This window comes from Telopea speciosissima, chromosome 3 (genome assembly GCF_018873765.1).
Source record: "Telopea speciosissima isolate NSW1024214 ecotype Mountain lineage chromosome 3, Tspe_v1, whole genome shotgun sequence".
NCBI lineage: Eukaryota > Viridiplantae > Streptophyta > Magnoliopsida > Proteales > Proteaceae > Telopea > Telopea speciosissima.
The window spans coordinates 14,242,037-14,379,507 of NC_057918.1; the positions used below are offsets into that span (position 1 = coordinate 14,242,037).

At 38.2% G+C, this 137,471-nt stretch overlaps 11 protein-coding genes and 2 non-coding genes across 25 annotated transcripts; 7 read left to right on the forward strand and 6 right to left on the reverse strand.

The window, feature by feature from the left end:
• Positions 1 to 1,066: 1,066 nt before the first annotated feature.
• LOC122656603 (DNAJ protein JJJ1 homolog) lies at positions 1,067 to 4,523 on the forward strand. The gene is made up of 3 exons (XM_043851198.1): positions 1,067 to 2,918; positions 3,759 to 3,817; positions 3,933 to 4,523. Exons 1-3 carry the CDS (start codon positions 1,170 to 1,172, stop codon positions 3,988 to 3,990), a joined length of 1,866 nt encoding a protein of 621 aa, XP_043707133.1. The 5' UTR covers positions 1,067 to 1,169; the 3' UTR covers positions 3,991 to 4,523.
• A 1,817-nt stretch (positions 4,524 to 6,340) lies between these two features.
• LOC122653709 (protein CHROMOSOME TRANSMISSION FIDELITY 7) lies at positions 6,341 to 10,888 on the reverse strand. Its single transcript, XM_043847644.1, has 8 exons — positions 10,728 to 10,888; positions 9,925 to 10,185; positions 8,021 to 8,285; positions 7,841 to 7,936; positions 7,672 to 7,746; positions 7,221 to 7,573; positions 6,515 to 6,662; positions 6,341 to 6,468 (listed from the first exon to the last, which is right to left on the reverse strand). Exons 2-7 carry the CDS (start codon positions 10,077 to 10,079, stop codon positions 6,521 to 6,523), a joined length of 1,086 nt encoding a protein of 361 aa, XP_043703579.1. The 5' UTR covers positions 10,080 to 10,185; positions 10,728 to 10,888; the 3' UTR covers positions 6,341 to 6,468; positions 6,515 to 6,520.
• A 2,468-nt stretch (positions 10,889 to 13,356) lies between these two features.
• Positions 13,357 to 23,595, forward strand: LOC122655606 (ATP synthase subunit gamma, mitochondrial). The gene is made up of 9 exons (XM_043849843.1): positions 13,357 to 13,552; positions 14,253 to 14,296; positions 14,433 to 14,585; positions 21,802 to 21,915; positions 22,011 to 22,138; positions 22,250 to 22,372; positions 22,474 to 22,593; positions 23,023 to 23,144; positions 23,297 to 23,595. The coding sequence occupies exons 1-9, from the start codon at positions 13,458 to 13,460 to the stop codon at positions 23,364 to 23,366; spliced, it is 969 nt and encodes a 322-aa protein (XP_043705778.1). The 5' UTR covers positions 13,357 to 13,457; the 3' UTR covers positions 23,367 to 23,595.
• A 1,673-nt stretch (positions 23,596 to 25,268) lies between these two features.
• TRNAN-GUU lies at positions 25,269 to 25,342 on the reverse strand. The gene has a single exon. It is a non-coding gene; the product is annotated as a tRNA-Asn (tRNA).
• A 1,555-nt stretch (positions 25,343 to 26,897) lies between these two features.
• On the reverse strand, positions 26,898 to 32,898 carry LOC122655604 (respiratory burst oxidase homolog protein A-like). Its single transcript, XM_043849842.1, has 14 exons — positions 32,495 to 32,898; positions 32,201 to 32,369; positions 32,056 to 32,104; positions 31,856 to 31,969; positions 31,154 to 31,552; positions 30,663 to 31,049; positions 29,777 to 29,872; positions 29,518 to 29,633; positions 29,340 to 29,442; positions 29,031 to 29,213; positions 28,573 to 28,713; positions 28,318 to 28,446; positions 28,026 to 28,104; positions 26,898 to 27,064 (listed from the first exon to the last, which is right to left on the reverse strand). Exons 1-14 carry the CDS (start codon positions 32,844 to 32,846, stop codon positions 26,955 to 26,957), a joined length of 2,427 nt encoding a protein of 808 aa, XP_043705777.1. The 5' UTR covers positions 32,847 to 32,898; the 3' UTR covers positions 26,898 to 26,954.
• A 3,975-nt stretch (positions 32,899 to 36,873) lies between these two features.
• On the forward strand, positions 36,874 to 38,514 carry LOC122654876 (wall-associated receptor kinase-like 15). Its single transcript, XM_043849143.1, has 3 exons — positions 36,874 to 37,627; positions 37,765 to 37,821; positions 38,453 to 38,514. Exons 1-3 carry the CDS (start codon positions 36,892 to 36,894, stop codon positions 38,512 to 38,514), a joined length of 855 nt encoding a protein of 284 aa, XP_043705078.1. The 5' UTR covers positions 36,874 to 36,891.
• An 8,524-nt stretch (positions 38,515 to 47,038) lies between these two features.
• On the forward strand, positions 47,039 to 60,901 carry LOC122655552 (protein RIK). Of its 3 annotated transcripts, none has more exons than XM_043849750.1 (12): positions 47,039 to 47,200; positions 51,291 to 51,528; positions 51,756 to 51,869; positions 51,968 to 52,002; positions 52,080 to 52,155; positions 53,177 to 53,305; positions 53,392 to 53,478; positions 55,824 to 55,917; positions 56,016 to 56,133; positions 57,104 to 57,632; positions 59,814 to 60,099; positions 60,616 to 60,901. In XM_043849750.1, the coding sequence occupies exons 1-12, from the start codon at positions 47,130 to 47,132 to the stop codon at positions 60,723 to 60,725; spliced, it is 1,887 nt and encodes a 628-aa protein (XP_043705685.1). In that variant the 5' UTR covers positions 47,039 to 47,129; the 3' UTR covers positions 60,726 to 60,901. The 3 variants fall into 3 exon arrangements, with proteins under 3 accessions (XP_043705685.1, XP_043705686.1, XP_043705687.1); XM_043849751.1 differs by having other exon boundaries at positions 51,771 to 51,869; positions 60,616 to 60,899; XM_043849752.1 differs by lacking the exons at positions 59,814 to 60,099; positions 60,616 to 60,901 and adding an exon at positions 59,177 to 59,371.
• A 3,805-nt stretch (positions 60,902 to 64,706) lies between these two features.
• Positions 64,707 to 85,876, forward strand: LOC122655553 (probable inactive purple acid phosphatase 1). Of its 4 annotated transcripts, none has more exons than XM_043849756.1 (13): positions 64,707 to 64,732; positions 72,131 to 72,313; positions 72,665 to 72,750; positions 80,963 to 81,035; positions 81,202 to 81,324; positions 82,123 to 82,215; positions 82,381 to 82,510; positions 82,814 to 82,895; positions 83,419 to 83,551; positions 83,828 to 84,033; positions 84,120 to 84,245; positions 84,596 to 84,905; positions 85,436 to 85,876. In XM_043849756.1, exons 2-13 carry the CDS (start codon positions 72,134 to 72,136, stop codon positions 85,739 to 85,741), a joined length of 1,848 nt encoding a protein of 615 aa, XP_043705691.1. In that variant the 5' UTR covers positions 64,707 to 64,732; positions 72,131 to 72,133; the 3' UTR covers positions 85,742 to 85,876. The 4 variants fall into 4 exon arrangements, with proteins under 4 accessions (XP_043705691.1, XP_043705689.1, XP_043705690.1 ...); XM_043849754.1 differs by lacking the exons at positions 80,963 to 81,035; positions 81,202 to 81,324; positions 82,123 to 82,215; ... (5 more) ...; positions 84,596 to 84,905; positions 85,436 to 85,876 and adding exons at positions 72,906 to 72,972; positions 73,108 to 73,230; positions 74,132 to 74,224; ... (5 more) ...; positions 77,396 to 77,705; positions 77,798 to 78,149 and having other exon boundaries at positions 72,665 to 72,759; XM_043849755.1 differs by lacking the exons at positions 64,707 to 64,732; positions 80,963 to 81,035; positions 81,202 to 81,324; ... (6 more) ...; positions 84,596 to 84,905; positions 85,436 to 85,876 and adding exons at positions 71,626 to 71,673; positions 72,906 to 72,972; positions 73,108 to 73,230; ... (6 more) ...; positions 77,396 to 77,705; positions 77,798 to 78,149 and having other exon boundaries at positions 72,665 to 72,759.
• TRNAN-GUU lies at positions 78,765 to 78,838 on the reverse strand. Its single transcript has one exon. It is a non-coding gene; the product is annotated as a tRNA-Asn (tRNA).
• Positions 85,877 to 89,501: 3,625 nt separating the features above from the next.
• On the forward strand, positions 89,502 to 102,930 carry LOC122655551. 3 transcript variants are annotated; one of them, XM_043849748.1, is made up of 4 exons: positions 89,502 to 90,516; positions 91,828 to 92,258; positions 102,048 to 102,652; positions 102,701 to 102,930. In XM_043849748.1, exons 1-4 carry the CDS (start codon positions 89,562 to 89,564, stop codon positions 102,840 to 102,842), a joined length of 2,133 nt encoding a protein of 710 aa, XP_043705683.1. In that variant the 5' UTR covers positions 89,502 to 89,561; the 3' UTR covers positions 102,843 to 102,930. The 3 variants fall into 3 exon arrangements, with proteins under 3 accessions (XP_043705683.1, XP_043705684.1, XP_043705682.1); XM_043849749.1 differs by having other exon boundaries at positions 102,048 to 102,076; positions 102,146 to 102,930; XM_043849747.1 differs by having other exon boundaries at positions 102,048 to 102,930.
• Positions 102,931 to 104,422: 1,492 nt separating this feature from the next.
• LOC122657095 (glycine-rich RNA-binding protein 2, mitochondrial-like) lies at positions 104,423 to 108,649 on the reverse strand. 4 transcript variants are annotated; one of them, XM_043851866.1, is made up of 6 exons: positions 108,534 to 108,649; positions 107,644 to 107,788; positions 107,490 to 107,558; positions 106,853 to 106,959; positions 104,957 to 105,023; positions 104,423 to 104,878 (listed from the first exon to the last, which is right to left on the reverse strand). In XM_043851866.1, exons 2-6 carry the CDS (start codon positions 107,777 to 107,779, stop codon positions 104,499 to 104,501), a joined length of 759 nt encoding a protein of 252 aa, XP_043707801.1. In that variant the 5' UTR covers positions 107,780 to 107,788; positions 108,534 to 108,649; the 3' UTR covers positions 104,423 to 104,498. The 4 variants fall into 4 exon arrangements, with proteins under 4 accessions (XP_043707801.1, XP_043707803.1, XP_043707802.1 ...); XM_043851868.1 differs by having other exon boundaries at positions 104,423 to 104,749; positions 104,900 to 105,023; XM_043851867.1 differs by having other exon boundaries at positions 104,423 to 104,749; positions 104,897 to 105,023.
• Positions 108,650 to 110,693: 2,044 nt separating this feature from the next.
• Positions 110,694 to 112,186, forward strand: LOC122655563 (presenilin-like protein At2g29900). The gene has a single exon (XM_043849769.1). The coding sequence runs from the start codon at positions 110,800 to 110,802 to the stop codon at positions 112,066 to 112,068; it is 1,269 nt and encodes a 422-aa protein (XP_043705704.1). The 5' UTR covers positions 110,694 to 110,799; the 3' UTR covers positions 112,069 to 112,186.
• A 9,704-nt stretch (positions 112,187 to 121,890) lies between these two features.
• On the reverse strand, positions 121,891 to 126,947 carry LOC122655564 (magnesium transporter MRS2-5). Of its 3 annotated transcripts, none has more exons than XM_043849772.1 (7): positions 126,811 to 126,947; positions 125,192 to 125,744; positions 124,386 to 124,456; positions 122,981 to 123,109; positions 122,544 to 122,888; positions 122,289 to 122,336; positions 121,891 to 122,175 (listed from the first exon to the last, which is right to left on the reverse strand). In XM_043849772.1, exons 2-7 carry the CDS (start codon positions 125,634 to 125,636, stop codon positions 121,951 to 121,953), a joined length of 1,263 nt encoding a protein of 420 aa, XP_043705707.1. In that variant the 5' UTR covers positions 125,637 to 125,744; positions 126,811 to 126,947; the 3' UTR covers positions 121,891 to 121,950. The 3 variants fall into 3 exon arrangements, with proteins under 3 accessions (XP_043705707.1, XP_043705705.1, XP_043705708.1); XM_043849770.1 differs by lacking the exon at positions 126,811 to 126,947 and adding an exon at positions 126,637 to 126,775; XM_043849773.1 differs by lacking the exon at positions 126,811 to 126,947 and adding an exon at positions 125,760 to 125,780 and having other exon boundaries at positions 125,192 to 125,726.
• Positions 126,948 to 137,471: the final 10,524 nt, after the last annotated feature.

Sequence of the window (137,471 nt, forward strand, 5' to 3'; positions counted from 1 at the left end):
ACCATAAACATGGATTTTGAACATTAGAGGATGATACAAGATTTGGGAATTTTAGGCTGCGTTTGGTATGCATTCTGCGACTAGAATGCAGTGTACAACAGCAGGAGCATTGGTTTGGTATACATTCACACTCTGGAATCTTAAAAGGATCTCAAGAACAGACATTGTTCTGGAAAGTGAAAAAACAAATACTCATTTCACGTTCTTGTTTTGGCTTCTTCTTTTATTTTGACTCCCAACTCCCATGTTTCTTTCACCTGTATGTTGTTCTTGTCAATATTCGCTCTTAAGAATGAATAAAACCAACGTTGATTCAGTCCTTGAAGATTTTAGAGGCCTTGTTCGAAACACTGATTTCGATTCCATCGATATTGAGATAACCAGTCACAAGCGTTTCATGGCGAGAATCTTCCGGGTAGTTCGATCATATCTTTTTATGGTTGAATTTCCCCACTTGAATTCCTCAAAACTCACTATCTCGTTTGTAGCTTTTTATGCTAGAATGATCAAATTCTTTGGCTACTTGATTTTCATGGTAGAAGCATTGAGCTTGTCAACCACAACTTTGAAAAAAACTGCCATTAGTCCGAGTTTTATGTCCAAATGGAATAATTATTTTTCAAGAATTATCCGCAATTCATTTATAAAATATCATTTATTCCCAAATTTTTCTAATAACTCAGGCCAATAATTTGCAAATTTGTTAATCCAAAATTTCCAACAAATTCTGTCTCCACTTTTTTTTTGGTTGAAAAATTCTCTCTTCACATGGGGCCTCGGCGGCACACTTAGGATGTATTTGATATGTATTCTTGGAATAGATTCTTACTCTAAACTCTAAACTCTAAAATGCATTCTGAAATCTAATTCTTTTTTATTTTCTCTCTTTAGAATGCTTCCGTTCTAACCAAAATAATACGCAACATTATTTCCTCTGAATCTCAACTTCATTAAATTTGCCACGTGGCAAATATTTGCCTCCGGCCATAGAATCTTTGGACTGCCGGACCAAAGCCCTTAACGCAAACCTATAAATAAAAGGGATTACGAAAATCCATAAATCAAACCAAACAGCTGAGGTTACTGCGAAAGACTGAACGACCGAGACGCACGAAGGCAACTATCTCATCAACCCAGACGCCCAAAACCCTAAACCTAGAGCAACGACAATGGCGTCAGTGAAGAGATGCCTATACGAGGTTCTCGGTTTGAGCAGAGACTGCTCCTCTGATGAAATTCGGTCCGCGTACAAGAAATTAGCTCTGCAACGCCATCCTGACAAGCTCATCCAGACCGGAGTCCCCGAGGATGAAGCCACCGCCGCTTTTCAGGAACTCGTCAATGCCTACGAGGTACTCTCTGATACCCGTGAACGCGCCTGGTATGATTCCCACCGTTCCCAAATCCTCTTCTCCGATGCAAACTCATCTGGTGCTAAATCTTCTCAAATCCCCGATCTTTTCTCATTCTTCTCTAATTCTGTCTTCTCCGGTTACGGAGATACTGGAAAGGGGTTTTACAAGGTTTACGGTGATCTATTTGGTAAACTGTACGCTCTGGAGGTCTCGTTTGCTCAGAAGCTAGGGTTAGGGCAAGGGGCGGTCAGGGATGCCCCTTTGATGGGAAATCTGGAGAGCCCTTATGCTCAGGTTACTGCTTTCTTTAATTATTGGTTAGGGTTCGTTACTGTGTTGGATTTTTGTTGGATTGATGAATACGATGTCTTGGCTGGTCCGAATCGGAAGTCCAGGAGGCTAATGGAGGAGGAGAACAAAAAGTTGAGGAAAAAGGCAAGGAAAGAGTACAACGACACTGTTCGTGGGTTGGCTGAGTTTGTGAAGAAGAGGGATAAACGAGTGATTGAGATGCAGATGAAGAGGACTCAGGAGCAGGAGAAGAAGAAGGAAGAGGAGAGGATTCGAAAGAAAGAAGCCCAGCAAGCTAAGTTGGCAAAAGCGATGCTTTATGAGGAGCCTGAATGGGCCAAAATTGATGAGGAGGAACTTGAGAATAGGTTTGATGAGCCTGAGGATGATAAGAAACAGAACAATAGGAATGAGCTGTACTGTGTTGTTTGTAATAAGAAGTTTAAGTCTGAGAAGCAGTGGAAGAATCATGAGCAGTCAAAGAAGCACCGCGACAAAGTTGCAGAGCTTAGGGAGTCACTTGATGCTGAAGATGAATTATATATTGATGATGATAATGGTGACAATGACAATGATGATGAGAAGGGGCCCTTGGATAGTGATGCGGTTGAAACTCATGGGAATTTCCCTGAGGAAGAGACAATGGCTGAGTTTCAAGAGCAATTCAAAGATGCTCTTGGTTTTCAGGAAGAAGAAACTGAGGTTAGAAACCCTTCCAGCCCTGACAAAGGGAATAATGTTTCTGATGTTAGTGATCAGGATGAAGCTGGTCAATCATTTGGCTCTGATGAAGAAACAAATACTCTCGAAGCCATGGTGTCAGGACACATCAAGAACAGGAAGACTGCAGCCAGAAGGCATGAACCAAACTCCTATTCTAATGAAGCTTACACTAGCTTTGATAGTGAAGAAACTGACTTAATGGATTACAATACTCGGAAAAGCACTCGTAGGAGTAGGACAGCAAAGGGAGAGAATGTTAAAAAACCTAAAGGAGAGGTTGTAATGGGAGAACTGAGTAAAACCACCAAGGAAGAAATCCCTATAACTAATGGTAGCAACATTGGGAGTGAAGAAGGTAAGGAAGATGGGAATGCACATATGCAGGATTCCTTGTCCCATCCGGCTGAGTTTACTAGCACCGATGGTAGAGGAGATAAGCCACTTGGTAAAGATCATAAAGCTTCAAACCAAATAGTGGGCAGAAAAGGTATAGGAGGGAAAGATACAAATGCCAAATCAAAAAATTCGTCCAAAGGGAAGAAACAGAAGGTAAAGTTTGCTGAATGGTTTCTTTACTTGTTCTTTTTTTTAAATCTAGTGTGGATCTAATTATATACAATAAACCTGGAATTTCTTAATATGCATGAATTGGAACTCTCTTCTAACAATTAAATTAGCCTTAAATTACAAAATGACCTAATATTTGACTTATATTGTAGTCACCAATTCTGGCTTGCAAAACAGCAGCCAATTTTTTCCTTCCTATCTTAGAGTTGTCCAAGCAATTGTTTTGAGGAAGTATAAATGTGCTAACTTGTATTGGGTATTGACGACTCAGGACTTGAAGTTCATGATTTCCAACTGCTATTTGAAGAGTTGCTTTCGAATTGCTTATCAATTTGTTGACAAAACCTTTTAACTGTTTTGAGTGAGTAGTGTTATATAGAATGTTGGGTACTTTATGTACTAATATGTAGATCTAGTCTCTGGACTACTGGTCTGCTGGACATCTGAACCCTGACAGCATACTCCCATTCTCCTTGTGGCTTGAATGATTGAAGCTTCCTATTCCATCTAGGATTTAAACTTGCATCAACATTGACTGATAGTGGAATTGGAACTTGCAATATCTATTCGCAGCCTATTTCCCACCTAGCATTTCAAAATTATTAGTATTTTCATAATATCAAGAATTCAGCCTTGGTCATCATGGTGGCTGAAGTATTTTCATGTATGATTGAGTTGTAGTAGTTTGATAATAGTGGCAGTTATCTTTCATAATATTTTAACTTTCAGCTGAATGGTGTTTTATTTCTTCTGTATGATTCTCATGACCAAATTTCCTCTTTCGGCACTTCCTATCTAACTCAGCAGTCTTATCCATTTCAGGCAACATCAAAGACATCGGGCAACACATGTGAGACATGTGGCGAGAATTTTGAGTCTAGGTACCTGTATAACTCTGTCTTTTCTTTGCTTTATTCTAGTAGAGATTTTGAATTACCCTGTACTAATGTGTTCTAATTGCTGCCTGATCTGATTTTATATGGTTTATCATGGCAGGACTAAACTGCATAAGCATCTAGGTGACACAGGTCATGCTACATTGAAATCACGGTAGAATTCTTTATTGATAAGAAAACATGAGTGAATTCATTTTTGATAAGAAAACATGAGAGAATCGATAGCTTGAGAGCTAAAGGATCAATCAAGATTGTCAGAAAGCTGAACTGGCTTCCAAAGTTTTTCCAGATTTTGAATTTTTTTGCTCCTTTCGGGAAGGCATTGAATAGCTGGTAAAGTGGATGATCTGCATATTATGTTCCAGTAGTTCCACAATGGAACATATATCAGTGAGCTAGGTTCAAGTATTTGAGTGGGTTTGTGGGTACAATTGCATCTCTTAGCTTAGACAAAACAAATTGTGAAAAAGATTTCCAGTCTGAATACCAGTATCTATATGTCAAGATTTGGATTGTAAACCATTGTTACCATGTATTGCACTGTTCATTTGTCAAGAACATTTTTCATTCCCTGTCTCCCATCAACTCTATTCTTTGTAATATGCATACTTAATATTTTTTGAAGGATGATGACTGGTGCACAACTCATAAGAGAGTATGTCAGATAACTGATCTCTTACGGATTCTGAAGCTGAAATTGAGTATCCATTTGGATGTTCAGGAATGAGGGAAAAGAAAATTGATGTTAGTGTCCATATATTGAGGCAAGAGAAGTGACATATGACTTAACCACCAGTTGTTTGGTCAGCCAGTACTTGAAACTGACCTTCACCTTTTTCTGTTATTTGCTTTTTGTTTATTGCAAGTTTCATGTTTATTAAGCATATTTATGCAACTGCTGCTTTTTTATGGGGAAGACCCACATCCATCTGGAATCTGTTGGGCCATTTGATTCCATGACCAGTGAGTGGTCTTGGGATTGACAGGCCAATATAGCCGCTGAATCAGGTCTGCTCTTGCATTGCTTGGCGGGGGGATGAGGCGAGTCCAGACTTGCTTCCTACCGTGGAATAGCAATGGACATCTATCGTGAATGTAATGGGGGAGAGGTGGGAGCGGAAAAAATTCATCTTAGACTCTGGGAGATTGTCTTAGACTGTAGGAGAATATTTTTTTTCAATGTTTTGGTTTTGAGAGAGGATGGCAGAGGTTCAATCTGAAGAAGAACTCAACGAGATTTGCTGAATGGCAGAGATGAAATGCTAGTCAGAGAAGATTATTGGAGTTGACTACTGAATTTTTTATTTCCTTTTTTTTTCACACTGAAAACCCCAGGGAAGTTTATAAAGCCTCGCCAAGCAGAAAGGTAAATACAATCTTGAGGAGATCCTCCGGGTAGGAATTCTTCCACAAAATCAAGTAAAAGGGTATAGCATAAAGTCCATTTAGAAATAGCAGGGGCATAAACATTGTCATCTCTAGAAAAATCCCATCAAAAGAATACATGTGGAAAAGAGTACGAATGAAAGATAACCTAACGAAGCCTGTCGTCAATAGCGGGTTTAAGCCCCAATCTAATAGCCAAGACCTCTCCATCAATTGCTGAACTAGGGAAAGCGTGGTCAGTAGCCACCATATAGAGATGATCACAATCATCAAATACCAGGGATCTCAACGAGGCTTGGAGGATAGAGAAGCAACTGTGAAGATGTAGTAGGTTCTGAAGTAAGGTGCCAGGTAAAGCCGTAAAGGAGGGATACGACTGCAGGGAGGGGGAAAGTCCTGGATGGTCTCAGCCACATAGCTATGAACCATATCCATTCAAGGGTGTTAGTCTGGGATTGTCCATTTGAAGGCCATGGAGTTCCTATGCCTCTAAATCTCCCAAAGAATGAATTGCATGAGTTGTGAAGCTATCCTTCTACTCCCTTTTAGTCAAGCCTGAAAATCAGCCCCAATGCATAACCCAATCATGCAATAGTCTAACTCGAATGGGATGAGAACCGCATGGAGACACATGAGGCAAACCACGTCTGGATGTATGCATAACTCAATCTACTATAGTCCAACTCGAATGGGACGAGAATCGTATAGAGACACACGAGACAAACCACGTCCATACCACTATTGAAGTATGGACCTCTATTTAGCGCAGTGTTTTGATGAACCAAGATAGATGGTGTGGCCATGGGACTACTTTCCTACTATTTACCTAGTTTCAAAACTGTTATCTTCTTTTAGGGAGAGGGTTGGGCACTCCACCCGCTCTAGGTAACGGGCGGCATTGCCAAATGGGAGAGAGGTGGGATGGGAGGGGCAGGTTGGTCCACCCAGCTGGCGTGCCACCCTTTTCCCCTTCTTTTAAGTGTATAATTATTTATGTTAAGGTATAATTTGCACGTATACCTTACGTGGTAGAGTTATATTCATGCAAAATCTCTAAGGCAATAAGAGGATGTATGTTCATGAGATTCAACCATTAACTGTTATAAGTCTCACAAGCAAAGGTACAATCTGGAAATAGGAAGACATATCACATAATTGATAATTCTACCTTGTGTTTCTTGTTGGAATAACTAAGAACTTATCAGTTCAACAATGGGTAAATTGACCATCATCTATGCATGGCAGCCATTGCACAGAAAATTCCCCTAAGACTGTCAAAACTAGTACAGCATTTAATGACAATTAACTGTTCCAGGTAGCAGCCTTGTAAACCAAGAAAGACTGTGTGGCGCTGTAACTGGATGCCAATGCCTTACCAGCAGAGGTTGGCTGAGAGAATGCTAATTGAGAGGATTCTAGGACTAAACCCATGCAGAAACTCTTCCTGCATAAAAAAAAGAGAGAATATTGATCAATGATACAAAGTGGAGGAAAAGAGAGATATTGATCAATGATACAAAGTGGTAAGGGGAGGGGAACTGACAAGCATTGAGTACAAGGATTTTAAACTCAGAATCGGTGGTCGAATCAGTCCTTGGTTAGGATCCGAATCGGTCTAAAAACCCTAGAATCAACTCCTCAGATCTGAAAACCCAATGATCCAGTCCCAAAAATCCTAGAATCGGCCGATCCAGAACATCCATAATCAGGATCGGTCACGGCCCATTCGGATGAGAATCGGCCAACTCAACTGATCCGGTTTCTATTTTGAAACAGTGGTTTTTTTATACGTCTTTAAGAATATTTGACCCACCCCCAACATGAGAAAAATAATAGCAGTTCCAAAACCTGGAGAAAAAATAAATAAATAAGATGACACATTCGAGCTCATTAACCTTATCCCAACTACTAGGGGTCGGCTAATGTGAAAAAGAGGGCTATATTCATCCGACTCTAAATAAACTACTAAAGAAGATATTGACTGGAAATGACTTGGAGTTACCTTGCAGCATCTAGTAACCGGGTGGCAATGCGTTTTCTTCTGTTAGAGGGTGTGACCCATATGGCCCTGATGCCACAGAGAGCAGGCACAGCTTCCTTGTCACAGAAGATTGCTCCACCAATTTCCCTATCCAGCAGCTCAGCACTATTAATTGAGGGGACTGTTTTAATGACTTCCCTCTTAAAATTGACGTCTCCAAAGTGAAGCACAGTTGAATTTGATCTAGCTTCCTTTGCACAAATGACACTAGAGCTTTTTGGAGCCACTGAACGTGAGAGACCTCTGTAGGCATTTTTTATCGGTTCAGCAACTAGGCAGCCAGCAATCCTCTGAGAGGAAATAAATAAATACACCTGGAAAAGCAAAAATAATATTTTATGACGATATGATGCCACCATCTCAATCATGTAACAAAGATTGGTGTCATACAGAAACGAAAGGTGAGAGCCACCTTGCAGAAGTGATGAATAAGCCATCCATCTTCCAATCCTAGTTCCTTCTCAATCATCTTTACAACCTCCTGAATCTGTTAATGCAAGCATTTCCATTAATTCCACTTAGAAGAACAGCTCCAACCATTAAGCATTAAACCCTAAGATGAAATGATGAGGAAGTGGAACCTTGTTCCATTGTGCAGGTGGGTCACCATCTAATACCAAAATGACACGGGCCCCATCGCTTGAAGGCATTGGAACAACTCTTTCATTACGCCAACCCTGCAACTTGGATAAAGTATAAGATAGAACAGGTTCATAGCAGACCAAATAATACCACTAAATGAACTCTTATGAGCAATGTACCTTGAACTGGATTCCCTGAGTGAAGTTCTTGTGAAATGCCTTGTGAACCTTCTCATCCCCTTCTTCCCCACGAGCATATTTTAGACCACAGATAGAGCACATATGGAGAAGGAAATCAGATTGGCCCAGCTCCAAATGGAACTGAGCATAAGTTCTCTTCTTGTTCAGGATTCGACCTGAAGTGCAAGCTGGTTCTACAGTGGAAATAATTGAATTCAAATCCATTGGTGTTTCCTCGGTCTGCTGACTGCAAAAGCCATTGTTGCTGTGCAAACGCAGTGAATAGGAGTAAAATACTGTTATGAAACTACTTTGTACGAAAAGAAGGATGCTATCAAATATGTACCACATTTTTCAAATTAATTTTAAGCAGACAGTTAAGTTTCATAAATTAACTTGGATTTCTATTATTGTAAATGTTTTTATAATTCTTGGTATACCAAGATCTCATTTCATTTATGAGACTGACTGGAACAAGATACATAACGGTCTTTCTTCAAATTGGATGGGAAATAAATAGGAAGTAATAGACAAAGAGAGATGAAAATTGAAAACAGAGAAGATTTAGTAAGATGGAGAAGAAACAGAAAAGAAAGAGAAGGAACAAAAAGATTTTAATATTTCTTCCTTATTCAAACTAGAGCACAAATCACAGCTAGGAGTTTGATTTTGGACAAGCTGTCTGGAAGTGCCAGTTAGGAATTTGTGAAGAGTAAGAGATGGCTTCAGCTCTCATTTTGAAATTTCCAGGTAGCATAGATCCGCAGAAGTATGAAAATAGAAGGCATTGGATGAAACGACTTGAGAGGTTTAGATAATGCTTAGAAAGGAGACAGGCTGGCAGGGTACAGAAGCTCCCTTTTCTGGTTTTGCACACGACTCTATTGCAGAATCAGCCAAAATATTTGTGGAAATCCGGTCAGTCATAGAAGCTTTTGATAATAAAGCTATGGTCAATCTCAGATTTTCACCCTGGCCGTCGAGCTTGTATTAGTGAGCAGTTTGGGTTCGGAACTTCTGGTCCTTTCCGCCACAGTGGCTGGCAGCTGCCTGGGGCCCTTGAGTTGAGGGAAAAGGCATGCAGAGGCCATCTTCAGCCAGAAATAAGCATTTGAGCAACTTTTCTAGTAATATCATACCTTTGATTATTTCATCTTTTAATTTTTTAAATACTTGCAACAGGGTTGGGGCATACCTAATTGTATGTTCCTATCTCGTAAGCGTTAAGGTCATCTTGATCTAATCATTGCATCATGCAAGTGGCCATATGTGTAAAGGGCTTCAAGGGAGTTGCAGAGGTGGGGGCGGAAAAGAGATCCGGGGTAGGGGGGAGATGCAGAGGGCAGGGCAGAGGGCAGAGGATGGAGGGTGCGGCCGTGGGGTGGGCTGGAAGAGGGAATCAGAAAAGAAGTTTAGGGATTTTGAATTATCAAGGGAGAATCAGAAAATAAGTTTGGGGTAGAGGAGTTTGAGTATAGGTCAAAGTATAGGGGAGTGAGAAAAATTTCCTCTAAAATAATGCTTCAGGGACTGAGTAAAAGCTGACCTACAAAACTCCTAATCTCTAACACTACAAATTGGGTTTTACTTACCTTTAGAGAATGAAATAGAAGGATCAACATACAGATTTTAGGCATCTACCTCCTTCCAAACCAGGAATTCGAAACAGAAGTGCAAAAGCAACAGCAAAGTTGGGGAACCTTTTTTTTGGGGGGAGGGGATGAGAGGGGAGGGAAGAGTATAAAATTCAAATCTGTTTCCCCAAAATAAAAAATTCAATATTCTAAAACTCTAGAAAGTTAAGACTGGCTCTGAATGAAATAATTCATAGACGATAACATATCCAAAATAGTGCTTTAACTTGTAATGTGTGAGAAATCCGTTCCAAGTTGAATAATTCATACCTATAAGGGTCTGCCCTCGGAGCTCGACGCTTGTATGTAATCAGAATTTCTGGGGCCTTGAGTTCCAGTCCATCTTCAATTTGAACAAAAAGCTGGGGTGGGTCTAAGATTTTAGTTGTGGAAGGCTTGAAAAAATAACTGATCTTAGCCTGCATCTTTGTTCCTTACTTCAATTCTTAGTAATGAAGGAGATCCATATTTTTGAGTGCCTTACAACTCAAAAACTCAGGTTGACCAACATATAACAAGCTCATCTGGTGTATCAACTTCACTTGTTAGTACACACACAATTTTAAAAAAATAAATAAATAAATAACACAAGCACAGAGAGACGGAGGGGGGTTGGCCTACCTTGGGAGAAAGAAAAACGACTGATAAGCTGTGTGATGAATTAAGGAGAAAATCTAGCAAATTAGAAAACTAAAAAGGAAAACCAGGAAATTTTTCATACCGAAGGAGGGAAACAAAAAAAGAACAGGACCCCAATAGCTAACAACACCCACAGGGTAAAACCACACATGAGAAATCATCCAAAGAAGATGAGAGAATTCTTTTTTTCTTCCCCTGATTTGGGGGGAAGGGGGTGAAGAAGGGAGGAAAAATACCACAAATACCACTAGGAACAATCTTTAGTCCAACAAATCCAAGCAAGAAACTAGAGAACTCCCATGAAATATCAAACACCAGAACACAAAACTTACTGCAGGAACGCTCACACTCCCCGCAACTGGAATGAAAACGATGAGTAAATGCACAAGATGAATATAAAAAATAATGATAAGGGTACATAAACAACGTCGTCCTTACAGTGAACAGAGGATCAAAGCTTTTCCTCTTTGGAACTTGCTCTCTGTCTCCTTCGATCTTCTCCCACTGATTTCAAATTCAAGCGAACTCGTCAAAGCTAAATTCTGTTCGATAGATCACTCCAAGAAGGAGCCGAGAACCCTTGGAAAAGAGAAGAATGAAAATGAGTCGTTAGGGCTTCGCTCTCTGGCTAAACAGAAACAGCTTTAGTCTTCTTTTCCTTAAAAAAAAAAAAACAATTTCCCGCCAACCGTCGACCCATTTTTATAAACCAAAAATTTGATAATTGGAAATTTGGAATGAAATACCCGATTTACCATCACCCGAGTGCTCATACGCAGATGTTTACATAGCTTACAGACGAGCATAGTCACCCTCTCTTTTTTTTTTTTTGTAAGTTGATAGGAAGTCACCCTCTCTCTGATGACTAGCTTTTAAGGATTAGTTCATTAGTTCAGGTATCCTCTAAGGCCTTCTAGGGCCAACCACATGAAATCCACTGTAAGACCTATAGGAGGAGTGGATTCTATGTGACTGCCCCTGAAGAGCCTTGGACGATACTCGTACAAGAACATGATCTGGTCTCAAATGAGTTCTATCCATATCTCAACAAATAGGCTCAGAGAACCAAGCCTTCAATCAATTAGACTTGAATTATTCGGTTCAACCATTGATCGTCCCCACCACTAGTGATAAACATTGGACTTGAACATCACCATTTAATAAAACAATTAGGTCATGGTTTTATATGATGCATTAACTGGATGTTGTCAATGCTGACTATAAATTCAACATAACTTGGTGTTATCAGAAGAAGTTTAGTTTACGAGTTTATCAAAGCAAAAATATTGAGCTTATTGAGATTTCGGGCCAGACTTTGATCATCACTATTATTTGGGCTTCCCTCATATTACACATTTGGAAGTCTTGCAATCAAACATTGTCCAGTATAAGCTGCCCTGCTTCCTTACCGCTATCCCGGCTCTTTTTTTTTTTTTTTGTAAACAAAAATTTTATTGAATTAGGGGGGGCATGTAGAGCACAAGGCATCCTAATTACAAACATCAAGTAGCCAAGGAGTGGATAGGGGTCAAATTGTCTTACACGTCAAAGACAAGGCCTTCCGAGCTAAAGAGTTAGCGACAATATTCGTCTCCCTAGAAATACAGAAAAATTAGCAATCTTGAGAGTAGCAATGTGTCTGTTTTCTGCAATCAAGCTAGCAACAGCAAGTGGAGGAGCAATTGAGGTCAGTATGATCAGGTTGATAATCATTGCATTATCTGACTCAATTAGAAGATTTGGAATCTTGAGCTCGCTTACCCAAACCATACCAGATCTGATTGCCCATGCTTCGCCTATCAAAATATCCAAGAATGTAGCTGGTTCAGAGGTAGCCCCAAAAGGAGCTGCTATCTTTGCTTTTGAGGCCTTTGTGGAGGACAATTTTACGAGATTGGCTGATTTAGAGTCACCAAGTTGTTAGTTTTGTAAGGCCAAACCTGATTTATCTAATCAAGTAATATTCCCTTATTAAAACCCTGTCTAGGAAGTGCCATGTTTGGACAGGGTTATTCATACCTCACAATTGGCTGATCCATTATGGGTAATCCGTTGCACTAAAAAATGGATCACATTTCACAATTTACTCCCCCCCCTCCTTGTCATCCTTGGTTGTAATGGATGTTACTGGACCTATATTGCTTACTAATTATAGCTTTCAACTACCTATGCTCAATTTTTCTATTTTGATATGTGCAGGATATTATATTTCGGGACTAAATCTCGCAGGATGGTCATATTTCTTTTAGATACATGGCAAGATTAAGTTTTTTGATACAGGAACTATTCCTCCTCGGAACGATCTTATAGCTCTCCTTTTTGCAATCCGAAAAGGTATTGACCACGCAACCTGCATTGGGTTGAAGATTAAAGAAGTTTGGAGTGACAACCAGCTCATTTCAGATACTCATCCATCTCCCACCAAATGCCTATGGCTGTGGAACTTATTTAAATAATTTTTATATATATCTAACCACACTCAAGAAGTGAATTTTGTTAAGAATGGTAACCACCTTTGTATTACTCTTGCTAAGAACATGGCTAAGAATGTTTGTAATATTGACTATGTTTATACTTAACATTTTATAAATTAAAAAAAAAAAAAAAAACCCTGTCTACATCATACCTGAAAAAAAAAAGAAAAAAAAAAGAAGAAATTGTTGAGAGGTATATTTACCCTTTATGGGATCATCCTATTTCAAATGTGGTTTCTCGTTGAGGTGCTTCTTTGAATAATACTGGTTGGACAAAATTTCCCTTGATCGGACGGTGAAGGAAAATCCATCATCCTAGGGTCCTAAATATATGCCCTCTATTTACAAATGGTCTACAATACCTTCACTAAATGCTTCGGTCAATGGATAAAACAGTCCATTAATAATTTGACATTTTGACTCATTAAAAAGGAAAAAGTGCCGTGCTTTTGCTTTGAATTTATTGGTGCGCATTGTGCATCGTGTACACTCTAGGAATAACAGTGCGTTTTACGCACTCAGCGTACCTCAAGAAGAAACATTGGGTATATTACCAAGAGGAAAGGGTTCTCTTCGCCAGTAAAGAACAACGACTGCAAGAGCTATAGGACCTCTGGGGTTGTAAAGGAAACGAAGCTATTTATTTCCATCAAACAATTAAATTTGGGGGCTTCGAAGATCTGATAAAAAATGGCGATGGCTGCGTTGAGGAGAGAAGGAAGGCGATTTGCCCCTCTCATGTCTCATAATCCCATTAATGCGGTTCGATCTTCGCTTATCAGCGAGTAAGGCGTCATTTTCTTTTTTCACAGATTCAAATCCCTATATTTTCACTGAAAGAGATCGTGTCGTCTCTGATTTATTTAGGATATTTGAATCGACGTTAAGAGATGTTAACTTTGTTCATCTCGAATGAGGAGCAAATGTTGTTGTTTAGGGTTTTGATTGTTCGTGTGATGATCAATCGGGGTTGTTGATGCAATTTATTTCCTTTTATTTATTATTATATTTGTATTGTTTCCGTCGTTTTTTTTAGGAACAGATTAACACTTATTCTGGTAATCCTTTCCTTTTCTCATATCATTTTATTAATCTGATTGTAGAACCGGTGCTTTACGACTCTTGTTCGGTCGGAACTTGTTGTATTGCGTTCCACTAATTTGTTTTTATTTTGTGTGATCTATTTGTGTGATTGGAATAAATTTTTTAGTTTCAGTTTAGCATAATGTGTTTTGCTGGTCGTTTTGTCCACTTATTAATTATTGGAAATATTGCTAAAAGCTTATGAGCATGGATTTACTCACATGGATGATTAGGATTTTAATATCACTAACATGTGCTTCTCATCAACTGGGAACTGAGAGCAGAAGCAACGACGATAATCTAATGTTCAAACTGTGGGGCAGACCTTTAATATTTACTCTCATCATGAAGTCTTATGGTATAGATGTGTTCTAAATGACTAACTTAAGTTCATGTACTCAGGGAGTTGGCTCCTCAGGGCGCACGTTCTATCTCAACTCAAGTTGGTAATTGTCGTTGCTCTCTTGCACCCTTTGCATTTCACTTCTACGAAGAGATTTTTTTATTTATCAGTATTATAGTGTATGAGTGCCAGAGTTTTTTTATGGCTAAAATATTTCTTCTCCCCTCCCTCTTATGCAGTCAGAAACCGGATGAAGAGTGTTAAAAATATTCAGAAGATCACAAAAGCAATGAAGATGGTTGCAGCTTCAAAGCTACGAGCAATTCAAACCAGAGCAGAAAATTCACGTGGCCTGTGGCAGCCATTTAGTGCACTTCTTGGGGATACTCCTAGTATGTTTATTAATGACCATCGTTAGTTATCTGTTTTATGCGAATTCTATGCTGTCTATTCTTCATAAAGGTTAAGTGATCTATTGTGTTGATCAACCTGACTGCACTTTTGGCTTGACTTTTTACTTCTAAATATCATCATCCAAAAAGAAGAAAAAGGGTGTAGTTGGTCCACTCCACTTTTATTTTTGATTCTCTACCAGTTGAAGTTTCTCATATGCTCTACCTTTAAAGCCCGATTTTCTCTATGTAGCTTCTCTTCGTAAGTTAATCCACTGTTCCTTCTCCTTACCTTGTAACCTTCCATTCTCTTTTACTATAAATATCTGCAACTGACTTAAAAAAAAACAGGTGCTGGCCAAGAATAGAAGTCAAGAAGGCATTGATTGATCTTAGTGTCTACGAATAAGATATCGAAAATTTGAACTTCCCGTAATGTGAGGCTGAAGTTGCTTGTGTCAGTTGCATGCTTTGTACCATAGGTCCATTTCACCTCTAAATCTTCAGTATATTCTTTAAAAGTTTATGGGTGTTCACAAGATAACTCTGGCTATTATCACTACTCCCAAGTGTTCTAATGTTAAAATTATGGTAAGATGCAGCTGATGTGGAGGAATGATCAAAGTTCCTATGCTGCTTTCAATTTCTGTTATTTAAGTAATGATTAATGATGTTTTTTATTTTTATTTTAACGGGAGTAGGAAGGAGTTACTATGGTCTTCTTTGAGGGAAGTACTTGTTAAGAAATCATTATCAAGAAATGGAGGAGATTATTTTCTCAATAACCATGTGGAGCGTCTGAAATTATACACATTAATTAATTAATTTTTTAATCTTTATATCTATACTAGATGTAAGAATTATAGAGTGGATGAAATGGCTGTGATGGAGTGATGCAGATCGATTTAAATCAATCTGCAGGTGATGGGCTCACTAAAATATGGAGGAAAAGACTCTATTTTGATGGTTGATATGGCCAGATCTGATCCTAGATCTAATGATCAGGTTAAATGAAGATATTTTCTAGGTTGCAAGGATTATTTTTTCAGAATAAAATACAGAATTTAAATAGCTGAAATAATGGAGATCGATGAGGTGGATTGAGAGAGAGAAAAGGGTGTTGTCAATGGTTCTTGAAAGAGAATTTAAAAAAAAAATCTTTTCTAATACATATGATCAATGGGAGAAAGGGAGGGTAGAGAGAAACTTGTTCTGTCCAAAGATTGTAAAGAAATTAGAAGAGAAAGAAGGGAGAGAGCAAAGATAACAGGAGAAAGAACCAAAATAGAGAGAGAGAGAGAGGCATTCACTCGAAGGGGGGTTTGATACAGTTTAGAAGAAGAAGAAGAAGAAGAAGAAGACGACCAGGCCATTGGTGGGATGTCAAGGCTGGAAGAGTGACTTAACTTAACTTTGTAAATCTATCTATGTATCTTATGACTTTAGACAAGCTAGCTCAACTAACTTAACTAGCATAAGCACTCTAAAATACATAACTAAATTGGACTTTTGAAACTTAAATCATCTAGATAACTGGGGTCACACACAACTTAAAAAAGAGAACTTTAATAACTAAACCAAAGCTAGCGACACTTCCTAATGAGCCCCACAAATGAGCTAAAAATAATGAAGGAAAATAACATTTAAATACTTCCATAAATAAAACTACAATTCTTCCCCGATTAACAGAGTCAAACTTTAAACTAATGGGAGCAAATCCAAGCCAACGGTTCTGGATCTTGGAGTGCTTCTGCATCAAAGGATATCTTTGTCATCTTTGAATTTATAATTCTTGAATTTACCAAGGTACAATAGATGAAACCAGGGCAATTAGTTCAGTTCATTATATGGGATGAGTGCAGCATTGGACCAGCTCCTTATACCCAGGTGAAATGAGCATATTCTTTAGGAGAGAGATTCATAAAAACCTGTCCATTGCATATTGTAAGCTATATTTGGATTTTATGTGTAAGATTTATATAATTGATTACCCCCTCTAGGGGGGGGGGGGTGGGTTTAATCCCAGAATGGTGCATTTTGGAAAAAGCTAGGGAATGCTGTTAACCATTTGATCCATTTTAACACGATGCTCTGGTGATTTATGGCTTTTTGGTTTGATGAGGGGCATCCTAAAGGAGATTAAGGAGTTCCTCACCTCTTGGCCTACTCCTTCTTTGGTTTAAGATGGAATTTTAAAGGGCAATCTATTGTTGTGCTATGTGTCGTGAACTATAGAAAGAAAGCAATAGAAGAGCTCAAAGGAGCATAGTTGTCACAACATCTAGGTGCAAGGCGCTCGCCTAGGCGATGCCTTGACAATTATGAAAGGAGTTTCTCGACCTATTATGAGGATTTGGAGCGGTTGGAGGCTGTTTTCAATTGTACCAGCATTTTGAAGGGAATATAGAGGGTCTAAGTGGGGAGGGTAATGCAGCCTAGGGTTCTAAAACCCTGATGCCAGTCGCTTAGGGCCCACCAAAGTGATATAATCCAAATTTGAAGCTGTGGCAACTTCATAATTTTTCAAAAAAATTGGGACTACTTTGGGCAGCAACCAGGATTAAGTGTTGAGCAATTTGGAGTGGCTGTGGTGTTGTTCATTGTTGTCAACACAACCAACATACTCCCAAGGTGATGCATGTTCAGCCGAAAGTGAAGGATGGTCTTTTCTTTTCAGTAGAAAAGACTAAAGTTTATTAGCAGTTTGAAGATGTGCAGTAGCTACCCAGAGTCAACATCGAATTCATTAGAATTTACATTTAATGAGGCATCTTCAACAGCCAAAGCATGATTGCTACATCGATGTCAAGTGAAGTGCATTAAATGACAAAGTGCATGTCTGAGGTTATTGACATTTAGAAGTTTGTGTTTGACATTTGAAGAGGTATGTTGACAGCGAGGCAATGTCACGTGACGCGCCTTCGACGTCGAGATGCTTGCATCGAGTGTCGAATGCGCAGCACATGACCCAACTAGGGCAAGTGATCTTTGGCTATAACTATGGTCCTTTGGTCATATGAGAAATGTGAGAAAATATTCCCACTTGAGAGAAGAAAAGAGAGAAAGTTCAGAAGAGAAGAAACCCTAGCATCCCCAATCTTCAAGGCTCCATTAATGCTTTCTAGCGTAAAAGAGAAGAGTTGGTGATGAACATTTAAGAAGATATTCAAGGGTAGAGAGAAGTGGTGGAGAAAAGCTTCCTACAAACCTAAGGTTTGTGCTAAAGGCTCAAGAAAGACGCTACATGCTCGGTTGCTCCTTGGGAAGCCATGCTTGTGTTGAGAAAAAAGCCAAATTGTGGGAGAAATGAAGGAGGTGCAAGATTCACTGTGGGTAAAATCTATAATTTATACGTTAATTCTTTCATGTATTAGAGACTGTAGATGTCACGGCATCTAGGTGAGCCAAGGCGGTCGAGGAGAGGGGGGAACTAAGGTGACACCAGCAAGGCGCCGCCTGGACGCATAGACGTCTCCTAAGAGACGCCTTGACAGCTATTGTAAATGTTTGTAATAATGTCTCAGTCAGGTTTTGGACTTTGATTGGGCATTTTTGTTTGCCATTTGATTGTAAAGATCATTGTATCTATTGAGTATGTGCTCGATAGAGGGATTGGTGTTCCTTGATAGTGGGTGCTTTCTAAAAGTGGGATGGCGGAACGAACCAGGAACCTATTCATTTATTCTGAGAGGTTATGAGCTGGCCCTATGAATGAAACAGATGTTGAAAGAGTAAATATTCGCCAGCGAAAGCCTTTTTATTGGATTGCAAAAATTTCTGGGGGTTGGTGCTGTCAAACTAAAGTGTATAGGGAGGGCATTATGCCATAGATAGGATTTGGGTTGTAGCCCAAGCTACTGTTTGCACCGTGGATGTAGGCACATTGCCGAACCACGTGAGCCTTGTCTCTTGTGTGGTGTTGCTTTTGTGGATAGCATTATCTTGTGGTTGTATGGATTGGATACTTGTGAAGTGATCTGCAGGGTGGAATGAATGTTTGTTTATACTTGGTAGACCTGGCCACATGGTTGTGTGTGCATGTGGTTGCGAGATATGTGCTTGTGAGTGGACAATTGTGTTGTGGCTGTGCGCTTGAGTACCTGTGACACCATGGAGTGAGTTGAAGGAACGAATGAGTTGAGATTGTTTTAGTGAGCCAATGGCTCACCCCCTCTCAATGGGCCATTGTGTTCAACATCAGGGGCATAAAAGTAATTAATTTTAAAGTGAAGAGACATTTTCAGAATTTCAGAAAATGAGAGAAACCAGAAAAAAGTTAATGGAATAGAATAATTTGGAATTCAAATTTTGAATACCAGGATTTTTTATTTTTTTTTTTGTAATTTTTTCAGGATGTGTCCTTATTTGAAATTTCCAAACTTTGAGTCATCTTCAACCTCACACCTAAACAGCAAAGGCGGAAGAGGAAAAATGCTCGCAACTGCTGCAGTTCCTCACCAAGGCTTCGAATCTCTGGAAATTTTAGGAACAGGCTTGCAATCACCAGCCTTATAGAATCCAGACCAAAGAAGTCCCAGCACCCAAGGTTTTTATTTGGGAAATAAGTTGCTGAAACTGGACCTGACAGGAAAGTCCAGACCAGATCTGGACTTCACATGGTAAATCTTTCAACTCATGCAAGCTATCAACTGATGGGTTCTAGTCAATCAAATTTAGATTTAATGAACTAAAACTAACGACAGGACATAATTACATTAAACTAGCTTAAGAAAGCTAAAGGGCAGAAAATAGAAGGTTCAATATCTCTCAAACCAGTCAGCCAATGGGGTTAAAATTCTGGTCGAAGTTTGGTCTCAACTTGCTGGTGTTGTGGTTAAAATATCTTAGAGGTCCATGGTTAAATGAGAAGTACTAGAAGTGGAAGAATTCAGAAACTTGGTGAAAACAGAAACTAGAACATGAAGAACTCTGAAACTTCAGATCTGATGGTGCTGCAACTTTGGACAGATGCAGGCTTAAGAGAAAAAAAACATTGTATCCAAAGTAGGCTTTGATCAAATGGTAGGAAAGGCTGGAATTTTTAAGAGAAGACTAAGAACATGAGTGGACAGAAACTGACATACCGACAGATTGGAAGCAAAGTTGTAGGAAGCGAACTCAATAGAAGAGCTTTTCAGATTACATTGATCAACACCCACACACTCGCCTTGTAGCTTGTTGAAACTGAGAACAAGATGGAGAGAAAAGATGGGGAAAGGGGGGATATGACTTGGCTTCACCACCAAAGCCTGTGGGAGGATTGATCACCACCCAACCTAGAATTCACCATCTAGGGTTGCTGCTGTTTCACTACAGTAGCATGTAGCCTCCATAGAGAACACAAGTATTCCATTAGCTGGGTCTTCCTTCTCTTGTATTTATAAAATTAGAAGTATGTAGTACAAGAATAGTAAGTCTTAGCTATCTAGTAGCCTACTACTTGATAAAATAGCAACTCCCTAGAAGACCTAGTTGCTATAAAACAAATAGAAACGACTAAGTTGCTAATGACTTAGCAACTAAATCTATTACAAAAATAGGACCTAACTACTTAAACCTAAATCCCTAATATTTGGGCTTATACAATTGCTCCATTACAGTAAAAAACTAAAAAGTACTGAGCCTATGGCCCATATAACCCATTGGGCACTCAAACTAAGCTTAAGTTAAACCAATCTAGAACCATAGGTGTAGTTGGGCCCAATAAATTAAACCAAATCCAAAAGAAGCCAATCTTCTCTTCTCGCTGGAATTCTGCATCATCAACGCCTGATTTGGCAGAATGAATCGCCCCCAAGTGTGGAATCAATATGCAAGTTCTTAGGAAGAAAGGAGATGAATCAATAGGGATCAATCCAATTCTAGTGGACTGCAAATACCACTAGAGACAGGGTAATGCTACAAGAAAATAAACTGGAAGCAAAATTGGAGGAAAGAGGAAGAATAAAAGAAAGGGGAGGAAGTGGATTGCACCTGAGATGATAGGAGTTGACAACGATGGAGAGGAAGAAGGAACCCAATCGGCCAATGTCAAACCATAACAAACCATAAAAAAGGTTATCATTCAACAAAAAAAATCTGTATCGATGGGCACATTGATTACATGTTATAGTTGCTAACATCAAATATAAAGCAAAGATAGAGTTTGAATCTAACTCAAAACCATGCTCGATGATAACTAAAGCAATAATAAATATAAATTGACAAAATAACCCCCCAAAAATGGTAGATTCTCTAGTTATACTTATCCCTGCTGAACCAAAAGCCAGGTTTTAACCTGCTTCTCCTTGGTTTTGGTCTCCAGATTGTTTCAAATTGGTCCAGCCATGAGAGTGCTACTGTATCGAGGATTTTTAAGGGAAATGCGTCTTGGTCATCTTTAATGCAATCACCATATCACCAGCATTGCATCGCCTTTAATCCAAATATCTATACATTCAGTAGAAAGAGACAATTTAGGTCCCTAATGATTGCCTGTAATTCTGACCTAACAGAATTGCTAATGCGGCTTTATCTTCTTCTTCTTCTTCTTTTTGATTCTTCTATGTTTGTTCATATATCAGTAATAAATTTTCAAAGATGAATCTTTACTCCTTTTCTTTTTCTTTTTGTATGATGGGGGTGGTTTCAACTTGTGGGCCAACAGTTGTGGTCCATTGGGTCCAATTTTTGTGGCTAGTGACATATTGTTAGTTGTTGAGGGCAGCTAAGGTAGTTTCTCAGAGGAGTTCATCATTGGAAAATTATTGATCTCCATGTTTCTTTTGTTGCAGGGGTTATGTTGGTAATTAAATAAAACTAGACTTTTGATTAATTTACTTGTAGGGGCTTATTTTGAGGTTTTTTATTTAGGTTTTTGTCCCAGTAAAATCGGTATGGGTCAATTTGTTATTCATTTTCAATAGTTCAGCAAACTGATTTTTGTAGTGGGAGTTGGTTTCTATTTTCATTTGCAGAAGAAAACCAAGATCTGGCATTCTTCTTAAGATCCTTGCAGGATGCCAGCGTTGTAACCTTGTTTCAGTTTCTTGTTCTCTCTTTTCCTTTCTCCGGGGCATTTAATAAAGTTCTGTGTTATCAATAAAAAAAGGAGTTTTGATTCTTCGGTGATGTCCATGTATGTGCTGTTTTTGCTTGCTAACTGGGTTTCTATCTCTCATGCATGGTAAGCTTGCATGCCCTCATGATTTTTTTTCTGTTGTTTGTTCCCATGTAGGTGTTGATGTCAAGAAGAATGTTATTGTTACTGTTTCATCTGACAAAGGTCTATGTGGTGGAATCAATTCTACATCAGTCAAGATCAGCCGAGCTCTTCATAAGTTGAACGCTGGTACTCTTTCAGTCAACTTTAATTTTTGTCTTCTTATTATGCCAGCATATATTAGGAAGACTTTCCAAGCTCACATTCTGGTCTACTATATTCAGGTCCGGAGAAAGAAGCAAAGTATGTTGTTGTGGGAGAAAAGGCAAAGGCTCAACTTATCCGTGACTCAAGGAAGGACATTGAGTTATCTATAACCGAGTTGCAGAAGAATCCTCTGAACTATACTCAGGTTAATAGAAGAATTCTTTCATTTTATGTTGTTATTTTAAATGATGTATCACAAAAGGTATTGTTGGTCTATTTTAAATGATGTATCATTAAGGGAACGTTGTCTTCTCAGGTTGCTGTACTTGCTGATGATATCCTAAAGAATGTTGAATATGATGCTTTGAGAATTGTTTTCAACAAGTTCCACTCAGTTGTTCAATATTATCCAACAATTGCAACTGTATTATCCCCTGAGGTAACCAGATTTCTGTTGCACTTGTTAAGTGTACTTGATTATCTTTTTTAGTTTTTCCAACTTGCTGGAGATTGATCATCTCATGCTTTTGTATGGTTTAGGTTGTGGAGAGAGAGGCTGAATCTGGTGGAAAGCTTGGTGAGTTGGATTCTTATGAAATAGAAGGTGGGGAGACCAAAGCAGAAGTGCTTCAGAACCTGACAGAGTTCCAGTTTGGTTGTGTAAGCCCTTAGAAGCTACAACTCTTCTCACTTTTTCTTTGCATGTGCTCCTCTCCTGTTGGTTGGTAGGTTCTTTTATGGCCTTTTCCCGTTTCCCTTGATGGGAATACAAATACCTCAAATGTGTAAAAAACAAGAGTTGTCATGATAATAACAAGTGATGCTCTATGCTTTCTCCTGTGGCTGAATAAATAGAATTCACACACTTGTGATTTTCTCTTTCCTGAAAAAGATTTCCCCCATATTTTTGGTTTTTAGTATGTGATTTGTTTTTTTTAGGACTCCAAGGTTCTGTGTGCCATAAGATAACATAATTTCTTTCATGATTTTCCATAAACTAAAAGTACTTTAGTATTTATCAATTGAACCTGATTAATTGTCTCATATGTTGTTTTTATGGGGATTTTCTGAAATTTGCACTGTTTGCAGGTTCTTTACAATGCAATATTGGAGAATGCAACCAGTGAGCAAGGGGCTAGGATGTCTGCCATGGATAGTTCCAGCAGAAATGCTGGTGACATGCTTGACCGCCTCACTCTTACTTATAACAGGTTCTCTCTCTCTCTCTCTCTGTTCTGTTAGAAACATCTGTCTATATTACTTGTATAGGAGACCTAGCATCCACTTTCAGATTATTATTATTATTTTTTTATAAATGTGTAAAAATTGACCCTTTCCCACTTTCTGTGATTGTGTATAATAGAACCCGTCAAGCATCAATCACTACTGAGCTTATTGAGATTATATCTGGAGCTTCAGCACTGGAAGGTTAAGTTCAGGAAGCACAGTCTACCTGGCGAAAATAAAAATGTTGAGAGGTCTGTTTACCCTTTATGGGATCATCCTATTTTAAAGGCAGTTTTTGGTTGAGCTGCTACTTTGAATAATCTACCCAAGTCGAGAACTTTTTTTCTGGAAATTCTGTGACCATTTTTATGTTTTTGATCATTGGGGGCTCCTCTCTGTCAACTTATTTCATGTAATGGCATTTGGGGTCCTTTCTTTTCTTAGTTAATGATGAAGTTGGGATTTCTCTCACGATGTGCACATGATTAACTCTTAGATGTATCCTTAATGGCAACTTGCTTCATTGGATGAATTCTCTGAGCTTTATATCCAATTGGCTGGCATCTGTAAACTTATTTTCTGTTCGGATACTATGACCGGGGGAAACTTGGTGCCTGTGTAAGAACAAACACAATCTCAAGGGCATCTGGTTTGGATGTAATGGTTGGAATGTGATGTTATTCAACTGGAAACATCTGCCTGAGAACTGGTGAAGACCAATTGCTATCATTTCAGGTATATCAGATGAATCAGAGGGTACTAGAAGCTACATTGTAGCAATGACAGGCCGCCCCAACTATGGTTACCCAGATCATGAAGGATTTCCCACAGTTGAAAGTTGATTCCAAAAGTAAGCCAAATTGGAAAAACTCGGAAGGGAAATTGCTATAGCTGCATTGCCATCACTTTACGGAATATAATTAATTATCTTTGGGAATCATCTTGGTGGCAGATCCTGCGGTCCCCAAGACAGTTTTCTGACATTAATTTGAACCCACAGTTAATCATATGCTTAGCCATGTATTGAGATATTCTTTACTTTGAATTTAGGCTATAAGGTTGAAATTTAAACAATTACAGAACTTTAGAACTTGTCTGTATCAAAATAATCTGTTTGGGCTGAAACTTACCAGGTGGCTTGACAACACTAAATCTTGGAAGACAATATAGTATTTTGCTTCAAAGTAGGTAAGGATGTAAATGGATAGTCAAAAAAATGTATTCGATTTGTATTTGTTATCCGTTTTAAGGGAATATGTATTCCAAGAATCAGTATAATCCATTTGGAAGCTATTTTATCAGATCAGTTTATAAAAATATTAATAAGTAGTATAAAATAGATCATAATACTAAAATACCCTTATCAGTTCACGACATATTACATGAAATTAAATGAAAAAAAAAAAAGGGATTTATGAAGACATCAATGTAATTTCAAATAAAATCCTCCAACATCAACCCTAGAAGGCGTTTCCTTCCATCCTTCAACACCAACCCTAGTTTAGTTTTTGCAGTGGTCTCCTATGCTCAACGCAGACAGCCAAGGATATAAATGGATGATTATAAATCTGTATTGAATTCAGAAACCTATATCAGATTCGTGTCGGTATCGTTTGGGGGACTTGAAAATCGTGTTTCCAATAACTATACGAATTCGTTCGGATGTGAATGCAGGTAGTGATATTTCAAATTTGTATTCGATCCCATATTCATTAAATAGAAAAGCTAAAAGATATTCAGGAGGATTCAATGGCTTTATGACTACTGAACTAATATGTAACCCACAACAAGATTCAAGACTGATTATCAACGTCATCTTGTTGCAGTCTTCCATCCAACACTTTGTTAACCAATATATTAAAAAAGCTAGGCGCTCTCTGTAGGGGAGCATGGCCCCCAATGGGGCCAATGAGAGCACGTGTATTGGTATCTTGAGGTTGGGGCGAGCATGGCCCAAGGGGGGGCATTGAGAGAACAAATGCGTGTTAGTATCATGGGGTGGGGTGATCATTTCCTCCTCTGTGTGCGTGTGGGTGGTAGCGGTACACTCTCCCCCACAGATTTTTTCTCTCTAAAAAAAGAACTGAGAAAAACTAAAAATTTTATAACGCTATAAAGAGGGCTTGAACCTCCGACCTTGTGGTTAACAGCCACACGCTCTAACCAACTGAGCTATTCCAGTTATAAATATCAAAAGCATAATGAAAATGTTTATTTATATATAATATCCTAACTCCAACAATTGATGTTTTTTACTGTAGCGCAATTCTAATTCTTTATTGATCTTCTTTCCATAAAACTGCAAGAGACGCATCTCCGGTGCCCGGGTGTGGGCCTCTCAATCTGGCCAAGCTAAATTCCCCTTGACTTTTGGGTTGTCTAAGCAAAATCTGGTTTTCTCACCTGAAACTCTAAATAAACTAAAACCTATATAGAAAAGGATTCTGTCCAGCACCCTGCCCGGGCTGCATTTGCAGCGCCGGACTTGGTGAGGCGTGAAAAGACCGTCTCACCTCTGTTAGAGCAAGAAGCTTGGGCAGGGGTGAGATGGTCTTTCACGCCTAACTGTGTCCGACGCTGCACGTGCAGCCCGGACGGGGGGCTGGACAATAGGACAGACATTGATCCTCTTGGGTTCTAATCTTTATCAGCCATTATTTTCCACTTAGACTTTTAATCAGAGATATGAAAAATAAATAGTAAAACGGTGGGACTGAATTCCTGGTCAAATATACCATGATCATGAATGAGGGTGGGTGCTTACCCAACTATAGAATTGGCCAAAAATATTGGACGACCTGAGATGTTAAAATGAGTAGTACCCAGCTCAGCTTGAAACTTAATTGATCACCAATTCATCATATTCTATAAACAAAAAATAAGGGCGTATCCAGTTCACGAGACTCCCACCACTGTGAGGTCTGGAGATGGTCATAATATACGCAGTCTTACCCCCACTTCACCAAGAGGTTTTTTCTAAAGACTCGAATCCGTGACCACTTGGTCACAATGGTCACAATGGAAAACCTTACCATCACACCAAGGTCCACCCTACCTTTTTTGTTTTTTGTTCAAACCAAGGTCCACCCTATCACCATATTCTATAAATATAGAGAATTGTTTTTAAGGGTAATTTAATTAATTGAAGTTCCCTATTAGAACTAATCAAATTTAAGTTTGTGTTGGTCCACAGGTCTTTTCAGTTTTCTGTTTCTGATCTTTCTCTCTTTGCATTACATGAGATCCATCACTCTAAGTGTGGTGCACAGTCCGATGCACCACATGATGGGTGCACTGGACACACTTTAGAGGATAAAGTTCTGAAAAAGATTTAAGAATAAAGTTTTTCTCTATCAACGGTGAACGTTCACATGCCAATACAATCTTATTATTAGTTTCCTCCTATTAAACGAAGGTCCGAAATATCATTCTCGCTATTCCAAGAATCCCATCCAACCACTAGAAGTGGTGGGTCTCTCTTCACGTATGTGATGAGAAATTGGATATACAAAGATTAATTAAACACATCTTTTATGAATTGTTAGCCTTTTGTACCAGTCTTGGAAGAGCATAACCAATCTACCAAAAAAAAAAAAAAAGGAAGAGCATAATCAATTGAAGCTATTGCTTGGGGACAACAATATAAGTAATTAATATATCATATTATATTATCAATAAAAAATGAAAATAATGTTAGTCTCTTTAACAAATTAGGTTGTATTCAATTAAGTATACTCTTCAATATAATTAATATATAGCCACCCAAAAAAGGGAAAAAGAAACAACAAATATTCTCAATAATTCTCCTTGTGAAATACAAATCTGGTGGTGGTTTTGGTGGTGAGCTTTGTGCATAACCTCTCCAATTCCCTTGCTAAAGTTAAGTGCCCACAATAGAAAACTCCTGCAACCAAACCTCTTAAAATTAGTCCACATCAGGAGACATAGAACAATAGTGATTAAGAGTTTAATTTCCCACCAACCTCCATGCTGCTTATTTGTTTATTAATTGATTAAAGTGAAGGAGTTGTGACTGGCAATTAAATGATCTCATTAATACTCTAGATAATCCCTTATATATATAGGGAGAAGTTTCTTTAAGGCAGCGTGACCCCTACACCAGCATGGTCGCCGATGAGAGCATTCGTTGAAGCATCAACAAATACAACTCAGACTTATCCCAATTAAATAGGATCGGTTACATGAATCCTTGTGATGAAACATCAACATGGATGAGATTTCCACTTTTCATGGGAGCGGAGAGATAATTTCACATCTCTTTATGTTTGGGCGCATGGGTCACGCTGTCTTTAAAGATTCTTTTTCCCATATATTGAATAATTTACTTTTGCATCTACCTAGGATATATATATATATATATATCTATGGGCTAGGCTAGCTAAGAGCCATAAAATTGATATAATTGGTGAACTAATCAAACACTAAACTACTAAAAATTAAGAGGGTTAGGTCATGCCAGATCTCTTCATAACTATAGTATTAATTTACTTCTTAAAAAGGCAAAGACTTTGAACAACTCCCAACCTTGAGAGGTCTTGTTCTTTATGCCAGATTAATAATGTAGTGAATTATTAAGGTCAATACATGTCAAAGGACTTAAGTAAAGTTACAATAGGGTTGTTGGCCAAATCAATATTTCCTAATGCATTGTTAAGATTTTAAAGCTTTTTAAAGCCTAAACTTTTAAATTTAGGTCATACCAATTTTAAGGTAGTGGTTGAGCAGACTTCACCATTTTTACTATAAGGGTTAACTTCCCCTCAAACTTCTTACCAGTTTCCACTTTTCGGATCTAAATTAAAAGCTAAGTTATCTAATTATTAATGGGTTTGCTTATGACTCACCTATCCTTGCTCCTTCATGTGTACTAGCGAAGTTTGAGAAGACCTTGGTCCAGTTTGGCCTAGCAAAGTGTGTACGTACCTGTTCATGTCAAAAATTCTAAGTACAATTAACCATAATTAAAATAATTGGCTTTGGGTTATTCAAATAATCGGTTCTAATTAGTCGGTCTATTGGGCAATCGGGTTGAACCAATACCGACCGATTAATTCAAAAAATTATATTTCCTATTTAACCGAAATCAAATTATTCATTAAACAGTCAATTTGGTTTCAGTTGGGCTCAGATACTAACCGGAGTCCCGGAGACAATGTCGATGCCGGTTTTTGCATGATATAACGCTTGAATTGCACTTATCAATGCTGATCTTGCATCTCCATCTTCATAAACACTAGTAAGGAAATTGTGCATCTCTACTACAGCCTTAAAAGATTAGGTAGGATTTTACATTATTTATTTGAATTGGTAATTATAGAGGAATCTCATTCACAATAATAATAATAATGTAATTGAAATTCTAGGGTAGGTAATTAAGGTTTCTTTCCATACCTGCTTTCTGTTTGCATAGGAGACTTCTTTGATGACATCTCTAAACCAATCAAAGGAACTCTGTTCTCTAGTAACCCAATATAAGTATGCCTTTGATGGGCCCTGCTTTCTATTTGTAATGCCTGATTCTCCACCATCTCCCTATTCATCAAAAAATCAATTAAAACACCGAAAAGGATTCTGTCCAGCACCCTGCCCGGGCTGCATGTGCAGCGCCGGACTTGATGAGACGTGAAAAGATCGCCTCACCCCTGTTCGGGCAAGGCGCTCGGGTAGGGGTGAGGTGATCTCTTTTCACGCCTCACTGTGTCCGATGCTGCACATGCAGCCCAGGCAGGGTGCTGGACAGGGGCCGAGTCCTTAAAACACGCCTATCACATCAAATTCTCTTATTTTCTCTCTCTCTCTCTCCCTCTTTGAAGACATAACACAAACAGAAGAAGAAGAAGAAAAATTACATAATCAATATAAGGTTTGGTTAGGCCATGAACAACATCTTTGAGAATGCTAATGAAAGGAGTGGCTCCAATTCCAAGGCCAATGAGTACTATAACATCATACTTGATATGATCTTGAGAAGCTGCACCATAAGGTCCATCTATGTAAATCTTTGGAAACCCAGAACCCACAGGGGCAAGTGCCTACCAATACACAGCAAATTTTCTTACTATAATGTCACCAATCTTAATTGCATTTTTGTTTGAAACTATTCTAAATTTTTCCCCTTTTTTTTTTTTTTTTCTTTTCCCTTTGTGCATTAATTTTACCTCTTGGAAAAGACTATACATTTGATAACTCCAGTCCCCTTGAGTTCTAATATGCACATTGAGATAATTATCTTCTGGAGCAGATGTCAAGGAAAAAGGGTGCCTGAAAATGAAAAAACAGAAATTCTAAGATTAGGGTTTTTTTTTCATTTTTGGGAGAAGGGGGAGGAGAACTTACCATTCAAATGGAGAAATTTGAGGGCATTGGATGAATATATACATCCCACTTCTGTAGTTAAAATCTTCAGGCTTGCTCAATTTGAGTGACAAAACTTTTCCAGGATAAGTTTTTGCCTGTAATAAAAAAATAATAATGAAGGTTTTAGGGTCTAATTTTATTTATTTTTTTCCTTCAAAAAAATAGAATTTTCAAAACTAGAAATTTCAATTTAATTTATTTGGTCATGAAACTCCCAAAAAAAAAAAAAAATTTGTACCTCAAGTGTTTCAACATGGTACAACCCTGATCTTATCGCTCGAAAAATACGCTCCCATAAGTATAGCAACACTGGAAAGGCTATATACATCCATGTCTGTGAAGGAATTTTCATGCAATCAAAAAGAAAATACATCTCATTGGTCGAAAAGTTGCTCAAACTCTTATTTAAATTTTTAATAAAATTACTAAAATACCATCAAATAGAGATGAATATGAAATACAAAATGATATTTTATTTTGGTAATTTTAGTTACTTCCTTTATTCATTCATGTGGCAAATAGTAAAGTGTTATAATTCATTAAGCATAATGACAGGAAATAAAACCCTAAAAATAATTATATTGATCCAATATTCTACAATTTGCTTCTAAACTGAAGCTTTATTCATTCTTGATGATCTCTACAAATGTAATCGGGTCAGGGTAGCAACTTCAAGAAGACAATCCGAACCAGATCCTAACTAAAGTGTGGTTAATTAACAAGTCAACACCAATCAGTCCTAACCCATCCAGTACACCGGCCACCAAAACATAAAGGTTTGATTAACCCCAAAAAGAGAAATAGAGGAGGAAATTTTAGGTGGGTTTGGAAGGAAAATTATCTGCTCCATTTTCTGCCCGGTTCAGTTCTTAAGTCCCTCTAATAAGGGGGGTGGATCCTACTTGGGCAGTGTGATCGGGAAAAGGTAGGTGGTCATTTCTGCCCCCTATTAGAGGGACTTGGGGAAATAGAGCAGATAATTAATGATCCAGGTTTAGATGGATTATTTGGTCCGGGTCAAGATTTTGCCTCAACCCATCACATTTTACTATGAATTATGAAGCAAATATTTGATTAATAAAAAATTAAAAAAAAAAGTAGAGATCCACATAGAACGGACATACCGTTTTTTGTCTTGCATCATGAGTTAGGAAGAGGAATATGGAGTGAACAAGGAGCAGTGCATACACAATGATGAATAGATGATGTGAATACCAAAATGTATTAAATCCGGTGACCCGCCGGAGCGGCCATGGCAGCGACAAAGGTCGTCGCCGGGGCAATGGGGTTGCTAGAGTGAATGCAATGGCCATAAGAACCACCATTGTAATCCCAGTAATAACCTCCGTGGTACCAAGTATCTCAACATAAGATGGTTGATGATTCCCAAACCCTCCGGCAATCGTTCGCCGGAAAACTGAAGGATTACAACCGGCAATCCTCGGAAAATCACAAGCTAGATGAGCACCTGCATGGAGTATCACACCAACCACTATTCCTCCTGCAATAAGCTAAACTAAAAAGAAAACCAATCACAGGTCACGTAAGTGAAATTTCAAAAATACCCTTAACGTAAATTTTTTTTTAAAAATTTTTGGCATGTAAACGTTATCACCTTGTGAAAGTTGATATTGTCATTGAAGGGAACAACAGAGTTAATCCAACGGTTCATGCGAAGCCACGTCACCGTATTTCGGCAAACTGGGAGAAGAATTAGAGCCATATTGAACTTGAGAGTCTCTGCTGCACCTTTGGCTGTGGAAAGACAGTAACCTGTGCACTGAAATGCTTTCCTGTGTTGGTATTGTATGAACTTCCATGTGAAGAGTGTAATACAAATGCTTAACCATAACCCAATTATCCATGCTCTTCTCCAGTAATTTCTAAGATAGATTTCTTCATTAATCCATGGTGTTCTTGTTTGACAATTCTCCTGGTTTTGTTCTTCAGAATTGGATTGGATTGAGACTGCAAGTTGAGATTCTTTGAAGAAGATTCTTTCTAGTTGAGATAGCTGCAACAATATAAGAGTTCATAGTTCAAATTTAATTCAGACAAAAAAAAAAAAAAAACTTTGTAGAAGAGCATGCATGCTGCGCCCAAACACAGCAAGGGGTGAAATGATCATCCCGCTCCTATGAAAGGTGGAAATGTCTGCCGAGACAGGAAACCATTGAGAATGGGGATGAGTCTCACAAATAGCATCCACCATGTGGGACCCACTCGAGCAAATGGGATCCCAATTCATGCCTGCCTTGTTGATGCTTCTGTATGCTCTCCCATTGGCCCAACTCTCTTTTAAAAAAAAAAAAATTACCTCAATAAAGCCACGTTTGGAGATGTCAAACTCTTCCATGATTAAAGTAGAGTAATCTTCTGCATCTTCCTGTGTCATGGACAACTTATTTGTAGAAGCACTCAACAGGATAATCTGAAAATGAAGCAGAAATTAAGAAAATAAAGAATTTTCAAAAAAAAATAAAAAAGGTTTTTATTTCTTAAGCATAATTAATTAACCTCCTTGATTTCAATCTCAGTAATTTTCCCATCCATATTTCTGTCACACCTGAATTAAAAAAGGAGGGAAAAAAAAAGAGTTACTAACAAATTTTTTTTTAATAATTGATTTGTTTTACAAAAAGGGAAAAAATTAATATATTACAAGTCGAAGAAAATTCGGATCCTGGAATTGAAACTCGGGTCGGTGATCCGACACCAGTAGTCATGGAGTTGGGCTTTAGTGATTTCCAATTGCAGATTATCTCTGTTTCTGCTTCTCCCTTCTAATGCTTCTAGAAGCTCCTCTGCAAATTCTGGTGTGTCTTCCATTCCTGATAAATAAAATTAATTATTTAAAATAATTGTAATTAGTTAAAATTAATAAAGAAAATTCTCTATTATACGCCGGAGGAACTTTGTCGTAACTCGTAACTCCGAGAATACATCAAATACTCACCGATACAGAAAGCGAAATCCGAGCGGTTCACAAACGGAATTGGACCGGTAGTAGTGGAAGCTAGTCGGTCGAACCGTTCTTCCATGTCTTTCCAGTCATTTCTACTGTTTGCCATGCGGTCGATAAATCTCAGCCGTTCGATAGCGAACCCGGCGACTGTGGGAACCCAATTTCCGGCGAGTTGTGACTCGTTCCGGTTCGGAGATAGGAAGGGAAATGTGTCGATTCTATCTCCATCGACGTAAGAAGAAGATGATGAAGAAGAGCATGGCGAAGAAGAAGAAGGAGAAGGTGAGGAAGAGGAAGAGGGGGAGGATTGAAGGGTTGTTTGGGGAGACATTTTTGGTTCCATTGTTGATGATAATGTGAGGGGTGGTGGTTGAAGTGGAAAGATCAAAACTAGCTTGTTGCAGAGTTTAGAGTTTAGAGAATGAGTTGGGTTTCGTATAGTAAGGACGAAAAAAGTGGTGGGATATAAGTAAGATTATAGATAGCTTTTTTGTTGGGTTTTATTTTCTCTCCAAATGCAGATTGGAAAAAGAGAAAGTTGAATTGGAATTTCAAGAGGACTAAAGAGAATACTATGAGAGACAGGGGAGGAGCACAAGAAAGACTACAGATTTGAAGTTGAGGCTTATCTGAGAAGAGAGACTAAAAAGAGAGAGAGAGAGAGTAGGAGAGAAAGTAAAGTGTGAGAGTAGGTAGAGTATGGAAACCAAGCACGAAATGTTTATTATGAGAGAGAACTACAGAAGTAACAAGAAGGCGGCTTCTTGCAAGCAATGGCATAATAAGAAGGCGGCTTCTTGTAAGTTATGGCATATAACATTACAACCCAACCTCTCCAAACTTCTTATGGTGCTGCACTTTTGGTGATGAATAGACTACTCTATTTGCTAACCCCACCAACATCACCATCTCTCTCTCTCTATACATATCTCTTGTTCTCTTGTTTTCATTGAAGTGCCAGAGTTCACGGCGGGTCTCACATGTCACAATACTGTCCTAAACACAACTGATATGGAACTAAATTCCGTGGTACAACATTCATTTGTCAAATTATTTGAGTATGTGAAGCTAGGGGTGAAAGTTTGGCCTTGTCGGCCCGAACCCGCCTTGGTCTGCCCTGAGTCCGAACAGGACCTGCGTTGAGATATCTTGGCCTTGAGGGCGGGTCAAGGCTGGAAATTTCTAACCCTGAGTCAGGATCGGGTCAGGTTAGGGTTGAGGCCTTAGACTGAGCCTGGCCCAACCCGGCCTGACCCAAACCTATTTTAAGTTATATTATAAAATATATATTGATATACTATATATATTATAAACTTTAAATGTGACACACTTTTTGTTATATAATATATTTTATATGAAGATAATAAGTGATATACACATTTTATTATAGTGCTATTTAAGTAAAATTGATAATTTTCTCCTCGGCCCAATTCAGCCCATGCATCTCCCTTCCCCTTCTCCATGATTAGGTCCAATCAGAGTCAGCCCGACCTGACATTGAGGGCGGGTCAGGGTTGGATTTTTCAGGCCCTTAGTTAGAATCGGGTCGAGTCTGGGTCAGTCAAGAAAACTCAAGGTTTGGCTACGGTTTTATGAAGTCCGGCCCAACCTGACCCTGTTGCACCCCTATGTGAAGCTAGGGTGCCATGTTGGAGAAAGTCTAGAAGGAGTACAAGGGAAGAAAAGGGTTGGGGGGGGGGGGGGGAGTTAATTATATTTGTCTGGGAAATCAAATTATTAATGCCAGAGATGGGATGACGAGTTAGGGTCTGACCACAACGACCATAGTTCTTATAATATTTTTTTTAGAAGAACATTAGGGGACACGTGGCAAACATGCAGCCAATGATTCTATATATGGTAGGCTAATAAGTATGAGGACGTCTTACCCACTAACCCATCATATATACATATATATATTTTTAACTTATGTAGGAAACCAACTTAATAAATATTGTTATCTTGGTTCTATTGGTGAGTAGTGACAGCTTTTTATCATTTAGGAATGTTCATAAAATTAGCATATGATTAATGGAATAAATTAATTAGGTGCATTATATATGAACCCAAGGTAGGTTTCTAAGTTTTGTTTGTTTTTTCCAATCGATCAAAGGTTAGATGGCCGCCAACATTGATTCATTTGATCCTTTTCTTTAGATAGGATAGTGTTGTGGGTAAAAACTAACCTGAAGTGGTGATTAAGATAGCCCCACATCAAAACCGTGGTTCATATAAGGATTGGAGTCCTCACTTGCTCACAAGGCCTTTTAAAACCATGAGAATGACATATTAAGTTAGTTTTGACGAGCAACTCAGAGTAGACAAGATCATGAGATGTATTCTCTGACCTCATTGGGTTTGAGACGTGAGAAGAGATGATATCTTCGCTTGTCATTCATTTTTGTGTTTAATTAATTGCAGATGATCATATGATCATCTTTTAAATTGGATCGAGTTTATTCTCTGTCTTAATTATTGTCATTAGATTCATTGTGATGATAGGGGCAGAAGTGTGGGATATTATGATCCTCATATCACTATCTTTTTTGTACTATTTTCTTGGACTTGGGCTTCAACATTGAATTCGGATTTGGATACTTGTGCCATTGTCTGTCCTCACTCCGTTCCTATCAATTCTTATAAGATGTTAGAAGTTATAGAGGTACAGTCTTACATCGATTAATTTGGGGATCTATGAAACCATCTCCACCTAATAGCTTAAGCTTTAAGATAAGAAATCTGAAATGGTTTTTATTGGGGAAGCCAAACAGAGACTACGGATCGAGAAGAATCGTAATTGAAACTGGGTATCATCCAGATTTAGGCTGGTCTATTCAAGTAAGCCCTGCCCAAGTAACAAATTTATATTTGAAGGCCCATTCTTTCCAAGGCCTGTGGAAAAGCACAAGTATCTCGGCCCAAGCCCTTGCCAACTAAACTTCAGATGCCTTAAGCTGGGCTTTTTAAGCCCAAGACCTGCCTGTGAAAGTTGTGCTTATCCTTGTGTTTGGGAAGAAGAACTGAACAAGGTACCTACATTGAGATGCTTATATATGATTGTATCTTCAATTATCTGAACCTTTGCACACCCTCTCATAAAAAGTGAGGGCCCCTCATTTATTTTTTATTTTTCATTAATTTTGAAAATGTAGCTACGCTCTACATGGATGATACCTTTCCTCCCCCCCCCTAATTGGTGTGGCATATAGATTCCTTCCCATACTGACTGTGTGGGAAACGTCCTCCCATATGATTATATTTTTTATGGGAAGTAGTTTTCTGTTTGGGAGTATGGCCTACGCCAGCACTTCCATGTGTCTATCTCTCTCCTCAAAACAAGGGGCAAATGTATCTTTTCATATGGGGACGAGAGAGATAGACTCATGGGAGTCCTAGCATAGGCCACACTCCCGGACAAAGTTCTTTTTCCCATTTTCTATTATCCAAACCTAAGCTTAAGTTTATATGGGCTTGAGGGTAACCCTACTAAGGATTGTTCAATTCGAGTACAGACAAACGCAATGACAATTGTTCTAAGATTTAAAGTATCGATTAGTATCATATTGTATCAATCGGCCCCCAATGTTTCACATATCCATAGTACCGCAAATAACTTTTTATCAACTTATCATGTATCAAAACTATTCCTATATTATCTCTAATTTTTTAATTTCTTAATAATTTGGCCAAGGTTTTGGGGATTAACTTCAAGCTAAGTGACCAGACAATTGGGTCTAACATAAGTCCAAGGAAGGCTGAGAGAGTTCAGTCCAGTTCGGAAATAGTGGCTTGAGGGGACATGAGACTAGGTCTCGTGATCAAACCTTTTTAAAAAAAAACAAAAACACTAGTATGGTAATTATGGTAGTGAAGTGACCTTTGTGGTCCTCATAAGGATTGGCCTAGTATGATGAACTCGTCCGATTGGAGGCCTCGATCCACATACTGATCAAGATATGTGCGATGGTGTGGGAAGTCCCAGTCGCATGATGTATGGTCCGCCGCACAAGTGCGTGGAAGAGAAGCCGGATCCCCTATCCCTGTGGTCCTGTTTGCCACCGTGTGGGCCTAACAAAAAATTGGCATCCATGAACTTTAGTCTGACAGCCCATGAACAAAGGCTCGTCTTTTAAGGAGGCAAGCAAATTATTTGAAAAAAAGTGAATCACCACCGAAAGCAATAGTATCAGAGCAGCTGAAAGTCCTCTCTTGAATTCTATTCCTTAGTCCTCACTAGTTACCAATCCCCATTTTCCACACATCTTCTTCACTGAAAAAGATTAATTAACCCTTCCTTCCATTCTCCTCCAATGTTAACTATCCATGTCCTTCTATTGCTTCTCATCTCCACCTTCTCCCCAGTCCAGGCGGTACCCACCGGCACCGGCATGTGTAGTGACACATGCGGTTCCATCCCAGTAAAGTATCCTTTCGGCACAGGATTGGGATGTGGGAACCCAGATTTTGGGAGATACATAAAATGCAAAGCAGGGAAACTCCAATTCTCAACAAGTAGTGGTGCCTACACTGTTTCTTCAATTGATTACCAAACTCAAACTGTTATACTCTCAGATCCCCTCATGTCAACTTGTAATTCGATGCAGAATTCAGGTAGTTTTAGATTGGATTCATCTTCTCCATTCAATATAGTAACAGAGGATATCTTTGTTTTGCTTGGTTGCTCTACAACATCTCCAGTTTTCGATCCAAATGAGGAGTTATGCGACAACACTGGTTCAGCTTCTCGTGTGTGTAAGGGTTTGTATTCTTGCAAAGGTGTTTCAGGAATTGGGTTGGAACCAAATGCTCCAATTTCTACTTGTTGTGTTTATGAAGCACCAATTGGGCTGTTGGGTTCTTCTTCATATGCAGTACTTGATCTTCCTAAGCTTCAATGTTCATCTTATTCATGTATTTATGGCTTTGGGGAAGATGAGATGGATCCAAAGAAATGGAATTATGGAATTTCTCTTCAGTTTAATGATTCTAATTATCAAACAGATGCTTCTAATTGTAAGAATTGTGAGGTCAGTGGTGGTTTGTGTGGCTTCAATGGCTTGGATGAATCTTTTGCTTGTGTTTGTCGTAATGGTGTCAACACCACCACTACCTGCTATGGACAAGGTTTGCTTCTCTGTCTCCATTAATGCTCCTTTAATTTTTATTTATTTATTTTTTTGCCCTTTTGGGCATCGATTTCACTTACTTGAACTCAAAAGGTCTTAATTTTGATGCTAAGTTGTGGTATAATTCTGATTTAGGCTATACATGGAGTGGAACATGGAGACCCAAAATTCAAATCAAATGGAGTCTCTCAGGTAGATTTCTTTGTTTCCCACCTTCTAAACTCAAAAACAGAAACTTTTCCTTCTTTTGCTTGCTTAGATCTTGACTTTTGAGATAGCTTTTTGTCCTCTTGGGTTCACACTTCACAAACGATTTGAATAAAGATGATACGAAAAGTTAACTGAACAGGGTAGTAAATAAAAGGGCTGTAAATGAGCTGGGCTGGGTTGGGCTGGGCCCCCACATGGTTGGCTACCATAGGGGGACAAGTTTAGCTGTAGTTAATGTGATAAGGGAGGTCGTGCAGCCAAGAAACAGGGGTGTGTGAAATGACCACCACACCCCTATGTCCAATTTGGCTCTCTTCCAGCCGTTGTGGGAGCTGGAGGGTTCAACCCAGCAAAGCAAGTGGGCCCCTCCTGTGAAATGACCATACCCCTTGTTTTTGCTGGGCTGGACTCTCCAGCTCCCGCCACAGTTGGAGGAGAGCCAAATCCCCCCTATGTCTGGGCGGTGTGCACTGCACGATCAGGTGGAGTTCTTTCTCCCTTGTGATAATATACACGTTATTTATTTATTTTGTTTTGGTAAACCATATTATTAATAACTAGGGAAAAGCGTGCAAGATCTGACAAAAGTTATTGATTTGTAATCTGTAATTAGGGATTTTCGTCGTCTGGATTGCATTCTTTTATTTAAGCATCAGAGGATATGGCTTCTCATAATCTCAATGGAGGCAATGGCATGATCGCATGAGAGAAATCAATGGAAACACAAATTTTAGCAGAGACTCTTCAAATGGTTTGTTGTCAAACTCTTTTGGCTCTGAGTTAGTATTAGAGTTGTAAGAGACCAGTTTTTTATTTGGTAAACAAGACAAGTAAGATTCAAGTTAATGGAAAGTAGATATATTGATGTCAGCTTACAATGGATAATTATGCCATTTTTTATTATTGTTTTTTGGGGGGGGGGAGGGGGGAAGGGGGGTTTAATATAATTATGCCAAGTTATAGACCTAATTAATGGCATTTCATTTGTTGATTAAGTCAGTTGGGATGCTCTCCCCATGTGGTAACCTCTTCACCCCATCTCTCACCGTCCATGAGGTGTGGGGCTACTTCTAAAATGCGAGACCCACACCCATGGATGGTGTGAGATAAGGTGGGGAGAGGAATTGAAACTGGACTATGTTTTTTCTTTTGGAATAATTCCAAACCAATTGTGAATCACATTTGGGTTAGAGATAGAACTTAGAAGGGCATCAAAGGTGTTATTCCTTGTTTCAAACCAAAAATAAAAAAAGGGTAAATATTATCATTTCACACGTGTACTCAAAAAATGTGCATGACAATGATATGTTTTGATAATTACATAATGACATGTCAATTTTAAATTATTTTTGGAAATCCTTTTATATTCCTAACTTAAAGAATTTGAGAATACAATGATGAGCGATTAAAAGATGTCAAGTTTAGAATACACTTACAGAGGTGTCATTCAGATACTTCCTTAAAGAATGCATTCTTGTCTAGGAGTGTGGCCCCAATGCCAACGCAGGGGCCAATGGAAGTTTGTGTGGAAGCATCAACTGAAGAATACTTAGTTTTCATATTACTTCAACCTAGGCCTCTGCTCTAGGTTTATCAAACCTTTTCTTTAAATGGGAAATAGGGCAAATACTTGAGAATTTTTTTGGAAAAAAAACAGCTACATCCATATTTATAGTAAATGACAACTTATGAGTTCTCGCCCTAGATGCCCATTTATGAGCAATCAAAGCATCATTTCTAGTTTTCTTAACAATACTTACACACTGAAAACACTTCATAAACTGTTGAACATCATAAAGCAGATTAAAAATATCCTATGGTCATCCCTTTGCACTTCCTTGCATGAATCAATTAACCACATCTTGACAATTCGTCCAAACTATCACGCTCGTCCACCCCTACTCCTTCGCTCCTTGCAGTAAACTCCCTGCAACTCTGGTTCTTGCAAACTCCTTACAAAACTTTTATTTATATATGCTACAGTAAAATGTGAGTGAGATAAAATTATAGCAGACCATCCTGCATCTTCATTAGATCCCCCATAACTGTCATGGTAAATAATAAGAGATATGATTCCATACAATAACCTGTGGTAAGCATCTTTGTCCCAACCATCATCAATCTGAGATCCTGAAAGAGGCTGGTAAGTAGTAGAATGCTAAATTCTCAAATCATAAACCAATTTAGAAAGATTCCGAAGTAAGAGGGATGGACTAGGTTTTTGCTTCATGAAGACAACATTATTCTACCATATCCATGTGAAATAGGAGAAAATAGCAAGTACAAATATGATACACATCTTATCAGATTTGGTTATGCACGGGAAGTAAATAAGCAACCTTTCGATTTGGACCATTCGATTTGTTGGTCCAGGAGTCCAACTAACAATTAAAAAATACTTTGATCAAACCCAATTTTTCTTTGCCCATGGTGAAGGAGGAATTTCACAACAACCATCAGCCCCATTTGATTGGACTAGGGAGGAGTGTTTTCGACCTTGTACAATAGGGGTAGGAGTTCATGATGATATAAGACACTAATCATGAGGTCACATTACCAGTGGAGAAGGGATTCTTCCTGCTTCACAGGTGAAGGAAAACTTTATCCATTTCGATTTGATTTCTTCCATTTCATCTTTCCTTTTGTTTTTTCTTTTGTAAAGGGGAATGAATTTTTGTTGAAAAGAGTTCCTATTGAATGGCCCACATTTTGCCAAGTGGATAGGCTATTTAGTCATTCTATCCCTTGGATAGATAGGGGTCTGTTGAAGAAATGTAGAATATAAAATACAGAATTCGTTATATCTATATAAAATATAGAAAATGTATAAATATGAAATCGTATCAGAGTGAAAATAAATAGGTATTAATAGATCAAGAAAAAAAAAAAAAGGAATAGTGAAGAAAAGTTATACAAAGCTAGATCTAAATGCAAGTGACCCCCTCTTTATTTATTTATTTTATCTATCATTAATTTAATGCAAAGTTATTTTTGCCTTCTTTGAAGTATCATGAACAGTTCTTGTAGATCGAATAAATATAGAATAAGAGGAATATTTAAAAATGTTTGATTATTGATTAGGTCGTAAAAACCTATTTTATGAAAATCTCTTCATTCTTTCTACCAAAAAACCAAAAAAAAAGAAAGAAAATCTCTTCATTCTCTTTGTGATCGAATATCCATTGCAACAATTTGATAGATGGCTCTGAAAGCATGAGACTGATTGAAAAGAGTAGACTGAGAAATCTCCTTCTACAATATGATGCTTTTTGTTTGAGATTTTAGGTCTCATATTGTCATTCTGAAAGTGTGATTTTTAGGCATATGTAATAGTTGGTGGCCCATTTCAATTTCACAGCCATTTTGTATTGAGTTTTTTTTTTTTTTTTAATGATTCCTTTTTATGAAACTAAAAATTAATTCTTATAATAAAAACTGGACCATCGTGGAGAAACAAACTACATTTCCAAAATATAAACAATAAAATCATTATAAAAAATGAAATCTATACTAATGAGTTTTTTAATAACAATTTCTTTAATAAAAAATAGATACCTCATGCATATCAAGTGTTATCAAGTGGTTAATAAAAAGCATGCATTTTTCTTCGGATATATAAAAACATACATTGTTAGCATGATATTTGTTTATAACAATTTATTAGCCTACTTTTCATCATTCATCATGCTATTTTTTCAGCTTCCTCTCTCAAACTTGATGAATTGTAAGAATAATTAAGAGAAAATAAGTATAATGATGAAACTTCATATGACAAGATTGAGACATTGGAGGAAACTAATATGGCAAAAATATTTATTGATCAACCTTTTCATAATCCGTCCTATCAATGAAAGGGAAAAGAATAGGCCAGTTACAGGTAGAGAGTGAGAGGCAAATAAAGAAGCATCTAAAATTTCAAGACATGAAACTGAAGAAACATTTAGGGATCTTTCAAAAATAAACAATTACTGTGGTAGATTTTTTTGTCCTTTTGATCTAATTTTTTTTGTTGGGTATTCTTTTTGCAATTAATTATTTTCTAAATTCCATGGGTTGCAAAATTGATTTTTGGAAATAATTTATTGAGGTAGCTTTTTTTTCATTTACTTTGATTTTCTCTTTTCATTTTTGACTTTGTTTAATTAGTCCTTATACTTGTTATGTTTCATTGTTTTTGTAGTTGAAATGCAGGAAAAAAAAGAAGTACAATTGTAGATTACCTAATAATTTGCTTCATCGTCTTCATAGGGCAATTGTCACTGCTTATGGACCCGAGCCTGGGTGATGTATCCATGACCAGGATGAAGCTTGGGTGAAACTAAGTGGAGGTCCGAACCGACTGATGTTGAAGAATCAGTGGCTGAGTTGTAGTTAGGGGTTAAATGCCACTAGAAGGTTCTCCCTGAAATGCGTTGAGGCATCATCTTTTTCATGGAAGTGAGGGATGTTATCGACAAATTTCTTTTCAAAAAGATGAAAAAACTTCTGGAGACCAAGACCTACTTTTCGTAAGTAATGCAAGAGGATCAAGGGCAGAGAGTTCTTTGGCAAATTAGTGGGAATTGAAGATGGATTTTATTTTGAGAATTTGTGCTAGATGTTTTTTATTTTAAGAACATAAAGAGTTGAATAATTGGGTTTCTTCAAATCAATGCATATAGATTGTCACACCCCGCCTTGGATAGCGTAGACGTAGCATGAAACGATGCGATCTCGCACCCAACCTAGCCAGGAAGCTCTGTGTAGCACAATTATCAAACATAAAAATAAAGAGTACTAACAGTGGAAAGATACGTATAAACTTAAAGTATTTACATAAAGTCCAACAAGGGACCACATGGTATACCTGTAAAGTATGAACAAGATTATACCCCCAAAAGAAAACCCATAATTACAGACATTTCAAAAAAACTATCTACATTAGTGTTATACACACATCAAAAAGAATATAAATATGTACGGCCTATTCCATCAGGCCCACCTAAGAGAAGACACATAAATCACAGACGTAGGACCCGTCATGCTCCTTGGGCTCTAGTCTGTGAAGTCCTCAAAGGCATCATCCACGAACTCGTTATCAGGTAGTCCGTCACCTGCACAATCATCTAAAAAGAAGGTTTCCACGAGTGTGAGCTCACACTGAGCCCAATGAGGGGGAAAACACATAGCACACAAATGATGCATGATCACATATTTTTAAATGAAATTATCAATCGCACAATATGATGCATGTTCAATTCCATTTTTATTAATCCACCTAACAAGAAGACTAAGTCATTGGTTTGAACTAGGGTATTGACTCGAGGAGTACTTTGGGTCACTTCACTTTATCGCCGCCGCACTCCCTCAACCAATACAAGTAGGGAGCCCACCTTCACGCTTGGCACTTTGGCTCAAACCTTTGGGCAGACCCCGATAGTCAAGTACCCCGACCCTAGGTTAAATCCCTTTACTCCAGGTGTCAGTAACCCGACTACCTAGCACCTGAACCCCTGTTGGTAAGGGTTGTAGTTCGGGGTTCCTATCCTATCCATGTTTTCTAGATGATGACATGTTGTGTTCAAGAGTACACCGTGTTTCATATACACGTCCACTCAAGAACACAGGGTCACATAAGTGGTAGTACATATTAATTTCAAACAACAATCACAACCAGTTTTGCATATCCATGCACCATTAATGAGAGGAGCATATACCATAGCATATACCGTTGCAATTTCAAACAAGAGTTTAATATATCATAACATGTTCAATTTAAACAATACACAATCCTAGACATGCATCATTAGCTAACAATAAATGAACACTCAAACATGAAAATCAAATCTTGAACTGTTGTTCATATATATAATAGATTAGATATAAATCACAAGCAACACAAAAAATCCCACTCACCTTAGTTGTCTTGATCAAGCTACCCAACCAAGTGTCCAAAATTAAAGAGAAAGGATTCAAGCAGGTTCAATGTCCTAAATACAGAGTTACAAAAATATTAAGACACTTCCTAAAAGGCTAGAGCATCATCCCAATCCATTAAAGATCCCAAAAAATCATTCAGGGGTGGCCAGAGCTTCTAGCTCCAGAAGAGCCGGTCAGCCTGCTCTGAAGAGCCAGCCCATAAAACAGAACTAAAAACAACAATTTATTTGGCTGGGTTTTGACCACCAAGCTTGGTTAAGCTGGCCAAGGGGCTTAGGGAGGAGGAAAGAACACCCCATCATGGTTCCAAATAATCTACATGAAGGGATGATCAAGGGATCACTCATGCCATTACAAATCTAACAAGAAATGGGACTGAATTGAAGAGGAATTTAAGAAATGAGTTAAAGAACTCAAGGATGGTAAAATGAAAGCTAGTTCATGAAGATCATATGAATTTGGAAACAAAAGAGAAATTAATGCTTACCTGTGGGTGGAATAGAGTTAGATTTAGAAGGATTCTTGAACATGCAAGGCAAAATGAGACATCAAGCTCCAACATTCATCAAGCTTCAGCCCCCAGCTCACAAAACGTTTCCTACCTCTTAGTTTTGAGAAAAGAGTTCTCAAAGCTAAGAATGAGAATATAAATATAGCCCCAAGGGCATGTTTGTCAAAAGACAGGAATAGAATGAGTTCCACCTTGACTTTAAAATGTGATTCTAAGCCTAGTGGAAATCGATTCCGAGGCAAATTATTAATACATAAGTCATCGATATGTCAAGGTCGTACTGATATGACACGGGTTTTTACAAGATTTGATCGCATTGGACCCACGAGGTACGACAAGGCATCGAGCCGACACAGCCAATCATGGTGGTAACTGATTCGAGGCCGACCGAAACAAGCATAGAATAATTAACTTATTTTAATTCTAAAATAGGTGTTATTACCTAATGTTCGGCATCCGACACTGATAATTGTTGCAAGTGGTCCGCCAAATATCTCTCGCACGCAAACCTTATATGTGACGGACCACAGGGTTCCTCGGATTCCATCAAGGCCTTGTTCGATGGTTCCTCGGCACAAGGTGCAATAGGGGTGCGCATTTGTTTCAACGACGGACAATGCCCACAACGCGGAGATGGTCATGGCACCTAAAACCACACCCGCAGGACCTATTATTTCAATAAAAAATTTAAATTAGGCCCAATTTTATGAGGTGGGTCTCACATAGATGGGTCGAATTTGTTCGAAAGTTAAATTACTATTATACCACTGATTTAAGAAAATTAGATACTTCAACTTAAAATAGCTATGTTTTTTATTTAAAATCCATTTTTCAAAAGTATATTTGATCTCCCGTAAGAAAAATCAAGTTTGAACTTATTTTTTAGATATTTAACCAATTATTTTCTATTCTCAAGTTTGTCAAATTAATAATAAGTTTAGAAATTTATCCCAAAAATATATATATTTTTTCTCTTAAGTTGTAAGGGTATTATGTTTAGTGGCATTTTTTATAATTTCCAAACCAACTTATTCTGATTGCTTTCAAGCCGTGCAAAACATTAGCAAATGATGCCACAAAGCCCCAAAGGTTTAATGAGGCTCAGAACCTCATCTCAGGCCACTTGATCATCATCGATGTGTATGATTCTAAGGGTGCCAATACTAAGTCCTCAATTGATCTAACTGCTAGGCATCAGGTGGACAACTATCCTCAGGGATCCACATGTTGTTGAGGTGGCCTCCCAATTGTCACGTGGACTATATTGGCAATGTTGTGTTATCTTTCTCTTCCTCATATGTAATGTCCTTGTTGTGCATCATTGTGTGATACCGTTTTACTGCATCTCATTGGTAGGTTTCTCTATGTTGCTTGTTCAGAGATTTTTTTCCCAAAAAATGATAAAAAAAATATTCTTTCATAGCCATTTATTATGACCATTAATAGGCATTGTTTCTAACATTTCCTAGTGGGCATGGATAGACGTTGAGAGTTCTTTCCTCAATCCTCAAGAATTCAAGGTAAAAGAATTATTAAGACAAGTTCAGTAAGTTGATGTGGCCCATTTGCAGCATCAACTAACTGTTATCATGTAGTTTAGTGAGAGTTACGGATCGGGCTCTTCTACGATGCAGGAGGCGCCGGACATCTTGTGACGCGGTACCACAACTCCCCATGTGGACAAGCTCCCTTTTGAACTGCCTGGATCGAGCTGTGCAAGCTGAGCATGGTGCACGTGCATGTAATTTTTGTTTATATTTTTGCGAGAGGATTCCCCACGTCATTAGTGTGGGAGATATCTCCATGCCATAACTTGGAAATCAATGTACATTGAAATGGGCTTACATGGTCAAACTAGAAGAGAGAAAACAATAAAAAAGCCACATGAGAAGACACAATAAGTCAATAATACACTAACATTGTGGGAAATTTCCCCCTTAGTATTTTCCCTCTCACCTACCTTGGAATTGCAATCTCCCCCTACACAATAGTATGCTTTAATACACCCCCTGTCACCTTTCTCGATATCCATGTAGCAGTTATAATTAAAATCCCATGTTGGAATCATAATCAACCCACCCATTAATTTATTGGTCCGATTTCTGATTTTAATGCTTAAAACCAATTATCTTATTGGGGAAAATCCAACACGTTATAGAGTATTGTAAATACATTGAGTTGACATGTTGACTTGATCCACATTAGCCTACATGAACCCCTTTTTCTTTATTGCCCAGTAGGTGCTTTCTCAAAAATATCTGAGTTCCAATATCATTATGAACTATAGCTACACAATACAAGATCCCATCACCAAGGCCCGATTCTGGTCTCGACCCTTTTTGGGTTGGAACTGTAAATAAACCAGACGGAGTGTTTACAAATAGATCAATTGACACCCCTACATAAGGTGAAGGTAGGAAGACCTGGATTATTATTCTCTCCAATTCCTAAAGTGTGACAGTGCGGTAGTGTTAGTTGGAGATGTCGACACTTGGCAGCTGTTGAATTCAACTATTCGATTTCATTGATATGGACTGTTGGATATAAGAGCTGTCAGGTGTCAACATCTCCACCTATCATTGACACACTTTAAGAAATTGAAGCCGATGATTTTCCAGGATGACTCCACCACCCGACCCAAAAAGAAAAAAAAAGAAAAAAAAGGAAAAAAAAAACCCCGCCATTTGGATGGAGTGGATCCACGGCTATGCTCATTCCTTTATTATCAGTAAAAAGCCTAGAATACCCTTCTTCATCGCTCACAGCCTTTTATAGGTAAAATAAAGCCCCTTCTGCAATTTGCAATTTTGCATAGGTCGTCTCTTTGGTCTTCGCTAGCAAACCCGATTTACCCGATAACATGACAGAAGACAGTTGCCTTAAAGCTTCTGAAGAATCAATGGCGGCTGCAGCAGCAGCGACAAGACAAAGGTTCGTATCTCTGAAACTCTTCTTTTTTTCTTTTGAAATTAGGTTTGTATGCTTATTTGTTCGTGATTTGGTTATCTAGGTTCGATCGTCTAAATGCTGTAATTTTGCTTTTGATCTAGGTAGATTTAGTTGAGAGTGTTTTGTAATCCAACATTTACTTCGTTGTTTAAATTTGATCCTGTGTTTGTATGCTGATCTAATGAATACGGAAATAAAAAGGACTTTTAGGATTTGAAGCTTTCAATGCATGTAGGGTTTGAGAACTGTGTTATTTCCTGTTAGGTCTTGAGGTAAGAACTTGAGTTTTTAATGAATAGATAGGTGCCAGTGTTTTCCTTCAGTTTAGCTTTCTCGTTTCTCTCTTTCCTTCTCTTATGATGGGTTTAGACCTGCTGAGATTGATCTGATAGCTGATTTTTCTGTTTTGGATAGTATCTTACTAACCTGCTCTCCTTCCACCACTCTCACCCTTCCGCCCCCCCCCCCCCCCCAAAAAAAAAAAAGGATACATTATTTGTTAGGTCCTGTAATTAGTAATTTTCACTCTTTAACTTTTTTGACTTTCCGTTCTATTGTGACCAATTTTACTGCTTTTTCATGGTTAAATTTATATTCACTTCTCATTCTTTTAAAAAAAAAAAGATAATGGGATTTTGGGGGAATTTTTACCCCTCATGGACAAAAGATTTTGTGGATGTGTAATGTAGAAGAAGTTCAACTAAGAACCACTCTACAGTAGGATCGATCATAGGCCAGCAGTAGAGTCCGGCAACAATGATCCCTAGTTGAATGATGAACAAATCAGTAATATTCTCCAGTTTATAGATCTTCTAACCAGCAGCAGCAATGAAACTTTGATTGTATCTCAGATGTAGATTTACTCACAGAACAATAAAGTAGAAAGTAAGAATGAAACAGAAAAAATAGAGAAGAAGGGATAGGGATGGGTCTTACACCCACGGCCTCTCACTGTGCCTATCTCTCACAGCCTGATGTAGCCTAGGTGGAATAAGTCTCACTTAGGACCAGGTTGTGTAATAGGGTTTGCCGAATGGACAGATTAGGTTGATTAGGGCAAAATTAGGGTTAGGAATTGGAGTTTGAGTTAGGGTTTTATTGGGTAATGGAATGCAGGTTTTTAGGAGTCTATTGGTATAGGTTTTGGTTAGGTTTGAATAGAAAATAGAATTTCAGAACTATTAGGGTTAGGGTTTTGGGTTTGGGAATGAAGGAAATGAAGGGAACTAGGGTTTCTAGGGGGAAACAGGTCAAGGGATTCTGGCCGAGTGTCACAGAGGTAGTAGGGAAGAAGATTCGGTTGAAGTCTGGTGTGATTTGGTTGGCTGGTTAGGGCTGGGCAGGGTTTAGGAGTTTTAGGGTTTAAGGGAGAATGGCTGTAGGTTAGGGTTAAACAAGAGAAATAACAGAGCAGCTGTAACTTACTGGTTGCAGGTCTGAATTGCAGAACAGAAGTAGCAGATTGATGTTTTGAAGAGACCTCCTGACCTTCACAGTGCAAGGAGTCGCAGGAGAACCCACCCTTCACCACCTTGAGTCCACAAGGATGCAGCTCGCAGAGGAGCAGAAGCAGCAGCTCGAAGGCAGCAACTCAGATCTGAAACAGAGATTTTTTTTTAATGCTGAAAAGTTGTGGGGGAGCCTCCCACGATCTGTCTATTTATAATAAAAAAGATGGCCAAAGGCCTTACACAAATATGTGGATTTGAACTAGGAATCCTAGTTCTAAATCCTAGACTCAATCCTAATCAGACTAGGACTAGTGATGCCTAATCTGAACTCTAAGTACAATTAACACACTTCTTAAAAAGACTGTTTTACCCCTAACATAAGAAAGAAAACTAAATATGTAAAATAAAGGCTCCAACAAAAATCAAAGGCTGCTCTTCTTCTTCTATCGTGTACTTGGACCTGCATCACAGCCATTGCACAAAGCAACATTCCATTTTTTAAAAAAAATCTAAAATCGTTGGCTGATCAATACACTCGCTTACCTTTATTTATAATTAAAGCATGGTTACAGAATAGGGAGGCAAGGTCTCGTTACCACCAGCGCAGTGGCGCAAGTTTGAGTCCGGGGAATCAGCCTCTCCGTGAAGGGGGTAAGGCTGCCTACTATCTACCTCTCCCAAACCCTGCGAAACGCTGGAGCCTTGTGCACTGGGTACGACCATTTTTTTTTTTCACAGAATTGTAACTCCCCTTTGGCTATTGGAAAGGATTACAAAATAGAAACCAAACGAAAATAGAAACTAAATCTAACTAAAAGGAAACAAAGGACTGAAATAGACACTTCTAAATAAAAGCTAAGCCTACTTTTTAAAACTGAAATTAGAAACTATATCTAGCTATTACATAGAAGTAATTAAAAATAGAAGGTAGCTAAAGTATAAAGTAAATAGTGTCCTCCACGCAAGCCAATATTCTGGACTGGGCTGCCTTATGAATGCTCCATTGAATTAACAAAAACTTGCCACATCATCAGATCAGGCTGCCTCCCACAACAGTTGAATCCTACTACTACACTGACTGGTTTTGGGGCTTGTTCCTGCGGCTACACATGGACCTGTGATCTACATCAATGTGACATGTAGTGGTTTGTGACAACTTCTTATTTATGGTGTGCTAGTTTAGAAAATTTGAAGTTCAGATGGCACTTTCCGTTATTCTGTTCCTCAGACATGGCCATGAACATGTGTTAGACAAGCCGTAAACGCCATAAGCAGGATCTTAGTTAGTAAGTTCATGTATTATATGCGTATTAAATGCGTATCCAAACGTTTCAATGAGAAAAATGTCTTTTTACGTATTATTTTCCACTGATACGCAAAAATAGAGGATCTTAAAGTGGACCTTATTAAACGCGTATAATACGTGATTATACGTATTTTATGCTAAAAATATTTTCTATGTCGGGAGAGCTGAGAGTTGGAGGAGGTTCTTCCTTCACTGCCTGCACCGAGCACTTCTTCAACAGCAACAAAAAAATAGGGGAAAAGAGAATGATTTTTAATTAATTGTCTCAGATAAAACCCAAAGCTCTCGAATCTGTCATGGAGGAACTCCTACCTTGATTGTAGAAAGTATGGCAGAAAGAGGATGAAAGAAGATGAAAGAAGATGAAAGAAGAAGCAACTCTGGAACTCCTTAGCGTTAGTGTCTCAATATTTCCCAAAAAATCCTCTTGAATCTGCCATGGAGGAACTCCTACAGTTGTACCTTAGTTGCAGAAACCATGGCGGAAAGAGGATGAGAAGTTGAAAGTGAAGAAATCCGGAGTTCCTTGGTCTCAGGTATTTCTCAGGTCGCTCGAATTTGCAATGGTAGGAACTCCAACCTCAGTTGCAGAAATGAATTGTGACAGCGGCAAAGTGGGTTTTGAATCCTTTGATTAAGGAAAGGGAGGATTTTGTTGGGATTTGGGAAGGAGGAGACGGGGTAGGAAAGGTGGTGTGGCAGCAAAACCGTGGCAGAGAGAAATGTGGAGAAGGTTTGTTCACTTTGTTGTTGTCGATCAAGACCTTTTTTTTATTTAATAGTTAATTTTGGGTGACAGCTCATCTCCCACTTAGCAAGGATTTAAAAAAATATATATATATATATAGAAAAGGTAGGATTAATTTAAGCAAAACTAAAACTATTAAAAAAAAAGTGAGAAAAACACTGCTTTTGGTCTTTAGACGTGTCTGCCGTCTTGTTCAAATAGGAATTGTTTTAAACGTGTATCGTATTATTTCCGTATGCATTTCTTTGCGCTGCATTATTAAAAAGTATTATTACTGTCTCACCTGTTTAATAACCATACATTTCCGTACCCTTTTTTTACCCTACCCAAACTAACTAACTATGAGCAGGACATTACTAGTAGAGTTATTGGCTTTTTTTGTGAGAAACACTGACATTGAAAAACTATGGTTGTGAACTTTCCTCCATTGGAAGGAAAACTTTCCCATGTTGTTCGAGTCCTGAACTCCTGATGCTTTATTGTTGGACTCATGATCATGTTCTGTTGCTTGTGTGACTTGGATTCTTGTTTTATCTCTAAAAGACTAATGATGGCATCTTTGAGCAGGAAAAAGAGGAAATGGGATCAGCCTGCAGAGTCCCTAATCTCAGCTGGGCTGCAAGTACCTGGATTGTTCCCGCTGGGAAATGTGGGATCTCTTGTTGGAATGGCACTTCCTGGCATTACTACTCCTTCTGGTACTCTTTTGACGAATCCTCTTCCTACCTGTGCAACTGTTCCACATACGTTTCAGGCTCTTTCAATCCCACTGAACACAAGTGCAGTGCTCCAAAAATTGAATCAAGTGAGGTTTCTATCTTAATTTATTGCTTGTCTATGTTAAAAGTTGGAATATGTCTCTTGCCTTAAAGTTGTTGCATCTCTTATGTGGTAAATGCATTAATAGCATGCATCAAGAAGTGGCAGTTTGCCCCGAAAACAGTGTGTTTGTTGGAACTTTTGTTGGATGATTAATTACAATGTTTATGTGTCTCCATTTTCCCATTGATTTGCTTGTCAATTTTGACCTAGAGCTTGCCTTTTCAGCCCAAGATCCAAGATGAGTTAATAGCTCGGGAAATTGTCATAAATGATGCTGAGACTTCTGTGCGCTACAAGCTCACAAAACGCCAGACCCAGGAGGAGGTGACTCTTATTTGGTTTGGTTTGCAGAATCTAACGGACATCATGTTAATTATTTTCATTTTTATTGATATTGGACAATAATTCTATTGTTTTTGCAGATTCAGAAGTGCACTGGCGCTGTGGTGATTACCAGGTGAGTGAGCTCTCAACGTGTTGTAGGGTTGTTTGATGGTTTTCTCATGCATACATATCATTGAAACACCCTTGCAGGGGCAAGTACCGTCCACCAAATGCATTGCCCGATGGTGAAAAGCCTCTGTATCTTCACATTTCTGCTGGTGCTCATGTAAGTAATAGTTTGTTATTATGCATAGAATACTAAAGGGATAGACGTAGTTCACAATTATCCTGCAAATTTTATTTTGTATGATTTACTTTTTATTTTTTATCTTCTTGTAAAAAAAGATGCATTATGGGTAAAATCCCTTAGTTGATTGGACCTGACTTAAGCTGTACAATATTATTATGCAATTGATATTCCTGATTATTTACTTTGCAGTCTTATCACAGAACATGTTCGCTTCTCAATCAGGGTTAGCATTTATTCTATTCCCATAATCTGTTGCTCCTAAAGTATTATTGCTGGAAAGTTAATATTGTGTATAGAATTCCGTGAACCACAAAACATATTGAAAATAGTCCCAAATAGAAGTGGAAACTCAGTAGTAAGCTAAAGCTTAAACATTCGATCTTGTTGTTAATATGTGAGCTACTCACTACTGAGGCTTCGAAGAGGCTGGTGCATTGAAGTGGAAATTCCATCAAACCAAAGCTCTGTATAAGGGAAGAGAGGTTATTTTTGTCTATTTTAAATAAATCTTTTAGCAAAAGGTTCTCTGGATAAGCATCTCGGAGAGGCATCTTTTGGCGAGCAAGCTAGAGACCATGGACTTTGTTTGGGGTGATACCTGATTGTTAGTTTTGGGTCGCAAATAAAATCAAATTGTTAGGTTTCTTTTAGTTTATATGCCTATACTAGTACATAATACCCCCTTTACCCTTGACTGTCCATCCACTTCCCTATAAATTGAAACTCTGGTTTGTTCTCCTCAATGCACGAATTGCTCAACTAGTGGGGTTGCCATCGATGGTTGTGCCCTGTCTTCCATTTCAAAACTTTCATTGTTGGCTGAGTTAAGGTATTTGTAAAAATCCTACAACATAGGGAAATGCACAAATAATAAAAAAGTGATTGTTATATGGTTGGTTCATAGTCACCCACTCACCCCACCATTCCCCTTGTTACTATAAAATTTTCTCGTCTCTTCCGAGGACATCTCATTAAACTGAATGGACTATCCCTGCAGTTGAAGGATACAGCAGAACGAATCAAAGCAGTTGACCACGCTGCTGCTATGGTTGAGGAAATGCTAAAACAAGGAATAAATATGCAGCCAGCTACTGCTCCTTTTCACTCAGTTACAAACACGGGACAGGTATGCCTATTTTGTGCAGCAAACTTCGTAAGCTGCTACACTGGAATAAAAGCTCATTATATTCTACGACTTGATATCTGGTGCAGGTTACTCAGCCATTGAGCACTTGTGTGTTTTTAGGCTTTGATGCTGACCCAACATTAAACATTGCTGCTCGCATACATGGGCCAAATGTGAGCTTTTCTCTTCTTTGCTTTATTCTTTACTTGTTTGTCTAGTAATGATTTTCAAGGTGCGGGTTATCAAATCCTGTACCTTTCCCATTGAGAGAATTTTTCTTTGTTTTATTTTTTCAATCCTGGCCATCTCCTTGTTGTCCTTTAACTTTTCCTCCCCATTGATGCAGTTATGCGAAGGGCTAAATAGGGATTTTTTTTTTGTTTTTTTTGTTTCTTATTTTATTCTCTTTATTAGAATTGTAGGAACGTGAGTGATGCAGATACACTACCTTGGACCGACCCAAACCCAGTTGGGTATCCAAACCAAGATGAACCGGTTCCCAAACATGTTCTGGTTCAGTTGGATATTTAGAATTTATTTTATTTGGGAAGGATATGTAATCTTTTATTTTGGGGTAGCTATTAGACTTGTAGGGAAATTTCCAATTTGAGTTTTATTGAGTTTCTATTTTAGTTAATCTATGTTTTAGGAAGTAATTAAGAGTTTTTATTTTTAAGAGCCTTTTATTTCTCTTTATATATGATGTAAATCCCCATCGTTAGAGACAGAATTGAAGAATGAATTGAGTTTATGGTTTGAGTAGCCTGAGGGCTGTGTGCGTGTGCACTCTTCCTTCCCTCCTTTCTTCTAATGTGATTTCTTCTCTCCCCCTGCAACTCTAACTCTTCTATTGCTCTCTCTGTGAAGCCCACCATAGCAGATCACCACCTTGGTCTGCATTAGTATGAATCTAGTTTTATTTGAATTTGTCTTCTGTTTTGGATTAGATAGGGTTAGACTCGAGTTATGATTTCAGTTTCAAGGTAGGATTAGGACTATTATTCTATGAAATGGCATGTAACCCACAGTTGGGATCTGGAATTTGGAATTGTTGAATGAAAATTTGTGTTCGTCGTTGGCTGCTAAGAGCTGCTTGTGCATCCCTCTCTCTCCTCTGAACGTCTCTCTTGTTTCAGGTTCGAACTTCTCTTTCTCAAAGTCATCCTTCCTTGTCATTCTTCTTGATTCTTTATTCTGTCCCTGCGATTTCTGGTACAGCCATCCATTCCAAAATGTGGAGGGCTTGATCGAATTCCCTTAAAAGCAAATAGTTTAGGGTGAGATTTTGGGCGATGGGAACTCGTACCTGCATGGCTCAAACCTCTTAATCTTGCACCCATATAAGCCCTGCTGTGAATTCCATAGTCAGAAATCAGAATTGGTTATGAGAGTACTGCCCTTCTATTTTTCAGCAAAGCTCTTTAATTCTTCAAGCTGCTAAACCAGTCGATTGTTTGCTAGGATTCATAGGGCCGTAGGTCGCGAGTCTGGTTCTGGAGTTTTGATTCAGTTGGTGTTGAATCAAGTGATTGCTCTCACTCGCAAGTCTGAGATTTCCGCTGGTTCTTGCGTGGATGAGTTTCTATCAAGGAAGAAGAGGACTTCTTTCCTCTTAGTACCATTTAGCCATATCTATTATCGGATAAAGTTCTCTGCACTGGGGCGCAGGGTGCACCTAGACACATGGGGGGGTAGGCAAAAAGACCAGCGTACCCCTGGACGTTTCCACCTTTCCAGGGGGATGCGCCAGTCTTTTTGCGCTGGGCTGTCTGGGTGCAGGTACACACCCAGGCACAGCACCAGTTAGCATTCCTTTTCCCATTATTTATTTACTCAAAAACCCTGGTCTCTTTAACTTTGTTTCATATTATCCCAAGTTGAATTTTAATACCAGATACTCCCTTTACTTCATAATCTTAATTGCTATGCTGCCCTAGTTCTGTTTACCTTCCTTAATTGGATTCTTAACTTTAGTTTATTTACGGATTGCCACTGAACCTTTAATTCGAGATATCTACTATTCTTGTGGACCCATAGTGATCCAATTAGGGTTTTGAAAGCCTGGATCTGCATCACCCCTCCACCACCACCACCAACCCCCCCCTCCCACACCTTTAAAAAAAAGGGACACAACAGAAACAGTCTGTCACTTTTGTAAAGATGGTTTTTGATGTCCTAAGTTTTCCATGGAACTGGTTCTACTTTTGTAATGTGGTTAGTTTAGTTTACATCCAATCAGTCAGTGTCTGCTTAAACCTCCACTGGTGTTGCTCATAGACTTAATGACATCATCACTTCATTCATCCCTAATCTTGTTCTCTAATGCAACATTTGATATTCTAGTGCTTCTTTCTTCATCTCATTTATCTGCTTTGGATTATGATTTTTGGTGAATTGAAAGTTTCTATTACATATGGTGAAGATAAGAGATTCTAATTGTTGAAGCTTTCTCTGACATCTCCATACAATTGGGAGAGATTGTTTTTCTGCTGCTGGTGGTTGGGATTTGTAAATGCAGGACCAGTATATAAATCACATTATGAATGAAACAGGAGCAACTGTTGTACTGAGAGGACGAGGTTCAGGAAATTTTGAAAGTCCAAATGGACAAGGTATTTCTTCCTTTAATGCTTTGTGACCTTTAATGATACTGTCATCATTTCTCATCCTTCCCTTTTGTCAACTGGTACTCTTTTTATTCCACTTGCAGAACTTGCACAACCACTGCATCTATGCTTGTCGTGTAATAACCTGAAAAGTCTTGATGATGCAAAGCATTTGGCTGAAAATCTTTTGGATACAATCAGTGCAGAGTGTGGTGTCTCCAGGTAATTGGCTATAAATTACATTTGACCTTTGGGTAGATTATTCAGAACAATTGTGCCCAACACATCATGGGTTTGGGTACTGCACTCTCTCGAAAAAGGTCATGTGGATGTAATGTGGATTATAAATTGTAGTATTCATGTCCTAATTTGTTCGTTATGTTATCTTTTCTAACTTTTCCACTCATCCATCTCAACATCCTTATTTCAGCCACATTAAGTTTGTTTATAGGCAATGAAGAAACAAACATGCAATAAATTGAGAGAATGTCGTTGAGGTGGCACAGACAATGGAGGCCTTTGAATGTTTCAGCAAGGGGCAGTGATATGAGACGGATTATAGGGAGCTAAAAGAGTAGAAGGGGTGAGGAAAGACATGCATAGCTTAGAGGTGGTAAATAAGCTAATTGGAGTAGAAGATCCATGTAGCCGACTCCATTAGTTTGGATAAGGCTGAGATGAGATGACAATGCCCTCTTACATAGCATGTGTAATGGAGATGATTGAATGGCCTATGAGAAGTGATGTGATACAATTAGAGGTGGTAAAGAATTGGGGGAGGCCAAAGATAATTTGGAATGAAGTACTCTGATCAAAGATGCTAGTCTTTGTGAGTTAGCCAGCAGATATGGCTTTAAATAGGTGAAATGGGAGAATTAGATTTCTGTGGCTGACATAAGTAATTGGGTATGTTTACCTGAGTTGAGTTGATCTTATGTCCTCATAGCCAACCATTCAATATGGCCTCATGTAACAAGTTGAATGCCCCCTTAAATAATTAATTTTGGTCTTATTATGATGTAAGGGAGTCCCACACCCTTCTTCTTTTTTCCATAGTGTTCTGCTAAGATTCTATTTCTATGAATGATTTGTCTTCAGTACTTTAGTATTATATGAATTATAATTACATGATCTTACTTTGCCCGTACATTTTGCTCCGGCAAAGAACTCATGGACAGTTTCTGTTGCACAGGGTCACATCGTCTAAGGTATATAATGCTGTTCCTCCCCCACAGCAGTTGTTGGCTGGAGTTGAAAGTTCTGGGAGTGAACAGAAACAAAATTTAGGTCCAATTGGTAGCTTGACGTCATCTGCTGTGGGTTCTACTCCTATTCCTCATGTTTCCTCAATCACAGTCCCTGGAGTCTCTGGTGTCTATCCTCAAGTGACAGCAGTTTCACAACCTTGGGGATTGCCCAGTTATGGACAACTTCAATCAAACATGGTTTGCTATCCCCTACCTGCAGTGATAGGTGGGACAAGATATAGTGGATATGAAGGGATATATCCACAAGCCACTCCATTGCAACAGGTTGCCTTAGCCTTGAGACAGTCGCCTTCTCCTGTCACTTCCGCTACAGCTCCTGTGGTGTCAGAAGGAAGCACTAGCACATTACCAAAAGTGAATCAAAGCTCCAATTCCAAGGAAAAACGGCCTGTGCAGAGGAGAAAGTTTCAGGAGTTACCAGTAGCTTCTCAGGGGCCTGACAAACCCCTTAAGGTATGTATTCAAGGTTCCATTTACTTGTCATTACTCACGGCTATTGATGTGGTCCTTTAGGCTCTCTCCCTCTTTTTTCCCCTTTTCTGAGGTTCTAGTATTTTATGTCGATCAGTCTTGATCTTTCTGTAGAGCTGTGTGTAATTAAAAAATGGGAGAGAGATAGGAACATCGCCCGTGTGCGGTTAACTAGCGGGTGGCACCAATGGGGTTGCGGGATGGGGTATTATAAGGGGGGGATGACGGTCAATTCAAAGGGCGGAAGAGAGAGAGACACAGTGGGCGCTAGCTTATGGTACTCTGGTGGTGCTCCCAGCCTTTTCCCTTAAAAAAATTGGAAAAAGAACCCTGTCTGGTTGCGCAGCTCCTGCACTCAGAGACATGAGCACACCGAATTACCACCGCGCCCCCTGTGAAATAAAAATACCATCCATGTATATGCCCCTGAGTGCGCTCTCATTGGCCCAGGGGCTCCTTGACCAGGCAGCAATCTCTTGCCCAAAATAAATAAAGAGATGAACCTTTTGTGGCACCTAATATCTTAGGTCTGGGTTACATGGTCTGGTTCTCAATAACTCTTCATGTATCTCACGTCTATGGGGTCATCACTAATGGGTGGACCCATCCCAAAGGATGGCATGCACAAAATCAGCTTGAATGGATGTTGCTTACACCTATAGAAAGATGTTTAACCACCTGATTTGTGCACTGTCATTTGAAGCCTTTTCAGCTATATATAGACTTACTAAACCATCTGATCTATATATGGATTGTTTAAGCGATTTTTTGGTCTAGTTAATCTCTTGTTTGGAACCCATTTGTGGGTACTGATGCTCTTTTATGCCATACTTTTAGAGTGGCCTGGGGCCCAAGATATTTTATTCACTAATGTGGAGTGTAACTGCATGTGGGTCTTGGGGAATTCCTACTGTCTGTCTCCCGACCCCCTGGGCATGGAGTGGCCATTCCTTGTCTTTTTAGATAGTATGCATGTATAGTTTTTTCTGCTTTCATTGAACTGTTTAGTTCAATTATTACAAAGGAGGTGCATCTTTGTTCAGTTGGGAAGTTGCACACTCAAGGAATCATGGTTTCCCTGGTACTGCTTTGTCTATGTAATTACGTGTTTTACATCATAAATGGGTTTGCATTGTGTATCAGTGTATTGATGAAGCATGTATAACTGGGCAAATTAAGGACTTCTAATTTTGAGGCCACCTCCAGACCTCTTTTTTGTCTTTGTTGTGAATTCCTTCAACACCTCTTGAATAAAGTTATCATTAGGTACTTTCCTGTTGTTTTGCAATGTATTTAAGCTGTGGCCACATTCTGGTATTATTCTTGACCTTGATAATTTTTCTTAAAGAATAGATTACAAATGTCTCACTTAACTTTTGTTTCTTTTTTTTTTTTAAAATAAAGTTTTTAAAGAACAGCATGAAAAGGCCAATAATTGGGTTGTCTTCAAATGTTATAATGTTCTTTCTCCTTTGGAAATTTAATTGGTTGTTAGCTATGCTGACACTTTCTACTTATTATTCCAGGTATTTTCTCTGACCTTCTATGAAGCTGACAGGATGATAATGGACCTGTCCATTGGAAATTTGGTTTGTATGTTTCACAGTGTTTAGTCAGGAGGCGCCTTGACTATTGAAGCTTTATTCTAAATCCAATCCCAGATTTCGTATGCTTTGCTTTGAGTATGTTTTTCATACTGTCGTTGGATCACACAACCCCCCTGCTCAAACTTCTTTTTGGGCCCATCCATTAGCCAAATAATCTACTTGTTTCAGAGTTACTATTGATCCCAAAAGTTAACTTCATTTCTTTTCTGTTAGTTTCGTCTTTTTGTTTTGTCCTGGAACAGTTAACTGCATTTCTTTTCTTTTCTTTTTTTGTTTTGCCTGTGGCATCATTTAGTCCTTGCTTTCTGGCCCATTTCCAGGAAAGTGGCAGTTTCTTTCCTATTCAATTGCCACTCATGTTCCTTTTGTTACAATATTTTTAGGAATGTATGTTAATTAATTGTACATTTTTCTTTACTTGGAGCATGACATTTATTTATTCGTTTTAGATGCAATTCTTGTCTTTTTAGTGTAGATAACTGATTTACTTACGAGTCAACATTCATTCGTCCTTGTCTTTGACTGTCACTGAGGAGTGGGACTTCCATTTCATTAGAATTCTTTGCAGGGACCAGAATTTCTCAAGCCAGGTACACTCCCAGAGGATTTGGGCGTGAGGGATATTTCAGCAATGCCACCCCCGCAGAAATTGATCCAGGCATCATCCAATGGAATGCTCCCGCCCCCTCCAAGGACCATGCCACCACCACCATCACCACCACCACCGAAGTTTACATCTTCAAGGACCATGCCCCCACCACCGCCACCACCCCCGAAGTTTACATCGTCAACTTCAACCCCTAAAGCAAATGGCATGAAGTTGAAATCTGACCCTGTCCCTGGTACTAAAATAAATATTTGTTTGCCTTTCCATCTCTAGATGCTTATGTGAGGAATGCTTGCATTCTGAAGGGAGGGAAATTGGAAATTGTGTTTGCTGTCCCTTCTGTGCAATGCTTCCATTATCATTTCCATATATATATATATATGGGAAAATCTTGTTGTCACCAAGGTTGGTTACAACAAGATTGTGACCTTTCTTTTTGGCCTTCTTAGGGTAACAAATTTTTTTCCAATGAGGGTAAATTCTGTCATTTCACCTTTGACAATGACAGCTCATAGTGACAAGTCACTTTCAACTTGTATTGAAACTCTTTTTTAACATTCCCTCTAATAACTTTTGGGAATAAGACCAGGGACAAAAAAGTAAGGTTACAACTTCTTAATTGATTGCTTACAACAAATATATATAGTGTGTGGAAAAGCTGCTTTAATTTCCCTGTCCTGGGGCAACAATTCCTCATCTAATCATACTTGTGAAACTTGTTTATTTATGACTCAGAACATATTTCTTACAGATACTTTGATTAAACTCATGGAGTATGGTGAGGAGGATGATGAACCTGATGGAACCACTGAAGACTTTTCCAAGAGCAACTCAACTCCAAAACCATTCTGGGCTGTATAAGAGGTTGTCCGAGTGATTGTTTGTAGGTTGATGGAATTTGATAGGATTGACCACAAAATTGTGGCGAAGTGTCATTTTCGGTGATTCAGTAGGGGATGGGTTTGAGGGATACAAATTTATTGGCAATGTGCAACTTCTCACTGCATCTGGTGGAAATGGAGGACTCTTTTTGTACTTGTCTGGCAAAGCCTGGTGGCAGATATTGTTGGTTGATGATGATGTGAATTTTTTGAGGGGACATTATGCAGAGATCTGCCCCTGGCCTTGACTCCATTTTTTTGTTGGAGGGGGGGGGTTGTGTTTCTTGTTGAGGGGTTGTTAATCAGCCTGCCGTCAACTCCAGGGGTGTTTTTTTTTTTGGGTTTGGAGGGGGGGGGGGGGGGTTGGGGTTGGGGGTTGTGTTTGCAGGGTTGTATAATTGAGGTCTGTATTTTATTTTTGAATCGGTTATATCTGGACTTTCTTTTGGGGGGTTGGGGGGAGGATCTTCTGTAATTTAGGGTTTTCTCTGTTTTTTTGATAAAATTTTTAGGGTTATCTAATCTGAGGATCATATGTAATTTAGGGTTATCTTATCTTTCCTTCCCCCCCCACCCTCCCCCCGGTCCCTTTTTCTTTCCTTTTTATAGTTCTTGTTGTCTAATTTTAACCAATTGTGATGCAATAGAAAAAGGCTACTTGCGTTGAGATAAATGTGTACCAGGAATTGCCCGATCTTTATTGCCCTAGCTAATTTTGTGTTGCACATGCGCAATAGATTGGTTTACTAAAATGAATTTAGGAGAACGGGTGAAGGAAATCAATGTTCATAAGTGTACGCATCCATTTACAATTGGTCGATGGTATCTCTTTTTTATGTTTTTGGGAGATAGGAGGGGTATCTGACTTTAGGCTGACTAAATCCCCTCGGGTTGGTACATGACCCCTGTGCCATGTATGAACCAGGAGCTTTTGGACCCTAGTGAGTTTTTGGCAGGTTGCCCCAAGAAATTATGCAGCGGCCGATGGTAGCTCTTTCATTGTTGCATTAGTGCAATGGCCAATGAGAGTGTTAGCAGGGGCATCATTATAGGTGGTTTTACAAGGGAGTGGATTTGTAATTTTGTATGTTTTTTTTGTTAGGCGCAAGGGTCACATGACTAGGTAGTAATTTTTTTTTTTTTTAATTATTAAATTTTGACCATATTTTTCCAGGAGTAAGGTTTGTTGAAAATGGTGATTAACTGAAATTTTTTTTTTATAAGGTTTGGTGAAAGTGTTACACGGGTCCTATGTTTTTGGAATGTGAGTTTAGATGCATAACTAATTAAAAGATTAAAAGAAAATTGGGGTAATTCATGCCTTTTTTGAAATAAACTTAAGGTTTAGAATCCATATTAGACCCAGAATCTATGTTGAAAATGCATACCAAACACAGCGAAATGATTTGGGAAAGAGTCTAGAATGTATTTCATAAAAAGGTGGAAACTGGAAAACATTGTGAGCTCATCTTTTCCTTCTCACATCTTTTTCACCAACCAAACAAAGCTTTATAGTGGAGTTGCTGGAATGGAGTGAACCCTAATAAGCAGCCTTACCGGCGAAGATTAGACTACAGAAAATTGCAATGGACTAGTGGATGACATATATGGTTTCAACTTTTAATCTAGGTTATCTTCGGACAAACATGACCCCAAGGTGGGGCCAGATGCCTAGGCCAGACTAAAAATTTTCATCCTAAAAGGGACGCTTTATAGGTATGTAAATGGATGAAATTAGAATTTATCTACATGCGATTTACTTTTAAATGGATTCAGATAGTTTTTGGAAATTGATTTTCGAATACAGATTACTTTAAATAAATATAAACACGATACACGTTTGTATTGTGTATGTTTGGAGAGAGTGGAATTGTGGTTTCATTATCTGCGTTGAGCGACAAAGATTGGAGAGACGAAAATTCAAGAAGATAAGAAGGTGAAGGGCTGGATCAACTACCCCACTAGGGTCGATGTTGAAGTGTCATATCTGAAATTACGTAGATATCCTCATGAATTTTTTTTTCTTCATTTAATTCTTGTTTTATTACTTGTAATACACAGTGAATTGATAAATGTATTTTAGTATTATAAAATATTTCTTATAATGCTATTATTTAATTAAATTTTTATAATTGCACCTAAGTGGATCGAATAATATTTGGCCAGAAATATACGTATCCAATTTTGAATAGTTTCTAGAAACTAATTTTTCATATTTCCCCTAAACAAAATAACAAATAAGAACACAAATCGAATTCTGATTTTAAAATATACATTTACAATCTTATAAGAGATTAAGGATTTGACACGGATCAAATTAGGCGGCATATCTTAACCATATCACTCTCCGACATTGAGCTGTTTGTATTTTGTGTTCTTTTCAATGAGGAGTCTTGAAGCATGGATTATAGGAGTCCCGAAGCATGCATGCAATATTGTTCATTATTTATCTGATAATCGGAAACTTAGAATGATTACAAAAATGATTTACTATTTGTCGAAATCAATAGGTCTCCTACTCATATGTCAAGTTTTGACATATTGAAAAATTACCGCTTGCAAAATGAAGTTTTCAATATCAAACAACAAAATAAAACTTTTGAAAAATAAGTAAAAAAAAAAAAATCAATCTAAGGTGTAAATAAATGAATTTGGCTTTCTTGTTTTAAACATGGTTAATTTACATCTTTCCTATCCAATTCCAATGACATAAAGTATTGAAAAATAGAGAGCTCTGATACATGGTGGCATATGATTAAGACTTGAGAGTTGAGACAGAGATGGATCATACTTCATAGAATTTGTCATCTGGTTCTTAGTTAGTAAAGTCGCGTATCATACGCGTATTATACGCGTTCCCGTATTTTTAAACGTATAATACTCCCGTCCTTGTATTTTCCCGTATTTTTATAAAAAAACACGTTTTTTAAGCAAGCACGTATTATACTCGAATAATACACGTATTATACGTTTTTTTTATAAAAAAAAAATTATCCAAAAGATTAGAATTTAGGGAAACGATTTCACTTTCCCTTTCGTCCCTTTCGATTTGCGTTGAACATCCAACCGTAGCAGGCAAAAGTAGCCGCCCTCCATCTCCAATCATCCTCGCCATCTCCGTTCAACAAAGCGGCACTTAAGTCTTGTACTCTCCTCTTGTTTCTCTGGTCTTTCAACTTGCTCATGTCATTTTTAGACAATCTACATTCATTTCTTGTAGATTATTGATATTTTGGTATGTTAAATGATAATCTTAGAGATGTTATATAGCATATTATATTATTGTGTTTATTTTAGTTAATAAAATCATGATATTATTTTGTTTATTAGGTGGTGAATGCATGTTATATAATGAATATATGTCCGTTTTTTAAAGTATTATTGCCGTCTATGCCGTATTATATCCGTATTAAGCGCGTACCGTATTATTACCGTATGCATTTTATGAAGCCGGATTTTTGAAAAGTATTATTACCGTCTAATCCGTTTAACTGCCGTACGTATCCGTTCCCGTTCAATTGCCGTTCCCGAACTTACTAACTAAGGGTTAACCCACGTAGTTTCGTCTTCTATGGCTAATACTGTAATTTTTTTATTTTTTGAAAAAGCCTCCAACAACCAACAACTGTTCTGTGTTGGCGTCCAGAACTCACAGAGAAGAGAGACCACAAACAAATAGAGCCAGAGATAGAATTTATCCGTTTATGAGAATGTCACATAACGTATAATGGTGGGTTATGTATTTTGATGAGATTTAAACGATATTTTTAATGGGTTTGGTATATAGTATAGATTTGTGCATTTCAAATGTGATGTTTTGCTGTAATGGTGCTTTCTTGCATGACAGAGTCATGTTTCTGTTCTTCACTGCCTAAAACAAAAAATTTGGACTTGCAAGATATTGGAAAAAAAATTATCCAGTGGAGGTGGCGTTGGGTTGAACATTGAAGTCAATTTCGCCCTGGACACGAAGCTTCTCCAGTTAGGGTAAGCGGTAACAGGATTTCATCGAAATGTTACTTATATTTTTGTTTTTTATTTGGGTATAATAAGAGAATGTTCTTTTAATGATTCTGCTTACCCAAAAAATATTTAATAGAAAAGAAAAAAAGTCCCCTCTTGGTCAATTTATTTCAGTCTTGAAACTTTTGAAACTAAGACATATAAATATAAGATGTGTTATATTAGGCATATACTGTAAGACAAAGCAGATATACAGAAATAGAGAAATACCTGTTATCGCACACCAGTTGCAGAGTGAAACGAACCAGAAAGGAAGAAGCACGGACAATCGAGTTGAGTCGTATCTGTAAGATACTTTCCTTAAGGATTTAGATGCCCCCTCTTCTGCAACGGGGTTGACCTTGCACCTTACCCTCCAAGATAAATACAACTCCTAAACGTATAGGTTGCAGAACCTAATACGAGTACCAGGGATATCAAACGGCTATACAACCCTCTTATTACTTAAACAAAAATACAGTATCTGTCTGTTGCTGGAACGGACTGTTGCAGGGACAATACGTCTCTGTTTTCTATATAAAAAACAGGCATGACATGGTGTATATATATAATACTGGAGTACCCTTTCATGAAGGGATCATCCGTATGAATACAGGTGATATACGTACAGGGGTGTAACCCTTACATGGGAGGTGTGACCGTATGTATACCTCCACGTACAGGGAGGGGGTGTAACTATTCATATATATGTACGAATAGACAAGTGTGGTTCAACCGTATAGATGAACCAAATCGAGTTTTAAACAAAACATTAAAACTCCTATAAGGTTTTGTCCACACCCACACCCACACCCCGACCCCGACCCCGACCTCGACCTCGGCCACGGCCCGGCTCGGCTCGGCGCGCCCGCGCGCGATTCAAAAGCACCCCAAGGACCCCCCACACACTAGAGAGTAGGGTGTCTTCCTCTCCAAAAGGCTCACACCTTAAGGAAACAATCCTATATATATACCCCTCAAGTAACTCTCCCACAACCAATGTGGGATTATTCTTGAGCTCAATTCTAGCCTCTTGCACACAAGAGAGTACAACCAATTTCAAACAAAATAGAGGAGGGAAACAAAAAAAGGAGGGAATGAAACAAAACACAATTTTGAAACTTTGACACACACTTGAAAAAGTGCTTTTTGAAACAAGTGCTTTGACCCAAAGTGCTTCTATAAAATAATAATACAACAATTCCCCCACAAGTTTCAAAATAGTGATACATATCGAGTGATAAGTATATTAGACATAGTAGGACACATCGTTGCGGTGTCTTCGAGGACTTGAACCTACACTAGGTCCGATGAACTACGCCACGAGTACGGTGAAGTCGGACTTCTTGAACCTTTCCTCATCGGTGTAGCCGACTAGTTCACTGACCACATCCTACTAGTCGACCGTTTGTGATATCCCTTTTATAAAGATGGACATTTTTAAGCGGCCTTGTCCCCTATCCTGGTCTCATAGATGTTTAGAGAATTCGCCTATAAAATTCTCATCGGTAGGCGGCCTCACCTCCTACATCTATTTAGGTCAGTCCATAGTGTGCACCACAGTTAACACACCCCCACTTTACATGAGATCCGACTAGATTAAGAGTCTATAAGACTCATCCTCCTTCCTTTGTGGTGGTACTACTTTTCCTATCTACCTAGAATGAGCAAAAAATGTAGTAGTACTAGACAGATCATCCAGTGACTTCGTTTGTACCCTTTGAACCTAATTCAGGAATTTACCTCTTCACATAGGTTGGGTGTCCATCACATGACCTATGTCACAGGCCTTAAGCTCATTCCCTTAGATGAATCATGAATTATTTTTGTAGGCAACGGTTTTGTGAAAACATCAGCTAAGTTGCTTTCAGATTTCACAAAATCAATAGCTATTGTTCCTTCATTAATATACTGCCGTACAAAATTATGTCTTAGGCGGATGTGGCGCTTCTTTCCATTGTACATTTTATTCTTAGCTTTAGCTATTGCCGCTTGATTATCACAATGAAGTGATATCGAAGGCAATGGTTTTGGCCACAATGGAATATCTGCCATCAAAGTTCTGAGCCACTCTGCTTCAGTTCCCGCCTTTTCCAAAGCTATAAACTCAGCTTCCATGGTGGATCCTGTACCACAGGATTGCTTTACCGATTTCCACGAAATCGCTCCACCGCCTAGTGTGAAAACATATCCACTAGTTGCTAATGTTTCCTTGGTATCTGAAATCCAATTAGCATCACAATAGCCCTCTAACACGGCTGGTCTTCCACTGTAGTGAAGGCCATAGGCTATCGTTCCCTTTAAATATCGCAATAATCTTGTCATAGCATGCCAATGCTCTATACTTGGATTATGAGTGTATTGACTCAATTTCCCAACTGCTAAAGCGATATAGTGCAGTGCGAGTTCATTAGATATGTATGAACCAATGATTTGTGAGTATTTCTTTTGGGAGACAGGTTCCCCCAAATTCTTTTGTAAAAAACAATTAATGTCCAAAGGTGTTTTAACCGATGATAAATCATTATAACCATACTTCTTTAGTATGGTTTCAACATAATGGGATTGGGATAATATAATCTCTTTTTCTTTTCTGATGATCTTAATTCCAAGAATTACATCAGCCTCCCCCATGTCCTTTGTATCAAACTTAGACATTAAGAAACCTTTAGTTTGCTTTACAATGTCTAAACTCGTTCCCATTATCAACATGTCATCTACATAAAGTACGATGAACACACCTTTGCCTTTATTGAACTTACTATACAAGCACCTATCAGCATCATTTATGAGAAAACCATTCGATACAAGTACCGAATCAAGTTTTTCATGCCACTGTTTTGGAGCTTGTTTGAGTCCATAAAGTGATCTAACCAACTTACATACCTTGTGTTCTTGTCCAGGCACAACATAACCTTCAGGTTGCTTAATGTATATTTCTTCTACCAAGTCGCCATTTAGAAACGCTGTTTTCACGTCCATTTGGTGTATAACCAAATTATACATAGATGCACAGTACCATCATTACTCGTATAGTAGTTATTCTTGCTCTTGGAGCAAATGTGTCAAAGTAATCTATATTCTTCTTTTGTCTAAAGCCTTTTACTACTAACCGGGCTTTAAACTTATCTAGTGATCCATCTGGTTTCAATTTCTTTCGAAATATCCACTTAGTGTCCAACACTTTGGAACCTTTAGGTAAGTCAACTAATATCCATGTGTGATTGGCTAAAATGGAATCTAGTTCACTTTTGATGGCCTCTTTCCAAAACACGGCATCTAAAGATGTCACCGCTTCTTTATACGATAAAGGATCATTGTCTAAAAGATAGACAACCCAATCACCATCCGAAAAAGTAGCTTTCTTTTGCCTTTTACTCTTCCGTAATTGACTTGAATCACTAGATATAGGTTCAATATTCTTTGACACTTCTTGGCCAAAAGATGATACACTACTATCAACCTTCCTTTCTAATAGGTTAGACTTAAGAGGAAATACATTCTCAAAGAATTCTGCATCCCTTGACTCAATGATATCATTTTCGTCAAACACATCATCTATGGTTTTAATAACCATAAATCGATATGCAGTACTGTGAGCTGCATATCCAACAAAAACACAATCACATGTCTTTGGTCCTAGTTTCCTTTTCTTTGGTTCTGGTATAGCCACTTTGGCTAGACAACCCCATACCCTTAAATGCTTTATGGTAGGTTTTCTTCCATACCATAATTCAAAGGGTAACAATCCGATTTTCTTGTGCGGAACTCTATTTAAAATATAACATGCCGATAACATGGCATCCCCCCACATGTCTAGGGGTAACCCTGAGCTTATGAGCATTGAATTCATCATTTCCTTCAATGTTCGATTCTTCCTTTCTGCCACCCCATTAGACTCAGGTTGATAAGGGGCGGTGGTCTCATGAATAATACCATGGTCCTCACAAAACTGAGAAAGATTAGAGTATTCAGTACCTCTATCAGTTCTAAGCCTTTTCACTTTCCTCCCTAATTGATTTTCCACCTCTGCCTTATAGGATATAAAAGCATTACTTGCTTCATCCTTGGACTTAAGAAGGTAAACCATGGTAAATCTAGAGTGGTCATCTATGAATGTAACAACATATTTTTTACCTCCTCTAGATTCAAGTGACTTATAGTCACAAAGATCACTATGCACCAAATCAAGAAGGCCACTTTGTCGTTCCATTGACCTATGTGGTCTTTTAGTGAATTTTGCCTCCACACATGTGGGGCACTTTGTCAATGGTTGCTTAATATGATTGTCTATTAAGCCTTTCTTATGCATATAAGAAATATAAGATGCATTGCAGTGACCTAATCTACCATGCCATAAATCATAATAATCAATAAAGTAAGCAGAAGAAGCACTAGGCTTTTCTTTTATTATCTCAGAAACACTTAGTACAAATAAACCATCGCTAAGATACCCCTTGCCCACAAATACATCATTTTTCAGAACTACAAGCTTGTCAGACTCAAAAAGTAACTTCATTCCTGCCTTGTTGAGAAGCGGCCCTGAAATAAGATTGCGTCTTATTTCTGGCACATGCAGCACATTGTCCAAAACAAGTGTCTTTCCTGAAGAGAGCTTCAAAGTAATTTTCCCTTTGCCGATAACCTTGGTTGACTGAGAGTTGCCCATATAGACCTTATCATCTAAAATAGAATAACTCAAAAAAGAGTTTCGGTCCCCACAGATGTGCCTCGTAGCACCTGTGTCTATTATCCAGTCATTTGGTTTTTCAACCAAAAATACTTCGGTTATCATTGCTGCAAAGACTTCCTCTTCAGCAAGATTGACTTTTGCCTTATCTGGCAAAACCTTCTTCTTGTTCCTGCAGTCTTTCTTGAAGTGACCCGGCTTGCCGCACATGAAGCAATTTCCTTTCTTCCTCTTTGAGTTTGAACTTTTCTGAACAGGATTGCCTTTCCTCTTAAGATTTGATTTCTTCTCTGTTTCCACCAGATGGGCATTGGATCGAATGTATCCAATGGGCTTTTCACCTTTGTCTTTAATGCGGTTCCGTTCCTCTATTTTGATGCGAACTACCACCTGATCAAAAGACCAGTCCTTCCTCTTGTGTTTCATTGTAGTTTTGAAATCCTTCCAAGAGTCAGGTAGTTTATCAATTAAAGAACTCGTGACAAACAGATCTGGTAAAATCATGTTCTCTTTAGCCAAATTCCCAACCATAACCTGGAATCTGTCTACTTGAGAAGAGATGGTTTCACCTTCAGTCATCTGGAAGTTCAGAAAATTTGACACCACATACTTCTTTAAGCCAGCATCTTCCAGAGTATATTTGTTGACCAAAGCATTCCAAATCATGTAAGCATGATCAAAGGAATTGTAAACATTATACAATTCATTCGATAGAGCATTCAGAATCCTGTTCTTGCATTGAAAGTCTGCTTCGATCCAAGCAAGCCTCTTCATATCAAGATCAATATCCTCACTGTCCGGAGGCTTGGGATCAGTCAATGCAAACGCCACCCCTATTTGCGTTAATGCAAATAGCATCATCTGCTTCCACCGTTTAAAATTCTGCCCGGTGAACTGTGCTATCTTATCAAACTCTGAGACTATTCTCAGTTTCTCCATACTCGGTTGTATGGTAGCAGCAGTATTTTGGGCAGCGGCAGCAGTAGGTGGAAGGTCCACAGTAGCAGTAGTATCCACAGTATTATTCCCAGCCATAGTCTTACACAGAAAATAAGCCAAATAAGGTCTAAATCCTTAAGATTGTTATATTAGGCATATACTGTAAGACAAAGCAGATATACAGAAATAGAGAAATACCTGTTATCGCACACCAGTTGCAGAGTGAAACGAACCAGAAAGGAAGAAGCACGGACAATCGAGTTGAGTCGTATCTGTAAGATACTTTCCTTAAGGATTTAGATGCCCCCTCTTCTGCAACGGGGTTGACCTTGCACCTTACCCTCCAAGATAAATACAACTCCTAAACGTATAGGTTGCAGAACCTAATACGAGTACCAGGGATATCAAACGGCTATACAACCCTCTTATTACTTAAACAAAAATACAGTATCTGTCTGTCTCTGGAACGGACTGTTGCAGGGACAATACGTCTCTGTTTTCTATATAAAAAACAGGCATGACATGGTGTATATATATAATACTGGAGTACCCTTTCATGAAGGGATACATCCGTATGAATACAGGTGATATACGTACAGGGGTGTAACCCTTACATGGGAGGTGTGACCGTATGTATACCTCCACGTACAGGGAGGGGGTGTAACTATTCATATATATGTACGAATAGACAAGTGTGGTTCAACCGTATAGATGAACCAAATCGAGTTTTAAACAAAACATTAAAACTCCTATAAGGTTTTGTCCACACCCACACCCACACCCCGACCCCGACCCCGACCTCGACCTCGGCCACGGCCCGGCTCGGCTCGGCGCGCGCGCGCGCGATTCAAAAGCACCCCAAGGACCCCCCACACACTAGAGAGTAGGGTGTCTTCCTCTCCAAAAGGCTCACACCTTAAGGAAACAATCCTATATATATACCCCTCAAGTAACTCTCCCACAACCAATGTGGGATTATTCTTGAGCTCAATTCTAGCCTCTTGCACACAAGAGAGTACAACCAATTTCAAACAAAATAGAGGAGGGAAACAAAAAAAGAGGGAATGAAACAAAACACAATTTTGAAACTTTGACACACACTTGAAAAAGTGCTTTTTGAAACAAGTGCTTTGACCCAAAGTGCTTCTATAAAATAATAATACAACAAGATGTCAAATGTTCTGCAAACTAACCTGTCCTCTGCATTTGTATTTCACGTTTGGCCTTGTTTGTCATTATTGTTCAAATCCATTGATGTTGGCTTCTCTTTGAAGTTTGAACCCAGTTTCTCTCACAGGTTAGTTTTCAAAATTTTCATGCCTTACAGATTTCATAATGCCCAGTAGCTTAGTGCAGTTCAAATGCTGCCAGAAGAGGTTGTTCTTCATTTTCTTCTTCCTGTCTTTTGATTTTCTCAAATCTTTTTGAGTAATATTAATCTTGGGCCATAGCGGAATTGGGTTTGTTTTACATTCTTGTTAGAGAGGAGTTGATTCATAGTTATAGTCATGCTAAATCTTTTTTTTTTTTTTTTAAACTTATTTTAAGAAATTCATCTTCAATTCTTTCTGAGCTTTAACATGTGGGTCTTGTGGTTTGGTTAACTGGTGCAATGACAAAACATTGCATGTTTATACTGATTTGATACTTCAAATAGTACTGTTTGGACTTAAAAGTTGCTGTTGAGTTTCCCGTTAGAAAATTTTCTTGTCACCCTTTCCTTTTTTCTCCCTTCTGTCTGTTATTGATTGTAGAAAATGTCCAAGGTGAGGATTTATGGGCTGCATTTGTTGGTAGCTCTGTTGGGTCTTCTTAGCCTTGGAGGGGCAGGGCATACTGGGGAACAGCCTCTCTCAAAAATTGCTATTGAGAAGGCAACAGTTGCTATTCAAGAATCTGCTTATGTGAAAGCTACACCGACTCTTCTTGGATTGCAGGTAATGTTTGATCCTGTGGTCTTTATAACCTGTTTCTTCTTTTCATCCTCCTGCTGTTCTAATTAAAAATAGATAAAATAGTTTCTGACTGTCCCACATATGATATGACAAACTTTCCCTCTTTGATTAAGTTGACACCAATGAGTTTTCTTCATGTGGTAAAAAAATCATTCACTCATGTGTCTCTGAGTCAGACTTAAAATATTTGGCCTCAAGTAGAGACTGCATAAGTTGAATCATTGCGCTTGAACTCAAATGGATACAAGATTTTAAATTGACTACCATGCATAAACTAGTTTAGAAGATGCCAATAGCTTTTTGGACTAATGCAGGCTTTTTCCAACATTTCAGGGTGAAACTAGCGAATGGGTGACTTTAACTTACATCTCTCCAAATGCATCAAATGATGATTGGATTGGTGTTTTTTCTCCTGCAAATACGTTGAAGTAAGAGGCAACCACCATCAGTTAAAAATCTGGCTTAGTTCATAGATTTCAAAGGCTATGACACAATTTTTGTGCTCAGGAGTTCTTTTTGTATGCTCTGTTAATTTTCTTGATCTAATTTAATGGTTCTGGTACAAAAATTTCAGTGGTTCCACCTGTGCACCTGATAATAGCAGAGTTATTCCTCCACTGCTATGTTCTGCACCCATCAAGGTCTGTCACAGCCCCTGCCTTGCCTATTCTTGTTCTGACATCACTATTCTATTATCATAAGACGCTTATCCCATAGAATGGAAGAACTCGTTAATGTTCAAAAGTAAACTCCAAAGTTCTTTTTTTCCATTGCAGTATCAATTTGCAAATTATTCCAGTCGGAACTACAAGAACACGGGAAACGGTACTTTGAAGCTTCAACTGATCAACCACCGAGGTGACTTTGCTTTTGCATTATTTTCTGGTGGACTCTCCAATGTAATTACTGAATAATAACTCTCTTTAAACAAACAATATGAACTATTAGTATTCAATCAAATCACAAAAAAATGTGTGGCTTATGCTTTATATAGAAATGATATCAGATTCATCATTCTAACACTGTATAATAAATTATATATAATAAAAATGTATATTTGTGATGGCATTCCAAATTTATTAACATTTTAATGCAACCTCTCATTGAAAAAGGAACAGAGAGAGAGATTGTAACATTTTCATCCATTGTAAGGTTTCTATAGAGCCAATTTTCCTGAAGCCTCGAGTATTCTATGGATCTAAACTAGCAAACAATAGATTGATTTTTAGGAAATTGATCAAGCATCTTCCTATAGTTCTTCACCAGGAGCTTCCTCTATGCTTTAATGTCTGCTGTTGAAATGCAAAAGGTTTTGTTACATGCTATTGTGTTGTGACATGAGAGAGATTTTTCTTCTTGTTCTTAGTGAAATAATTCGACCAACTCTTCTTTCTCACTAGAAAGTGGCTCTAGCAGAGATTTCATACTTTTTTTTATTTTTATTATTTATAATTTGATATATCATGCTTATCTAGTATTTTAGATTTTGAAAAAGTTTTCATCTGTCAGAGCTATCAAGATCATGTTTTGAGTTTTGAAAACTCATATTTACTGAGAGAGATCACACTTTTTAAAGTCATCTAAGCTCTAAACCATCTTAGGGAATTATTGAGGTCTTACTTTCATGCCTGATGATCTTGTTCTTTCAATGGTGCCACAACCCCAACAAAAATTGAATTATCTTGTTACTCTTGTGTTTCTGTATATTATCTTGATAGTCAATATTTGTTCTACTTCCTCTACCTTGGGGTACGTTTTTTTATTATACTAACTGCAGTGAATTTCTACTTGGAACAACAGCCAAAGCTGATTGCTGTGTCGAATACTGTAACTTTTGTGAATCCAAAGGCACCCGTTTACCCACGCTTAGCCCAAGGGAAAGCATGGAATGAAGTAAGTCAGTTGTTCTAAAACTGGTTTTGGCAATACCCACAGTTGTGAGGTGAAGAACATGTTTTATATGCTTCAGATGTTTCTCAGATCAGTTCTAAACTTTAAAATGAAGATTGGCATCCAAATTTTTACTTCCAAATATTTTTATCAGACTGCAAAAGCCCTATCCCTTATGATAGGTTGTTAAGAGTGTAGTGAATACATTGACATTTCATGTTTACTCTCAAAAGCTATGTTTCTCTTAGTAAGAACTATGAAGTTATCATGCTAGGCAATAGTTTGAATATGTCAAAACCATATAGATGTGTAGCAGAGGGAAAGGATTGTTCTCTTTACTAGTGAAAATGTGTCTTTGGCAAGAAAAATCATAAGATATGTCCCAATTTGCTCCATTTGAAAAGCTTAAAAAAAACTAATTTGTGGGTTGTTTTAGGCCTCAAAAATTATCTTGTGCAACTTTATTTCTCTATAGTGATCTACCAGGAATCTGATGATATATTCTGTACTCGGTACTCAGATGACTGTAACATGGACAAGTGGATATGGACTCAATGAATCAGTGCCATTTGTTGAATGGGGTCCCAAAGGAGGAAATCAAATACGTTCCCCAGCTGTGACATTGACTTTCAGTCGTGGCAGCATGTGTGGTCCGTAATCTCTCTCTCTCTCTCTTCTTCTTGTTGTTTAATCTTGCTCCTATTTGTCATCCAGGAATAAACTGCAAATATGGGGCCTAACACAGTAGAACGAACTTGTTTGCTTGATATGCTTTCTAAATGAGTATTGTTGTCATGAACAACGATATGAGAAAGTCCATATATACCCTGCTATTACTAGCTCTTATGTTGTAATTTATACTGACAGAAATTTGAGGTTGTACTTTATTTTCTGTTGAAGCAAAGCTAAGACCAGTTTGGTAAACTGAGGCCAATCACAAGAAAGTGTCACCAATAGATCAAGATGAGGGAGAGTCAATTATCCACAGGTAGTTTGGATAAGGCTTAGTGAGTTGAGATGATCCTGGAGAAGGTGCCTCTGCTTTCTAACAATTTTGAGGACACTTACCTCTGCTTGCACAGCACGTTTAAAGTATTTCTTCCTCTATTTATTTGTTAGATTTGCATTCCATCTTTGTACAAGGCCTCTCAAATTACCTTGTTTGAACTTATATGGAGAGACAAATATAAACAATATCAAAAGGATAATGATAACATGCACTTGAATTGAAAACAGATAAAAAAAAATGTCCTTTGAACTTTAAAACAGGTTCTTGTGTCATTGAGTTCTATTACATATGGGAAAGTAACAAGGACTACAATAACTAATGGATATGTTTTGCCAACTTTGATGGAAATTGTAAAAATCACTCTAGATCGAGCTCCTGAATGAATTTCCAAAGTTCCTATATTCAATAACAAATTTTACTCAATGTCCATTGGCAGGTGCACCAGCAAGGACAGTTGGATGGCGTGACCCTGGTTTCATACATACAAGTTTTCTGAAGGATTTGTGGCCCAACTCAATGTAATCTCTTCTGCTTGTAGATGGCAACTTTCTGCTGTCTACGTCTGTGCATGTGCGTGTGCATGTGCATCCTTTTCTAACATTCTTCTCAAATATCTTTCAAATGTTACAGAAACCATAATTCATGATATCTTATAAATCTATTGGAGGTTTTCCAAGCCTCATATTCAATTGTAGGATTTTAGGTTTGAAAAGGTCCTTGAAAGACCAACTCTAGATGTCAAACCCCTTTATCAATTCTAATATTCTTAATTTTTTTTATTAAGGTGTGAAATTTCTGATTTCAGTTATCAATTTACAAGATAGTATATCAGCATGTTAATCCTTTCCAATGGGATTTAAGTTGAAACTTGTTATTGATTTATAAATCTTCAGGTTAACATCAAGTTGGAAATTTTCATTTGTTTTCAGATAATTTGCAGCTCAGCATTAAAAGTTCATAAACATTGATGGTGCAGGTATACGTACAAGCTGGGGCATAGATTATTCAATGGCACATATATTTGGAGTCAGATATACCAATTTAGGGCGTCACCTCATCCTGGTCAAGACTCATTACAGCGTGTAATTATTTTTGGCGATATGGGAAAGGTTTGAGTTGTCTTTGGAAACCTTAGCATCCACTTTAAATGGAAAACTGTTCAGTTATGGTAGCCATGGATGTAACTTGTAAGGACCATTAAAATATGATATCTAACTCATTGCAATAATCAACATAGTGTGTAACTCGAGTCAACTCATACAAGGCTTAGCTCCCATCTAACGGTGGAGAATTGAATTAGTTTAGATGTACCATATATATGTAATAGGGAAGGAATTTAACAAATAAACTGTTAAATTTATTTTTATTACTCCAATTTATATTTCTATACCAATTTCAATTTTCTTTTTTTTGCATAAAATGTACTTATTCGAGTTAGACACTATGTTTAGAGGATCTTTTTGCAGATAATTTGATGTATGTATTCCTCTTCTGTGAGATTCTTTATTGTCCTTCTAAACTAATAATATTTAATTATTCTTGCGAGTTTTTTTCTGCTTTTAGGCTGAGGCTGATGGTTCCAATGAATTTAACAATTACCAACCCGGCTCCCTGAACACCACTAAGCAGCTGATTCAAGACTTAAACAATATTGATATAGTCTTACATATAGGAGATACAGTTTACGCAAATGGATACATCTCACAATGGGATCAGTTTACTGCACAGGTTGAGCCCATTGCATCCACTGTGTCATACATGACTGGAAGGTTTGTCTTTGTATGCACTTGAATTACTTGTCAACTTCTTTACTTTGTCATCTTGTCCAAATTGAGTTGTATCTGTGATTTGTCCTTGCAGTGGTAACCATGAGCGTGACTGGCCTGGATCAGGATCTTTCTATGGGAATACAGATTCAGGTGGAGAATGTGGTGTCCCAGCAGAAACCATGTTTTATGTTCCAGCAGAGAACAGGGCCAAGTTCTGGTATTGAAATTTTGGAACCTCATTAGATTCTTTATTTGCATTTCTGTAAAAAGTTGCATTACTCCAACCTCCCTAAAACTAGTACCGTGTGAACAAGAAACACATGCATGTCCTTTGGATTGTTATAGATATTTTTCTTGTTAGACCCCATAAGAATTTTATGTCCCTTCTATCTACAGGTACTCCACAGATTATGGAATGTTTCATTTCTGCATAGCAGACACAGAACATGACTGGAGAGAGGGCACAGAACAATACATGTTCATTGAGAAGTGCCTGGCATCAGCTGATAGACAAAAGCAGCCATGGCTTATCTTTCTTGCACATCGAGTACTGGGTTATTCTTCCGGTAGCTTTTACGCCCAAGAAGGGACATTTGAGGAACCAATGGGAAGAGAGAGCCTCCAAAAACTTTGGCAGAAGTACAAGGTTGACCTGGCTTTCTATGGACATGTCCACAATTATGAAAGGACATGTCCTATCTATGAGGTACTACCAATAATCATCTCCATGGATCTTTGCTGCATCACAGCATCCATGAATGCATATCAATTATTGATGATACTCTTTTTCTATTACAGAGTGTTTGCACGATGACGGAGAAATCATATTACCAGGGCACTTTGAATGGGACCATCCATGTAGTTGTCGGTGGGGGAGGCGCCAGTCTTGCACCGTTCACCACTCTCAACACTACTTGGAGTTACCACAAAGACTATGATTATGGATTTGTAAAACTTACTGCATTTGATCATTCAAACCTGTTATTTGAACACAAGAAGAGCAGCGATGGGAAGGTGTATGATTCATTCAAGATTTCGCAGGATTACCGAGACATCTTGGCCTGTACTATAGCTAGTTGCCCAAGTATGACACTAGCTTCTTGATGTACATTTTTCAGTTGTGAATAAAACTAATACAGTTTAATGAGTGTACCTTGAATTGGTAGCAAAAAAGCTCCCTGGGATCAGAGATTTATAATAAAAGCTGTTCTCTATCTATCAAAATAAATAAATAAATGAAAAATAAAAGCTGGTCTCACAATCATGTAAGGAGTCTACTACCTAACAAAGATAAAACCTACCACAGTAGATCTTTTAGAAAAAAAGAAGGGAAACAATAAAATCAAACCACAGTAGATCTTTTAGAAAAAAGAAGGGATACAAAAAAAATAAAAACTAAATGCCAATGCTACATTCCAATCGTCCAAAGAATAAAACCAACCATAGTAGATCTTTTAGAAAAAAGAAGGGAAACAACAAAATCAAACCACAGTAGATTTGTTAGGAATATAGAAGGGAAACCAAAACCAAGACAAACAAAAAAATCAACACTAAATGCCAATGCTAGACAAATCAAACCACAATAGATCTTTTAGGAAAAAGAAAAGAAACAAACAGATTTAGAAAAAAAATCAAAACTAAACGTCAGTAGATCTTTTAGAAAACAGAAGGGAAACAAAAAAAATCAAAACTAAATTCCAATCGTCTAAAGATGGGAAACAACAAAATCAAACCAGTAAAAGAAAAACAAAAAAGCAATGCTTTGCGCTAGAAGGAGGGCTTGAACCTCCGACCTTGTGGTTAACAGCCACACGCTCTAACCAACTGAGCTATTCAAGCTTTGATATTTAATTAGTGACAAAGTGGCAATACAATGGTAAGAAGATGACCTTAAAGCCAAGAAACATGAGGGAGAGAATTGTACAAACTCCTACCATGTGATTTTGTCATGCAAATGTTGGAGAACAATCCTAATTGGACCATTGTGGTAGGGCGTCCGATGCACATCAGACGGCCAAGAGCACCCAGGCACGCAGCCCCATCCAGGTGCTCCTGACCGTCCAATGCACGCCAGACGCCCGGCCGCTCCACAGAGATCCGGGTCCATGTATGGTATGGCCAAGCCATTGGGCTGAGCCGGCTTGGCGGCATTTTTGTGTAGAAACTATTCTTCCCAAACATACGTGTGACAATGTTGACGCACGTGACTACCGACCTTCGACCTTAGAAGTAGCCGGTTATATAGCCGAGTTTGCCCCATCATTAATGGTCCACGTGTCTCGTTAAAACAAAATGCGACGACGTTAAACTTAGGTCAACGTCATTCTGGAATCTTGATAAATGAAGAAGGCTAACGAACTTGCAGGAAACAATCGCGGAGATGTTAAAAATTTTCCCTTTTTCACGGGGTATAATAGAGAATCTTTCGTTTGTGATTCTTTAAAAACGTAAATAAGGAGGAGTTCTCTTTTTGTAAATTCATGGAAATGTTTCTATAAATTATTTCACCCACACATTTACAAAATCGCCCCTGAAAAGGCTAGACCGTAACACGCACTGCAGAGTGCAGACGAACTTGAAAGTTTCACTTTATAGTTCAGAGTTCAGACTAGCGTTTGAATACTGAGGCTTTGAGCCCAGATTCTCTTTTTGTTCAGATTCATTGAAGAGTGTTTCTCATTTGAACCCAGTTTTTCTCACTGGTTAGTATGTTAGTAGTGGCTAGGAACAGAAATGGTTGATGTTCTTTTTTTAATCTTTTGAATAAGATGTGGGTTCTTTACTGAATATGAAAATTTTCGCTTTACTGCTCAGAGGAATTCATTCTAGTTTCGGAAAGCTAAAATCTTGTGGGTTAGTGTCGTTTTGCTTCTGAGAAGATGGAAAAACTAATTAATGAATTGTTTTTGAGTTCGGTTTTTGAGGTTGTGTGGCTACTACTTCGATCAATAATGGCAAAATAAGTAGAAAGCTTACCTCTTTCTTGCTTGTATTGATTTGATGTGTTACTTATGGTGTTTGGAGTTTAGAGGTTGCTATCGAGTTTCGCTTAAGAGTTCATCATCTTATTTATTTTTCTTTCTGATAATTGATTGCAGATAATGGGCATGGTTAGGATTTATGGGTTGCTTTTGTTTATAATTGTGTTGTTGGGTTTTGTGAGCTTTGAAGAGGCGAGGCTACATGGAGAACAGCCTCTCTCTAGAATTGCTATTCATAAGGTGCAATTCGCTCTTCATTCGTCGGCTTATGTGAAAGTCACACCAACTCTTCTTGGATTGGGGGTAAACTTTCCATTACTTTGCATTTGTAGCTTCTTTCTTCTTTCCTTTCTTATTTCCCTTTGTTCCTGTTTCAGAATTTCAATGCAAATTATGTGGATGTGGTGAATTTAGATTGACTTGGTTATGGGGAAAAATGTTTCTCACTGAATCAAGATAATGGGGCAGAGTTTGCATCCACTAGGGCTGAATATTGTTTGACCAACATTAGTCCTTCTGTTGGTTTCATTATTTACAACAATGAATCTCTGGGTCTGATTTGAAATATTCGCCCTCAAGATTGAGAATTTAATGGAGTGATTCACCATATTCCATCCATTGAAATACTTCAAAAGAATCCAATTGATTTTTTGGGCTCACGCTGGATTTTGTCATTGTATAAGGGCGAAAACATCCAATGGGTGACTGTGGTTTATGGCTGCCCCAACCCATCAAACGATGATTGGATCGGTGTTTTTTCTCCTGCAAATTTCAGGTAATGGATATTATTGTGGTTACTCTTAAATCACTAGACAACCTTTTTCAGTATAAGTTTGGCTTTCTCAGAAAGTTAAATGGCTTATAAATGACTTTAGTGCTATGGAACATTGACTGCTTTTGTGCGTTCTATTTCCTAAATGTTCTTATTCTAATCTTTTATGAATAAGGTTCGTAATTTAATAGAATGCATCTGTTTTCATATTTCCAGTGCTTCAACATGTGCCCCTGAAAATGTGAGAGTTTCTCCTCCACTGCTGTGCACTGCACCCATTAAGGTCTGTGCTCCCTTGCCTTATCTATTTCTTAAACTAATTTTATGATGCAAAACTATCTATCAGTTGAAATGTTAATATAAAGATATTCTAATGGTCTACTTTGCCTTGAAGTGGAAGAACTTACAACTGATTAATACAAACATTGAGTCTTACTCTTTTCTTGTAGTATCAATTTGCAAATTACTCCAATCCGAACTACAAAGACACAGGAAATGGAACATTGAAGCTTCAACTGATCAACCAGCGAGCAGACTTCTCTTTCGCACTCTTTTCTGGTGGACTCTCCAATGTATGCTAATAACCAACTTATGATATCTCCTTTGGTATGCAGAATTGTATTATTCTATTATTCAATCAAATCGTAGAAAGCTATTTGTGATATTTACATTATGTTCTCAATGGAAATTTTCTCAGCGTGAAGATGCTGATTTTAATCTGAGAGTGGTCACTTATTGCGAAAGTGCCGAAGGTTAGGACTGTCTCAAGTCCACCCCACCTAGGACCCTGCAAAAGTGGGACTCGTATTGAGTTGTGGCCCTTTTTGTTCTCTATAGATACTTTTTACCAGATAGTCATCTTCACCTATTCTAGCACTTTATTAAAATAACTTCTAATTGCGCTACTGTATAATTTAGTAGTTTCAGGTTATTTTTGTGAACCACTATTTGATCTAGGAAAATGATCATATATCCATTACAAGCTTCCCATCCATATTAACATCTTAATCCAGTTTCTCTTTCTTAACAAAAATAATATTTAAATAAAGTCTCCCCATTTTTAAGACCTCTCTGATGCTAAACATCCCTTCATTTTGAGAGTGCTACAAAACCAAACTTTGGAACAATATATGGCAATATCTTGCATCGTCCCCAAGATTTTTAACATGTGGATGGTTTTAGTTACTTGAGTTCTTATAGTCATGGAAGGGGGGAAAAATTGAATTTTACTAGCAAATGTAGCATTTCTGTAGTTTAACTTGACAAGAAATATCTGTTCTACCTTCTGGTTTTGTATACTCCTACTTCCTCCTATGTTGAGATGATTTGTAGTAACTCTAACTGTAGTAAATGTCTTCTGGAAACAACAGCCCAAGCTGATCGCTGTCTCAAATATGGTAACTTTTGTGAATCCAAAGGTACCTGTTTACCCACGCTTAGCCCAAGGGAAAGCATGGAATGAAGTAAGTCTAATTTCTCTTACAGTAAATTCATATCATCTTGAGTTTGTTACAACGATTTTAAGTTTTCAATGTACATGAAACACTGTGTGAGAGTGCTCTTTGTGTGCTACTTAATTTCTCCACAAATTTTTCTAGACACGACTAATCTTTTATTTTGATGCTCAGATGACTGTGACTTGGACCAGTGGATATGGGATCAATGAAGCAGAACCTTTTGTTGAATGGGGTCCATTAGGAGGAAATCAAATGCGTTCTCCAGCTGGGACATTGACTTTCAATCGTAACAGCATGTGTGGTGTGTAAACTCTCTCTCTCTTCTTGCCCTTCTGCAATAATAAAAAAAATGCATTGAAACAGTGGCAACACAATTATTAGTATGTCTTCTAATATTGGAAAGGGATGCTTATTTTTATTAAAGGTTATAACATGTTCGATCATATGAAGGCACTGTAACAGAAGTCTACTGTTTTGCCTTTCCTGCCAATATTTAGCGACTTCAGTGGTGCTTGAGAATCAGTTGAATCATAATTCACCAGATTTCCAAGATTTGACTTTTCTGGCAGGTGGCAGATAACAAATTTTCGTTAATGTCTGTCAGGTGCACCAGCAAGGACAGTGGGATGGCGTGATCCTGGTTTCATACACACTAGTTTTCTGAAGGATTTATGGCCCAATTCAATGTAATATGTTGTGCCTATTTTTTTTTTGCTTATTTCTGGGCGTCCTTCATAATATTCTTTTGAATGGTCAAGAAGCAAAAGGTAAATGCATCTTATATTTCTTTTGGAATTATTTTCACAAAATGTCTTCCATTGAAGATGCCAGCTTGTTAAGTTGGTGAAGCCTGTAAAGGTTCACACAACAGAGCTGAGTTCAAAACCTGTTTTCATCCTAACAACTGACCACGGGCCAGCTTTAAAAAATAAAAAATCTTGATATCAAACCCCATATTTTTCAATTTTTTGTTGTTTCTTATTAAGAAACAAATAGTCGGCCCTTTGAAAATTTTCTATGATTGGAGTATTGGACCAATTATATTATAATTCATTTGTTAGTTTATGACATATTGTGGCTTTCTATGTAGTAATGATTTTTAAGCACATGAGTTGTACGCCATCGGACACATCAAACTGGAATTTTCCAAGCATTTTCAAATTTTTTTTATCAGCTCAACATAAAACACTCTTAAACTTGATGATGCAGGTACACGTACAAGCTAGGACATAAATTGTTCAATGGTATGTATGTCTGGAGTCAGATATACCAATTTCGGGCTTCGCCATATCCTGGTCAAGATTCTTTACAGCGTGTTGTTATTTTTGGCGATATGGGCAAGGTTAGAGTTCTCTCAGTGAACTTTCGCACACAAATCAAATAGTAAACATGTTTGGCTTAGTTTTGGCTGGGATGTATGTTTAAGAAAATATGTTGCAGTAATCAACCCGATATCTGTTGTAGAGAAGAAATTGGTGTCAAATCACAGCATTCATTGTGTTCCAATGCCAATTATATATCATAATTATTGCAATTTTTTTCCTTCAGTAACAAATTTTATGTGTTTTTTGTTGCAGAAACTTAAAGTATTTTCTTTCAATTTTTTTTTTCATTTCAGGCTGAAGCTGATGGTTCCAATGAATATAATAATTTTCAGCCTGGCTCCCTTAACACCACTAACCAGCTTATTCAAGACTTGAAGAATATTGATATAGTTCTCCATATTGGAGACTTATGTTATGCAAATGGATACCTTTCACAATGGGACCAGTTTACATCACAGATTGAGCCCATTGCGTCAACCGTGCCATACATGGTTGGGAGGTCCGTTTTCGTATTGGCTTACATAACTTGTCAGGACATGTACTTCATCTTCTCATATTGCCTTACATGGTGATTTGTCCTTGCAGTGGTAACCATGAGCGTGACTGGCCTGGAACAGGATCTTTCTATGGGAATATGGACTCAGGAGGAGAATGTGGTGTGCTAGCAGAGACCATGTTTTACGTTCCTGCAGAGAACAGAGCTAAGTTCTGGTATTGGAAATGAAGAGACTTCTAAATTTTTCTTATTTGGCTTCAAATGTATGTACATATAGCATGAGTATGTACTCATAACGTTCATCACATACAATCCTCCAAACCTCTTGCATTATTTCTATTCTGAACGGCACATGCATATATTGTGAGATGTAGTCCTAGCATTGGACAAATCTTACCTGAGATGTCTGCTGGCCTCGCACAATCTGTGATGATGATAATAAAGACTACCACAAGAATAAGAACAAACGGATGATCCAAACTACCCCAAGATGCACAGTTATGTTTTATTTGTTGCTTTTATTCACTATAAACAATTTCGAATGTTAAATACCTTCTTTGTACAGGTACTCCACAGATTATGGCATGTTCCATTTCTGCATTGCTGACACTGAACATGACTGGAGAGAGGGTACCGAGCAATATAAGTTTCTTGAGAGGTGCCTAGCATCAGTTGATAGGCAGAAGCAGCCATGGTTAATCTTCCTTGCGCATCGAGTATTGGGTTATTCTTCTGGTGACTGGTATGCCACGGAAGGGTCATTCGAGGAACCCATGGGGAGAGAAAGCCTTCAGAAACTCTGGCAGAAGTACAAGGTTGACCTGGCAGTCTATGGTCATGTCCACAATTATGAAAGAACGTGTCCAATCTATGAGGTATGTTCCCTACGATTTTTTGTAAAAAATAAAACCTGTTTCATGTTATCGTTGCAGACTCTACCAACCTTGATGCCATAATGGAAAATGATAACTTCGGGGAAGAGTTAGTTTCATTTTTACATGTAGTTCTCTTTTGATTTCCTAAAGCTTAATTTCTGAACTTGCCCAAGAGGGGAGGGGTGTATCAGAGGGACTTTGCGTTCCTCTATCCCACATGACTGCACCACCAAACCCATTTCTGACTCTCTTTTTTTTGGCAATGAAGTGGTTTGGAAACTGAAAAATGGGATTTCAATTAAGTTATCCAAGTTTAATTGACACTGAACCTAAGAGTAGTTTTTTTCTTTTCACTGGGTTTTTTTCTAGTCCACAAAGATGATATATTGATTTGCATTATCATTGTAACTGTTGCAAATGAAGTTATTGAAATAAGTCAAATAACATTACTACCTCTGGAAGACAGAAACTCTGATTCAGATTCTGGACCTTGCATGCTTACACACTTTACTGGGTTTATTGTTTTACAGAATATTTGCACAAATGAAGAGAAGTCATACTATAAAGGCCCTTTAAATGGGACCATCCATGTAGTTGCTGGTGGTGGAGGTGCTAGCCTTGCACAGTTCACCTCCCTCCAGACCAAGTGGAGTTATTACAGAGACTATGACTTTGGATTCATAAAGCTCACAGCATTTGACCATTCAAACCTGCTGTTCGAATACAAGAAGAGCAGCGACGGGAAGGTCTATGACTCCTTCAGAATCTCACGGGATTATCGGGACATCTTAGCCTGTACAGTAGATAGTTGCCCAAGTATGACATTGGCTTCTTGATGTGGGAATGAAGTTCAAATCTAATCAGGAGTGCTTGATAGCCCTGTTTCCTTACCTGAAGATGTATTTAAATGCTGGTGGCCTCTTGTTTCAATCTGTGAGGAGCTGGGATTTTGTCAGGAAAATTGAATGCCAGATGTTAATGATTTTAAATTAGATCATATTTCATGGAAGAGAAATGAAGATCAAGGAATTGCAATAAAATCTCGGTTTTGTAAGTATCAATGATATACTCTTCAAAAGTCATGAGTCAGGATCAGGATCGTACTGGTCAGATCACCCAAAGTGGATCAGTATAGGCAGTCACCCATCCAGCTGATACCTCCAGAACTCATTCATGGATCTGTATTGGTGGCCACCAATATATCATCCTTTTAAATATTTAACATGTGCTCTATATTTTTCATTTCTTTTATATTTTAATGAAAAATATCAGTCGCGGAACTATCCAAGTTCATTGGGAAATGCAACGGAAAATAAATTTAGTTCTCTAATCATATTAACGCTATGATCATGCTTCATGTAGGTATAGGGTATACAAAATCAATTACATGGAAATGGAGAATAGTTACCTTGAATACCACAAGGGCAATGCCTCCTGGGGAACCTAGCTCTTACACTACCAAGCAATGCAAGGAATCCTTGCAGCGAACTTGTTAGCAACTGTTGTACAAACAGAGAACCATCTCTACTTACTCTTCTTTGGGATTCAAAACCCTAGTCTCTGAGTCACTCAGGTGAGAAGGAGATAGACTGCAAAATAGGGATGAACAAACCCTAATTGCAGAACAACTGGCCCTCCTCTCCTTACCCTTGCTGATTGGTTTGTATTCCAAAGCTAAAGATAATGAGATCAAAGGGTATGATTTCATTGTGGGCGACCCAAATCTGTATAAGAGAACCACGCTGTTGCGTCACGAGTTATTGTAGATGTGCAGGCAAAAAATGGAGATCAGCCAAACCTAGAGTGCTTAGTATGATGTGGCCGAGGGTTAAGACACAACAAAGAGCACCCTTGTCAGAAGATTTAAATTTGAACACGATGACATGATGTAATTATTTACACAAAGATTAATGCATTTCATGGAAATGAGCACAACTAAAACCAAACAAGAAGGCTAATGGTAGGTCAAAAATAAAATCCTAAGTCTGAATCATATGTAGAAGTATTACGGTATCTAGTGGAATTGCCATTGTGCGGAAAATGCACCACCCTAAGGGATCTCCTCCCATAGACTTATTGGTGTAGGAAAGAGGAGGAAATGTTATTGTTGGGAATCGCCACCTAGATAAGGGTTTAGGACCTATACATGTCTCCTCCTTTCAGGGGAGAGAAAATTCCAATGGATAAGGCTTTAATTTGATTTAGAGATAATAGGGCAGTGTCAGGTTATGGATTTAGGAAGGTGTTAAGCACCTCGTCCGCACAGAAAGTTGATCTTATGTCTCAAACTTAATTATAAAAGACACACTAACTAATCATGCTTACTAGCATACTTAGACTTGGAAAGGAATTCTAATTCATAAAGGAGAAAGAGTAATTGTAAAATACATGTGTTGGCCAAAGAGGCCTTTCGTTATGTAGAACTTTGGTGCTTTCGTTGAATCCTCAGCATACTATTGCTAGGCTATGCAAAACATACAATGTAGACATGTTAAGTGGATTCGGCTCGTCTGTGGCCTGGGGTTGAACAACCATCGTGTTGCGCTCAACTCACATGCCACCACATGGATTTTCATGTTGATCCAATGGTTGGTAGATGAGCTCAATTCAAAAATCAAATTTGCCACTCAAAATATAAAAAATGTCAGGCAGTCGAGGAGCTCATTTACCAAACATTGGATCAGTATGAAATCCATGTGGTGGCCTATGAGTTGAGCACAACACAATAGCCGCTCAATTCCAGGCCACAGACGAGATCAATCCAATGTTAAGATGCTTAAAATGAAATTATTTATGCACAACAAATGAAAATAGATGAGGGAAGTGTACAGCCAAAGATTTCATTTTTGTTCCAATATTGTCAAAAAAAAAACACACAAAAATACTCCTAACAACTTACCAAGTTATTGGTACTCGATTCTCTTCTAGGGGACCCTACAGCCCAAATTTCTTATGCTACCAATTAATTTTTAAACTTAAGAGATTTCAATTCAACTGGTGACATGGTTTGAGAAAACAATCAATAGGTGGGGAAATAAGAGAAGAAAAAAAATGTTCCATGGAAAACTATCCAAGTGCGGGGAGGGCGGGGTGTGGTGGTGGTGGGTTGGGTTGTAGTAAGGGGTTACGGGTGGGCGGATGGGATTGGATTGGGTTGTAATAGGGGTGGGGGCCGGTGGGGTTGCAGGGGAGGAGCAAGAAGAAGAAGAAGAGGGGATGGTGATGTGACGTCGGTTCCATTAGATTTTTATATTAAAAAATAAAAGAGTTATTTTCAAAGGTAAAATTGAAAATAGAAAAAATTGTGTAAATCGATTACTTATAATCCAATTTACTTAGTTAGGTATCTTAGGTGCCATTTATTCTAGTTTAATATCACTATCTTTAAGGGGCAAAAATATCTACCAATATCAATATCGGTTTCGAAACTGACCGATACTCCCACCCGATTCAGACAGTCCGATACCAATTCCTTGAACCGTGGACGCGATCAATCAAATTTGGTGGCTTTAAAGTCCCCTTCACCATCTAAAGTGTCAACGACTATAAACTCTGTTTTTGCTGTGCTTAGTTGTCTGAGAATGGCTTTAATTATCAAAGATCACAAAAAAGGAAAATCAAATCCCTAGTCATGGAGATATCTCCAGGGCTCCAGCAATCACCTAATCACCTTCCAAAATGTCTTTTTTGCCCCATTTATGAGGGAGCCTTCAAAAAATATTCCTTTGTTTTTTCTCTCCATTTCCTTAATTTAATTCCAACATTTCCATCAAACACTGAGTAAAACCCACAATAAATTTTAATATTTTTGGTAAGTTTATAAAAGTCCTACCAAATTTTGCAGTCCTTTTCTGTTTTACAATTTTTTTTCCCCTTTTCTTCATTTTATCTTTTTTCGTGTACAGAATATAGATACTCCGTACTGAGATGGATTTTTGATTTTTGAACCTCTTGATTAGTTTTTTTTTTTTTTTTTTTCTAGTGTGGATAATACAGCAACGGGTATTGTTCTTTCGATGTTTACGAGTTGTGCTATTGGTTTGCAATGTTGAGAGAAGTTTGGTGTCCCTAACAGCGTGGATTTGGAAGAGGGAAAAGGGAAAAAGAAGAACTTTTCATGTCAGGACGAGAAAAGTAAGCTGTTTCCTTCTGTTTATTAGTCAGTTTGTTATTCTTCTGCAACTTCTGTTTGCAGATATTTTCTTATGGGGAAATGGGTTGTTTCCATTGATGGGTTTTGCAGGTGATGGTCGCTTTCATTTGTGTTGAACTTGGGTTCTTTTTGTCTAGTTTTCTATTGGGTCTGCGGATTGTTTCATCATTGGAATTGGGTTTGATTGGTTCACGGTTACAGATACCAGGAAAGATTGGGTTTTTAATGTATTGATGCTCTGCTTTATCGTAGATGTTGATACCTGTTTCACTGGGTATTTATTATGTGTATGATATTGGGTTTAGTTGCCTCTCTTTCATGAGGGATTCCGGTCTGTGATATTTTGGTAATATATCGATGTCTGAGGGTTCCTGCTCCTGGCCTGCTTAGTTTTGGCTTCCTTTTCTAAATTTATAGATTAATGGGGTATTTAATTTCTGGGATTTTTTTTCGAGAATACAAGTAAAGAAGGTTGTGCTTTTCCGTGGAAGGAAGAGTGAAAAATGGACTTGTGGGTTGTTGCAGCAGCTGCGGGTGCTGGATATCTAGCCAAGTACCTGTCAAAGGAGAGGGAAACTGAAGGCTTATCAGAGTCGTTTTCCGGAGGCTCAACACATGATAAATCCGAGCTCCAGCCTTTGCTGCAACAGCTTCGAGAGCGAGCATGTTTCCTCCAAAGATTGTCTGGGAGGCAATTAGGAGAAAATGCTACTTCTAGTAGAGATTCTGCTAGAGAAGACATTTCATCTAACTCGGGTTTGAGATTGTCAGAAGCAAATGGGTCAGCTGGTGCTTCAGCAACAGAAATGGCTTCTACTAGTGGCTTTGGTGATGAAGCTTCACTGAATTTGCGGGTGTATGAGGAGTACAATATACTTTCTTTATCATCTTTGCCTCCAGGGCTCCCTGGAAAGAACAATTATGAAGTAGATGGAATTGAAGCCACAGGTGAAGTTTGTGATAAATCTGAGGATTTTTTTTCATCTGAGCCTTCTACAAGAGAGAAACGTTTTTATAACAGGCACAGCAGAAGCAGAACCTCTCTTAGAAGTAGGCGGCTTCATCGGTATTATTCTATTAAACCTCTAAGCTCTTTGGAAAGCTGCGCCGCTGCTCAGTTGTACAAGGAGCATGTTGAAATGGATGAATATGTATTTACTCGACTTTCATCCCCGACTGCACCAACTCTGAGGCCATTGTTAGTAACAGATGGAAAACAAATAATCAGCAGAGCAAATGGTGATTTTTACAGAGTAAAGTTTGGAACTGTAGAAAATATGGTGCAGGAGGGAGCTGAAGCATATGCAGAAGGGGAGGTAGTGCTGGGGATTCCACCACTTCCAGAAATTGGTTCTGTAGAACTCCCAAAGAAACTGAAACAAAGGAGAGGAAAGGGTCACCTTGGAAGATCAGGCTGTTCCAATATGAGAGTCTCTCCAAAAAACTTCCAGTCACAAGGTGGTATTCTTTCCTGATAATCTTACTTTGGCATATTACTTGTCTCTTTTCTATTTCTTTCAAAGAGCTGTTATTTTAGAAATCAACTTGCAAGAGAAAACAAATCTACCATCTTCCATCTGACAGCAACTTCCACTGGACAATGCCATCTGTGAGAAAAATGAATGTGGCAACAGCTTAATGGATAAAACTCAATTATTGTTGATTAGAAATTCTTTAGAATTCTTTTTGTACTTGTATGTCAAAATGATTCTCATGTTTGGATACCTAAAGGAGTACATTTGCTCAAAATAGAAACACAAAGTGCTTAGTACCTAGTAGTATTTGCCATCCTTCTTGGCAAGCAGGTGTATCTATTTTGTAGAACATTATCAATGTGGTTGGGCTAATTACATTAGTGCTTTCCTGTTATAAGTTATTATCTGTAATTTTTTAATTATGAGGAACAATTAACAGATGGTATAGTATTTTTCTTTTGGGGGCAACAAACTACCTGATGCTGCCCTTGATGGTTACTAGTATGGTTAGTGATTGCTAGCAGAGCATGAAGCAACAGAGAGGGAAGGGTAGGTTGGAGGGGTGGACCCTTGGAATACAAGAAGTGAGTTTTCAAGGTGCCTTCAGGCAATGCCAAATTATTTCTATATTGTACATGATTTCCTTATTAATTTGAGATGAACCTCTTTTTGTCTGTCCCATTTGTCTTTCCCCTTTTCTGTGACATAAAAGACATTTAAGTTCCTTTTTTCTCTTCTTGTGTCTTCCCAACCAGATCAAAGCTTTCTATGTTATGTTCTTCCCTCTTTTCTCTTTTGAATTCTTAATCGTTCCTTTGTCTCCCCTTTTTTCCTTCCTTACTGCTTTTAATTTTGTTTTCCAAGTCATTTCTGTGGATCATCCCTTTAATAAAACTGCATTTCCAAGTTGTTTTCAGATTGTTTCCCGAAACAAATTGCTTTTGCTTCCCTAAAATGTTTACTGATTAGCTTCCTACCCTCGAATGGTTTCCATGAAACTATGTGCCCAATAATTTTTCCAGTCTAGATCAAAGAGTTGGTCACATGCTTTTGGCATTGGACGTGTGGCAATTGAGGATCATGAATATAAGACTTCAATGTTTAAGTAATTATTCATTCAGACACAAGTATTTGAATTACATATAGTCATCTTAGCTTTTTGATTAACCCTAAGAACTTCTTAATGATTTCCAGGTTTGTTGTGTCTGACTTTCTGTGTCAAATGCTATAAAGTATATGATCCCTTCATCTTTTATTTTCTAATTGTCACGCTCTGACAATGCAAATACATCAGGCTCACCAAATGGAATGCTTCTATTCTGCATTGGAATCGCTATTGGTGTTGTGTCTACTGTGATGACAAACAAAAGAGAGGTGGACAGGTTAAATGAGTTTTTAAAGCAGACAGAGAACTTGGTTCAAGATCTACAAGAGGAGCTTGAGATGAAAGATTCACTGACTGTGAAGGAGCTAGTTAATGAGGGTTATGGATCCCAAGAAAATAACCACTTTTCCATTCATCATCAGCCTCCAGCCCCCTTTTTCCCCCAACAGGAACTCACAGAATCAATAAATTGTAATGGTAAAGAACCATATGATCAGAAGGAAAATGAGAAGTCAGAGATAATGAGTAAAATTGAAGCAGAGCTTGAGGCTGAACTTGAGAGGCTGGAGCTGAGCATGTGCTCATCTGGTGTTCAGAGAACATTATGTGGTCTTTTGGAGGTAAGCTGTCATTTTGATCCTGAACATTCTTCTTCATAACAGCCTGCAGTTTTATTCAGTATTTATTCGTTGGTGTGTTGTCATCATATTATACATTGAATGCAAGTATGACTTTGACTATAGTTCGTTGGTGAATTAGGATTTCTGTAGCCAACCTCATTTAGTTGGGATACAGCTTCGTTAAGTTGAGTTAAGAAATTTTAGGAAATTCTGCTGCGCCTACAACAAAAAAAAAGATTTGTCAAGCATTGCTGATGCAGAATTGCAGCAAGAAGAAATTAACGGGCTGTTGTTTTGGATTTGGTATAGTTTTTTGGGTCCAACTGAACCTAGCTTGGTTTAAATTAGGGTTTAAGTCCTATACGGGATTAAGTAATTATTTATATTTTGCTAGTCTTCTAGATAGTTACTATTTTTTAAGGTTGTAAGGATTCTCATTTCCTACACAAAGGGGTTTGCTATTTTGAGTTGTACCCTAAATAAAGAGAAGGGCTTTAGTAGCCCCCACGATATTATGAAGTAGAAAAATTCTGATTTTTATAACCAATGGCTTGTGAGATGCAGCTGGACTGTGAGAAATAGTTTTACTACCTTGGTGGGAAGCTGGTAAGGATTGAGTGAGAAGCTCAACCATCTATCCTTCTACCTTTTCTTCTTCTTTCAAATCTGTGGTTTAATGTTCTTCTTTGAGTTTGCACTGATATGCCTGCAGTTCTGTGGTTATATTTGAAGTAAACTAATCCTGTTTAAGGGTTGTTAAAGAGGAGTACTGTCGTGCCATTTGTTTCTGAAGTTTCTGTTGCATTAAAGTACTATGCAGTTCTCATTTTTTAGTGTTTCTAGAATACTACTTCAAGGGACAGATATTCCATCATATGAACATCGGATTGTTGTGAAATTTTGGAACTTCCAAGAGGTAAACACATGCTGCTAGCGATCTTAGTGTTAACCTGATCTGACCTATAGTTAGAGTGTTAATGCTGCTACCTAGTTACTAATTCTATGTTAATGCTGAACTGAAGAATCTGGCCATTGGATTAAGATGATTTTTATGTATGATGTTCCATATAATGAGTAGAGGTTATGTTGTTAGTTTGATGATGATTTTCTGTTTTGATATGAATATACAGCCTGGATTCTAAATCTGGAACTGTAGTTACTATTTTGGTTTCCCTCCTATATCCTCTTATCCAACCATTGGATTGGAGTCAAACTTTGAGGAGTTGAAAGACTTAGGGAGGCCTACTATTGTTAGTAATTTGGGGCTGACAAGTATTTTGGTTTGAGAGAAATCGCGGACTTTGCTCTGCTGGTTGTGCAGTTCTAGTCTTCTACGATCCTGTTGTGGGTAGGATTCTGAAATATATTATGTTGTTAGATTGAATCCATTAAATTGGTATCTGAGCCATGACCGAGGGTAACTTTGCTACCCCAAACTAGACCCTTGATTCTATTGCACAAGTGATCAAGATGTTCATGCAGTTGACTAAACGCATTACTAGGATAGTGCCGTGTATTGATTCTGTACCTACATATTATGCACCTCCTAGGACTAATATTCCTACAAAGAAGGTGAAGCCAGAAGTTCCTTGTTTTGCTCGACAGATGTTATTCTTTGATTTGTTAGATTCTCTAGAGGAATACATTGACTGGTACAACTTGACAGAGGAGAGGAAGTTTAGATTTGTTTACTTGCGAGTTGTGATTGATTGGTTATGCTAAAGAATGGTGGAGAAACCATGAAGAGAAGCTCAGAGTTGGAAAACGTGAGGCTAGGACTTGGGAAGAGATGAAGCACAGGTTGAAGAACAAGTACTTATCATAACATATCCAAAGAAAGCTCTCCCTTCGACAAGGTCACCACCAAAAGGCATTTAAAGCTGACGTCTGTAAAGTTCAATTTGCAATTCGAATAGTGTTGGAAGTCTGACACCAACAATGTAAAGGTGAGAAAGTACCAATCAAAGAAAAGGAGCTTGAAGTTGAAGTGATCACAATGAACTGTGATGATAAAGAAGAGACAACGTCTGAAGCTTCGAAGATAGAAGATCAAGTAATAGATTCCACCGAAGAGGTGTACATTGAAAAGATCAAAGTAGACAAAACTGAAATAGTGGAAGATGAGGTAGTGATCGAGAATACTCTACAAGTAATCATCAACATTTGTGATGTTGTTTTTTAAGAGGTGGAGCTTGTGCCTCAAGTCTTTGATGAGTAGTCTTCCAAAGTTGAGAACTCTATGGATAAGACATTCATAATTGCTATTGATTAAGAGGTTGAGCGCATGCATGCCACCAAAGTTCTTTGAAGAGAAAGTTCCATGCCTTGAAGACTACATTCCAAACATCCGTGAGCTACCAGAGTACTGCCATAGGCTGCAGATGGATATGCATCATACAAGTCATCCCTCGACTCTACAAAACTCGAGGTCGTGTTTTTTTTCTAGCCGAGAAGAGTTGATGCACAATTCCAGCAAGAAGAGATGATGGACCTGTTATTTTGGGTTTGGTTTAGTTTTTTAGATCCAATTGAACCAAGTTTGGTTCAAGTTAGGCTTAATTCGAGTGCTCAATGGGTTATATGGGCCATGGGGTTAATATTTTTTAATTTACTATTGTAATGGACTAATTCTATAAGCCAATGCAGGATTAAGTAGTTAGTTTAGTCTTCTAGATGGTTACTATTTTTGAAGGTTGTAAGAACCTTTTCTACACAAAAGGATTTGCTATTTTGAGTTGTACTCTATGTTATAAATAAAGAGAACGGCTTTAGTATCCCCCACGACATTATGAAGTAAAAAGTTTCTGGTTTTGATAACCAATGGCTTGTGGGATGCTGCTGGACTGTGAGAAACAGTTCACTACCTTGGTGGGATGCTGGGGAACCGGTGGGAAGTCAGTGAGGATTGTGTGAGAAGCTCAACCATCTGTCCTTCTAACTTTTCTTCTTCTTCTTTCAAATCTGTGATTTAATGATGTTCTTTGAGTTTGCACCGATACGCCTGCAGTTCTGTGGTTATATTTGAAGTAAGCTAATCCTGTTTAAGGGTTGTTAAAGAAGAGTACTACTGTGCGATTTGTTTCTGAAGTTTCTGTTGCATTAAAGGGCCATGCATTTCCCTGTTTTGAGTGTTTCTGGAATACTACTTCAAGGGACAGATATTGCATCACCTGAACATCGGATTTCTGTGAATTTTGTTGGGGGCTTCCAAGAGGTAAACACATGTTGCCATCGACCTTAGTTGTAGCCTGACCTGAGCTATGGTTATAGAGATACAGGTAGTTACTAATTCTGCTACCTAGTTACTAATTCTGTGTTAATGCTTAACTGAAGAATTTGGTCATCGCATTAAGATGAGTCTTATGTAGGATTTCCAATATAATGAGCAGAGGATATGTTGTTAGTTTGATGATGATCTGCTGTGTTGATATGAAGATACAACCTAGTTTCTAAATCTGGAACCGTAGTTACTATTTTGGTCTCCCTCCTATATCCCCTATCCAACCATTGGATCGGAGTCAAACTTTGAGTTGAAAGAGCTAGGGATTCATAGTATTGTCAGTAATTTGGGGCTGATCAGAATTCTAGTTTGAGAGATTGCGGACTTTGTTCTGCTGGTTGTGAATTTCTATGGTCCTGTCATGGGTGGGATGCTGAAATCTACTATGTTGTTAGATTGAATCTGTTAAATTGGTATCAGTGCCTTGGCCGAGGGTAACTCTAGTAACCCAAACTAGACCCTTGATTCTAATGTAGAAGTGATTAAGATGTTGAAGCAGTTGACTGAAGTCACTGAACGCATGGCTAGGATTGTGCAGCGTATTGATTCTGTACCTACATAATATGCACCTCCTAGGACTGATATTACCACAAAGAAGATGAATTCCGAAGTTCGTTATTTTTCTGGACAGACTGACTCCTATTCCTTGATTGTTTATATTCTCTAGAGGAATATATTGATTGGTACAACTTGACAGAGGGCATGAAGCATAGATTTGCTTGTTTGTGATTGACTGGTCATGCTAAAGAATGGTGGAGAAACCGTGAAGAAAGGCTTAGAGTTAGAAGACGTGGTCATGTGGGCCTAAGACTTGGGAAGATATGAAGCACGAGTTGAAGAACAAGCACCTACCAGAACATATCCAAAGAAAGTTCTCCATTCGACAAGATTACCACCAAAAGGCATTTGGAGCTGAAGAGAACTTGAAGCATGTGTGTATAAAGTTCAATTCACAAATCAAATAGTAATGGAAGTCTGACCCTTACATTGTCAAGGCGAAGGCTGAACTCAAATTTACATTGCCAAGGGAAATTAAGAAAGCACTAATCAAAGAAAATGAGCATGAAGTTGAAGTGATCACCAGTGAACTTGGATGATAAAGAAGAGACTGCTTCAAGCTTCAAAGACAGAAGATCAGCAAGTTGAAGATTCCACTTAAGAGGTTTACGTTGAAGAGATCGAAGCAGGCAAAACTAAAATAGTGGAAGATGAGCTAATGGTCGAGAACACTTCACATGATATCTTCAAAATTCATGAGGTGGAGCTTGTGCCTCAAGTTTGTTATTAGAAGGCTCCCAAAGTTAAGGACTCTATGGATATGATATTCACAGTTGATATTGATTCAAAGGTTGAGCACAGAGTTTGTCATGCTATCAAAGTTTTTTGAAGAAAAAGCTCCACGCCTCAAAGACTACATTCCAAATATCCGTGAGCTACCAAAATACTGCTGTGGGCTGCAGATGAATATTCATCACACACAGTTGATCCCGCAACTCAACAAAACTCAAGGTCAAGTTGTTTTCAAGCCATGGAAAGTTGTAGAATTCCAACAAGAGATGATGGGCCTATCGTTTAGGGTTTTGTTTAGTTTTTTTTTTTGGGTCCAAATGAACCTAGTTTGGTTTAAGTTAAGCTTAATTTGAGTGCCTAATGGGCTATATGAGTCATGGGGTTAATATTTTTGAGTTTACTATTGTAATGGGCCAATTCTATAAGCCCAAATATTAGGGGTTTAAGTCCTATATGGAATTAAGTAGTTAGTTTCTATTTTGTTAGTCCTTTAGATGGTTACTATTTTTTAAGGTTGTAGGGATTCTCCTTTCCTGCACAAAGGGGTTTGCTGTTTGAGTTGTACCCTCTTGTTATAAATAATGAGAAGGGCTTTAGTAACCCCCACGATATTATGAAGTAGAAAAATTCTAATTTTAATAACCAATGGCTTGTGAGATGCAGCTGGACTGTGAGAAACAATTTACTATCTTGGTGGGATGCCAAGGAACCAGTGGGAAGCTTGTGAGGATTGTGTGAGAAGCTCAACCATCAATCCATCTATCTTTTCTTCTTCTTTCAAATCTGTAATTTAATGTTCTTTTTTGAGTTTGCACTGATTTGCCTGCAGTTCTGTGGTTATATTTGATTTACGCTAATCCTGTTTAAGGGTTGTTAAAGAGGAGTACTGCGGTGCCATTTGTTTCTGAAGTTTCTGTTGCACTAAAGTGCCCTGTGGTTCTCTGTTTTGGGTGTTTCTGGAATACTAAAAGGGAAAGATATTGCATCACCTGAGCATCGGATTGCTGTGAATTTTTTAGGCTTCCTTGAGGTAAACATATGCTGCCATCAATCTTAGTTGTAGTCTGATCTGAGCTATGGTTAGAGTGATACAGGTAGTTACTAATTCTGCTACCTAGTTACTGATTCTATGTTAATGCTGAACTGAAAAATCTGGTCATTGGATTAAGATTAGTTTTAGGGAAAATTGCAGGATTAGCTTATAATGTGTTTGAGTTTACAAAAGTAACCACACCATGTTTATTTCAACAAATTTAGGCAAAACAAGACTGAGTATTACAAATCTAACCAAAACAGTGCTCACCCTTACCATGCCCTCATATATTCGGCAAAATGCGTTCCTCCGACCGGCTCTAAGACCTCTGATTACCCTTTTCACCTGTAAAATACTCCAGTGATTCGTAGGTCTTCTCCTCTCCAAAAGTGGGGCCCACATGTTCCTCCTCTCTCTTGTTTGGAAAATCCATTGAACTTTGAGTTGCTATCTGTTGGTTTCCATGCCATTGACCACACTACGTCTGCCCCAACAAGAAAATCAATATGCCGCAGCCGCCCATCCCAATTCCTTCCAAGGCCAATTCTCATTTCACTAATTGGAATGGAACCTTTGCCCTGTTCCGAATCGGCCGCTACTAACTGCTTCCCTGTACCAGCAGAAATTGGTTAAGCAAAGACGACGGAGAACCCACCTCACCCCCTGCTGTCAAGCTGCCAACAATGTCCCTGAAAGAAATACAGAACATTATTTTTCGGCGGTTTAACCCATCTTCGAACAGGAAAAAAAAGATTAGAAATTCTACATCTCCAAGTCCTAGCTACCTCTTCATTTGTTTTAGATTAATTTAAGCTCTCTCAAACAAACTATTGCTGCTTTTTCATCTTCTTCTCACCGCCTCCGTCCCCTCCCACGGCCTCAGGGAATCCCTCCCGACCTTTCTATTCCTGATATCGTGTTCTACGTCTATATCATTCAAATTAATAATGACCAAAGAAAAAATATTAGCATGGAATTTAATAGAGGAGTATTTTGATCCACATTCGATTTTTAAACGAATAGCAATTCTATCAAACAAAAAAACTACCAAATCACAACTCTCTTTGATTTGAATAGGAAAACAGGGGCTCCGTTGGGACCGTTCCCCTGTTATTTTCTCAAAATTTCACAATATAGCTAACATAACACAAGTTCAATTTGATTCGATTCGTAAAATGAGTATAATGACCCATTCGGTAGTTACCAACCATGCCGTTCCTTCTGGATTGGTGATGTAGCATCGCCTTCAAATAAGTTTTCGATGTCTTCAAGGCAGAAGGAAGAGCTGCCAGATATGCTGACGGGATTTTCCATATACTCCCCAAAATAAATAAAGAAAGTATGAAGCAGAGATATTTAAAAAAATAATAATAAAGGAGTATCAGGGGTTGACAGGAGAAGAAGAGCACTGTTTTGGTTAGATTGGTAATACACATTCTCATTTTGGCTAAATTCGTTGAAGTAAACATGAGGTGGCTAGTTTTGTAAATTCAAACTCATTATTAGCTAAACCTGTAATTTTCCCTTAGTTTTATGTATGATGTTTCATATAATGAGCCAGAGGATATATTGTTAGTTTGATGATGATCTACTGTGTTGATATGAAGATACAGCCTAGTTTCTAAATCTGGAACCATAATTACTATTTTGTTCTCCCTCCTCTATCCCCATATCCAACCATTATTAGCTAATCCTGTAATTTTCCCTTAGTTTTATGTATGATGTTTCATATAATGAGCCAGAGGATATATTGTTAGTTTGATGAAGATCCCCATTTCCAACCATTGGAAGGACCTAGGGAGACTTGGTAATTTGGGGCTGATAAGGATTCTGGTTTGAGAGATCGCGGACTTTGTTCTGCTGGTTGTGCACTTCTATGATCCTTTTGTGGGTAGGATGCTGAAATTTAATATGGTGTTAGATTGAATCCGTTAAATTGGTATTAGAGCCATGGCTGAGGGTAACTCTAGTATGCCAAACTAGATCCTTGATCCCACAAGTGATTGAGATGTTGAAGCAGTTGATTGAACACATGGGTAGGATAGTGCAGCGTATTGATTTTGTACCTACATATTATGCACCTCCTAGGGGCTAGGACTGATATTACTACTACGAAGGTGAAGTCAGAAATTCCTTATTTTGTTGGACAAACAGACTCATGTCATTCCTTGATTGGTCAGATTCTCTATAGGAATATATTGACTAGTACAACTTGACAGAAATTTTAAATTTTTTTACTTGCGATTGACTGGTCGTGCTAAAGAATGGTGGAGAAACCTTGAAGTGGCTCAAGGTTAGGAGATGTGAGCCTAGGACTTGGGAAGAGATGAAGCACGAGTTGAAAAACAAATACCTACCAGAACATATCCAAAGAAAGCTCTCCCTTCGAGTAAAGCATTTGTCTATAAAGTTCAATTTGCAAGTCAAAGAGTATTGGAAGTCTGTCACTTACAATGTTAAGGCGAAGGCTGAACTCAATTTACATTGCCAAAGAAAATTGAGAAAGCACCAATCAAAGAAAAAGAGCCTGAAGTGGAAGTGATCACTAGCGAACTGCGATGATAAAGAAGACTGTGCTTGAAGCTTCAAAGATAGAAGATCAACAAGTAGAAGATTTCAATTCCTCAGAGTACAATAGAGCTTGTCTCACCTGCCAATATACCTTTAGACTGAAGTTCCCTTGGTTCTATACATCCTATCCTGTAATAAATTTAATATTACCATTGTGCCAGTTCGTGGCGAAGGGTGCTGCTCCAGCATTGGAGGGAGTGTTTATGGAGTGGGTAGCCTAAGAAGTGCTTAAAGAATAACCCCATGTATGTCCCTTCCACACACTTCCCCCCCCCCCCCCGCCCCCCCTGTCAAGAGATGGCAATGCTCCACCACTTAGGTGCATATGGAGTACTCTCTCTCTCTCTCTGCCCCATAATTTTTTCTGGCACTTACACCCTGGTTAAACGTTTGAGAAGCACTTCCTTTTTACCCCTTCTTTTAGATGTTTTGAGGCAATTATTTAGTAAGCAACGTCATTTTAAAGTGTCATAATGGTACCTTTATTGTAATGGCACTCATACTACTTTGTCTAGTTTATGATTATTAATACATAAAATAATATAATAATGATGACGTTGGTGATAATGATATTGCTTCCCATGATGCTTCAGAACTCTCTTGCTTTTCAAATTTGGACTCCACAATGAGCCAGTCCTGCTCTACAGTCACCAAGATTCTATCACAAGTTGGAGTTTTTTGGTTCCATAATTTCAAATGATTACTCCCTTTCTCCATTTAGTAATAATTAGGAGGTTTTTGCTGCAGCATGTTCTGCTGTCACAGTCGTTATTGATATCATCTTTATTTCATTATCCTGAGGACAGGCGCAGGAATGGGAAATTTCTCAGTTAGCTCTACTTACTTCTTCAACCCCAAGTTTGGATCTTGTAGGGACAAATCAACAGACTATAGAGGCTTTAGACCATAGATCATGACATTTAACCTGCCTGCCAAAAGAAGATTTTCAAGGACTACTTGGTTTCTGAATTTTGAGAAGTCATGTTAGCATTCCTATATGTGAGTTGTAATAGTGTTATTTTTGTCATGAAACGAACAGTATTTAGCATGGGTATTTGAGAGAAGAAAGGAGGAAAGGGTGGGTTTGGAATCATCTCAGATATGAAATCAACCTAATTCCAATCACTGAGAACTCGTAGGTTTCCAAGTAGTCATTGTCAATATCCAAATAATGTTGTTTCTTTAAAAATAAAGGAGGGCAGCAATCACGATCAATGATCAAGACTTGTGAAAAATTGTTGATTTTTCTTTTCCCCTGTTAAGTAAGCTTTTTGAACTCCTAAATTGCAATAATTCTGGAAACAAAACTGGGATCTCTACTAAAGGGATTCAGTTGATTATTTAAACCTATTGGTGATCTAGATGATGGATTATTCAGCAAACTCAAAGTGAAAGTAATGGATTTAACTCTCTCTCTCTCTCTCTCTCTCTGTGACAGTTCTTCATTTTCTCTTGACTATAATGTTTGTTTATCTGAAGGAGTCACTAATTTTACAATTTCTTCCACAACTTATCTTTACCCTGTTTAAACGGATTTTTACTTGTGTGTGGGGTAAGCTACTTTAACTTAAATTGCTATTTCGTTGAGTCTGATAGCTCAGAAATCTGTTTGCAGCTTGATTCAGATTTTGAAGCAGACATTGTTAAGGAAGAACTAAAAGCAGAAATGATCAACAGAGGGGCCAGGGTGGAAGATGATTCGGACCAAAATGCAAGTGGCACCTCCACCACTCCCACCCACACTGCAAATTATGCAGTCTCACCTCGAGAGCTCAGCTTGCGTCTTCATAAAGTTGTTCAGGAAAGACTGGAGGAACGCATCATGGAGCTTGAGACGGCACTCCAACAAAGTCAACAACGGATGCACCTATTGGAATCAGAGGAGGCCAACTCCCAAAGGGACTTCTCAAACAGTGAAATAGGATCATCATCTACTCATGAGAGTCCAACTATGAGGGAAGATAGGAATAACATAGCCAGGCCCCTGGTTCTAAATCTATCAGGGGAAGCACTAGATGCATACAATGAAGCTTACGAGGTATTCATGAGGGTAACTGGCCCTGAGGAAGAGAACCCACCAACAACAGTAAGCAACAATACCAATATCTACGAAGAAGGATTGCATCCATTGAATCAGAGTGAGTTTTGCCATCAAGACCGAAGTGGGCAAAATGGGTCTCTGACACACCGTAAGATCATTGAAGATAGACAATCAAGGAGTTTGGTTCATGATAAAATCAGGTCATGGGAAGAGACGGTGTCAAGAAGTCGAGGATCAAGTGAGCTTGGTGATAGCGAAGATGAAGAAGATGAAATGGGAAAGCTATTGATTAAGAAGATTGTAGAGAAAACTAAGCAAGGTTCTCCTGCTGTTTTAAATGTTCAAAAGATGCTCTTCTCAATGGATTAGAAAAACAACATTTCGGTGAGGAAAATTGATTTTGGATAGAGAATTTATTTATTTGAAGGGGAAAAAAATGAAAGAGAAGGTTTTACTTTAACTGGGTAAATTGAATATCTGTTTCTCCCCAAATTCATTCAATTGGTAATGGAAACATTTTTCCAGTTTCATCTTGTACCTCAACTGTCAAATCATTTGTTTTCAGAGGAAGTCCAGAACTTCAATAAAGAATCATTTTAGACCCACTTCAGCATAGGGTGGGGGCATGATGAAAGTGCAATCTCAGAGTTCATGGTGAAATAAAGGGCAATCTCAGAGTCGAGAATCAGAATGGCCTAAATATCTACCACTTCGCAGTTTGGATAGGGCTCACCATATAATTTTATTTGGCCTGCAAGGAACTAGACAATCTTTTCCTTAGACTCCCCCTAATCCCACAGTAATCATTAAGAACATCCATCAATGGGAACAAGAATTATGGAATTATGTTTATCTGACCATTATCAAATTTATGAGCATTAATACTCAAGTGACCTCATCACCTAAACCAATGGTAATATCGATTGCTAATCCTACAATTATTATCACCGACGGCAGCTTCTGTAAGGATACTAAAGAGGCAAGATGGCCATCTGTAACTGTAGTACTGTACTATTATAGATCCTTGCTTTGAATGTTGCTTTATTGGTAGGAATCTATTCCATAAGGTGGGAGGGAGGGGGATTGTATGATTTCATGTTGTGCATCTCATCAACATATAGGTAGTAATACTACCAGAGAGAAATAAGGCTCGCCATCATGGCCAGTGCATTAGCCACCGCTATTTTTGCCAGCTGCAATGAAGATGGTGACTGAAATGTGAGTCTTGTGCGAGGAATCGACTTGCACAAGACTCCGATAGAAGGAGAGAGATAAAGAGCATGGGAGAGCTAATAGACTACAGAAGGAGAGCATGTTGTCTATGACGCAAAGAGGTCAGACGCACGTGGAAGAACCACCTTTCCCTAAAGTCTAATTTGTTAGATTTCTACTCTTCCAACAGTATCAAATTTGCAGATTTTCCAACACTGTTTACCCTGTTAGAAAAAGATTTAGCGAACCCTGATTAGTAATCAATTATTAAATTTATAAATTGGAAGTTCGATCGTTGGATAATCAGATTAATTTTGATTCTTCTCCATTAAAACCAAATCAATTAACCAAAGCTGAACAATGGGACTCGCGTCATCAAATAAAAGGGGGTACGTACAGCTTCTACTGGCAAGAGTTGAGAGGTCGCCAGTACTACAAAATCCAAATTCTCAGATTGCAGAACAGGAGAAAATAAATAGACAATTATTTAAGATTCATGTTTACACAAGGCATTAACCACCACTTCTAATTGCTCTAACGTTCAAATTTTTATAATAGAAGTACTAACCATGTTTCTTTGAATAAAGAAAAAAAAAAAAGAGTGAACAAGAAGAGGGAGGCAAAGAAAAAGGATGAGAGAGACTAGAACAGAAAAATTAGTGCCAACTATGACAAAAGACCAAAAAACAAAGTTCTCATCCCAGTTGAATTCTGGAGCAGCAAGGCCCACAACATCCATCAATTCCTCATCTCGCTCAGTCTCTACAAGATATATTTCCCATTGGTGGTGGTGGAAGAATTGGGTATGATTAATCAGCCCCTCTTGTTGGCATAATCATCAGGCTCGTCATCATTGTCCATGAAACTCCCTTCTGGGTCAGCCTGGCCATGGCCTTCAGCAGGAACTGCGCTTTTGTCCAGATTGCTACCATACTGATCACCACCAAAACCAGTGCTGCCACCAAAAGAGCCAGATGCAAAGCTACCATCACCACCACCTGCAACACCATAACTTCCACTACCGGCACTGCTGCCATCACCAGCAACATCTCCACCACCATAGCCTCCAACACTGCCATATCCACCGCCACCACCACCATAGTTGCCAGTACCACCAAAACCACTGCCTCCAGAACCACCATAGCTGCCCCCTCCACTTCCATAGCTGTTATCACCACCACTGCCGCCATAGCCTCCACCGCCATAGCCACCACCACCACCACCATAGCCACCACCGCCATAGCCACCACCACCACCATAGCCGCCACCACCACCACTGCGGAATCCCCCTGCCCTATCTGTCGCATAGTTCACTCTTACCCTTCGGCCTTGAAGATCCTGTGGAGAGGGCATTATCAGTCAATAGACTTTTTGGAGCCAAGTCGTTCACCAAAAGAACAAAGAGCAACCACCAGTTCTAAAATAAATCATAAATCATAAATTAAGTGCACAATGAGGCCTACTGCAGACAAGACATAATTTTTGTAAAGCAAATTCTTAACAATGTACATTTTTAATTTCCATCAGTAAAGGGAACCACAAAAAGAAGGTCCTTCCATCGACAGCACAACATAGTAAAAGGATATACAAGGTTCAAGGTTTCAGTTAGCTTGGTTTTGACCAGGCTTGAAGCCAAAATATTACACAAAACAGCAAAATTTTGGTCGAAACCTGGTTCGATAGATGGTTTCGAGGGCCAAATGGCCAAATTAGTTCCCCAAACTTTTAGGAAACCCTATTTTAGGCCCCTTTAAACATAGTGGAACCCTAGGATTGTTTAAAACAAAAAAAAAAAACAAAAACACAAACAAAATGACATATTGAACACACAACAATATTAAAGCAACTAAAATATGCTTTAGGAATGAATGAAGATAAAATTAGAAACCATTTCATAATTATCAAATATTATTCAACATACAAAGAAGAGTGACTTGACAAAAAATCACAAAAACTGAGGTTTTCTAGGAAGCTTCTCTTTTTGGAGTTTAAACTAGCTAAACAATATAGAAAATGAAAAGATGGTTGAAATTTCATCTAAACTAAAAAATTACAATCAAAATCATGCATTTTATACAAAGGTTTTGAACAAAACAATAACGAAATCCAAAAGATGGTTGAAATTTTGCCGATACTGCAAAATTTGGATCGAAAATGCTTCTCTTTAGTATCGCAGGCTCTTTCGTGTTGACAACTTGAGAAACCAAAATAATTCAATTTGATTTCACAAAATTTCGTCGAAACCTTGTACCATTCAAGCATGTTTATGCAGTAAGATGCATTATTTTTGGGTGGCACCAAAGCAAACTAGGTGATTGCCAAGAATAATGGTGGGCTCCCAACAAGCCAAGGCAAACACTATATCGTGTCACATTTTAAGTTGTAACCAAATTTATACAAAAAAGGATTTAAAAACATAGTTCATAACCTGCAAAGGACTTATGTGCGATATGATAAAGGGACAATGTTTTCTGCCCAGGAGCATGTACCCTAAACCCCTGAACCCTTGTGTCTACCTCTGTCCCCGTGTAATGACCTCTCTGCCCTCTCCCTTTTATATTTACAAAAAGGGAGGCTGTGTGGGTGTCTCCTGTCGGCGTAGTGTACACTCCCCTGGACAGGAAACACTCCCCCTATGAAAAAATGTAAATGTTTTAACAAACAGAAAAGATCTTCGCATAAATCTTCAGATTCCGATTCAACAAGATGAGACCATGCCTCAACAGATAACAAAGAGCCACACCTGATGGAGACGAAGGAAAGTACCAATATCCCAGGTAAACCCCCCCCCCCCTTCCCTGGGTCTCCACCTCCTTCCTCTTCCTCCTCTTATTATTTATTCTATCTTTTTAAATTCTCTTTCTTTCTTTTCCAAACCAGATGCATTGGTGCTCAAGGCAACCAGATGGCTCGAGTGTTACAAATGAGCACTAGGAACTGTTTAATGTTATGCCTCAACAACTATGGCACTAATGTGTCTAGTTACTATGCCATTATATCTAGTTATTTAGTCAGTAAAATGTATCCATAATCTACCATGCATGTTACTAACTATGCATATGTATGGCAACATGCTCTTACACAGTTCCATTTGCAACGTCTAACAAAATTGCACGTTACATATCCCAGTTCACAAAATTAAAGTACAAAACAAGAATTACAGTTACCTGCCCATCCAAAGCCTGAATGGCAGAAGAAGCCTCCTCACTAGATGTGTAACTAACAAAGCCAAAGCCTCGAGATCTGCCCGTTTCACGGTCCATGATTACTCTTGCTGCATAAAATATTATGTTGAACATAATTAAATGCCAAAGGGTAACAAAAGTTAACAAAACCATATATTTGAAGAAAAAAAAAAAACTTTCGAGTGGACATTATTTACATGTATTCACTCAAACTAAATGAATGAACATATCATATGGGCTTTGTGACAGAAACTCAGGATGAAAAGTTACTGATTTCCTCCAAAAATATTCTTGAGCTGCAATTTTGCAACTCTAACATCCATATAGTTTTAATACAGGCAAAAGAAGTCTCTTTAGTTATATCAACTCAAACAGTCAGTGCATGGTATAAAGTACAAAATCCACCCAGAAATAATAGAACCAAGTCTCACCAAAACACAATAATAGAATGAAACTAACAAGACTCATGCTATGCAGAAACAAATTCACCAGAGACAAGTTAAGAGCATTGATTAGTATGATTCCAAGAGATGAATAGCACTAGTGAAAGCCAACGCCCAAATTCAACAGAAACATATGCAGTAAACACGAGGGTAGAAATGGGAAAAAGAAAAAACACCTTCAATAACCTCCCCATAAGCAGTAAAGGCATCTCTCAAGCCTTGGTCATCAGTGTTATATGAAAGACCTGGAAACAATAAAACTCAAATACATTTGAAATAATAATCTTGAAAAATTAGTACAAGAAGAACCAGAAAGGTAGACTGTGGCACCTCCAACAAAGAGTTTCGAAGATGACATGCATCTTATGGCTTGGAAAACAGAAGGATTTGATGCTGACAATTCAGAATTAACACGTCCGCTCACAGTCTGTTTAAGTACATTCCCCAATTTACTGATGAAAGCCATTGTCAGAACCTAGAGAAGTACACAAAAGCAAACCATCATTTCTTTTACAACCAAATAGGAAAGGTTATTCTGAAAAGTCAAACAGTATTGTCTCGTCGGCTTAGTGCAACAATGAAATTAGAAAGATTAGTGCATAGACAATGCACTAATATTGACCACAGAAATTATCTTTGTAAATAACATTTATTCAATGCAGAATCAAACATAATCTCACGAAACCCGTACTTTCCCACTAAAATCTTCGCATTCATATCTGTCTCGACAAAAACCTGTATGCACTTGGACACTATCTTTCTCCTCTCTCAACCACGGAACCACAGGAGGATAATCGAAGTTGAAACAGAAAACTTTTACGCTAACTCTTAGTAGATAGATCAACAGCATAACCCGCACTAAGATAGGAAATCAAATAAAAGATAAATAACAACCACCATCATCCAAAACCCAATTAGCCGTTGAAGATATCTGTCAACTTATGATAAATAACTTCAGAATAAAAACATCGATCAAATTTCACACAAGCAAAGGATCATAAGGAATCATGAAAAGCAATATATAGTAGCTCAGACAACTACTGTCAATGTCAAAGCTGCAAACTATGCATCCATAAATTCAATAACAGAGGATCCAAGAGAGCTACAAAACCCAGTTGACAGGGAACCAAAACGAAAGAAAAAGGGAACATAAATGGAAGATGTAGGGTTCTTCTTAGATGATTGAAGAACAGATGTATGAAGAGCAGAATCGAACATACCTTCAGGAGGTTCGTCGAGAGCTGCTTCTCTGCTTTATCTTCTCCAAAAACCCTTGCTAGGTTTTCTAGGTTTGAGAGGGTTTACGAACTGCCAGTGGGGGATATTTATTAATTTTTTTGAATAAATCTGGACCGTTCAAAGACACGGACTTTTCCGGATCGTTGGATATAAGGTCGCCGTTGTAGATATTTTGTTCTAGATTATTCCCTTCTCATCCTCTATATATGCGACTTATCTTTCAGAGTCCGGATCCTAGAGGAACAATTGTTGAAGGCTTGGCCGTGGCTTGGCCCAGCCCCTGCATCTCCCTTCTTCCTTGAAAGAGTTGGATAAGAAATTCATATTTCATCTTCCACTTGTGCCATGCATAATGCTGAAACTATTTAATAGGCATCCACTGTCTAGTAGCTTTTAATTTCAATTTCAATTGTTCTTGGTGAATTCTGATATGAAATCTCAAAACCTATGATATAATGTATGTATTTTTAATCCAAAGGATGAGCATGAGGTGTGTAGATATTTTTTAGCAAATGTTTGAGTGCCAATATTTTTTTCATTTGCAATTGGTAAATCTTTTATTTGAGTTAGTGAGTTATCAACCAACCAATCTGGTGGCTTAACCAGTTTAGAAGATCCGCATCAATACTCCTCATGCTTAACCCTAAAGGGCAGGTTAGGGTTGGGTTTTTTAGGCCCTAAGCTAAGGGGATTATGGGTTGGGCTAAGGTTTTAAAAAGCCCAGTCCAATCTAACCCTGGTGGAGCCCTAGTGCAAGTCCAGTGCAACCCTATTGTCCATATCGCCACCCTGTTATCGTTTGGTTGTAGAGAGAGAGAGAGAGAGGGACCTACTCTCTTAAAGATCGGTTTTCGGTTTTACAAAGAACATGTATCCATTGGAAAATGGTACAAGGAGAGACTCCTCGCTCCTCATACGAGGAGCTAAACCAAACTCCACTGTAGGTGCCTGGGTAGTGGAAAATTGCCTAATGCACCACACTTAAGAATCCAACCGTCCATCTAACACTATAATGGATTAAAAGATGTCACTGGCCATGTTTTTAATGATGAAAATCCTTGGGTAATGGGTAGGGTTCTCTTTCCCTTATTATCATTTTTATGGATGAAAATCCCTGGGTGGTGGGTATGAAAATTATTCTCTCAGGTTCCCTGCTTGATACAGTTCCCTAATGCCTCTAATAAGATGGGAGTGGACCCCATTCGGGCAGTGTATTCAAGTAGGGGATAAGGTGGTCATTTTTGCCCCCTTATGAGAGGAACCAGACGAACTGTACCGGGCAGGGACCTTGAGAGGATAAAGATTCGTGACGGGTAGAGTATTTTTATTTGTTCCATTTCCCCAAGTTCCTCTAATAAAGGGGGGTGGACCCCATCCGGACTGTGTGTTCGGGCAGGGGTAGGGTGGTCATTTATGCCCCCTCTATTAGAAGAACTTGGAGAAATGGACCTACCCAGGAAATGGAGCAGATAGCGGTCCATCCGTTTAGCTTTCGGACGGATTCGGATAGTGCTAAATGGATACGGACACGGATATGGAAACGGATTTCAGTTATTCATTTACACCCTTACTTGGGAGAGATGCAACTCACCGAGTTATGGTTATTGACTTAGGAATCGCGAGTTCGTGACTAAAGAGTAGGCCTGTAAACGGATCGGATGTAATCGGATTCGGATATTTCCTGGTCGAATACAGATACCTCTAAACGGATTCAGATGGATTCGGATGCGGATCGAATTCGGATTTTCGACCATCCGTTTATACCTCTGCCTTGTGTAACCCGAACCTTCCTCCCCTTAGTGGATACAATTCACTCTCAATCCTTAGTTTTAGATCATGATTCTCTTCTCCTCATATTCTAGAACCTGTTGAATCTTAAAAAACCCTCAAGATCGGTATTTATTTAATTTTTTATAATTAAATATTCGAATTCGGAATTTTTATCGAAGTATTCGGATTTTTTTTTGAATATCTCTAGTCGAATATGGATGGAGATCGAATTCGGATTTTCGGTTATCCATTTACAGACCTACTGAAGAGTTCATTTCTTATTTATACAGATGCAGAAGAGAAGACCGGAGAGCTCTTCTTTATTTGGGATTGGATTCGATTCATCACTGTTGAGCAGTCAACAATAAAACAATTCTTTCACCTTGTGATCCCACTTGATTTTCTTTCTTTCTTTCAAATCCAAAGTCCAAACCCATCAGATATCAAAAGAAATTTCATCCCCAAATTTCAGTTCCAATGGCTCAAAATCCGAAACCCCCTAGCATCCTTGAAACAGTCGGAGAAGAAATCATCAGAATCGTGACCCCCGTTTCAATTTGTATGTTGTTAGTAGTTCTTCTGGTCGCGATCCTCAACACCGACACCTCCGATTCTTCGTCATCTCTCACAACCATGGCCACCATAGCTTACACCGAGGACCCCTCCGATTCTCTCTGGAACAAAATCAAAGGTGCCCTCTTGAATTCCCTCGTATTTGTAGCCATTGTTACGGTAACAACTTTCCTTCTCGTCTTACTCTTCTACTTCAGATGCATTAAGTTCCTCAAATTCTACATGGCTTTCTCTGCTTTCATTGTTTTGGGCTTCTTGGGTGGTGAAGTCGCTCTGTTCTTGATCGAGAAGTACACTTTCCCTATTGATTGTATCACATTTTTGGTAATTCTGTTCAACTTCACTGTTGTTGGGGGGATGTCTGTTTTAATGTCGAATATGCCGATTCTGATCAACCAAGGGTACCTGGTGGTTATTGGGATGTTGGTTGCATACTGGTTCACCCTCTTACCCGAATGGACTACTTGGGTTCTTTTGGTTGCCATGGCTTTGTATGACCTTGCAGCTGTCTTGTTGCCTGGTGGCCCTTTGAGGCTTTTGGTTGAACTCGCCATAGAAAGAGATGAAGATATCCCTGCTTTGGTTTATGAGGCCAGGCCTGTGACTCATGATGAATCAGCGCTGAGGCAGAGGCGGTTGTGGAGGGTAAGGAGGAGTGTTGATTCTGGTCCAGCTGAGAATTTGAATCCCGAGTCTAATTCTAGTTCAAATGCAAACACTGTTTCCAATTCGATGAATTGCCAAAATGAGAGGAGGTTGGTTATTGCTGAAGAGGGTCAACGTCCAGAATTGGGTTCTGAGCTTGCAGTGCCTTTAATTCCTCCTCCATTGCAGAGTACACGAGATGGACAAGAAGTACTTTCAAGTGAAAATATGCACCTTGAGGGAATTGGCTTGGGTTCGTCAGGTGCAATCAAGCTGGGGCTGGGAGATTTTATCTTTTACAGCGTGTTAGTTGGTAGGGCGGCAATGTATGATTTCATGACAGTTTATGCCTGTTATCTTGCAATCATAGCTGGTCTTGGTATTACTCTAATGCTTCTAGCGCTTTATCAAAAGGCCTTGCCTGCTCTTCCAGTGTCAATACTGTTAGGTGTACTGTTCTACTTCTTGACTTGTATGTTGCTTGAAGCTTTTGTTGTACAATGTTCGATCAACCTCATTATGTTCTAGATTGAATACTTTCCCTTCTCAATCCTGGCAAGGAGTTCACTGATCTTTCTCTCTGTGTTTGTATGCTGGTTTATTTCACTTCATTAATTTCTATTTCGAAGGAGAATCGATGTTCTCATATTTTCTCATTGATCCCAAAACTTGGAAGGCACATTGATTTCACCATCTCTGATATATGCGTGGCATTGATCCCTGGAATGATCAGTTATGCATTTTGTTCCATATCTATGGTCATTGCTCCTCTTATAAATTTTGAAGATTTTAAAATTGTCCAAGGTATAATAAGAACATTTTTTTATCATTTCGTCAGTTGTTGTGACGGAAGAATATGAAGACTAGCTGATGAGTGGATGCAGAACAGGAGCTGTGGAGAGTTACAGTGCAAGGGTAGAACATATTGGTTTTGTGAGCTTAAGTTTAGGCTGGATGCAGAACAGGAGCTGTGGAGAGTTACAGTGCAAGGGTAGAACATATTGGTTTTGTGAGCTTAAGTTTAGGCTTTTCTCCAGATTTGTCTTTGTGTAGCACATATTGGTTTTTATCATTCGAAACAGGACTGCTGGATACCCACCTGTAAAGATTTTTACTACATCTATGAGTTGAAGATTCAGATACCAGTTAGTACCATCTATATTTCGTGTCATCTCAATTAGCCAAAGGTCTTTCAGTAATGTATTCCTATTCAAACTTTTTTCTGACCCATATTTTTTTATGCCTTAATTAAATGGTTTGGTGATGTTAAGTTGCTTTTCAGCGAAGGGAAATGCTGTAGATACTTAGAAGCATCAATGATATGCATCAGGGTTCTTGTCTCCAGATAAATTATGCTATTTCCACCATTTAAACAGATCAAGGCTTGCAGAACAATGGAATATGGAAGTATTAAGTTTGTTACCCCAACTACAGATGCATGGTTTGTGAGGTCCCAAGTTATTCTGGGTCTGTTGCAGCTTTTTTATGGCTTCCCTGCCTTTGAATATTTTCATTTCTCTTTCCTTTTTTGTTTGAGGGGGCTGGTGTGGGATGACAGATTGGGTGTGCATGGGTGTGAGTCAAGAAGACCAGTATTGCAAGATTCAGCAGGACCAAGATGCAAAAAGAAAAAGATCCCGGAAAATTGAAAAAGTTAAGTAAATAACAAATGGAAATGTATAAATCATGAACCTACTAAATAATTAAATTGAATCAAGTTGTAACAGCAATGAAGAATGTTAAAGATAATTAGGCAGAAGCCTGATTGTACCCTTTACCCCCCTAGGTTACAACCTGCTAGCATTGGCCATTAGCTGAAGATGAACCTATGCAGTAACATAGTGGGAGATTATTATGTTGTATTAGCATGGAACCTGTCAGTAAGTATCTTCAGTTTAGATATTTAGTAAATAATGAATTATAATTGAAAGGAAGTCTCAGGGTCATTACCTCTCCTATGAAATTGAAAATTTATACCGCCACTAAGGATAACTCTCTTCAACCCCATTGCTTTTGCACATTATAATATCTATGTCGAAATTCTCCATAAACTTGTCTTTCTTTTTTTGTGTCTCATCTTCTGGTGTAGTATTCAGTTCTAGCACATGCTAACCTGACCTGGTCAATTTTTTTTAGGGATATATCTCTATATTTTGAAAGAAATAAGTTAGATATATTTATCAGTAGAATGGTGTTAAAGGAATGTTGGGAAAGCATCTTCTCCCCCCCCCCCCCCAATAACATACCAAAAAAAAAATATATATCTTATTCCAGAGGTATAATCTTAGGTGTATGTGAGAGTACCTCTGTTAATATCCTGGGCTATTTTGGGTATTGAACATAAAATTTACACTTCCTTTCTCAACAGGGATGAGTCCAGGAGGGAGAACTGATGAAAAGCACGGGTGGTAAGTAATCGGGTTTCAGTTGGGTATTGCTAATACCAATTTAAGCTCTATGTAATAGTAATCACATCTCTAACTGTTAGGAGGAAAACAATAAAATAGTTATCAACCCTGAATGAAAGTTTCTTACCAGTTTACAAGATACCTAGGGTTGGACTTGACCTGTGGGGTACAAAGGAGGAGGGGATGGTGGCACTGGCTTCTTTTGTTGAGATAGCAAACTCAGCCTGCACCCTTTAACGCTCATTCCAACCCTAAGATGTGAGGGATCATATATTGGTCATTGTATTGTCCACTTGAAGTAGAATTTCATTTGAAAATGTTACATAAAATGGTAAAAGAAAACCTTTTAAGTTATTCATGAATAAAAAAGTTTCAAATGGTAAAATTACAATAGAAACATAGCTAATGAAATGGTGGGCCATTCTTAAGGTGGATTAAGAAATTGGATTTGAACGATACAAAAGGTCCCTTATCTAGTAGGCCATTCCTATTGGTGGTTGTATAATTTAAGATTTTAAACACCTCCTTTCCAACATGTTTTTATCGCACATGTAGTTTTCCACAAGTTTGATTGCTTATTGTTATTTCTCGTGTGTGTTTCATGCATGTTTTTAGCAGGTGGAAGATAAGCGGTTGACCGCCCGGTTGGCCAGCCATCTTCTGGCTGAAGGCTGGATGAAGTTTCCCTAGAGCATTGTTTTGACCGTTGGGAGGAGGTGGTCGACCAATCAGCAACGACTTTTTTCAAAAATCAGTTCGGGAGATGCATCTGTTGGACTCTTGATGCATATAAGTAGAAACTCATTAACTCTCTTGGAAAGGTATGTCCAAGAGGCACCTCTACCCTATAAGTGGAGGATGTCCTGGCCATTTGGGGGGTCGGTTCCAAGTATCATACTTGTTTTCATCTCTCACCCTTCGCTGGTTTAGCCATTTTCACATACTGTCTTGAAGTATTTTTCTTAACTCGTTGAGCACAACTCTTAAGAGTTCAAATGTTGCCCAGTAAACAAATGCAACATCCATTGGTAGGGCTTACAAGGGCTGTTTTATCTTCGAGTTTGATTTGCAAGAACCTGTTATTGCACCATAGGGGGCATCTACGATCTTAAGGAGAGTGACCGGTGGCATGACTAAGCCCCATCATCTTTCTTTACGCTTTTGACTGTGGTTGTAGTGGGTGCATTGTCAAGATCGTGATCGATTACAAAGCTCGCTGTTGTGATGCAACACTATGATTGCCGAGCCATGACAGATAAGTTCATCTCTCAATATTCTGAGACTATTTTTTGAGAAAATGTTCCTGTATTACATACTCAGTATGTGTGTGTTGTTTCAAGGTGAATGCTTTTATGTTGTTTGCATGATAAGAATCTTGGGTGTGTATGAAAGGAAGGAAAGAGAGTAGTTGGGAATTTGGTGCAGTCTGCTAGGCCATTTATTATTCTTCCCTCTATGTCATCACAAGGCTATAGGTTGTGCAGGATGATCAAGTTGCTCTCAAGAAGAGCGTAGGGTCTTTCCTTGCTTCATTACTCTTCCTTTTATTCATGAACTTTCTTTCCATCATATTTCAATCGTTTCTCAACATGATATTGACTGTTGAGTGACTACTTAATAAACATCTTGATTCACCTTGTTAGACTTTTAAGCATGTTTTTTATGGAAAGGCTTTGAGCATGTTGCAACGGTTAAAAGACGATAATAATCTGTTTAATAATAAAATACTGGTTTGCAACTTATGAGTTGGTTGGGTTAATTGTTGGAACCGTTTTGATTTCTTGACTCTTTATGGTGAGACAAGTCATTTCTTGTTCTTTAAAGATAACAATGTTGAACTGGGCTAATAAGAAGGAATTGTGAGACAAAGAGCTTATATGGACCTAAATTTTGATAGAGCCCATTTCAACTCATTTAAAAGTACTTGTTTTTTTACTTGATTGGTGTTTTCAATATTTTGGACTTTAGAGTTTTAACCATTATACTGAATAACTTGAAAACTTGATCTTTGGTTTGTGACATTTAGGTTCGTAGAGCTACTTCTTTCTTGATCATATGACTCATGACAGACTTGACCTTTGTTGAGTTGTTGAGATTATTATTATTAAGCCTATTTATTTCCATATGAGTTGTGACATCTTAGATGCCTCAGTTTATTGTCACAATGCTTGGCTGCCCAAGAAAATGAGACTATTTTAATAGTAGTACCTCTTAGTAGGCTGCTATGTATATGTTGGCTCTAGACTTGAGACATAATAATGTGCAGGGTTATACATTGATTTGGTTTCCATATATATACACATTTAATTGTTGATAAGCAAACCAAAGAATGGTACTTTGAAATTTATTCTTGGAAATGATTGGAGTTATTTCTTTTCCTTTCGTGATCTCACGTTTGGAAAGACTCCATTGGAGTTTAATGGTTGAGATTGTTTGATTTTGACTAGACTAATGGTCAGCAGAATATTCTGGAATTTGTCAATGGGATTTTATTCCGACCTCATGAGACGTCAAAATTGGATGAGATCAATTTGGTTTTGTGGCTTTTGGTAAGTAGTTTAACTCATAGAAATAAGCCAAAAAGAGTTGTTTTGGAATCAAAGCCCATTGATGGTATTCGGATCATGTGAAACCTATAAAATCCAGGTGAAAGTCTATGATTGGAGGTACTTTATGAAATCTACAATGGATTTTTGAAATATGGTTTTTTGCACCAATTAGTTGGTATTTGAAATTTACAAATATATAAGATTTCAAAGGTTGTTGACTTTGTGGTTTACAAGTCATAGAGGTGTAAAGTTAGCCACTTATATATAGTCTTGCTGGTAACAAACAAGGGTGATGGAACCCTTGTATTCTTTGCCCATTAAGGTACTTGAAAATTATAAAATAGAACTTATGTGCATTCCTTCCAAGGATGAATTTGTGTTCTTGGGTTGTTTGTGACAAGTAACCCAGTTTGAGACTAAACTGGACTATGTGGACATCAAGTCAAGTGGTAGTGTGATTAAGTGGACTAAGTGTTAGGCAACATTGCCTAGGTTATTCCATTAATGTTTTTGTGATGCAACTGTGATGTAGTATTGCAAATTACTAATTTGAGATATTTAGAATATGTTGCATCGTATTCATTGATAGTTGGTTCAATGGAATGCTTGGAATTCTTTATTTAGAGGTCTACTTTATATGATCGAGGATTAATTCCATAAGATCCGTCTAAGTTTCAATGCTTCGTGTTACTTCTCGTGCATGTTTCGTACATATTTTTAGTTGGTGAAAGTTAGGCTGAAGTTAGGGGCCAATCAGCGGTTGACCGAACATATTCTGGTTGAAGGCCGGACGAAGTTTCCTGGAGAGCATTGTTTTGACTGTTGGGAGGAGGCGGTCGACCATTGGCATGATTTAACCCCACCATCTTTCTTTACGATTTTGACTTTGTGGTTGTAGTGGGTGCATCATCAAGATTGTGATCGATTACAAAGCTCTCCTATGCTGTTGTGATGCAAGTATGCCTTTACCAAAAAAAAAAAAAAAGATGCTAGTATGCAACACTATGATTGCCGAGCCACTGTTGTGATGCAAGAATATTCATCTCTCAATATTCTAAGACTATTTTTACGACATTGGTCATATCATCCTTCAATCCCATATGCGTTAAATGAGAGAAATTGAAAAAAGATATTACTGCCACCAGATACATGTACATATAATCTTATGGATGCATTTTTTTTAATGAATATACATAAATGTATAGTTGAGGTGGATTTAGCAAAAGAAAATTTAATATAGGAGACAACTTGGGTTGGACTTTGGGATGGGGAGGACTGCACCTCATTCGCTCATTATGAATTTTAGGAGATGGGGCTGTTGTGCGTTCTTTGGCCACCATCTTTACTAGAGCATGCATATAAATTACCATGTTATGTGTCGAATAGATTCTGTTTATTTGACACATATTCACATAACATGGATGTTCACAGAATCTTCCCTCACAACATCCGTGTTATGTGCCAAATAGATAATCTGCAGGGTTTTAGGTTTAAATTAACTATTGTATTGTTAATTGTTGGGATAGAAAACCATTGGTACCATTGTAATTTCTTGGGGTTCTGTCGTCTCTTATATTTTATTTTGTTCTTGCATTTTTCTCCTCAGGTTATAATTGTAAAAGCTTGGTTTTGTATGCCCTGGAAGATCAAGTGTAATGGAATGAGCAGGTTGGGAGTTTTAAGAGACACATAATCGATAGCATGGAAAGTTACTTTCATACCATTAAGTATGCTATTTCACTTGTAGATGGTGCATGCTGTGGCAATTAATTTTTGTTGTTTCTCTTATATAAACGTCATTCTGAGCATTTACTTCTCTTCATTCTGACTATATTAATCTCTGTGAGTACAGTGATTGTTCTGTTTATATTAGTGAATTTAGTTCGCATGAATGTTATTTCTTTCATTGGTGAAACATGTCAGGCTGTACTGGGTACTTGATTTCTCTTCCACATGTATCCTTAGCAAGTTACGACCAATTTTGATTTTGGATATGATTTTGCAGAAATCTGCAGTTACTGGTTTTTGCTACACAATTAATATCAGATATGTCATGATTGTTTTTCCTTATAGATGCTTGGAGGGTAAACGATCTATGATGTCATCACTAGGGTTGGTGTTTCATCTGTTGCAAATGTAAAACTTTCATGCTGCAATATAGTCAATTGTGTTGCAGTAGTCTTGCCTCTCCTCAAGACTCAATGTCTGGTGGCAGCCTCATCCTTCTTGCAGAGAAATAATGGGTGGGTTTGAAGCAACAGTGAAAAATAGCATCTTGGTCCTCCTATGAGACCTCTCTTGGTTCAGGTCTCCTGTTACATACTTTCATCACCATCTCATCTCCTCTGGGAAATTTATGTCAGTGCCACAATTTCCAGGTCGCTTTTTGGGGTATTTCATTATAATGTTGGCTTAGCATGAGGGCATGGTGCTAGCCATATGCCACCTCGATGATGTTGGCATACTGCCAGTGTTCTTGTTGCCAACTTGCCAAAGAAGTCGGGGCAATCTCATTTTTGGTACCTGATGAGGGGTTATCACAGTCATGGACCTGGATGCTGGGTTTGGACCAGCTTTGCGTTCATGGAAACAACCATCTCCAATGGGTCATGGCTGTTGTGTTTTCTTAAAGGGCTGGATTTCTTTACTATTCATATAAGTGTTTATGGAAGTAAGTCAGTGGTACAAAGGTGTTTCATTTCATGGAAGGAGAATCCTGAAAGATTATAGTTTATAGCAAGGGGCTGCCACAGCCCATGGAGAATCTGTAAGCTCTTCTATATAGACAAGAAGGCCAACAAGGTGGTCAGTGTCATGGACATTTTCTCTTAGGGAAGAAGCTTTTACAACTTTGTACTGTGGGTGGTCTGGGAAGACTTGAATGTGCTATTCAGCAGTTCTCTTTTGTATGTAGTAGTGTTTTACTCTTACCAGTAAGGAAAGGGGGTGGGGGAGGGTTTGATAATAGTGTGTATTATTGTGCCAATTTTGTATCTCAAATGTGCCTCACACTAATCCAAGTTTTTCATCATACCTCGCACTCAGTCATTGCACTGCTGTGGTACAGTAGCCGTTTGGATATGCCATTATATTTTACGGGAAAAAGAACCGAGTCTGGGAGTGTGGTCTATGCCAGTACTCAATGAGTCTATCTCTCTCCTCTCCATATGAAAACCCCTGCTCCCTTATTTTGAGGAGGAGAGAGAGACATGGGAGTGCTGGCTTAGGCCACACTCCCGGACAGAAAACTACATATTCTGTACACCGATGTGTATTAGGAAGCACACTGGAAGGCGATACTAATGGGGTTGCATGAGAAGCAGAGGGTTTAATTCAAAGGGGGGAAGGGGAAAGGGAGACACACACACACACATACACTGCCTTCATATTTTGTAAACTTCATTATACACTTCAATTTTAGGTTGCTCCATTGTGATCAAGTGGTCACGGGTTGAGTTTGGAAACAACCTCTTTGTGAAAAGCAAGGATAAGGCTGCTTACACTATGACCCTCCCCAAACTCTGTAGTGGCGGGAGCCTCGTGCACTGGGTAGACCATTATTAAATATTTGGACTATGAGCAAAATCTATCATAATTCATAAGCATAGCAAGGCAAACTTAAAGATTACAAATGGAATTATAAAGGCATCATTTCCTCTTTTGGAGGATTCATTTGCTAGCGGATGTGATCTTCTATCCCTTAGCCGTTTCTGCCTGTCCAAGACATGCCAAATTCTCAACTCTCATCATGTCTAAAATGGGGACGGAGCAGACAATGATCTTCATCATCAGACCTATTTGGATTCGTATTTCAGATGGTCACACATAATGGCAAAGCTCGACTGGCAGTTCTTTGGCTGTTGCGATGACAATCGAAGTAAGCATTTGCGACCGAGTTCTACCAAGTAATGTAGAACTGTAATTGAAAACTCAAAACAGTACCAAAAACAGAATCTTTTCTTAGAGAATAAATTCGAGACTAAAGGAGAACATGCATCAAACAAGATCCAGAGTTAAGATGGCTCAAATTCAGATCGAGTTTTGTTCTTAAGTCTAAGAACACTTGCTGAAAGTTTGAATTCAATCCAGTGGTTGGATCAATCCTAGTTACACTAAGAGAGAGGTATATCAGTAATTTCACAAATCAGATTGAAATTCAGATAATAAAAGTAGGATGACTAATCGATTCTGATCATGTGACAGAAATATCAGCAATATTAAACCAATAGAAACAGTAACTCGAAGCAACAATCACATAGATTGTAAGTTAACAAATCTGGAAATTGAGGCAGGATTGGAATTTTTAAATTAAACCAGATCAGCGGGTTTCTGGTAAGAACAAACCCTCAAAAGTTGAGGATGATCTGATTTGGCTAGATTTCCTCAATTCTAATTCATAGTAAAAGAAACAAAAAAAAAAAAAACCACTTGTATGATAATTCCAGATCAGAACTTGAGTTGCAGAAAATCAGAACACTAACCTGTTAATGGAGAGGAAGATGAAGGAAGAAGAAACACCTGGGTTTTACACTGCAAGAGGATTGAATAATTCAAACACCAACCAGCCTTGATTAAACACAACATTCTTTACCAATGGGGAAAAATAGCAGCAGCAACAACTATTGTTTCAAAATAAAAATCATGGCCATTGAAGAAGACAGTTGTTTTTATTTATTTATTTTTTGGTCTATCCTAATCTACTAACTACAAAGAGAAGGCTAAGACAAGCCAACAGAACCTACAACTACCAAAAGGGAGGGGGGAGAGGGAATGGGTGCCCATTTAATGGTACAAATGTGATCAGAAGAGTCGAATCCTCCTTGACCTCCTAGTGGGCATGCACTCTAACTGGCAAGCCTCCAATCAACTGTGCTTGCAACTGTTCACCAGTTGCTTTTATTGACTAAAGAGAGAACAAGTTGGGAGTAAGGTTTGGAAACCTCATAAATGACTCCAACATTACAAGACCAAATCCTTTTAGAAGTAAGGTTTGGAAACCTCATAAATGACTCCAACATTACAAGACCAAATCCTTTTAGAAGTCCATTAATCTTATATCGACTTTAAAAGCAATTAAAAGACTTAAACAATAACTTAACTGAACCAACATTGAATCCGACGGTTAAAAAACAAATTAAAATATTAAAAATACTAGGCCACGCTAGGTTGGCCTCTCTTGGATCTCTTACAGTAGGTCTTGAGATCTGCATCACTGAGACAAACTCGTGATAGGACAAGATTCAATAGTTTATAGTAGCCCATGAGGTGTTCGATGACATACCTGAGCTTTCTAAAATCAAGAATGCATTCAGCGAAAACTAAATCCAAACAATATTCTCATTCTCAGTTTAGATTGTCTTTTCATTCCGAGAATGAGAATACATACCAAACACAGTCTTAAAAATGCCAATGGAATTATAAATGCATTTCTTTTCCCACTAAAAAATATTTGCTTACAATACTCTCTTGTGTTTGAAATACAACAAGAAACATATGTATATAATCCCACATGCAATTCCAGTTATAATCAAGACCCAGTTGAAGGCAGATGGGTAATTGAAGATATCAGGTTGGAAGTTCATCCCAAAAACTCCAGTCACGACAGCAAAAATTGCAGTAACAAAAGTAGCCGCTGTCAGGAGCAACTCAAATTTTATAAGCTGGTTCTGAACATTTCCCTGTTCATACCCAAAAACAAAAAACAGAGAAAGGAATGAGGTTACTTAATATATTTTAACTGCTTCTTCTTCTAGAAGAAAGATGGACTAATGATGCTTCTATCAGCTCTCACCAGTTTAATGTTGATGAAATCTTCAGTGTCATCTATGTATTCTTTCAGCTGCAAACACCAACAAGAACGAAAAATTTCAGCATCATATAGAGCCTCAGAATTAGCAATTGTTCTATCCCAGTTAATCAGACAGAATAAAAAATCTAGTTTAAAAGCAGAAAACAGTCACAGTGGCATCATGGTAATTGTTGAACACTACCCAAGTAAGAAAGGTTCAAGTTGTTCCTTCAATCAAAGCAGAGCATCACAACTTACCGAAAAAAGCTTACTGAAGGTGTTGTCAATAACAACAAAATATGCTTCGAGCAACATTTCAAGCTCTACAATGTTTTCTCCATTATTAGATGACCCGATTAAGCTTCCGTTTTTACTTGAACTCAAAGCGCTGCTCAAGGCCTTTTCCAGTTTATTAGTCCCAGTTACTGAACCAACAGGTGAAACAGGAGCAGATTTTGACACCATCTCAGATCCAGCTAAAATGTTATTTTGGAAATATTGTTCAGATGTGGAGTAAGCTTCCATTCTTTCTTTCTTCATAGTCAGGTACATCTCAGCCATGTCCCCATCATCATCCATGAGCTGCTCTATTTCATTACGAACCTGGAATGCCCATATAAAAGCTAATAATATGCCAAGGAAAGAAGTGGTAGTTAGAAAACACAATAGGCTGTGCTAGGGCTTGGTTAGTGTACCTTCTGAACTCGGTGAGTCAATGCAAGGAGATTGCCCTTGAGTCTCCGGACACGTTCTAGTTTTATAGTGTTGATGGATGATGCAAGCTCATCTAGTACTGGATATACGTCCAATTCCAGTTCCTTTGCCTGTAGAACTCACTAATGGGTTATGAATATGTAGAGACAACCATGCTTGGTGTTTCAAACCTTCAATTTTTTTAGGTTCAAGTTATAGGTACTTATAAAAAGTTGCAATCCCTGATATTTGAGTTCAATAAAAAGCATAATTCAATTGTAGTATATGACTTGGAAAACAGAAACATAGAAACATAAAGGTCTGTCTTATCATTCCATTACATGAAAGATATTGTTACGTTGTACTTTATTAAAGGATCGAGTTTTCCCACACCCACAGTCAAGGGAGAGTGACCACTGGATTCGGATGGTCTATAGGGCATAGGGGAACAGTGGGGGGGGGTATTATCGACCATTCGCAATTTGGGGAGGAGCAGACATTGACAACCATTGATGGCTGTACTTTTCCTTCATGCGTGGTGAAGGAAAACTTTCTCCTTTTTAAAAGCTTTATCAGTTTCTAAACCAAAATCATAAGAAGCGACATTCCATGCAGGCATATTATAGAAAGTATGTAAAGAAAATGAAACCATATTATTTCGCTCCAAGTACAAAATGAACAGAATCTACAGAAAATTAGATTAATGTGCTTTGAAATGAAAAATTATTAACATAAATAATAGTCTAAAACTCTAAATAGCTGAAATCAAAAATGAAAAAGCGGGAATCACAGATTTATTGAGGAGATTGGATGAATCTCATGTCAATTCTTCATAAGATATGCTTGTTACTTTGTATTGGTAGCAGAAATGCAGTGCTAACTGATAAATAGTGAGTCCCTACTTTTGCAAACATGATTGCCATTTCAAATGACCAGTCACGATAAATTTCAACATCATCTGGAATGAGAAGGTTTCACTCAGGTTTTGCATAGCATTTGAGTGAATATGGTCTACACAAAAAATGGATTCTCCCATTCATGATTCTTGTATGAATAAAAATAATAAGAGCAGGTTCATTATTTACAAATCTAAAAATAAACTCTTTCTTTTTTGGGTGGGATGATTGGGGGGGGGGGGGGGTTGTTCCCCTGCTCCTTGACAGATTAACATGACATACAAGAGAATCCATGTAAACGCAATGGGATCAAAAAGCACGTAAGTACATTGCAGGTGGCAATCCAACACAGCATTTAGAAATATCAATCTTGGTTAAGAAATGCATACCATCATAGCCTCATAGGATCTATGCTTTTACAGAACTAGGTAGTTTGGCATAAATACATGGATTAAAATATCATAATCAGGATTTTGGTCTCCAGGACTGTGAGATTGGGGTTATTACACACCTGAGCATCAAGAGACATGCACGTCAGCTCCAAAGCCAGCTCCAGTGCCCTGAATTCGAAAGGCAGATCATCTAAATTGAATCACCAGATCAGTACAAGTTGTAAGCTTTTCATGTACTACTCATCTCCATTAAACAGAAAATTGTAATCACAGTTTCTGTCATGGTAAACATGAAAAGTCAGGTCCATATTTATTATATCCAAAAACTTGACCCCGCAAAAAAAGTTTTAAACTCAAATGAAAAATTCTTTTGGTTCTCTGTTCAAATACTAAAACTATAGAAATCTTAGTCACAAACAAGTTTGATCATACTCCTCAATTTGAGTGAGAAATAGTTAAAGAGAAACATGAAATTTTCATACAAAATGAAAGACGGGTTGTAAGAAAAAGAAAAATGTCCCATTTGAATTAAAAATCCTAACATATTTTCGCTAGGTTAGGTGAATGACTACCCAATCATACACCTTCCGACCTGGTGCATGATGATTGGGTAGTCATTCACCTAACCTTGCTTGAATATGTTAAGGTTTTCAAAAGAGGGTCTGTGTGTTAAGGGGAGGCTTAGTTAAATGATTTTCTTGCTGTTCCAGACTTCCAGTCTATATTGATTGAAAAACAATCAAAGATGCATATAAATTCGAAAACCAAATCGAAATATTTCGCAAAAACCTTTTGATTCCTTTACTCATTATGACTTCATGGTCACAGCCTACTGAAAGCATTAAGCAGATTAGTGATCTTTTCTTGATTAAATCCACTTGTGCATCTTCACAACTACTAAGGAAGTCGGATACAGTATCCTTACCATTTTGATCTTTGTTCATCTCAAGACGTTTGCAGAGTTCTGACTCATATTGCACAACAGAGCTGTCCAAGGAATTCATCAGGATAACCTCATCAGCTGTGATTATGCATCTAATCTGTTCGAGACTGACCACAATTGCCTTTTCACGACCTAATATTGTCGAAGGATAAATGAATAAAGGATCCAAAAGCCGTAGATCTCTGGAAGGCAGTGAACAACGTCTCATTAGGGTGGCCTTATCAAGGTCCAGAATCTTTGAGTTTCCGTTTTGATCTATCTTTATCCATGAACGACTTCCATGGCCTCTCTTTTTAATGCCTGGATAACCAAAACCCTGAAAGGGAGGAGGATTCATGGGCCCATTTGTGCCAAGTGTGGCACTGTTGTGAGAAGCAACAGGTTGACGTAGAAAGGAAGGAAGAAATGAAGTCTGTGGTTCTTCCATTGAATTTTATTTTTCTTTTTGAAGTGCAACCATGCTGCTTTCTGTTGCATTCAAGTCCAGACAAGTTCTAACTAATGTAAGTTGATTCCACTTGGTATAACCTGCAGCCTGATTTGAGTACACACAGAATCCAATTATTCAGACTTACGTCTCACACAATCTTGATGTTACTCATATCCTTCATACATTATATAGTGAAACACTCTGAAGGTTTTAAAATAAAAATTATCAAGACCATCAATTGAACCCAAGTAAATGAGCTTCAACATAATCAATAAACTAAAGCAGAACCTAAAGATCAGAGTCAGTAATCAAGGTGGAAAGGTGTTAGAACAAAATCTCATACTGTTATTCAACATTCTCAAACACAACAAAGAAGGATATCAATTTGGTCCAACAGATTACTTTTACAGTAACATTTCATCAATAAACCTGAATAATACTTTAATTGCTATGCCCTTGAATTATCAATCCCAATCAGTAGTTTTCTTCTAATTATGGCAAAAATCCTGACTACCAAAATTTTGATATTCTAATCTCCAATGATTTCCACGAATTAGAGATAGCATTTATAACACTCAAGAACATGGGATAAACCTGCATCAAAGCCTCAATCTCCACTGGATTCTCCCTTGCTTGATATATATTACCCGCAACAATCAATTAATTTTCGAACCTCTTGTTCAACGAATGCATGCATCGATTTTTTTTCAGTATTCTACTATATAAAATGGATGTTTTAGGACCCTAGGATGATGGGTTTTCCTTATCGAACAAGGAAAACATTGTCCTTATAAAATTAGAAATCCTACCATCAAGGGAATCAATCCGTATTAATGAAACTTTACAGAAATTCCAACATCCAAAGCCATAAGTTCATCGATTTCCGCCATAAATGTAATATCTATCTCATAATCTTCATAAAGCAATCGCAGAAATCATAAAATGACATTCTTTAAGAAATATAAGAAAGAGGTAAGTTAAAAGGGGGGAAAAATACCTCACGAGTCCTTAGTTAGCTTCTGAATTCAGATTACAGGAATCGGAAAAGATGAGATGTGGGTGATTAAGAGTGACGGGCTTTCTCCCCAGTGAGACTGTGACTGCAACTGCAACTTAAAAGAGAAGAAGAAGAAGAAGAAGAAGCCAACATGCAGAAATCCTGTTCAGTAAACCATGAAAAGATTTGTTCAGACGACGCCGTGAAAGAATCTATGGAGGCCCTTCTTCACCACCTGAGCTTTAAATTTTCCAGAAATTTTGGGGTGATTCTCTCTTGGCCGAGTAACTGACATTCATATCAGTTAATGAAAGAGAGCCCAAACCCAAACACCCCTCACCCCCTTAAAAATATGAAAAGGTCAAGTTGGGTCTTTGAAACAGTTCGAATCATTTCGATAAGGAGAATAATCGGTTTTGATCTGTTTTACCATAGGCCTACTTTGAACTTTGAAATCTGCATGTGCTGAGATTCCTTCCATTTCCTCCACTAGACTGGTTCCTCTCCAGGGAGCCCAGTGCCTAGTGAGGTATCTAATGGCATTGGGCTGTTAGGCATATTGAGATGCATGTTGGACACATATCCCCACACACCCAGTTACCCAGTCCCATTGAATGCTTCATGGCATTCTCCGGGCACTGGGTATGTGGAGAGGAGCTCGACGTAAACTACAATACCTAAAACTAGAGAGAGGGATCCGGATCCTCTCCAATGAGACATCCAACGGCTAGATTGCCTAGCACGAATGCAAATCTTCTCTACCTCCAGATTCGATCTCACACTATCCATGAGGTGTGGATGAATGGGGTGAGATCGAGTAGACCACACCTCATGGATGGTGTGAGATGAGTTTAATGGTTAAATGTCATTGGAGAGGATCTGGGCATCTGACACACATCCTGATATGTGCCCAAGCAGCCCAGCCATTGGAAGCTCATTGAGTGATGCCCTCATTGGAGAGGATCTTGATTAAGAAAACCGGAATAGGAAGAGAATTTTCACTAGATCAGGATCATCTCCAGGGAACCTAGTGCCTAGGGTGCTGCCAGGGAGGCATCCAGTGGTTGAGCTGTACCGCACACATCTCGGCGCATACCTAAAGATGTGTGCGATACAGTCCAACGGTTGACAACACCCTGAGCGTGTTGGAAAAACTCATTTTTCAACTTCATTTATGAGAATCGGGCTGAAATATTTATGGGTTTGGATATTTGGGTCAAAAACGATAAATTGAAGACACGAGCATGTGACCATGTGTCCTGTTTAGCTATCAATGTTGTTTTTTATACGGATCCGTCATCTGTCAGGCCCATACCGATCTGGATTGGTAACTATCGATCTGTATCGGTAAAAATGACAAAAAATCGAATTGTGCTCGATTAATTCCTGTAATTGTTCAGGAAAATTGAAAAAATAAAAGTACACCACAAAATCACGACTGATATAGATCCAACCAGGTAATTGATGGATTAGAACCATTTGGATCCTGAGATTACAAACCATTTTGGAATCGTAATGACTGATATCAATTGATTCGATCTAAAGATACTGATAATTCGACTGAGTTGACTAATCTAAGGAACGATCTAATAATACCAGATAGTATAAATCATAACTTGAGATCGATCTAAGCCAATACCATGCCGTTCCTGACGATTTTGACCGATTTGATCCAAGATTAAGAACCATGGACATGAGAAGACATGAAATTTTGTAATTTAAGATGCAATTCAACTTGTGGGGGCTAACATAAATTATATGATTATATATTAAGACAAACAAAAGGGAAGTTCTTTGCTTTCCAGAGGATGAACGCGACAGGTACAGAGTCGCTGTTGGGGGCACGTTTTCTATACGTGGCACCTAATTACTTGTGAACCTGGGAATCTGGGATAGGAGAGAGAGAGAGAGAGAGATATATGAGTGGACGCAAGTGGTTTCGTCTTTAAAGAATACACGTTTCACTCACTTAGGTTATATTTGATATGCATTCTAGAAATATATTTTGTATCTAGAAGATAGAATAGAATAAAGATTCAAAATGCATTCTACATGCAGAATCGATTCCAATAATGCATACTAAACACAACTTTAAATTTCTGGGTAAACAAGAACGTGGGTGGTATAATGATCATTAGATAGAATGGATTGTGATCATGTTAAGGGGAATTTCAATAATGTAATTTACAAATTTTTATTTTTGTATTTTAAAACAAAAATCATTTTGAATAGAATTGAATGGTAAAAAAGAGTCGATGTAACCATTCCCATTTTGTTGAAATAAGACTGAATTTACATATTTTTTATTTTTAAAACAAAAACCATTTTGAATAGAATTGAATAGCGAAAAAAGTCCGGTGCAATCGATCTCATTCAGTGGAAATAAGGCTGAGTTGAATTCAGTTTTATTGACTACCTCAACAACCCAATACAATACAAGACCTGCCCCCCCCCCCCCCTCTCTTTTGTTTTGTTGGGTTGGATCCTCCAGCTCCCGCCATGGCTGGAGGAGAACCAAATTGTATAATAAATCCTACAATCTTTTTCACCCTCTTAACAATCACCCATTTAAACCAATGGTAAATATTTTACGGATTCAAATTTGATCAAGTCAATGCATATCCCATGCAACGCTCCAACCATCATCTTTATCCTCTCAGGTTCCATGTCCGGTGCAGTTCGTACAATTCCACTTATAGAGAGCGAAAATGACCACCTTATCCCCTGCCCGAACACATTGCCCGGGTAAGATCCACCTCCCTCTTATTAGAGACGCTAGAGAATTGTACCGGGCAGGGAACCTGAGAGGATAACTTTCCTTGTTGTATAGAGTAGTTTATACTTAAATTCTATCCTTTTTTTTTTTATTTTTTTTAAATTTCAAATATACTGTGTAAAGCTCGCATACGATAGAATTAGAGAAGACCCGAGAACTCCAGGAGTGCGGGTGCATTCTTATCCAATTCTCTTCTCTGTTTTTAGCTTTACAGTAAATATAAATGCAAGCTTATTATTACATAATTGGATAAGGTGAAAAGAGCAAACAAATCAAACTTGGAGTAGAAAGAAGAGGGATAATCATCAGATAGACTTAAATCTAACCAAAAGATAAATTTTAAAGGTCAACTATAAGACTTATAATTATACATTTTATGCCATTTTATCAAGTTAAAAGTTGAGCAAAGTGCAAAATGTTTTCTAAGGGAGCACCCCAGTCAAATATCTCTTGGGCTAAGTTTGGATGTCAAGAAAAGAAAAAAAATTGGATTTAAGGAGAGAGACACACATAAATCGATCATTGTATCACCATGATTTTTGTCGCATTATGTTTTTTCTTTTCTTTTCTTGGCATCCAAATCAATGACAATATCCAGTTTTTGAACAAATCTTCTCCCCCTCTGAAAAATAGTGAAGCCAAACTACAAATGGCTTACCAGGTATTAAAGTTTATCCCTTACATTTTATCCAGTTTAAATCTTTACCAAAATTGACCTATTAATCTCCTCACATGGCACATAGGAGTGGTACTTTTAAGCTAAAACTTACCATATAAATCAATGATATGAGTTGTCCACAAGATTTGAGCACCAATGAGCCAATGAAGCTTCTATCTGGCAGATAAAAGACATTCAAACTAAGCTAATCAAACCTAAAATTGCAATTATTCGCTAGCCTACTTATCCTTTGGCTTTTAATTCTGGGTAGTAGTGACGATGATCCCATGCAAATTTTGTTACCTGCAACTTCTGGATCTATTCTTTTTCAGCTGAAGCTGGCAACAATAGCTTCATCAGATGCATGATTATTATTGATACAAAACTTATGCCATTGTCGCCTCTGCTTTGCACTCCAAAAATTAGGTTATCAGAACTTCTGTAATACAGCATTAGAATCCACCAAGAACTGATTATCTGAAACAGAGCACTAACTGTAGTCGTTTCAAAGAAACTCTTCTGCAAGTACTCTGGGAAAAAGGCGACAAGCCTGCACAAACAGTGGGCACAAAATGTCCAAAGTCTGTCTTGATTCAACAAAATGGTGACCTAGTTAAATTTACTAACTTTTTGGTTGAAACAACCTCATATTAGAATAGAACAACAAACACAGGGAGGGAGGGAGGGAGGGAGGAAAACACTCAGGCTGCAAAAGTGCAGACGTGAGTTTGAATCTAAAAGTGGCTACTAGGTGCAAAAATGCCAAAAGTTAGACCATCTCCAGTCCACATGGGCCCTGCAAAAGCAGAACAGTGCACCGGGTTACAGCCCTTATAGCCTCTTATGTGTTAACCTGTTGCACTGCAACAACCAAATCAAATGGATTTTGGTATGTAGTTCCATGCAACTGGCTGCAATCAATCCTAGATGATGACTCCAGCAGTAGGGCAAGTGTGAACTTTCAAGCACACTTCCCATTTATCGCTGTAGTGGTTCATCTAGATTAGTCATTTTTCCTTTTGTTACAGTTTCCATTTATGTATATATGTCTTGTCTGTCAGTCTGTATTTACGAATTCAACTCATCCTTAAGAGGTGAAATGGGAGAATGGTAAAAATATACCACAAAGCCAGAAATTCCATGTGCAGTGACTTGTACAATTTTGAATGCTGTTTATTGCATATTCAGAGTACCAGTCAGAAGAATGAACCCAACGTCGATATTTCCTAAGACCACATCAAGCCAAGGACATGAGGATGTATGGATCAAGCACACTCCAAAGAGATCAAGAAGTGAGGCCAAGTCTCTTTCATAAAACCAAAACTTCTAAAAAGATGACAGATTGATTCCCCTTACGCATAACACAGTAAAAAATATGGGGCAGAAGGAACATTTTCAACTTTTTCTCTAAAGCATAAAACAGGTGTTCTCTCTTTCAATGCACATTTCCTAAAGCAATGCTTTTTGGCAACAAAACTTTTTTATGGCCTGGCTCTCTCCAGGTATAACCTTACAAAACAATCTCTCAGACCTTCTAGTTAGGAAGAAATCTACTTGGCTGATATGATCCCACTTTTGTATAACAAAATGCTCCTCTCTTTGCAAAATAAGTGTTCACAATGGATAAATCATAAGCCACAGGCCCACAACAAAATCTAAAACTAAGATCCCCTCCTCATTCCTCTCTCCAAAATTATAACCTCCATGTACGGTTTCATAAACTCTACGATCTCTCCCCACATGTCCATTTTGATCACCCCTTATAATAATCTTTTCTCCTTGACTAAAACCTTGCACTAATCCATCCATATATTCCCAAAATTTTAACTTACTATTTTCATCCAATCCTACTTAGGGTGCGTATGCGCTAATAATATTGACAACTTCTTTCTCCTAGGGAGACTTGGTGGTGGGATTTTGAGGTTCAAACAGCCATTAAGACAAGAAAGCAAGTATTAAGACATGGCAAAGGACTAAGGAGGTAGATGATCTAAAATGTATAGATTTGCAAAAATGAAGCTAAGAAGATTGTGGGAAAGCAAGGGCGAAGAAATATGAAGTTCTTTATCACAATCTAAACACACAAGAAGGGGGGGAATTTTTAGATAGCTAGAATGAGAGAAAGAGTAGAGATTTGATCATGTTAGATGTATTAAAAGTGAAGATGGTAAGAGTACTAATACGGGATGAGGACATTGAGAATAGATGGAAAGAGTATTTCCATAGCCCACTAAATGAAGTCATTCTGAGTAATGGTGCCCAGGAAGACTGCATTACTCATCTAGACACCACATGTTGTAGATATATATATGCAATATTAGGGTGCCTGAAGTTAAAGAAGCTTTAGGAAAGATGAAAGTAGGCAAGGCTCCAGGCCCAAACAGGTCCAAATAGATGGAAGAGCTTAGGAATCTGTGGTTTATCTTGGCTAACCGAGTTATTTAATAAGATTATTAGCACAAGGAAAATGCCACATGAATTGAGGAGAAGCATAGTGGTCCCGATTTACAAAAATAAAGGTGGTATTCAAAGTTGCAATAACTATAGAGATATAAAACTAATGAGTCATACTATGAAGTTATGGGAGAGGATTGTTGAAAATCACTTGAGAGAGAAAAATACTATTTCGGAGAACCGATTTGGTATTATGTCAGGAAGATCCACAATGGAAGCTTTTTTTTTTTTTAACTTAGGAGACTCATGGAAAGATTTAGAGATGGCAAGAAGGATCTCCATGTGGTTTTTATTGACATAGAAAAAACATATGACTGAGTCCCTAGGGAGTTAAAGTGGCATATATATTAGGGAAGAGAAGGGTTTCAAATAAATATGTGACATAATTAAAGATATGTATGATGGTGTGGTGACTAGAGTAAGAACTGTGGGGGGTCAAGGTAGTGAATTCCCAATTACAATTGAGTTACATCAAGGATCAGCCTTAAGCTCTTATTTATTGACACTTATCATGAATGATTTAATTAGAGACATTTAAGTGATCCTTGGTGTATGTTTTTTGCTGATGATATTGCCTTGGTGGATAAGACAAAAGCAGGGATTAATGCCAAGTTGGAGTTGTGGAGATCAACCTTGAAATCAAAAGGTTTTAAGATAAGTAGAACAAAGATAGAGTATGGAGTGTACCTTTAGTGACACTAGGACAGGTAGTGAGGTAGTGAAAATTGATGAGAGGGAGATCCACAAAGTGATTACTTTAGATATCTGGGCTCAATCATAAAATAAAGGTGGTGATATAGAGGATGATGTTGCTCAAAGAATTAAAATAGGATGGATGAAGTGGAGAGGTGCATCCGGAGTGTTGTGTGATCAGTGTATTCCTTTAAAGTTTGAAGGAAAATTTTATCGAACTGTCATATGACCGGGTATGATGTATGGTCTGAATGTTGGGAAGTTAAGAAGTGTCAAATAGATAAACTAAGTGTAGTGGAGATGAGGGAGGATGTTGAGATGGATGTGTGGCAAAAATAGAGAAGATAAAGTAAGGAATGACCATATTAGAGCTGATTTGGGAGTAGCTCCGATACATAATAAGCTACGAGAAAGTTGTTTGAGGTGGCATGGCCATGTGCAACAGAGGCCTTGGGATGCTCTATTACGGAGGAGTGATTTGATTCAGATTGAAGGAACTAAAAGAGCCAGGGGCAGGCCTAAAATAGCTATAGAAGAAGTGGTGAGGAAAGACATGCTTAGCTTAGGACCTGTATCATGTATGATTTCAAATGGAGCCCTGATTAGAGAGCAAGGATCCATGTAGCCGACCCAATTTAGTTGGGATAAGGCTATGATGTTGTTGTATCATACTTGATATGGCACAGTTTGAACACAACTTTAAGAGATCTCATGAAAGATAAATATACAACGCCTTTTTCCTTATAAATTCTAGTTAAGGGTTTACCAAGCAGGAAGAAGAAACAAAAGCACAAAATTGAGGGTGTTTCACAGTGGTCAGTAGGCACCTAGCAACTCGGTGGATTGAAATGTAGGTTTTGGTCCCAGGTCTGTTGTAGACCACATAGACTTCACTCATGAAAAATCCAGTCCTTTTCTTGATGTTGCTGTAGTTCTATTTTCTTAATTTTATTTAATACCTGCATCCGGGGAATCCAAGTGGTTTTATCACTCCCCCACAAACTAATTTTCTTCTAGTCGTTTTTCTGCATCATGCAAGCATTTACACCTTTCTATTAGATTACAGAATGAAGTAGTTAAATAGACTCTGAATTCAACCTCATGTAAAATGCAGAAGCAAAAAGATTACTGAATTACTGAAGAGGATTACACCCGTCAAAGAACTATGCATCTCAGACAGACATCATTAATCATTATGAGTCAAATCTAAAGCTGAGAAAATTTGCCTTAGGATTAGTGACCACATCTTTTTATAGTAAAAAACTAACAAATCTTCATGTCATTTAATTTACTTATGCTTTGCAGTTAGCCCTCAATTCTCTTCTATTACTTGTTTCATTCATGAGGGTAAAAGGCATACATTAAGAACTAATCAAAATCAAGAGGTAAGTTAATCAAAGGAAGCCAGATCACTACTTAAGACATGCACAGACATACACACACACGTGCATGCACCCAGATGAGAGGCACAAGGGTGCACCTCATTGCCTTGTGCCTTGTACTACATCACAAAATCGTGCACATTTTGCGCCTTTTAGGTGCATCAGCTATTTGAAATCTCTAATCAAACAAACAAAGCATAACCTGTTTCGTTTAACAATTGCAGATACATAAAACTTGCTCTACAATTCTACTAGTCGGTTAGATTGTGACACTTAGGTTTTGATATCATCTGCATTGTACCTGTTGCTAATTACTTGAAATTGAGCTCAATCTTTGGATTATTTTTTGGTGGGCACCTTAGCTGATTTATTGAGTACTGGGTGATTGTAAACATTTACTGTCTTCAATTAGTTAACCCAGAGTTGTTGAGGGCACGAGGCATACTCAAGGCATGTACCTGAGGGATGCTGTGGATACAATTTTTTTTAAATAAATAGTAATTGATACTTTTTATATTTAATTTCTATGAGCTGTCTATGTGAATAAGTCCAATCTGGAAAAAAAGGATCAATTTAACCCCATAATTCATTACTGAAAGACCACTTGTTTGCTGAAAGAAATTGCTGCACAGGACGTACCAATGTAACTAGCCTTAAAGAACCATAACCTATCCTTTGGCTTGACAGATACCTTTATTATGTTATAATCATGACATTTGTTACTAGACAGAAAGCCCTCCCCCCCTTCTCTCTCTCTTCAGCCCCCTCGGGTTTTCCGCTCTCGCATAACCACAAAATAGATTCCTAATTATTACACTAAAAACCAACAAAATCCCCCTTTTTTATTTTCAATTTCTACAATTTTTTTTTTTTTTTAAATCTTCAACCATTTTCCGTGCATTATATAAATCTTAAGGTTGAAAGATTTAATTGATTAATCCCAACCGAGCACCATAGATGCTACCATGTTGTTTTGCCTTGCAATGACATAAGGATGGTGATCTAATGGTTATATTTGATCATTTAAAGATATGCTTTGTTGGTTCCTTTAGTTTTAAATTAAAAATTCATCCCTCCAAGCGGATAAAGGCTTAAACTTATGAATCTATCCCGCTTGACTCTTTTTTATTCTTTTCTCAGTAGTTTCATGAATAATGTCGTCTCTCTCCTTTTTCAATTTTTGTAATTTCTTGTTCTAACAAATTGACAATCCCTCATCTCAGTAACTAAAAATTTAGTTTTAAAACACAAGCAACTTCATAGGATTTGTACAATTGCTCTGGCCCCCAAGGAAAAATTCCTGGTCCATCCTGGTAACAAACTCCAGAAAGTTAAATTTCAACTGCAGAAGACGAGTTATAAAAAACAGGGCATACCCAGTGCACAAGGCTCCCGCCATTGCAGGGCCTGGGAGGGTCGCATTGTACGCAGCCTTACCCCTACTTCGAGGAGAGGCTGTTTCCCGACTAGAACCCACAACCACTAGTTCGCAATGGAGCAACCTTATTGATACAGAAAAGTCACCTAAAGGGCTTATTTTATTGGAGATAAGCCTTGGGATGGGTTATGTATGCATTGGGCCTTTGATTCCATGTGTTTTCTTTGTAATGGGCCACTTTAATGGACTTAAAATGTGGGTACAAAGTAGGCATACGGGATTAGGCTTAGTAGTCGCTTATTTTCATTCCTAGTTCAAGTAGGAATAGTTAGTTATTAGTTGCTTTTTCTATTCCAGCAAAGTTGTAAGCTTTTTAGTACTCCTATTCATAGTAGAAGTTTGCTTTCAGTTTTCCTGGTTAGAATAGGAGTTTATATTTCGGAATTCAGAATATAACATTGTTAAGGCTGCTAAAGCCATAGACGATTTGATGCTATAAAGTATGGAGTTTGCTTTGCAACTTGAGAGATTCAACCTGAGGATTTAGCATTGGTGTGAAGCCAAGAGGGCAGAGAGATTCTGAGCCGCGGGTGCGAAGCCTTAGTGCTTCTATTCTTTATTTTCTCCATCTGTTCTACCACCAACTACCTGGTGTTTTGGGTTGCTGCTCGACATCAGTACTGATTTTGAAGATCTGGTACCTGGTTTCATCAAGGAACATTGTCCTTCAACTACCCAAACAATCCCCCAATACAGGTAACGAGTATTCTATGTTTAATTTCAGTTTAAAGCCTCCATCATATGCTCTGTTCTTAAACTCTTTACAGTCAATAATGGTCATCTCATAAAACCCTAACCTGAGCCTTGTTGACCCTGCAACTTTGTGATAATCTAGCCCTTCTATAGACCTAAACTCACCCTGGTTTGGTGGCCATCTGGCCGCTGGTTTGTGAGTCACCTAAAATTCCCTCTTTTCCCAGTTTTCTCTATTTCAGAATTGGAATCAAAATTACTTTTAACCCTGCCTTTGGTTTGTATTGGAACCTTAGGGTTTTTATTCAAACTATTGAACTTGAGGTCATGTCCGAATTTCAGACCAATCCGTTGGTTGGATTGAATGTAATTTTAGTTTTCCTGCTTCTGGGAACTGCTCATAACCCAGCCTTAGGTTTGTATTGAAACCTTAGAGTTTTTATCTAAACTATTGAACTTGAGGCCTTATCTGAATTTCAGACCAATCCGTTGGTTGGATTGAATGTAATTTTAGTTTTACAGTTTCTGGGAACCGCTCATCAGATCATTCCCATCTTTTCAAGGATTCTTATCCTTCATATTAGCTATTGTTCCCTAGAGTTTGGTGTTTATTCTGAGAGGTTTGAGTTTTCAATTAATTTTCGGGTTTCTATAATTCTATCTGAGTGGGGTTTTGACTTGGGATCCTATCCGGGAGGGTTTTAGAGTTCTTCCTACCTACCCCCCACCACTTACTGTTGC

Coding starts and splice junctions, on each gene's coding strand:
- LOC122656603 (XM_043851198.1), top strand. CDS start 1,170: ATGGCGTCAGTGAAGAGATGCCTATACGAGGTTCTCGGTTTGAGCAGA. Junction 2,919..3,758: donor CCAAAGGGAAGAAACAGAAG/GTAAAGTTTGCT, acceptor TATCCATTTCAG/GCAACATCAAAGACATCGGG. Junction 3,818..3,932: donor GGCGAGAATTTTGAGTCTAG/GTACCTGTATAA, acceptor TTATCATGGCAG/GACTAAACTGCATAAGCATC.
- LOC122653709 (XM_043847644.1), bottom strand. CDS start 10,079: ATGCAGGCTAAGATCAGTTATTTTTTCAAGCCTTCCACAACTAAAATC. Junction 8,286..9,924: donor CCGAGGGCAGACCCTTATAG/GTATGAATTATT, acceptor GCGTTTGCACAG/CAACAATGGCTTTTGCAGTC. Junction 6,663..7,220: donor CGGTTACTAGATGCTGCAAG/GTAACTCCAAGT, acceptor TTTTTTATGCAG/GAAGAGTTTCTGCATGGGTT.
- LOC122655606 (XM_043849843.1), top strand. CDS start 13,458: ATGGCGATGGCTGCGTTGAGGAGAGAAGGAAGGCGATTTGCCCCTCTC. Junction 14,586..21,801: donor ACTTCTTGGGGATACTCCTA/GTATGTTTATTA, acceptor GTTCCCATGTAG/GTGTTGATGTCAAGAAGAAT. Junction 22,594..23,022: donor CAGAGTTCCAGTTTGGTTGT/GTAAGCCCTTAG, acceptor CACTGTTTGCAG/GTTCTTTACAATGCAATATT.
- LOC122655604 (XM_043849842.1), bottom strand. CDS start 32,846: ATGGAACCAAAAATGTCTCCCCAAACAACCCTTCAATCCTCCCCCTCT. Junction 31,553..31,855: donor CCAAACGTGGCTTTATTGAG/GTAATTTTTTTT, acceptor ATATTGTTGCAG/CTATCTCAACTAGAAAGAAT. Junction 29,873..30,662: donor ATGATGCAAGACAAAAAACG/GTATGTCCGTTC, acceptor ATTCCTTCACAG/ACATGGATGTATATAGCCTT.
- LOC122654876 (XM_043849143.1), top strand. CDS start 36,892: ATGTGTAGTGACACATGCGGTTCCATCCCAGTAAAGTATCCTTTCGGC. Junction 37,628..37,764: donor CACTACCTGCTATGGACAAG/GTTTGCTTCTCT, acceptor ATTCTGATTTAG/GCTATACATGGAGTGGAACA. Junction 37,822..38,452: donor AATCAAATGGAGTCTCTCAG/GTAGATTTCTTT, acceptor ATCTGTAATTAG/GGATTTTCGTCGTCTGGATT.
- LOC122655552 (XM_043849750.1), top strand. CDS start 47,130: ATGACAGAAGACAGTTGCCTTAAAGCTTCTGAAGAATCAATGGCGGCT. Junction 52,156..53,176: donor ACATTTCTGCTGGTGCTCAT/GTAAGTAATAGT, acceptor CTATCCCTGCAG/TTGAAGGATACAGCAGAACG. Junction 60,100..60,615: donor GAAATCTGACCCTGTCCCTG/GTACTAAAATAA, acceptor TATTTCTTACAG/ATACTTTGATTAAACTCATG.
- LOC122655553 (XM_043849754.1), top strand. CDS start 72,134: ATGTCCAAGGTGAGGATTTATGGGCTGCATTTGTTGGTAGCTCTGTTG. Junction 72,973..73,107: donor TATGTTCTGCACCCATCAAG/GTCTGTCACAGC, acceptor TTTCCATTGCAG/TATCAATTTGCAAATTATTC. Junction 77,217..77,395: donor GAGAACAGGGCCAAGTTCTG/GTATTGAAATTT, acceptor TTCTATCTACAG/GTACTCCACAGATTATGGAA.
- LOC122655551 (XM_043849747.1), top strand. CDS start 89,562: ATGGACTTGTGGGTTGTTGCAGCAGCTGCGGGTGCTGGATATCTAGCC. Junction 90,517..91,827: donor AAAAAACTTCCAGTCACAAG/GTGGTATTCTTT, acceptor CAAATACATCAG/GCTCACCAAATGGAATGCTT. Junction 92,259..102,047: donor CATTATGTGGTCTTTTGGAG/GTAAGCTGTCAT, acceptor ATCTGTTTGCAG/CTTGATTCAGATTTTGAAGC.
- LOC122657095 (XM_043851865.1), bottom strand. CDS start 107,779: ATGGCTTTCATCAGTAAATTGGGGAATGTACTTAAACAGACTGTGAGC. Junction 106,960..107,489: donor TTATGGGGAGGTTATTGAAG/GTGTTTTTTCTT, acceptor TATTTTATGCAG/CAAGAGTAATCATGGACCGT. Junction 105,024..106,852: donor TTCAGGCTTTGGATGGGCAG/GTAACTGTAATT, acceptor CCCTCTCCACAG/GATCTTCAAGGCCGAAGGGT.
- LOC122655563 (XM_043849769.1), top strand. CDS start 110,800: ATGGCTCAAAATCCGAAACCCCCTAGCATCCTTGAAACAGTCGGAGAA.
- LOC122655564 (XM_043849772.1), bottom strand. CDS start 125,636: ATGGAAGAACCACAGACTTCATTTCTTCCTTCCTTTCTACGTCAACCT. Junction 123,110..124,385: donor GCATGTCTCTTGATGCTCAG/GTGTGTAATAAC, acceptor TGAGTTCTACAG/GCAAAGGAACTGGAATTGGA. Junction 122,889..122,980: donor TGACTCACCGAGTTCAGAAG/GTACACTAACCA, acceptor TGGGCATTCCAG/GTTCGTAATGAAATAGAGCA.